Here is a 121,896-nt window from a genome sequence, read left to right as displayed (position 1 = left end):
TTAATGCCTTCTAGCTCTAGCCGGGCCCTCCATGCTTCCCTCCCTGCCCTTAACCATCTTGTCCTCCTCGACCCTGAAACCCATCTGTGACCGCCTTGTACCTCACTTTCCTTCATCCTTCTCCCTCCCAACCTATACACCTACCCACCTCTGGGTGGAGCTTGTTTCTTCTCTCTGCAACACACCATTTTCCTATTTGGTCTGGCCAACTGCGTGTTCTTCAGACTCACTACTTACAGTCCCTGTCTCTTCCTCCGGGAAGCCCTCCAGACCCCACTCCTCCTAGCCACCCCTCCTGGGGGCTGCTTCTCTGTGCTCAGAACACTTCCTCACATGTGGTGGGGGCAGTTACCCTGCTCTCTGACACTCTCCAAGCCCCTTGAACGCAGACTTTTCCCAGTTCACCCCGATCCTCTGGAGCAAGAAGACTGAAGCATTAACAGTTCCATAAATACTCTTTCTGCATAGCGCCTGTGTCCCGCCTGTGTGTCCTGGTTATGCCTCTGCCAGGCCCCCCTCCCTTTCTCTGCACCTCCAGATTCTGCCCTTCCTAAAACTCAGCTCCCTGTTGCCTCCCTTCAGAACAGGTCTCTGGACAGCCCTGCAAGGAACGCTCCCTTTTCCCCTCTGAACACTCGTGGTGCTGGATATGGGGCGTGCTTCTGTGATTTCTCGCTTTCTTTTTGTATATTCTAATTATTCATGCCAGTCTCTTGTGGATGGGATCCCTAGTTCTATCATCTCTGTGTGCCTAGCCATTAGCCTAGAACCTTCTGGGTGGGCATGTGGCAACGTGGGCAGAGACCCTTACTGGAAGTTTTCTGTGGCTGCTGGAACAAATTAGCACAAACTCGGTGATGTGAAACAGCACGACTTTATTGTCTTCTGTTTCTGGAAGCCAGACCTCTGAGGTCCATCTCGGCGGGCTCAAGTCCGGATGTCTGCAGGGCCGACTCCTTCCAGAGGCTTGAGGGGAGGATCCATCCCTGTCCCTTTTCCGGCCCTTAGGGGCGCCAGCAGCCAGCCCCTGGCTCTGGGCTCCTGTGGTCCAGCCTCCTGCTTCTGTGGTCGCATGGCCTTCTCAGATGCTCACATGGCCACTTCTCTTTTATAAGGACCTTTGTGGGACACTGGACCCACTCAGATAATCCAGGATCATCTCCCCATCTTGGGACCCTTACCTTAATCACACCCGCAGAGTCCTCCTATGAGAAAAACATGCAACAGTTTCCAGGGATGAGGTCCTGCCCATTTTTGCGGGGCGGGGGGGGAGGGCTGGGGGGCAGGGGGCGCTCCATCCGGAGCCCACGACAACAGCATCTATCGTGTCCGAAATTACCGAAGGGGAAGCCACGCTTCACGGCTCCCTGCTGTTTTTCTTCTGCCAGAAATGTTGGAGACCATCCGTCCTGTGGGGCAAGGACCCCGGACTAAGACTCCGAGGGGAACACTGCTGGTAGAGTTCCCAGACCTTGGTCCGGAAAAGCCGGCCTACGAAGACGTAAATGACGGGGTTGAGGCAGCTGTTGGTGAAGGCGAAGAAGTTGGCGTACTGCAGGCCCAGGTCGATGAAAGCCTCCCAGAAGCAGCCCCGGACGGCCCGCACCTGGTACAGGAATTCCAGGAAGGCGAAGAAGTGGTAGGGGGTCCAGCAGACCAGGAAGGCGGCCACCAGGGTGAGGATGAGGGCCGTGCTCTTGCCGCCCGCGGGGCCCCCGCAGCGCGCCCCCGGGACCTCAGCCCGCCCGCGCAGGGAGGCCAGGATGTGGCCGTTGAAGAAGACGATGGCGGCCAGCGGCAGCAGGAAGCCCAGCACGTTCAGCTCCACCATCCTCGCCCAGTGCCAGGCCCCGCCGGGGGACAGGAGCACGCAGGCGTGGGAGTTGTTCAGCTCCGGCACGGCTTGGACGGAGCGGAACAGGAAGGTGGGCACGCTCAGGAGGCCGCCCAGCGCCCAGATGAGCGAGCAGGTGACCTTGGCCAGTCGCCGCTGCCGCCGCCACCGGCTGGCCATGGGGTGCACCAGCGCGCGGTAGCGGTCCCGGCTGATGGCCACCACCAGGAAGATGCTGATGAACAGATTGGCCTTGATGACGCCGTTGACCAGGCGGCAGAGGGGGCCCCCGAAGGGCCAGCGGAACTGGTGCACGATGTTCTCCGCCCAGAAGGGCAAGCCCAGGACGAACACCAGGTCGGAGGCGGCCAGGTTGGCCAGGTAGATCTCGGCCACGCTCAGGCGCCGCCGCGGGAGGAGGAAGACGGACAGCACGAAGAGGTTCCCCAGCAGGCTGCAGACGCAGACGATGACGATGAATGGGGGGAGCGCGCCGTACAGCAGGGCCCAGGCTTCCCGCGCGCCGTCGCACGACGTGGCATTGGGCGCCGAGAGCCGGCTCCGGTTCAGCAACAGGGACTCCAGCAGGCTCCGGGACGCCATCCACGGGGACCTGCACTGAAGGGCATGCAGAGTCAGCGGGACGCCGCCCCTGGCAACCCGACCCCAGGTTTGGAAAATAAGGTGCTATTGGCGCGTGGCCACACTTGCTCGTTTGCGTGTTGTCCAAGACTGCTTTTGTGTGGCAGTGACGGGGCTGTGTGGCTGGCACAACTGGGAATACTCGCCATCTGGTCCCCTTGAGGAGACGTTTGCCGACTCCTGGCATAAAGCAAAGGACGGGGGCTTTGAAACCCGAGTCCAACTACCCGAGCGCAACTACTCGGTGTGGGCCACTGAGACCCCTGACTTTTATTTTTCCTTTCTGGAAGCCGGAGCCAATCGTATCCCTCTTGTGGGGCTGTGGCGAGGACTGGCGTTCGGATCTATGGAGCGCTTGGCGAGGTCGCCTGGTCCACAGGAAGCGCCCAGTGGAAGGTGCTGATTCGTCTTATTAATAACCATAGTAGTGGGGCACCTGGGTGTCTCAGTCGGTTAAGCGTCTGTGTTCGGCTCAGGTCATGATCTCAGGGTCCCAGGATCGAGCCCCACATCAGGCTCCCTGCTCCGCAGGGAGTCTGCTTCTCCCTCTGACCTTCGCCCCTCTCATGCTCTCTCTCACTCTCTCTCTCTCAAATAATTAAATAAAAAAATAAAATCTTAAAAAAAAAAAAAAGAAAGAAAAAGAAAGGATAGCCACTCACACCGAGGAAATGATCTCTATCTCCAGGCACCATTTGAAGACTTTCACGTTTAAATATTTTTTCATTTAATTTACCAGCAGCTCTGTGGGGGCTGGGTCCTTGTCCCTTCCACGCAATGGGGGCTGATCTCTCCTCCGCGGTCGCACAGACCTCAACAGTCTGACCCTAGAGCCTGGGCCTCTGTCTACGTGATCCTGCTGCATGTTTTGTCCCCACTTGGTAGACGAGGGAGCCAGCCTGTCCTGGGAGACCTCAGTCTGCGCTGCCCCTAGCCCACAGCTGGCCTGCCTCCCACATGCCGACGCTGTTCCAGGGGAGGAGAGATGTGGTGGGAAGGAAGCGGACTATGCCTCCCAGCCCTCTGGAACCCCATGGAAAGAAGGGACCGCGTCCTGTACTCATGGACTGAGATTCTTCCACTGAGCAATGCCTCACAGCATTTAACAGAAGATATTGTGTAAGAGAGAACCAATCTTGGAAGAGTCTTGGCTGTGTGACCTTGGACAACCACTTGGTGTCTCTGAGCCCGACTTTCCTTATCTGAGGAGGCGATGGCCGTCAAGTTTTGACACTGTTGGTAACTCACACACTGGGCCATTCACACCAAAGCACAATTCACCAGTTCCTCCATGCAATTATCTGCTGAACTAGTATTTATTGAGCACCAGCTGTATACCTGGCGCTGTTCTAGGTATTTTGGACATGACAGTGAATCAAACCGGTAAAAACTCCATGCCCTCGGGTGGCTTCTAGCCTAGTGGGAAGAGAGAACCCACAACACTGAACAGACTGAGTAAATGTGTTAGCTGGGGAGTGGTGGCAGGGGGGGATGATAAGATGGAATCCGTGTCTAGATTTATACTGGAAGTAGTACCACCGTGTACCATCAGAGGCAGGTTGTGAGAAAGGAAGGATCGGATGTCGCCAAGAAATATGAGGTTGTCATCAACTGAAATGGAGGTCACAGACTGAAGATGGGGCAGGATTTTTTGAGTGGCGGGAGATCAGGGGTTCACTCTTGGACATGTCAAGGTTGCGATGTCTACTGGCCCCCAAGTGGGGATTTCTAGGGCTCACCTAGATAGTCAAGTCCGGTTTTCAGGGACAAGGTCTGATCCTGTGATATGTAAATGGGAACTGTGATTACCTAGATGGTGTTTAAAGCCACAAGACTGGATGAAATCACCAAGGGAGAGTGTAGACCGAGAAGAGAACAAGGTACCTGGTCACCAGAGGGCAGGTGAATGAGAAACACAGGGAATCATTGGTTGGGGGGCTGTGGAGTACCGTAGTGCTCGGGAGCCCTGACCCAGAGCGTGCGGAAGAGTCAGGATACTCTCGTTTTTTCAGTTCCTGCAGGGCATAAATCCACAACTAAATACTTACTTGGTTATTCGGAAATACTTGTTTGTTTTTTTTATTCTTTTTTAAGTAGGCTCCACGCCCAGCGTGGGGCTCAAACTCACAGCCCTGAGATGGAGTTGCATGCTCTACCGACTGAGCCAGCCAGGCGGCCCCTGGAAATACTTCTAAATTTTGCAACATGCCCTTTCTGGCAGTGATGAGCTCAAAATCGCAAGCCGTGGAGACTTAAGTAGCGAGCTTCTGTTTCTCAAGGAAGCTGTGGTGACTGTGCAGGTTGTACAGAATGTTTGCTGATGTTGACATCACTGTGGGGCTGCAGCGATTTCGCTGACTCCAAGAACACCTGAGACACAAAAGCTGCCATTTTAGAAGTTCGTGTTTTTAAAAGATCTGCCCTCAGACACTGATCTCACCCGCGGAAGCGTGGCTTTTCAACTTAGACCAAGCAGCTGTTCTGCAAATTAATTCAGTTGATTTTTGGTTCTGGTTTTCTCCTAGACCAATTTCTGGAAGCTCAGTCTGGCCAAACGGAACAAAGGACTTCTGGGGAATTCTATTCTAAATTTAGTTTAAATTGTTTACGTTGGAACTAGAATTATATTTTTGTGAATGGTAATGCAAAGACAGATTATCCTGGGCATGGTGTCATGGTAACAGTTACATTCTTACTAAATAAGAGACCAAAGAAACAGAAATGTACACACTGTTTATAATTACTTGCAAGTAAGTTTCAATATTCTACCAATTGAAATGGAGATGATAGTTGACAAAATTAAGAAAACCACAACTTTTTAGTACAGTTGATGGTGAATTAAAAAAAAGAAAAGCTTCGACATGTATTTCTTTCCTTTGCTGCCCATCATCCATCGATTTTATAAGACCTTGAGCCTAAAAGCCTGAAAGTGTTACTAGTTGTTTATTAAAGGAGAGCTCTCATTTTTTTTGAATTTTATTTCGAATCAATGGGAGATCTTTAATCAAGATGTTTAAAGAACAGAGTACTGAAACATCTGCTTTTGCGTGTGTAACGATGGAAAACGAAGCTATTGTGCAGAAAATAAAGGAAATGTATTGTAAAAGGGAAGAAAGGATTAAATCAGAGAACAAGGGCTCCGTGGCACACAAGATTTAATTTTAAAATTCTGTAGTGAGCTTTGGACTTCCTCAGTTTGTGGGAAGAAACTTTTCCATTGGATAAGTTCATATTCTGTACAGAAATGAGATGAAATTGGGAAAACCTATGATTCACGACATCTAAGCTTGCCAAAGCATTCAAAAATCACAACTACAGTTTCTTTGTAGAGTTGCATCTAGTAAAAATATTTGTGGAAGAAAGCCACTTTGAATGAAGGCATACAGGCACCACCTGTGAAAATATCTGGGCTAAAATACTCACATCATTTTATATGCAGAAAGTCGGGCTTGAGAACAGCTCCCCTTTTCACAACTTGCTCAGTGTGTGTTGGCACCTGAGCACCTGCCCCAGCCCCATTTTCTTAAATAAATACGTTCTAGTCTAAGAGAAGGGTCGACTGAAGGTGCTAATTTACATTTATTAACTGGAACACTTGAAGGCGAAGAGTTCAGCAATTATATGGAACAATTAAAAATGGTAAGACCAGGCAAGAAGAAAAAGTCATTCTCCAGGAAAATGTCCCGGACACACCCAAGACAGGCACAGATCAGAGCCCGTGGATTTGTACCCAGTTTACGCTGCTTACGTCCTTTTCCGTGTTCATCTTGGTAACGTGAATACTTATTTTGCCCTCATGTACACGGGTGGGTATATATACTTACAGACGTAACTACTTTTTAAAACAATTGTATTACTAAAACTCCTTTCTAACTCCATCACAGTAATATGGCCAAGCTGTTATGGGTTTGTGTGTATATAGAGAGAGTTAAATACATCAATATTTAGAAAATAGCTTTGCACGAGAAATGCACTGCTGTGATACAGCTCTTTGGTTCTTTGAAGCCACCTGGTTTGTGGGGTTTGGTGTGCCCAGCAGACTTGATTTCTCAGATGTCTCAGATGCCCCGGGGCGGGGGGAGGGCCCAGCACCCCGTTGTACTCCATACATGTCTACAGAACTGCGTCCTGAAACTGTCACGGGGCCTCACACCATGCCTTCCTGTGCTCTTCTCTGCACATGGGGACCAAGTTCTGCCCACCAAGGAAAACCCTCTCAACAGCTTTGTCTCTGCCCCAGGCCTCCCCGACGCTGGGGCTGGAGGGAGACCTGGATGCCCATGTCTGAGCCTTCAGCATCCCCTACACCTGTCATCTGTGGAGAGTTCAAGACTCTGCTGGGCTCTCAGGAACTTGAGCTTGACAGCAGGGCTGCATGAACAGTCAGAGAGTTGTGCCCATAGTACAGATGAACAAACTGAGGCACAGATATGACACCGGGGGCTCTGGAGGTGGAGGGAGGGGCTGTGAGCCCAGAGACACAGGCAACCTCTCAAAGTTGGAAAAATCAAGGAACGGATTCTCCCCTGGAGCCTCTAGAAAGGACACAGCCCTACCAACACCTTGACTTCAGCCCAGTGTGACTGATGTAGAACACCGAACTTACAGAACTACACGACAGTAAATTTGTGTCGTTTTTAAGCCACGAGGTTTATATTAATCTATTACAGCAGCCAAGGAAATCTCATCTGGGGGCAAGGCTTCACCCTACCCGGAAAATCAGGGACTGATTCCCAATCCACATGCCGAGACCTCTGAAGTCAGCTTGAATCTGATCGGTTCAGCACACACTGTCCTCTGTCCCACAGCCTGTGTCTGCTCAAGATGGGCTTACTGACTTTTTAAGACTTTTTTTTCCCAAGATTTTATTTATTTATTTGACACACACACACATAAACACAGAGCACAAGTAGGGAGAGCGGCAGGCAGACGGAGAGGAAGAAGCAGACTCCCCGTTGAGCAGGGAGCCTGACACAGGGCTCAATCCCAGGCCCCTGGAATCATGACTGAAGCTGAAGGCAGACGCTTAACTGACTGGGCTACCCATGCACCCCAAGACTCATTTATTTATTTGAGAAAGAACATGAGTGGGAGGGGCAGAGGGAGAGGGAGAGAGAATATCAGGCAGACCCTGTGCTGAGTATAGAGCGTAACATGGGGCTCCATCCCAGGACCCTGAGATCATGATCATGACCTGAGCTAAACCCAGAGTTGGAGGCTCAACAGACTATACCATGCAGGTGCCCAAGCTAGGCTTATTTCTAAAGGGTTTGTCTTTGCTACCTGCTGTCTGTGTTTATAGCAAGTTGGACAGAAAGAAGAGACCTTCCTTCACCACTTCTTAGTTGCAGCTCTGATATTTGCCTGGCACATAGTAGGTGTCAGTAAACAGCACTATTGACATTTTGAGTAATATTCGATCTTATTTGTTAAAAACTTAGAGATGACACCAGGCAGGTCTACCAGAGAAGATGAGTCTGTAATTTCTATGTGCTACTTTCTGAGTTCTCTGTACATGTTAATATTGACATTGTTACTCGGGAGACCACTGTCTTCCACAAGGAGGGCTTCTTGGAATTCATTCCAGTTTCAACAGTGAGGTGGTAATAAAGGCATTTGAAATACAGACACAGAGATTAAAGAATCACAGCTCAGTCAAATAATAAGATGCTATTGTCAAGCCACAAATAACCTAGCCAGTTATCGGCCTTCTGAAATCTGGTAAGCCATCCTGGGGAGGTCTGTCTGATTTTTGTATCAATCAGAATTTGTAAATGGAAGCTGGTCAGAGTCCACATAGAACACTTGGGAGGCTCTATCCAGCCTCTACATATTTCCTGTGGCCTTGAAATAAAGAAAGAGCTTCTGGAAACTTCCCAGGCTAGTCCAGACACTCTCCTCCTTTTCTTCTGGAAAAGCAACTCAACGTGGAATATAGTCTCTTAAACGGATTTAGAATTAGGATTCCTTCCTTCCTTCCTTCCTTCCTTCCTTCCTTCCTTCCTTCCTTTCCCTCTTCTCTTTTTTCTTTCTTTCTTTCTTTCCCTTTCTTTCTTTCTTTCTTTCTTTCTTTCTTTCTTTCTTTCTTTCTTTCTTCTTTCTCTCTCTCTCTTTCTTTCTTTCTCTCTTTCTTTTTTGAAGATTTTATTTATTTATCTGACACAGAGAGACGAGAACTCACAAGCAAGGGGAGCAACAGAGGGAGAGGGAGAAGCAGGATCCCCGCTGAAGGGACCCCGATGTTGGGCTCAATCTCAGCACCCTGGGATCACGACCAGAGCCTTTGGCAGCACTCAACCAACTGAGCCACTCAGGTACCCTAGAATTATGTTTCAAAAAAACACACACTTAAAGAAAGCCAAAAATTCTGCTAATATTTAGTTATAAAGGGAAGCTTTTTTGTTCGTTTGTTTTTTAAAAGATTTTATTTATTTATTGGACAGACAGAGATCACAAGTAGGCAGAGCAGCAGGCAGAGAGAGAGGAGGAAGCAGGCTCCCTGCTGAGCAGAAAGCCTGATGCGGGGCTCGATTCCAGGACCCTGAGATCATGACCTGAGCCGAAGGCAGAGGCTTTAACCCACTGAGCCACCCAGGCACCCCAGTTTGTTTTTTTCTAAGAGATGTGGCTCTCCTCTTACATCTCGCTCTCACAAGAGGGAAAAAAAAAGGTGGTCATTTACTTACCCAGGAAAGGAAAGAGTTCACAGCTTCAGCTGGCTTTCCCAGTGACGAGGGCAGCCCTCAGAGGTGTGTTCTGCACTGAGAAGCTCCGTGGAAATGCTGCGGCCTTGAATTACACAACCTCCTCTCCGATTCTCCGATGAGGTCACTGGAGGGACTGCCGAAAAGAGTGAGTCTTTCAAAGGAAGAAGCAAGCTGGGATTTAAAAGGAAAACTGCTCTGCATTTGGGGGGCTGGCAAGAATTCTGCTCCCACACCCCTCCTCACGTTGGTGACATCTGGGGAAGCCCGGACAGCCCAGGATTGGTATGTTGGCCAACATGCGCTTAAAATGCATCCTGGCCTCCTTCTGAGCCCCCGTGAGCCTCAGTGGACACTGAGTGATGACAACCCCATTGACCACTTTCCTGCCTGAGGTTTTGCAACAGCTTTCCTTAAATGCCTCCTTCTGAATTTCGGCCCGAAGGATCCATGGCCAAGAATCCATTAGTGTGAAGCCCACTAAACAAACAGTGAGCTAGGAAAAATTTGACTCAGGCGGGGTCCAGAGTTGAGTAAGAGCAGATGCACTTTCCCTAATCTTCCCGGGCAGCTCTGAGGCCCATTCTTCAACACACATTGCATCTGTCAACTTGAACTACTCAAGACCTCGTGTTCAGTCCGTAAGACATGTCTGGCTTTCTTTGAGAGTCAAGTCTCAAGAGCCTTTAACTGCAGTGCTCCTTATCCACCCTCTTAGAAAATTAAGATTTCAGAGTCCTTCCCCAAATGCAGGAGAACGCATCCATGTCAGGGCTTAAATTCTGGCTTCTGGAAAGGGGATCCCTGAATCTCAGGGTCCCAGCCCTCCACACTCCTTAGTCTGCCTCTTGGGTGCTCCATGTCCCCTTGGGATGTTACCTTGAACCCAGCCTCTTTGGAGCAGAACATGTCCCCTTTGTCTTCAGATTCTGGTCTTCTCTCTTTCCTTTCTCTGTATGGACATCTCAGTGGGGACAATATGCACTTTAGAATTTTCTAGCAGTTTTCTAATATGCTAGACATATTAAAATCATGGGAGCAGAAGACAAAGAAGAAGAGGATTCCAAGATTCAGTAGACCCTGAGCATTTTCGGGAGGGAAGTGGAGTTTGTCTTTGGGAAGGGCACCTCCCATCAGAGGAGACCAGGGATTTTTTTTTTTTTTTTTTTTAGTAACGTGGATGTTAGGTGCGTGTCGGCCATCATTTGGGGGAGATTTTCATCAGAGAGAGGCTCCAAGTCCCATTTCTTCCTGATTAGTGATGAAGATTGGGGTATCCCCAGAGAAACCCTTTCTGGAAAGCAGCTGCCTTTTCTCCCTTCTATATGCGTTTAGACTGGACTGTATCTGTTCTTATGGGATGTCTTCCTGTCCAGGCCCTGAGATCAGGTCTCGGGGTCTGACCCTGGCCCTGCACACGTGGGGGCAGAGGATGGCCCACGAGGACAAGGGGACTGTGTGTGGCAGGGTACCGTGAGTCACTTGTTAGAAGATGGCTGGGCTGGGATTTGGGAGATAATTCCGTGGCAGCCTTGCCAAAGCCATGGGGCCTCACCCGGGGGTGAGATGGAATGTTCTCTAAAGAAAATGGATGTTCCCACTGTTGCTCACTCAGAATGGGAAATGGGAAGTTGGTCTTTGTCCCAGGGAGGAGAGAGTCTCCTTCTACTTCTGGGGCGGTGGGGAGAGGGGGCCTGAATTCTGGGAGGCTCAGGACAGGGGGAGTGAACCCCAAGCCTGTGGGAAGAGGGGCTCGATTTCCCAGGGCTGAAGGTAGGATGAGGGAACCTCCCATCTAGGAAGAGGTACAGACCCCTATAATGTGGAGGACGGGGGAACTCTGGAGTGGGATGAGGGTCCTCTTGGTCCTGGGGGATGTGGGGGGTATGTGTGGGGAGAACAGAGTAACAAAAAGGCACAAAGAGGTGGCTGGCAGGGTGCCCAGGACTGCTATCTGCAAACAGAGGACAGCCTGTCTGGCTTGGTGGGACAGGTCCTCCCTCTTGGGGACTGTCCCTGAGGCGAGTGCTGGGACTCTGGGCAGCTGTGTCTCCTGAGCTCCGGGTGGGCTCGGGCTTCGATGCATATTCAGGGAAGGTGGGGTGGAGTTTGAGGGACTTGGGGACTCATGGGTCACAGTCCCCACCGTGACATACACAGTTCTCCAGTCGCTAAACCCCGGAGCCACGCTGTGTCCTCTCCTAGTCACATCAAACAGCTTCTGCGAGGACATTTCATTGGGAACATCTCTGCAGGTAACTTCTAGAACCCAAGTGTCCTCAGGGCTCCTGCTCAGCCACCACAGTCACACGTGTGGTCCCTACTATTAACTCTACTTGCAGACGCAGGAAAGAAGCCAAAGCTGGGCACCTTCTGGCCTGAACCAAAGGTGCATTGAGTTCTCTGTCCCCTCTGTCCAAGCCTTCCTTCTGTCATCAGGGTTAGGCTCTCATGCAGCAGACACGTCTATGACACGGAATTCCCAACAAATCTTGCTTTCTCACTCTCGTCCTGTCAATGCCTGTGCTAGATTACTATTCCAGAGTACTGGATTTTGTCATTCCAGAGGACTACACCCCAGCCCCTGGGAATTCACAGACTCCACGGTCCTGCTTGTAACACCCAGAGCCACCTCCCGACCCTGGGGCTTCTGATGCGGCCGAGTGGTGATTGGAGGCCTCCCTGGTGCTTCCAGACTTGTCTTCCTGTGGGCATTTGCTGGCAATGGCCTCCCCTCCCCTACCTGTCTGCTTTGTGTCCCTCCATCATTCAAGGCCCCTCGTAACCCCTTGCTCCTGGATGAGCGCGGGTCTGTGTGTTCCTCCTTGCATTCTGCAAATACGGAGGGAATGCCTGCCTGCCTGGTGCCCAGGGAGGGCTGGGTGCAAGGGGACAGAGAGAAGAAGCCTCGGTGTCTCCCTGGGCCCGCTCATGTTCCGGTGGACCCGGCAGGTGGTCAAGCCCACGTTGGCGGGCAAGGGTGTAAACGCCGTTACAGAAGAGCCCCCGGCGGGCACACAGAGTGTGTGGGCATGGAGCGGCCCAGCTGGAGGCATCTGGGTGGAAGGGAGGTAAAAATACAATCCTAAAGTTTGTTGGTTTCCCAAAGCGTAAACCCCTGGAAATTGACAGGGTGCCAGTTGCAGGCTTGAGTGGGTCCCAGGCAGCTCTGAGCACAGTGCCGGCCTGAGCTGATGGCCGTTTGGAAGTGAAGGGCTCTGGGCACTCGGCAGAAAGCACTCTGCTGGGCCAGGGGTTCCAAAGACCAGGAAGGTGTAAAAGTAGTCACATTAATCCCTGTGTCAGCTTTGCTCTGGGAGAGGCTGTCTCACCTGGATGGGACGAGGTGGGTGGCTCGGCTGACCCTCCTTTGAGGGGAGTCGGGAGAAGCCCCTGAGCTAACACAGCTGGGCCCTGGAGCACACTGGGCCCGGGAGGGTGTGACCGGGGATGCTCAGCCACATTCTGCTTTGTTCTAAAGCCTTAGTCTGACCACGTTGTGTCTCTGCTGGAAATTCTCACTGCTCCTGTCTCAGGCACAGCAATGGACTAAGACTTGTCTGTGACACAGCCTGCCACCTTTTCTGGGTGTCATGGTCATGGTCCCCACCTGCTCCTCCATTGGCTCTCCTGGTCCCCTTGCTCTATTTTGAGCATGCCACATCCTCTCCCACCTCAGGGCCTTTGCACTGGTCGTTCCCTGTGCCTGGAGCACACTTCCCTTAGACGGCTCCATGCCTCAGGTCTCCTGTTCCCTATAACCCCCACCCCCTTATCAGAGAGCCCTTCTCTGAAATAACCTCTCCTCCCCTCCCTGGCTTCCCTGTTTGTTATAACCGTTAGCATCACCTGGATACGTGGTTTGGTTTTTACTTCTTGTGTCTCCTGCTAGAGCATGAGCTCCACCGGGCAAGGGTTTATCTCTTTTGGTGGAGTCATAGTCCAAACTCTTATAACAGACCTCAATAAATATTTGCTGAATGAATTCACAACCCTATTTATTTCTATACCAGAGTATCACTAGTTTGTCTCTGGCCCAACAAACAGTCCTGAAACCCTTGAGGGCACCGTGTCCCTTGTGGGCACTGCGAAAACACAGATGAACAAATTCCTTTCCATGGCCCCTTGAGGAACTCTGGGTCCATCTGAGGACAAAGACGCACAGTGACTGCACAGAGTGGAATGCAGAGTGGCAGCAAAGACCCAAGGGTCTGTCTGAGTATGAGGACCTAAAGAATTTAATTCTGCTTGAGGCTGAGTCTGGAAAGAATTATAGTGGAGGGATATTTGAGCTGGGTTTTGAGAGATGAATAGGAGTCAGAAGGCAGGCGAGCTGAAGAAAGCATTGTAGGAGGAAGGCTCAGCATGCGTACGTATAAGACATGTTTGTGGAAGGCTTCCTTGGAACTTGGAGACGGAAAGCCCAGGCTCAAGCCTCAGACCGTGTTTACTCATTCTTTCTGGGTACCACTCAGGCCCTGTGTGGGTGTGCCCCCAAACGCTCTTGTTTTGGTACAGCAAAGAGAATTAAACAGTTTCAGATCAGACTGAGGAGTTCTCTGACAACACAGATAGCCCCCTCCATCCTGCTGTTGGGGAGAGAATGCTGGGGGACCCTGGCCGTCCTGGGGAGCTCCTGACCCAGTTTGTTCATCTGGGAGTGAATGTGCCCTGCCTATTTCGTGAGCTGTTGTGAAGATCAAATAGATCCTTGGAAAAATGTCGATATTGAGTTGATATTGTGTCATATGGATGCTTACAGGGAAGATGAATGGATGTATGTATTCTCCAGTCTTAAGACCTTTCTCTGGGGTCAGAAATTGCCCATATGGAAAACCCCTTACATCATTTTTCAATCAACAGAGATGCCTAAATGGTCCATGTGTACAGCAACAAAAAATGGGGGGCATGAAATCAGATTAGTTTTCCTAGGAAACCAGTAGCGCTTGTGTATCTTTAAGAGAGACGGGATTAATGCTGTAGGCATGTGCCTTTCACATAAATCACGCTGATCCTATGATCGGAAATGCTTCCACAACCTGGGTAGAGGGGAACTGATGTGCTGAAGAGAACGTCCACCTTTTCTTGAAGACTTGGGGCCACCCATGGCTGTCCCAGTCCTCATGGTGGCTACGCACATGTGACAGAGACAGATAAGATGAAGACCCACGTGAAAGGCCTAACTGGTGTTCTCCAGTGAGCACTGGGATCAGAGAAGATGCCTCAGAAGAGAGCTAACATTTCAGAGTTACTGGCAAAGATGTGTCTTGGTCAGGGCTCTCCGGAGATACTGAACCAAGAGGATGTCTACCTATTCCTACCTATCTGTCTGTCTATCTGTCTATCATTCTATCATTCTATCTATCTACCTATCATCTATTCATCAAGATGTTTATTTCAGGGAGTTAGTTCATATGCTTGCAGGGGCTGGCTGGTCAAAACCCAGAGGGCAGACCAGAGAACCAGAAACGCAGGCAGGAGATCATGCTGCAGTCTTGAGACAGAATTTCTTCTTCTCTGGAAACATCAGTGTTTGTTCTGAAGTCCCAGGAGGGCCCACATGAGGCCCACCCCCATTATGGAGGGCCAGCTCCTTTACTGAAAGTCGGCTGATGGCAGACGTTCACCACATCTACAAATGACCTTCTCGGCAATACCTGGATTCATGTTTGATTGAATAACCGGGTGCTGGAGCCCAGTGAAGCTGACATTGAAGACTCACTGTCACAGATAGCATTTAGAGCTGTGATTCTGGCTCGGATTAATAAGGGGGTCCATGTAGATGAGAGGAGGGGTTAGGGTTGAAGCTTGAGGAACCCCAACATTTAAACATCAGATGGAAAAGGAGGTATGGGACAAGGAGAGTAGAAAGAGCAGCCAGTGGAGTACAGGTTCTGTGCCGATCAAGTCTGGGAGACCCTGGGTTAGACCAAGCCAAGACGAGCATGCCTCCTTCCTGCAGGACTTCTCAGGGCCTTTAATACACGTCTGTGCAATGGGCAGCCCCATGAGGAAGATGCAGTAGTTGCAGTTCTGAGACTTATTGGACCAATCAGGAGCTAGGTTTTTGTTTTTGTTCTATTATTTTTTGTTGGTTTGTTTTGTTTTTGAGAAACTTTGGGAAAAATCTGCGATAGTAAATAATGACACTGAAATAGCCTGAGGATTAGAAGGTGAGCTCTGCCGTTCTGGGAGAAACTGATAGGAGAACAGGATTGAAGAGCTTTCGGACAGTTGACCGAGTGGGGGTGCCGAGGGGAGAGCACCAGCTCTCACAATGACAGTCCTGTTCTTCTGTGTGGAGTGCGAGGACAGGGCTCAGGATGCCCCAAAAGGCCATGCAGCCGTCAGGATGCCAGGGTCTCAGAGCGTCATCATCCTCCACGGGGACAAGTGCTTCGGGGAAAAATCTGATTTGGAAGCAAGGCCTGGGTCTTCATTTCTGCTCTGGAATTCACGGGGGAGGGGGGCATGTCTGGGCCGTGGAGCTCGAATCTCAGCTCCCTCACTGCCGGGTCAGGGGAACTGGAATCCCTTTCTCCACCTCCCCCTGAAGCCTTGGTTCCTTGGTCTGTGAGGGGGGCGGTCCCTTGTCCAAGTTTGGGGATCAGATGAGCCATGGGGGGGATGCCGCTGGCCCCTGGTCAGCAACCAACTGTAGCTGGCCTCGTATTGCTTTGCTCTTGCGCAAGGAGGGGTTATGTAAGCCGTCCTCCGTCTTGGCCAGGACCCCGGAGAGGAAACAGGCAGACGTGGCTGGCCCACTGAGTGGGCCTTGGAAGGTGACTCAGCATGGAGGGGGCAGCCAGAGGATCCTCAGCCCTGTCTTGGGTCACCTTGCGGGGCTGTCCATAAACAACCTCCCACTGTGGGGAGCTCTGTGCCCAGGCTGCCTGGAAGCCAGCAGCCAGGCCCTGTGGCCTCTCCTTAGCCTGGCCTGAGATGCCTGGAATCAGCCTGCCTTTGGAGTTGAGGGAAAGAAGAGGGGGATCAGGGTGGTTCTGGTCCTGGGCCAGCAGGTCTGTGATGCATGTGCTCTTGGGGCTTGGGTTGGCTCCTAACATCTTGGGATCTCGGGAAAGGCCTCAGGATCCTCCTTTTGGAAAACTCTCTGAGGTTCTGTATCATGGTCTATCCCACTCTTTCTTAGGGAAACTTCTGTCGCCAGCTGGCATCGCCAGCCCTCAGGAGACCCAAAGAAAGCCCATGGCGGACTTCCATACTTCTGCACTGCTGGGGACAGGGGTCTCTGGGCTGTGGCGGGGAGCAGGCCCTCAGAACCAGTAACACAGCTCTAGCCATCTTGGATTGCCACAGCAAAGCATCACAGACGGAGTGGGTAGGGAGGGGGCTTAAAACAGTGGAAATTTGGGGTGCCTGGGTGGCTCAGTGGGTTGGAGCATCTGCCTTCGGCTCAGGTCATGATCTCAGGGTCCTGGGATCGAGCCCCGCATCGGGCTCTCTGCTCGGCGGGGAGCCTGCTTCCTCCTCTCTCTCTGCCTGCCTCTCTGCCTACTTGTGATCTCTGTCTGTCAAGTAAATAAATAAAAAAACTTAAAAAAAAAACCAAAAAAAAAAACAGTGGAAATTTACTCTCTCACAGTTCAGGAGGCCAGAAGTCCAAGATTGAGGTGTCTGTAGGGTCCATTCCTCCCGGAGGGTCTGAGTGGGAGTCTCTTCAATGCCTCTTTCCTGGCTTCTGGAAGTTCCGGGGAATCTTTTTTTTTTTTTTTTTAAATTTAATTTCTTTTCAGTGTAACAGAATTCATTGTTTATACACCACACCCAGTGCTCCATGCAATATGTGCCCTCCATAATACCCACCACCTGGTTCCCCCAACCTCCCACCCCCCGCCCCTTCAAAACCCTCAGATTGTTTTTCAGAGTCCATAGTCTCTCATGGTTCACCTCCCCTTCCAATTTCCCTCAACTCCCTTCTCCTCTCCATCTCCCCATGTCCTCCATGTTATTTGTTATGCTCCACAAATAAGTGAAACCATATGATAATTGACTCTCTCTGCTTGACTTATTTCACTCAGCATAATCTCTTCCAGTCCCGTCCATGTTGCTACAAAAGTTGGGTATTCATCCTTTCTGATGGAGGCATCATACTCCATAGTGTATATGGACCACATCTTCCTTATCCATTCGTCTGTTGAAGGACATCTTGGTTCTTTCCACAATTTGGTGACCGTGGCCATTGCTGCTATGAACATTGGGGTACAGATGGCCCTTCTTTTCACTACATCTGTATCTTTGGGGGTAAATACCCAGTAGTGCAATTGCAGGGTTACAAGGAAGCTCTATTTTTAATTTCTTGAGGAATCTCCACACTGTTCTCCAAATTGGCTGCACCAACTTGCATTCCCACCAACAGAGTAAGAGGGTTCCCCTTTCTCCACATCCTCTCCAACACACGTTGTTTCCTATCTTGCTAATTTTGGCCATTCTAACTGGTGTAAGGTGGTATTCTAACTGGTGTAAGGTGGTATCTCAATGTGGTTTTAATTTGAATCTCCCTGATGGCTACTGATGATGAACATTTTTTCATGTGTCTGATAGCCATTTGTATGTCTTCATTGGAGAAGTATCTGTTCATGTCTTCTGCCCTTTTTTTTTTTAAAAAAAAGATTTTTATTTATTTATTTATTTGACAGAGATCACAAGTAGGTGGAGAGGCAGGCAGAGAGAGAGGAGTAAGCAGGTTCCCCGCTGAGCAGAGAGCCCGATGCGGGGCTCCATCCCAGGACCCTGGGATTATGACCTGAACTGAAGGCAGAGGCTTTAACCCACTGAGCCACCCAGGTGCCCATCTTCTGCCCATTTTTTGACATGATTATCTGTTTTGTGTGTGTTGAGTTTGGGAAGTTCTTTATAGATCCTGGATATCAGCCTTTTGTCTGTACTGTCATTTGCAAATATCTTCTCCCATTCTGTGGGTTACCTCTTTGTTTTGTTGACTGTTTCCTTTGTTGTGCAGAAGATTTTGATCTTGATGAAGTCCCAAAAGTTCATTTTCACTTTTGTTTCCTTTGCCTTTGGAGACATATCTTGAAAGAAGTTGCTGTGGCTGATACCGAAGAGGTTACTACCTAAGTTCTCCTCTATGATTCTGATGGATTTCCAGGGAATCTTTGGTGTTCCTTGGCTTTTGGAAGCCGCACTCCAGCCTCTGCCTACATCTCCTGATGGCCTCTGTGTCCCTGTGTGCCTCTCCTCTTTTTATGAGGACCCGTCTCATTGGACATGGGGCCCACCTCGATCCAGTATTACCCCATCCTTATTTAATGATTTCGGTGAAGACCTTATTCCCAAGTAAGTTCATCTTCTGAGGTCCCATGTGGATGTGCACTTGAGCGGGAAGGAACCCTCTTTAGGCCACCAGAACACTTAGATCTGTCTTACTCTTTCAAAGCACCTGGATCCTCATTTTATAGACAAGAAAACAGAAACTCAGAGAACTTAACTGGTTTTGTCCAAATTCCCATGGCCGGGAGTGGCAGAGCTGGGCTGGGGACCAGGATCTTGGCTCCAAGCCCAGGGTGGTCCCTGTCATGTTGGCTCTGCCCTTTATAGTTTATGGAGCCCCCTTTTCAGAGTCACTTGCTCTGGGTGAGACAAGCATATTTATTGGGTTATCTGCCCATTTTACAGATGATGAAATGGAGGCCAAAGGCCATGGAGGGGGTGGTTTGCCAAGATCACATGGTGAGTTAGTGGCATGGTAAGGACTCCAGCCCTGGACTCCAAAGGTCTTTCCCTACAATTAAATATTACATCTGGGCATAAGCCTGATGAAAGGAGCCAGCCATAAAAGGCACATGGTGTGTGATTCTGTCCATATGAAATGTCCAGAAATCGCAAGTCTAGAGATAGAAGGGAGGTTAGTGTCTCCCAACAGTGTGGGGAGGGCGGAATGGGGGATTTCACTTTGCGGTGATGAATGTGTTCTGGAATCAGAGAACAGTGACCATTGCACAGCTGTGAGAATAAACTGAAAGCCACTGGAATGGGTCAACTGTCTGGCCTGTGAATCATAACTAGTGAAGCTGCTCCAGAGCATGTCTCCGGGTCAGGCGTAAGCTGCCAGACCCTGGGGAGGCCGTTCTACCGGAGGCCAGTACTCACAAGGCCGACAAGATGTGGTCTGTTGATGAGGGCAGACACAGCCCTAGCACTGCCTCAGGAGTTCTTCACGCACAAAGGCACCTTGAGGGCTTTCCTGGTGACAAGATTGCTAACCCCTGCCTAAGACTCAAGCCTGCCAAGACCGGGTGGGCTTCCTGACCCCCTTCCTGAGGAACTGGGTAGCCCTAGCAAGTCACTTCCTTGCTGGGTCTCAGTTCCCACATCAGGAACCTATGAGCACTTGCTTCCCTGAGTGGTCATGAAGGTCAAGTCTGGAAAGGGGTCAGCAGAGTCATGGGACCATTTGACCTCAGCCAAAAAACCAACAAAGCATGAGGCTTCAAGCCAATGCTATTGCACAACCATGACCTCCTTGCTCTCCCCAGACGCCCGTATCCTCCAGGGCTGGACGAGAGGTCAGAACTATGTGAGGCTCTATAATGGGCTCAGGGGCTGAGTGACAAGGAGACAGCAGAGCACACTGCTGGAAGCTGCCAATCGAGGCTTCAGCTTCCAAACCATGAAGACAGCGTTAGTGGCTTCATACATCGATGATAGCCCCCATCACTAGCGTTCGGTCCCACCAGGTCACAGGGGATCAGTTTGCATCACTGCACCAGATCCTCACCCACTTGGCCCAGGGGCAAACTCAGGCTGGGCAGCCACCTGGGCTTCTCCCCATCACACCAGTTTGCTAGGGCCATGGAGGGCCCAGAGGGGAGAGACCGCTCATATTGCCTGGCTGGGTGGAGGGAGGTGGCAGCGAGGCTCTCCCAGCCTGTTTCCACCTGCCCAGAGCCCTGCTCACAGTTGTAGCCTGATGGTTTCTTCCGGAGTGTAGACTTCCTCGAGGCAGGCTCCCATCTATGAACCAAGTCCTTGAAGGAGTGAGCGCCCTAAGGCAACTGTCAGCCACTTTCTCCAAGCTCAGTGCTGCTGGGGAGGGAGGTGTGCAGCCTGAGTGGGAAGGGAAGGGTAAGCACTGGAGCGGGGAATGGGAAATCTGCCAGACTCCCGTCCAGTTGTGGCTGTTAGGGCCAGAGGGTAGAGAATGAGTCAGGAGGTAGAGAGAGGGAAAGAGACAGGTCAGGGCGGGCTCATTATGGGTCTTGCAGACCACATTATGGAAGAGGAAATTTATCCCAAGAGTGGTGGGACACTATTGCAGGATTTCTCGTTAGAGACTGTGGTCATCACCCTCCCCATCTTCCTCACAGCCGTCATCACCACCATGGCGGCTCTCATGGGTCCCGTGCCAACTCTGTACCAGGCACTGTGCTAAACACTCTCTTTGTGAATCCTATTAAAAGTTCTTTGGGGTAGGGGCACCTGGGTGGCTCAGTGGATTAAAGCCTCTGACTTCGGCTCAGGTCATGATCCCCGGGTCCTGGGAACGAGCCCCGCATTGGGCTCTCTGCTCAGCAGGGAGCCTACTTTCTCCTCTCTCTCTGCCTGCCTCTCTGCCTACTTGTGATCTCTGTCTGTCAAATAAATAAACAAAATCTTAAAAAAATAGTCCTATGGGGTAGATCCCATTATTATGTCCACTTCACAGATAAGAACATGGAGACTCAGAAACAGTAAGTGAAATGTTCAAGACCACACAACTACTAAATCCTGGCCAGAAGCAGAAGTGGAGTCCAGGTCTGCCTGATTCCAAAGCCTTGGCTCCTAAACGTTGGTCTTTGGGGTTATAGCCCCTCTCCAGTGGTGTTTGCACTAGAAGATGTCTTTACTGCCGAGCGAAGAATAAGAATTAGCAGATAGTAGTGGTCGCAATCAGAGATGAGGAGAGCAGTAACAGAAGGTGGTTTGAAAAAGGAAGAAGCAGATAGGAAACTTCACCCAGGAAACCCTTAGGCGGAGTCTACAAAGAGGTGTTGACCCACTGGGAGGAAGGAATGAAGGAGAAGGTGCCTTTACTGATGAGCCCCACGTTTCTGGCATGGGTGGTTGGAGGGGTAGACTGAGGAGGGCCATTTCTGTAGACACAGAATACGTGTTTTCTTTAATGAGTCAGAGGGTGAATGAATACATGAAAAATGAAGAGGTCCCCTCAAATGAAGTAGATAACGAGTTCCCTATCACTGGGATTATGCGAACAGCGGCTAGACAACTGCTTAATCTACACATTGTAGAAGACACTCCTGATTTGAAGGGGAGGTCCAATGGAAGGTACTCAATAAATATATTGCATACATGTGTGATTGAATCACTGCCATCCCTATGAATCTAGGTCCTCATGGGGTCCCACCAGCACCTGCTGGGAGCTTGGTAATGAGTTACCACTGCAGGGATGTAGGAGGGGGAAAGTACCAAACCCTCTTAAATCTTCTTACATTTCTGATTCAGTATATTTTTAAGCCTACATTTTAATATATATTAGAAAGTTTACATATTGGGTATGTGTAGTAAAAATTCCTTTACTTAGAAAGATACACAATCAGAAGCTCGGACACCACCGTTCTGAAGGACAGAAGCCCTAAAATAGGTTGAGTGGAATTAATGACCTGTCTTTCCTCTGCCCAAGGCAGTGTTGGAATGTCCTCACAACACTCAGGGGTTCGGAGTTGTAACAAATGAAAAATCTCTGCAAAAAAATCCTTGTCCATTTATTAAGCTATATGGAAAAGACACATGTTTACACATTTCATCCATTTCTCATTGTTTGTGAAATGCTCCCTCGTTACAATGTAACAGCTCTTTGGGCCTTTCTCCGGACAGATGGTCTTTATCACAGTGTCGACACAACCCACAGAGTGGCTGCCCTCTCACAGACTGATTGCTTCACAGACCATGAGAGGACCCCTGAGTGACCATTAGGGTCCCAGGGCTGTGATGCGGCTCTGCTCAGAGAAGACCTTTAGACCATCGCATGCCAGCTGGTGGACAAGCAGTACACATTAGCAAAGCACAGCCTCTTTTTTATTTCACAATATGTGCACCTGTGTAACTTCATTTAAATACTAAACCATTGCTACTTCTTATTGAACTGTTTTCTTTCTCCAGCTACAAGTGTGTATGTGTACTGGGACAGAGAGGTGTGTGTGTGGCAGGGGAACAAAGGCTGGGAATCTTTTTAACGTTTTTGTTTTAAAATCTAGAGCTGGCTTGATGAGGATTCATGAGCTGTTTGCCATCCCAAATTTCCCAGTCCCCTTTTGGGTTTCCATCTTCCCGAGAGAAAGTCATCTAAAAGTATCCATTTATTTTGTTGAGCGAATGAGTGCCGCTCGGTGCTGCGTACCTTACTATCCTGGTAGCTCCTGAAACCCATGGCCACTGAGCTGACCCTCCCTGCCTTGGTTCTCCGCCGCTTGATGTCAGAGCCTGGGTGTTGCATTCTCCAAACTCCCCATGGAGCTTGGCACGGTGCTGGCCCCAGGAAGCAGACTGTGAAATGTGGGAAAAGAGAAATGAATCCTCCCGGGAGGTCCTGGGGCTAGGGGATAGGGCTGTCTTCTAAGGCTCGGGCCAAGGAGGCTGGTCCAGCTTCCTGGGGCCTGAGCCCCACCCCACGCATCACCCCGCCCACCGCCGCCCCGCCCAGCGAGGACTGAGCCCTGTCCCCTCTGCAGTGCTGGCTGCTGGCCTCTCCGGGAGGGCGAGGGCGTTCTCCCTTCTCTGTTCAACAGTGGACCAGCTGTTCTGTTGCTCATCACGTGGGTCCCTCCCCAGGGCTTCCTCACCGTTCACACCCACCCGGACCAAGCCAGCCTTCCTGACCTAGGGCTGCTGCTGGCACCCATGAGCCGCTCAGCCCTCTAGGGGAGCTCTGTCCCAGGACCAGTGATGTGGGGCCAGTGACCTTTATGCCAAATCATTGGTCTGCTGCCCTGGAGGGGCCCCCATGAGGCCACCTTCAAATAAACTACTGCTTGGTGACCTTGGTGGCTGAGACAGGGACAACGGTAGGCAGGCCTGGGCTCCTCCCGACAGCTGCCCACCCCCAGTGAGGGTGGGAGCATGGGGACTCCCTGAGTACACTCACCCAGACATCTCTCTGGCTCATCAGAATACAAACCCTGAACGGGGTGGCCTGCCCCCGAAATGCTTGTGCGTGTATGCTGGGGTGGGGGTGGCGGGGACGGAGTATGGGAAGGAAGGGTGGAAGGTAGTTAACATTATCAAGCACCTGCTGCGTGGATGACACTGATGGGTGCTTTACACAACCATGAGCGACAAAGCTGTGTCTTTACAATAAATTTACTTCTGTTCTGTGTGCATAAGAAAGCCACACGTTTATATAGCACCTTTCCTTCCTTCGAAGTACCTCTATGCCTGTTGACTCTTGAAATCTTCACAACACCCTGCTATTACAGAGGCAGGGACAAGGTGATGTGCCACTCGTTATGGGCTGGGGGTGGCCGGCTCCTCGCCCCTCGCCTCTGCACTACCCCACAGGGCCTTGCTTGACCATGTCCAGTCGCAGAACAGCCTTCTGGTGGTTGCTAGAGCTCAGTCATCCCCATCTGAGTTTGCAAGTTCCTTCAAGGCAGAGATTATTCTCCTTTTCTTCCCTTTTACCATTGGGGCTCAATGCTGCACAGCCAGCAAGTGACTACTAAGTGTTTACTGAGTTCTTTGTTGGCACAGACCACTTTGTCCATGGACAGGGGTAGTGATGGAATCCTAGTCTCTGGGTTCTCACCAGGGATCCCCCACAGTTCAACCTTCATTAACCTGAGCATCAGCCTCCAGAGTCCCAACTCGACAGATTTGAGAGACCTAAGGCAAAACCCCAGCCAGGTCTGGCCTGTGCACTCAGCCATGGCACCAGAGCTGGGGGGCCGCTCTCCTGAAGGTCTGGGCTGCCGTGCTGCGGCAGGGCGGGACACACATGGGAGGGAAGCTCAGTCACTCCTATCCCTGTCCCCAGGCCTCCCCCACTCCCGGAGGGTGCAGACTGGCCCAGGGGTGGCAGCAGATGAGAACAATAATACTGTCGTGTGTATGGAGCCCTTGGCCATATGTGAGGTCCCCCCATCCTCCCGGCCTGGCTTGCCGCAGCTTGGGCAGGGCAGCCATGAAGCTTCTGGCTTTTCCTAGAGACACCAACTTCCTGCCCAAGGTTACACCCGTGGCACGTCTTCCATTCCTTCCTGGACATATCTTGAAGCACCCCTCTCCCACCGTCCCAGCACCTAGGAGCAGGGGTCCAGGCGGCGTCCCCTCACTGGCTGTTCCCCGCCCAGTCTGGCAGTTTGTGAATCTGGCGCTCCACAGAGATGGAGGTCCGGAGCGTGCCCATGGAGTTCTCCATCTTGTTGGGCTCCGGCATGCAGCCCCCTTTCTGGCACAGTCCCCAGAACACCTCCCGGGACTTCTTGCGGAAGCGCTTGCCCACGATCACGTACACCAGCGGGTTGAGGCAGCTGTTGCTGTAGGCCACGTAGGAGGCGATCTGCGTGAAGACGTCGACCACGTGCTCATCCCAGCAGCCAGACAGGATGTCCAGGCGCAACAGCGTGTCCAGCACGGTGCTGATCTGGAAGGGCAGCCAGCAGACGACGAACAGCAGCAGCACGGCCAGGACCAGCACCGTGGCCTTCCTCTCCGTCTGGATCTCCTTGAACTTCTGCATCTCGTTGTTCCGGAGCACCTGCATGATCTGCACCGTGCAGAAGGTGATGACGGCCAAGGGCAACAGGAAGCCCACGAAGTTCAGGAGGATGTTGGTGAACACCTCCCAGGTGCGGGACGGGTAGATGATGACGCAGGCTGTGACGTTGTGGCCCTCGTCCCGATACTCCTTCATGGTCCGGAAGGCCAGCATGGGCGAGCTCAGGAGGAGCGTGCATCCCCAGATCACCAGGCTGTAGAGCTTGGCCCAGCGCACCCCGCGCATCCGGCCCATGGACATGGTCTTCACCAGGGCCAGGTAGCGGTCGATGCTGACCAGCATGAGGAAGGAGATGCTGCTGTAGAGGTTCATGTAGAGCATGGTGTTCACCACGCGGCAGAGGACCTCCCCAAAGAGCCAGTCGAAGTTGTTGGCGATGGTGATGGCCCAGAAGGGCAGCCCACAGGCCAGGATCAGGTCCGCTACAGCCAGGTTGCCCAGGTAGATCTCGGCCACCGTGCAGCTGGTCTTGTGCAGGCAGAAGATGCTGAGGACAAAGATATTCTCGAGGGCGGCCAGCACGAACAGCACCCAGAGGAAGGGGGCCTGGATGGTGTTAAGCCAGTTCCACCAGTCGGAGAAGACACAGGTGCTGGGCACCGTCCCGTTGAGAGCCGGCAGGAGGACTTGCGAGGTGATGTTGAGCATTTCCGTGCTGAAAGAAAGTGGAAAAGAGGCTGTTACACCTCGAGTCACAAGAGGCAGGAGAAACAGCTGACGCAGAAGGAGAAGGGGTTCAGCAAGCAGCTTCCAGAAGCCAGGTCAGGAGCGGCACTTGGGGCCTTTCTGCCGCACGCTCAGAGACTCAGGTCCGGACATCCCTGACGCCCCGGGGTCTTTGAAAGTTACCCCGTGTCCTTGGGCGAGGCTGAGAGGTCGTGGTCTTCACCTTGGTGCTGCACTGGGACGTTTCCTCGGCCAGCGTCCATCACCAGCACTGACCATCGCAGTCTTGGACCCTGGAGTTCCTCGACGCCTCCATGATGGGAGGATTCGCGCACATTCCTTCCTTATCACACGGGGCCCTCCCGAGGGAGCTGGTCATTTTCAGATTCTCATGGCCTGGTCACGGTGAGTAATTGATTAGAGGAGATAAGTGGTATCATGCCAGACTGGGAGGTTCCAGCCCGGCTCCGAGACCGCAGCCCATGTGCCCACACCCTGTCTCCTTCTGGCAGAGGGCAGCTTTGTGCTTCTGGAACCCCCACCAGCAAGGAGTTGATAATAATAAGAGGTTGCATGATGGAAAGGGAGGGCAGGGGCTTTGGAACCAAGCAGTCCTCCTGGTTCAAATCCCGGCTCATTCATTAGCTGTGTGACCTTGGGTAGGTCGAAACCTCTCTGAACCTCAATGACCTACCCCGTAAAATGGGAATAACATAATCTACTTGTCAGGGTTGTGGTGGGAATCCAAGACAATTGGTAAAAAGCCCCAACCTCGATACTTGGTTCGATAAGTGTGAATAACTATTTTTATGAACGACTAGCAACACTTGGCTTGCTCCTGTGTTAGTGATTTTATCGTTAACCCACTGGTTCCTCTTTCACTCTTGGGTGAGACTCAGACCGTGGAGCTGTTCATTTTCTAGAAATGTCACTGTTAACGCTAATTCATCTCTACCTTCAGCAAAGAGGCATGGGGCTTGGACACATATGGGTTCCAATCCTAGCTGTGTGGCCTTGGGCAAATCACTTGACCTCTCTGAGCTTCCATTTCATCTCCTTTGGAGTAGAGTATTACTCTCTTCTTGACTTGCTTTGCATGGCTGTGGCAAAGTTCGAATCGAAGAGTGGATATGAAGACACGTTGCAGGCAGAAAGCCCAACCCAGACAGCAGGACTGAGTGGACATTTTCCCAGTGCCCTATGTGGTGGGGGAGGGAAGGTGGGCCTAGGCGGGCTCTTCCTAGAAGGGCGATTCTTTTCCTGGGCAGGCTTATGGGGCAGGGGTTGAGCCACAACTTATGGGAAAGAATCTGCTGTTCACCTTGGGATTTCCTAGGAAAAACCCTCCCTCTTACTTCCAGGAGTAGCTGGCTGGTTTTCAGTGGCCAGACTGGGCATCTCTGACTGACTGACTTACTCATTGATGCGTTTGTCTTTTCCTTTTTATTAAAAAAAATATATATATATATATATTTATTTATTTAACAGAGAGAGAGAGAGAGAAATCACAAGTAGTCAGAGAGGCAGGCAGAGAGAGAGGGGGAAGCAGGCTCCCCACTGAGCAGAAAGCCCCATGCGGGGCTCCATCCCAGGACCCTGAGATCATGACCTGAGGTGAAGGCAGAGGCTTAACCCAATGAGCCACCCAGGCGCCCATGTTTATCTTTTAAATGTGCCTCAAGCTTCTTCTCTGTGGGAGCCAGGAGCCAGTACCACGTGTCCCCTGCCCTGTCCATGCTCCCAAGTGTGACAAATGCCATGAGGTGGAAGGAAGGGCACAGGGCACAGAATTGGTGGGAGGTGGAGAAGGTTAGAGGTGATTCTGGAGCTAGGTGTCCCAGGATGAGGGACATGTCAATGGACAGCTAGAAGGAACAGCGATATACGGTGACAGATGGCGGCTGCGCTTGGGGTGAGCAGAGCGTAATGTATCGAGAATTTGGATCACTGTGTTGTACACCCAAAACCAAGGTAGCATTGTGTGTCAACTGAACTCCGATGAGAAAGTTAAAAAACAAAAACAACAACAAAGGGGAGGGGACGGACCAGGCAGAGGGAGCAGCTTGAGCGGAGGTGCAGAGCGGAGAAGCCTCTGGCACGTTCTGGAAGGCAGACTAGATGTTGGACAGGGAGGCGGGAAGTGGCAGGAGATGGGATGAATAAGGAAAAAAGGACAGTCATCACTGGCTGCTAAGAAACCGAGGCTTTGTCCCCGAGGGCTTTAAGGAGGGAGTGACGGAATAGAAAAAACACTCTAGAACCTTCTGGTAAAGTGGTGGCTTTAGGATATCCCAAAATTCTGTGCCACCCTTCCCTTCAAAGGGTAGAGTCTAGTTCCTCTTCCGGGGAACGTGGCCAGACTTGGTGACTTGCTTCCCACCCACGGTGGCAGCGACAGTGCGTGACTCCCACAGCCAGTCCCGGAACATGCGCGATGCAGGGCACAGCGGGTTCAGCGTCTGACTGAGTTTCGGCTCAGGTCGTGATCTCAGGGTCATGAGATCGAGCCCCCTGTCAGGCTCCATGCTTGGCACGGAGTCTGCTTGAGATTCTCTCTCCCTCTGTCTTTACTCCTCTCCGCCACATGCCCCCCTAACCCCTGGACTCTGTCTCTCTTTCTTTCAGATAAATAAATCTTTTTAAAAAACCCATAGTGCTGCTTCCTTCTCTGCCTCTTGGGTCTCTCGCTGAGGGGAGACTGGCTGCCGCGTTGGGAGGGGACACAAGCAGCCACATGGAGAGGAACCCCCTTGCCTCTTGGAAGCAGATCCTCTGGTCCCAGGTAAGCCTTTGGTTGATGCCGGCCCCCAGCCTTTGAGTGGTCTAGTGGAGACCCAGCAGAGGCCCCAGACATCAGGGAACTGAGATGAGCTGTCCCCGCTGGGTCTTAAGTTCCTGACCCCTGCAAACTGGGTGGCTCTGGAAGTAAGGTCTACCCTGGGCAGCCTCCCTGGTCCAGCCTTTGGCCCTGTTTCTGCAGCTACAGAAAACCCACTTCCTTGGTGCCCCAGGCTGGGAGAGTTGACTCTCAGGGTCTGGCTCTCTGAGACTGAGGTCACCAGCTGCTGCTTGTTCATTTCCCAGCAATACAGTCCCTGGCCACCGGGATGGCCCCGGCCCCTAGTTGGCTCTGAGAAGCCACAGATTCATCCGAGGTGGCCTGGGGAGTGCGTGACTGGGAGTTACGAGCCCCGAGGCTATTTGGTTATCTGCAGAGTAGGCCACGCTCCCGCATGGGGCTGGGGGGCCGGACTGGGCCCTTCTCCCCTTTCTTGGGCCAACACTGCCAGCTGAGAACCAACCCTCCTTTTCCTCTGCTTCCAGTCAGGATTGGCTTTCCCTACATCCTCTCTTTAGGGTGGCTTGGCCTTCTACCAGATGTCAGACATGTGTTGGAAACTTCCCGTCTCCATGATGACCGGGAACGTCATGTCTCTGTCTGATTCCTTGGGTATTGACATCAGAGTGTCTCCCCATTTCCAAGTTCATTTGGGATAGCTCACACGTGACCACTGGTACTGTGTCCTTGTCCTGCATCTCTGTGCTCTGACAAACCCCACAGAACACCCGCTCTGACTGCTCCCACCAGGCCCATGGGGATTTGAACACTGGCCATGCCAGCTCCCTAGAGTTTTCATCTGTGGATTCAACATCCCTTGTCACTTCAATTGTTGTCCAGGAGATGGGGGTCAGGTTCTCCAGGCCTTCTTCAGGCTGCCTGGCCCTCCCTTATATGGAGTATGTCAAGGAAGTCTTTCGACTTACCTAAAAGAGGCCGTGGTGGGCACAGGGTCCTCATGAAAAGACAGGAACATTGATCTTTTCCAGGTGGAGAACATCTTGACTCAGTGTGGGACGAGAGGGAGGCTCCTGGGCTGACCAGAGGAGAAAGGACAGTTAGATGGTGGCTGGGGACCATAAAACACACATACTCTCCACCAGGGAAGGGAAACGGAGTCCTTCATTTAACAAATGTTTATTAAGCAGCTACTGCATATGGGTGCTAGGGACCTAATGGTACAATGTCCTGTCCTCCAGGATCGTGCAGTCCAATGGAGAAGCTAGGTGTTCCTGAATTAGTCACTAATTAACTGAAAACTGACATAAATACTATGAAATAAAGGTTCCATGACAGAATGTAACATGGAGTCCTAAACCAGCCTGCTCTGGGGGATGAATGGGTATTTATTTTGAGACCTGAAGTTATGCAGGAGGAAACCGGGTAACAGGATAGTGGTAGAGAGGAGGATGTCTGGGTGGAAGGAACAGCAGATGCAAAGGTCCTGAGGCAGGAAAAAACTTGCTGTGGACATGTGTTAGGCCCTGGTGGATGTTGGGGGAAGGAAGGGAGGAGATTGTGGCAGGGGCAGTGTGGAGGCAGGGAGACATTTGTCTAGGAGCCGGATGATGGAGACTGGAGAGGAGGAATCCCAGGGATGTTTAGAAAGGTTGTAAGGCAGGCCAGGGAGAGGCTGGGGATGAGGGCGAGCAGCATGTCAAGGATGCCCCTCCCTACCCACCACAGAGGCTGCCATCTCCTATGGGGGGAAGAGGCAGAGGGGGCTTCCCCATCTCTCGCGACCTCTTGCTCCTCTCCCGGAAGCGTGGGACTAGCCGGGAGCCCAGGTGCACGTGCGTGTGAGTGCATGCGGCCACGGGTCTGCCCAGCCCCAGGTTCCAGCCACTTCTTAGCAAGAGCAGCCCGTGCAAAGGGCAGGCATACAGGCTTCCAGAAGCCAGCTGTCTGAATTCAGCTGGGGGGTGGGTGGAACTAGGGCAGCAGACAGTTCAGGAAATACAGGCACGTTAGAAAAAGAAGGGAGTGAGTTGGTACGTGGGAAACAGGCAGAAGACATTTAGTTCACATCTGAAAAAGGTTGAGCAGAACCCCTAAGCTGAGCTGAGGCCAGGATTTAGAACTTTCCAGAGGAGGAACGGGCTGCAAAGTGGTACTGATCCTGCAGGGAGGGGGATCTAGGGAAGGCAAGACAGACCTTGTAGATTGCCTTTTTGGGGAGGCCCCTCCTGGCCCCTAAGAAGAAAATTCTACTGGAGGTGAGAGGTCATGTGCTTGAATCATTCATTCCTCCATGCTGCCTAGTGAGAAAGAGCCCGGAGACCTTCCTCTGCCCGTGGGGTTCCCTGTCCTGCTGAGGGACTCAGCCCGCCTGCAGGCCTCCCTTTCCCACGGGACGGTGACAGGTGACTCAGGGCTTCTAGCCTGTCACCCTGGGGAGTGCCCAACATTTCCTCACTGCCCTCCCTTGTGTCCACCCGCTGGGCCATTGGGAATCTGGCCGGCTGACCCTAACTGCTCCCATTTTCAAAACAAAGCCTGAGGCTTCTCTGTCTCCAGCAGGCCCAAGAAAGGGATTTCAAGTCCAGGGAAGTTGGTGGCTTTGGCGGGGGGGGGGGGGGGGGGGGGGGGGTACGTGTTGTTTCTGTCCCTCTGCTTTGGAGGTGCCCAGCCCAGGGGAGGACTGTGTGGGGCTGCAGGCTACTCCCTACCCCTCTCCCTGCAGCCCACCCCCAGCCCCAGGGGACCCTTTCCGTGGACTTGGCCAGCGGGAGCACCGGCAGGACATGGAGGGAGGGAGAGCATGAAGATGGGGCATCGCCCCCATTTCCCTGCCTCGGGGCCTCCAGGGGCTGAGGTCACAGCTCCTCTGAGGGGCCCCTTCCACCTCCCTGGCCAGGATTCCGGAGATGACAACCTCCACCATCTCATCTTGGTGAGATCTCATCTTGGTTCTCGGCAAGGGGCGGGGACCACTGCCGGGGCCCTGGCTCTGCTAGCCCTGAGGTTCCACAGAGCGTCCACACTCTAAGCAGACCCCCTGTCCAAAATCTCTCCATATTGGGGGCACCTGGGTGGTTCAGTCATTAGGCATCTGCCTTCAGCTCAGGTCACGATGCCAGAGTCCTGAGATGGAGTCCCACATCTGGCTCCCTGCTCAGTGGGAAGCCTGCTTCTCCCTCTCTGGTCTCCCTGCTTGTGTTACTTCTCTCCCTGCCTCTCTCTTTGTTAAATATATATATATATATATATATATATATATATATATATATATATATTTTTTTTTTTTTTTTTTTTTTTTTTTTTTTTAAAGAAAGAAACCTCTCCATATGGCCTGGTGTGAATGTGCCGTCTTTGTCCTCCTGGGACCCTGTGGGGATTATAAAATCTGATGTCAGATGTCAGAGAGGGATTGGAAGGAATGTGGGAGGGAGTGTGGCTCCAGGGCACATTGGCTCCGGGGAGGGGGGTGGTCAGGAGTGCGGCCCTCATTCTCTGTCACCTGGAAGGAGCTCCCTTGTCCCTCCAGTCCCCGCCAGGCCTCAGGACTGTCCTGGTCAGTCTCCACCACCTCCGCCCTACAGGCCAGAGCAGCGAGGTGGGAGGGGATGACTCTGAAGATGGGCTTCCCCCTTGTGTCTCACACTGATGCTTCATAAGGAACATCCAACGTCCTGATTCATTCGTTCTCCATCTGCCTCAGAATCCAGGCCAAGAAGACTCGCTTCAAAAATATTTCCTTTTGTTGAATCACAGGAATCCTGTCTGTCCCCGCTGCCAGGGGTAAATGCCATGTGAGTCTCAGAGGGAGACCCTTGTGGCTTCCCAGGAACCCACATCTCAGGGGCTCTGAGTCTGGGGTCACCCTGAAATGCACAACGTCCCTTTTTCAGGGGCCAACCTTCCCCTGGGCTGGAGCCCCCAACCTCACAGACCCCTCCAGGCAGCATCCTGTGGCCTTTCGAGACCCGGAGGAGCTGCCCGCGGCGAGGGGTGTGGGCCGGACGGTGGGGAACCCTGGAGCATGTGGTCACCCCTCCTGACGGGCCGGTCCCCACGGGGCCCATGTGGCTTCAACCTCTGTCTGGGATTTGCACCCGTTTTCTGCAAAAAGGGCGTGCCCAGTGCCCGAGTCTAGCCAGATTTGGAGAGCTTAGAGCCCACAGTGTTTATTTTTGGTAGGTTGTTTTGATGACAGATGGTACTCAGTTTCCTTTTAATAAAGTTGGTGATAGGAAGTCACAGGTCAAAAGTAAGTCTTTTAGAGAAGTGGCTGTGTGGGTGGTTAGGTCTGGCAGAGACCGCATGTGGAATGACCGAATTTGGGGAAACAATCCCAAAACGCCTAGCTGGAAATGGCGCCCAGGCTCTTGGGATCAGAAGTCAGACCTGGAACTGGGTCCTCCTCCACTGGGCTTCTTATCTGCAGGTTTGTATAAAAACAGCTCCCACCTCCCAGGGCCGTCAGCACGTGGAAGTGAATGCACATGGCACGTGGGCAGTGTGTTCTCGAAGCCAAGCTGACCTTCCTGCCCCAGGAAAAGGGCTGGTCTGCTTCTGCCATCGCATGAGCGGTGGGATGCGGGAGACCCTTCCACGCGGCCTGTCTGCTCTCCTGCTCACAGCTCATGGACCCACACTCGGTTCCCAGATGCTGATTCCTCAGCTGGATGGAGAGAGGTGAGTGTGTCGCTGGGACGTGTTGTGTATGTGTGTGGGGTGTGTATGTTGTGTATGTGTGTGGGGTGTGTGTGAGATGTGCGCGTGTGGTGTGTGATTATGTGTGTGTGCATCGTGTGGATTGTGTGGTGTGTGCGGTGTATACGTGTGTGGTGTGTGCATGTGTGGTGTGTATATGTGTATGGTGTGTGTTGTGTGGTGTGTGTGGTATGTGTGGTGTGTATGTGTATGATGTGTGGTGTGAGTTGTGTGCGATGTGTATGTGTGTGGTGTGTGCAGTGGGTGTATGATGTGTGTGTGTTGTGTGTGAGGTGTGTTGTGTGTGTGATGTGTGTATGTAGTGTATGTGTGTGGTCTGTGTGTGGTATGTGGGAGATGTGTGTATATGGTGTGTGTTGTATGGTCTATGCAGTGTGTGTGGTGTGTTTGTGTGTGTTGTGTGTGTGTCGTGTGTGGTATGTGTATGATGTGTGTGTGGTGTGTATGTATATGGTGTGTGTGGTGTGGTGTGTGTGGTGTGTATGTGTGTGTGCATGGTGTGTGTGTATGGTATGTGTGTGGGGTGTGTGTGAGGTATGTGTTGTGTGTGTGATGGGTGCATGTTGTGTATGTGTGTAGGGGTGTGGGGTGGTATGTGTGTGGTATGTGGGAGATGTGTGTATATGGTGTGTGTTGTATGTGTTGTGTGGTCTACGCAGTGTGTGGTGTGTATTGTGTGTTGTGTGTGGTATGTTTATGGTGAGTGTTGCGTGGTGTGTTGTGTGGCTGCCTATCCCATGTTGTGTTGTGTGTGCGGTGTGTACGTGTGTTGTGTGTGTGTTTGGTATGCGTATGATGTATGTGTGGTGTGTATGTGTATGGTGTGTGGTGTGTGTGGTATGTGTTGTGTGTATGTATGTGGTGTGTGCATGGTATGCGTGTGGGGGTGGCGTGTGTGATGTGTGTGTGGTGTGTTGTGTGGCCGTCTATCCCACTATATTCCGCATCCTGAGAGGGAAGGGCGTCTTCCTCATCTTGCCACTCCGCTGGGCCTGCACGGATTTGCACGTCCCAGTCTCTTGAAAGACACTCGCCTGTAAGTGGAATCTCTCCGGCCCCCCAGCAATTCAGAATCGAGGCCAGGGTCAGAAAGAGCCGACGTCTCGAGTCACATGGGAGAGCCCTCCCCGGACACCTCCCCAGCACAGACGCTTTCCTCTGAACTCTGATCTCCACGAGTCCCGGTAAGGGGCTGTTTATAGCCAGTCACCAGGGAAGAGATTGGGCCACAGTAAACACTGGTGGGGCGGGGGGCGGGGAGGAGGGGGAGGTGGCCTCCTGCGCCTTGTTGGCCTCTGCAGCAGGGCAGAAGCGTGGCCTGGGCACAGTTTCCAGGGGACCCTTTTCTCTTTTGTCCTGAAAAAAGGTCAAAGCCGTCTCTGGGGAAGGGTGGGGTTCTGGGAAGTCAACCCCCATTCTAGGAACTCCTCGAGAGCAGAATCAGAAGACCCAGTCCTGCCACGTGGGCTCTTCTGGCATTTGCACACTTTGCAGGCCTGGAATGTTTTGGAAACATTTACAGAGAAGGCAAGAGAAGCCGAGGCCCGAGGCCACTCTGTGTTCTGCCACAGAGGGGAGGGCGCACTTGCCCGACTCTGCTCGCCCTCCGATGACCCGGAGCCCGGTTCAGCCTTTATCTTTTGCTTATTATGGAAGGTTATTCTGTTCAGCATGTTTTGCTTCTTTTCCCCACATTGGGTTTTGGAGTTTTCATGATTGGGCAACATCATCTGACATCCTAACACCTTCCCTTTTTGTTTTAGAAGATAATGTGACCATACACACCCACCCCCATACACACAATGGGATACTATGCAACCATCAAAAAACCCCAAGATCTTGCCATTTGCAAAGATGTGGATGGAACTAGAGGGTATTATGCTGAGCGAAATAAGTCAATCAGAGAGAGACAATTATCATATGATCTCACTGATCTGAGGAATTTGAGAAACAAGACATAAGATCATAGGGGAAGGGAGGGAACAATGAAACAAGATGAAATGAGAGAGGGAGACAAACCGTAAGAGACTCTTAATCTCAGGAAACAAACTGAGGGTTGCTGGAGGGGAGGGAGGTGGGAAGGATGGGATGGCTGGGTGATGGACATTGGGGAGGGTATGTGGTATAGTGAGAAAAAAAAATTAAAAAAAAGAAAAGTAGAACATAAAAAAAAGATAATGTAATCACACAGTAAATAGCATTTAAACATGTTCAGATCTCCTAGAGTTCCATCCCTACACATAGCCATTAGCATTACATTTGTTTATTGTTATCAATGAATCATTTCTTTATTCCAAGCTCTTTCCATGTAATATATTTTCTTAGTGCCTATGCAACGGAATAAAGAGAAACCTCATTTAAAATGGGGTCAGTTGGGCGCCTGGGTGGCTCAGTGGGTTAAGTCGCTGCCTTCAGCTCAGGTCGTGATCTCAGGGTCCTGGGATCGAATCCTGCATCGGGCTCTCTGCTCAGCCGGGAGCCTGCTTCCTCCTCTCTCTCTGCCTGCCTCCCTGCCTACTTGTGGTCTCTCTCTGTCAAATAAATAGATAAAATCTTAAAAATACTAAAAAATAAATAAATAAAATGGGGTCAGTTTGTGGCACCTGGGTGGCTCAGTGGGTTAAGCCTCTGCCTTTGGCTCAGGTCATGATCTCAGGGTCCTGGGATCGAGCCCCGTGTTGGGCTCTCTGCTCAGCCGGGAGCCTGTCCCCCCCACCCCCCGTCGCCTGCCTCTCTGCCTACTTGTGATCTCTGTCAAGTGGAAAAATAAAATCTTTAAAATAAATAAAATAAAATAAAATAAAATAAAATAAAATAAAATAAAATAAAATGGGGTCAGTTTGGAGCGTGTGGGTGGCTCAGTCAAGCATCTGACTCTGGATTTTGGCTCAAGTCATGATCTCAGGGTTGTGAGACTGAGGCCTTCATCTGGCTCCATGTCGGAGCCTGCTTAAGATTCTCTCTCTCCCTCTCCTTCTGCCTCTCTCCCCATGTCCTTCTCTAAAAAATTAAAAAAAAAATAAATAAAACAGGGTCAGCTTAGCCAAAAGATACAAAAATATAGATTTGAAGGGGCACATACACCCCAGTGTTTATAGAAGCATTAGTAACAATAGCCCTATTATGTTAAGAGCCCAATGTCCATCGACTAACGAATGGATAAAGAAGATGTGAGATGGGTGTGTGTGTGTGTGTGTGTGTGTGTGTGTGTGTACTGAGCCATCAAAAAGAATAAAAGTTTGCCATTTGCAACAACGTGGATGGAACGAGAGGGTATTATGCTAATTCCCTCATATGTGGAATTTAGGAAATAAAACAGATGAACATATGGGAAGGGAGAAAGAGAAAGAGAGAGAGGGAAGCAAACCATAAGAGACTCTCAATGATAGAGAACAAACTGGGGGTTGCTGGAGGGGAGGTGGGTGGGGAGGGGATGGGCTACAGGGGTGATAGGTATCAGGAGGGCACTTGTGATGAGCCCTGGGTGTTGTATATAAGTGATGAATCACTAAATTCTACACCTGGAACCAATTTTACCATATATATTAACTAATAAGAATTTAAATAAAAATATGAAAAGTAAAGGGGACGCCTGTGTGGCTCAGTTGGTTAAGTGGCTGCCTTCGGCTCAGGTCATGATCCCAGCGTCCCGGAATCGAGTCCCACATCGGGCTCCTTGCTCAGCGGGGAGCCTGCTTCTCCCTCTGCTTCTGCCTGCCACTCTGTCTGCCTGTGCTCATGCTCTCTCTCTCTCTAACAAATAAATAAATAAAATCTTTTAAAAAAATATGAAAAGAAAAGAAATACATAGGAAAGTAAATACGCCCCCCCAAAACTAAAGAAATAAAATGGAGTTAGGCGGCCAGCAGGGGGAGCTTTCACATCACACCACTCTTTATAGCCCTTTTTAGCACCGAGGAAAGCATGCACCCCTCCCCCAGAAAGAAAGAAGGAAGATTGTCTTCTGACCCAGCAACAGCCCAGCCAATGAGAGACAGTCACAACTCAGCCAATGAGAAATCACTATGCTTGGAACTTCCGGTTCTCTCTCACAGGCTTTTTGTTTGTAACCGCCCCCCCCCCCCCCAGCCAGGTTTGCCCTTCTCTCCATAGAAGAGCCTTTTTCTTCTTTATTCTCTTCGCTTGGCTAAGGTTTTGTTGTAGCGTGTGTGTCCCAAATTGCAGTTCTCTGCTGTCCTCAAACCATTTTGCTGGTAAAGCCACTGATAGTCTTATTTTTAAGGTCAACATGCCCCAGCCACGTTGCTCCTCTCCTGTCCCCCCAGGACATTTCCTGTGCTCCCACCTCTTTGCCTTTGCTCCCAGGTCGGGGGTGTGGGTGGCTGCAGCCTGAAGGGATGGCAGGGGCAGTCCAGCGGGCTGCTTGGGGACCGCTGGGGAATGGCGCAGGACTGGGAAATCGGCAGTCCCTGGGCCTTTGGTTTGGGGCTTGAGCAGGGAGCTTGGTGGGTGGGCTACAGAGGGATAGCCACAGGTGTGTGTACGTGTGAGAATGTGGAAGAGCGTAGGCTCGGTACCTGGAGATGTCCCCAAGTGATGGGAATGGCATGGGACTGGGGTTTCATAACTGAGATCCAACCAGGTCGGAATCCCAGCTTCAACAGGTACTATCTGTGTATAACCCCGGACAAGCAGCTGAACCCCTCCAGACCTCAGTTTTTTAATACATCCAATGGGCATGCCTACTAATAGCTCCTACTTCATTGCTGACAATATAAGGAAGTTAATGATTGCAAAGTACTTAGAGCAACGCTTGATACATATTCAATGCTCCCTAGATGTTAGCTTTCCCTTCCTCTCTGCTCTGTATCAGGTTACCGTGACACAATTTTATTGGAGGAAAGAATTTTCCTTAAAAAGCAAAAGTTCAACCTACCCCCACCCTCTTTCACAGAAGGGAAAACTGAGGCCCAGAGAGGTGATGAGATGTCTAAAGTCACACAGCAAGTAAGTGCCAGCCAGAGACCCCAGCCAAGGCCTTGCCGATCTCCTGCTGGAGTGGTCTTTTAGGAGTTTGGAGCCAGCCAGAGGCGATCAGGGGTCTAGAGGCACTCATAAGACAGGGGCCATTGGGGTCAGAGCCCGAGAACTGTCTTAATTGAAGCATGGGATTCTTGTACCAAACCTCTTCCACTTTCCTTCTTCCTTCCACCCCGCAAACTCTTCCTAGGTTAACCTGACAGGATCCTGGAATATTAGGGTAAGAAGGGCATCATTTCGAACATTTCATCAAACACACATTACGGAAGTGGACACAGAGGCCCAGAGATGGTGGGCATTTTCCCAGGACACACAGCCAGCTAGTGGCAGTGCTCAACCTTGAAGCCAGGTCCCAGAATCCTGATACCCAGACCCCATGTTCTTTTTTTTTCTTTTCTTTTTTTTTTTTTTTAAATCACGCCACAACTGTCCCCATCCCATGTGGAAGAAAGTGCTGGGTGCTAATATTGTCTGATTGTGAACATGTTTAAAAACCCACCTCACACCCATAGTCCATGCAAAGGTGTGGGGGCATACACGAGACCTAAGAGCCGCTGCCTAAGTGTGATTCGAATGGTGTCCTTTCCCCTCTCCTGTATGTTCCGGGGTTGACATCATGAGCATGTAAATAATTTATAAAGGGAGGAAACAAATCTTTGCAAGAGAGCCTTGCGAGAAAGGAAGGCTGTGGGTCCAGAGGGAATGTGTTTTCCAGAAAAGCAATTCCTCAGGAAAAGCTCAGGTTCAGATGTACTGAAGAATGCTCATTTCTTCTGCAGACTCTCTAGCTCCTGGAGGGTCCTGGTGGCCTAGCGGTGGCCGTGGACCTGCTGGGGTGGGAGGAGAGGGCAGCTGGCCGGGGGCCTTGGCCACATGCAAACGTTTACTGTGTCTTCCCACACAGCTGGTTTACAAAACAAGGAGGGAGACATAATAAACAGAGACTGGGAGCCAACTGTAGAGAAAAAAAACAACCCCTCATGGCACAAAGTGGTTTGGGTCCTACCACACCTACCAAGTGGTGTGAGAGGGACAGCGGAGAACGCCCAGTTGGGGGCAGGTGGAGTTTTGTGCCTTCCTGCACAATGTGATGTCTGAGATCTCGGCTCTAAAGGGACCCTTTCTATTGTGCCTTCACTTCCGACGCTTTGTTCCTTCAATACACTTCCATTCGCCGTGTGCTTGTCATGAGATACAGTGGGGAAGAGCACGGACGCACTGGGCAGGACAAAACGAGCTTGGGTGGCAAGCTACACCCTAATGCCATCCTTCAAGGACCATCTCCATTCTCTAGCTGAGCCCCAGTGTGACCTGGAGTCAGTGCCTTGTTACCTCTGGGACCGCAGTTCCGCGATTCCAATAAGCAGATGTGATAGATGGTTCCGGAGACCGCTGCACATCCCTGTCCCTAAAGAGGAAATGGGCAGCCACGGAGAAACAGGCAAGCAGGGGTGGGGTGGGGGGATCGGCACAGTGCTGCTCCAGGGGCATCCTCTCACTTGCTGGCATCCAAAGGCATTTACGGTGACTGAGGGAATGAGTCAGTCTTAGTAAGCTTCCCTTCACCCGGAAGCATGTCTCCCTGCCTGCCTGCCTCTGAGGATCCTGGGGCCTGGCCCCGCCTGCCAGGCCGGCCCAAGACAAAGCCACAGTCAGGTCTGAGCCTGGCCCCCATGCAGGGACGATGGCCCTCTGCCCAGTTCTGCTTCGGGAGGTGGAGCCCATTGGAACCCAGAGAGGCAACCTTCAGACCTAATCCCAGAGCTCCAGGTTCAGCCTGTGTTAGACGTTTTCTAGAAAGGCGTGGCAGGGGAGCATGTCCCTTAGCGCTGATCTGCAAAGGGATGGGCCTTGAGTCTCCCAGGATCAGTGAAGCAGAGAGTGTGGGAAAATTGTCTCTCAGGCCCCAGCACAGGTACTGATATCACGGACACCGGCAAGCGAGGGATGTGTCTTGCTTTTGTTGGGCCGATGACCTGCGGCAGGAGACCGAGCCCCGTGGGTAAATGAGGATGACCTCCCATAGAAGGGTACTGCGAAGACTGGTGACGATGCCTAAAGCACCTCCAAAATAAAGGTATTTTTCTCTGTACATTTCAACGCCCCATCCTAGATAGCATACGGACTGTTGTTACTCGCCCATTTCATAGATGAGCAAACTGAGGCCCAGCTAGCGAGGTGAAGCCACCAGGATTGGCACCGAGGCAGAGCCCCAGGTTTGTCTCTTTGTTTTTGTTTTTTTAGCTTATTGTTACAGAAAGCGTTGAAAATATACACAAGCTGACACGCTGCCTTCATGAAACTCTCCGTACCCATCACCCAGCCTCCGTAAGAGCCAACTCATGGTCAGTCTTGTTTCTTTCACACCAAAACCCACCCCCCCTCTCCTGTAAGACTAGAGCAAATCTCACACACCTACCCTTTATTCTGTAAATACCTCACGGTGTGTCTCTACCAGATAAGGACTCTTTTCGAGAAGTGTCCGTGCCTATCCATTAACACATCCACAAGAAATCAGCAATAATTTACTAGCATCAACTCTCCAGGCAGTGTTCCAATTCCTGATGGTCTCATGATCTCCTATTCATGATGTCCTACTTTTTTTTCAAGTCTTTTTTCTTTTCTTCTTTTTTTTTTTTTTTTTAAAGTAGGCTCAGCACCCAACGCGGGGCTCAAACTCACCACCCTGAGATCAAGAGTTGTGTTCTCTACCCTCTGAGCCAGTCAGGCGCCCCACAGTTATTTTCTCGAATCAGAACCCAAATTACTTTACATATTGCGTTGGTTGGTATGTCTCTTGCGTTTCTTTCAATTTATTATTTATTATTTATGACGTTTCTCACTCTGCTTTCTCTTCCTATCAGTTCACTTGTTCATGAAACCTGAGTCTTGGTTCTTTGGTTTCCCTCAGCGTGGAGCAGTGCTGTCCAGTGGAGATCTAATTTTAATGAAGTAATCTCAAATTTTCTAGTATCCACATTTGAAAAATAACACCACCCAAAAATGGAAAAGGAAGCAGGCTCAAGTCATTTTAATACTATATTTTTAAGTCAGTATATCTAAAATATCATTTCAATATATAATCAATAAGCTCTTTGTTTCTATATCACTCACTCTGTCCATTTATGAGGGCCTACTGTGTGCTGCCTACCAGGTCATGTGCTAGCCTGTTTGTAGTGCTTACTGTGATTGCCAAGCAGTGTTCTAAGTGCTCTCCATGAATTAATTGAGGAACTCCACAACCACATTAGATGGAAGGACTACTACTGTTCCCATTTCACAGATGAGAAAAGAGAGGCCAGAGTTACACAGTGAGTGCCTCGTGGAGCTGGGATTCGAACCCCGGCACCTCTCGGGACGGTGTCTCTTTAGAGTGTCACTGTAATGGTAAACTAGAGCCAACCCGTGCCCTCAGGAATCTCCCAGGTGGCTGGAGTATGCCTAAAGGGCAGAGCACGGGAGGCTTCCTGGAGGACACGATCACACCAGGTGACCCCAACCATATAGCTTTCACCTGGAGGTCTCATCTTCATGCTTTTGCATTCACACACTTGAATAGAAGAAGCATGGTATTGTCGGGGTGTGATAGACACTGTCATTCTGGAGAGCTTGGGGGCTTCCCATAATTGGGAGGCTGAGAGTCGGGGGGCTAAGGCAGCCGTGGCATTGGAGGGAGGGGGAGAGGCAGAAGGAGGGGATGCACGGACGGGAGATGCCCGGCAGGATGGACTCTGGAGGGGGTTGAGGTGTGGATGACCAGGGTGGGTCAGTGACCTTGAAGGGGCTTGTAGAGGGAGGCAGGGAGCCGGGGAGTGGGGTCCCCTGGGCTGTCTCCACGTGCTGGATCTAGGTGATCCCTTCTCTCCCTAGAAGGCAGGCGTGAACAAAACCTTAATGGGTTCTTTTGTTCCTGCCTCTGTTTTTCCTGCTACAGTTTTGCCTGCGTCCTGACCTGTCTGTCTTCTGCAGCTATCTAGAGCCCCAGAAAAGCCAGGTCTGTCTGTCCTTGTCAGGAAAGCTTGTGCCTGAGAACTGTCCCCCCATCCCCCACCCCACTCATCCTGAGCTGCCCCAGGGACCGAGTCACAGGACCCCTGGCCAGCCTGTGGTGTGGCGGGGACTCCCAGTGAACACTCGTTCAGGAAATACTCCTGCCATGCCTTGGACTTGCCCAGGACAGCTTGCAGGAGGAAGAGGGGCTCCTGCTGTCCTGGCCTTAGTCCTTGGGACACCTGTCTTGATGAGGGCGGTGGGCTGGTTCAGCCAACCGAGAGGAGCTGGAGGCAGGCAAGTGGGGTTCCTGTGGATGTTAACAGCTGACTCTTGGTGGTTGGTAGGGGGCAGATTTTCATGGTGGAAATATTCCTATCAGGGCTGATTCCAAGCCTGTGTGATGTGTCCATGAGCTCACAGGGTTCCTGACAGTGTATCATTGGCTCCGGGCCTGCTGGGCCCCAGCGTGTCTTGGTTGGAGGTCTACCTCTTTGCCTCCCTGCCCACTTTCCCCTCTACGAGGGTCCCTTCCAACTCCTGGTCATCCTGCGGATTCATCTCCATGCCACCTCCTCGAGGAGGCCTCCAGAGACCTGCTGAGCCCTCCCTGCAGAGAGGCCCCAGCCCCTGTGAGCCCGTTATGTCTGAGCACGTTCTGTGTACACAGCTCCCTTAGCTGTCTCTCTCCCTGCCAGGTCGGTGTGTGTGTGTGGGGGGGGGTTAGAATTGCAGGAGATGCCTCTACCTTTCCCTCCACTGGACCCCCACCTCCGGGAACCGGCCCGGGCCCATGGCAGGTGCTTGGGGAATATTTGTTGGAGGGACGGATGAGGATGAGGAAGGTGACATCGATAGAAAATGCGTGTTCTGTCTGCTCTGAGCACATAACACAGAGTAATTCATGAAACCCTCACCACAATGCTAGGTCAGCGCCGATAGCTCCATTTTACAGATAAAGAAACTGAGCCTCAGCAGTCTGGGGGCAGAGCAGGCCTGGGCCTCTGTGTAAAAGTGCTCCCGTGTCCTTGGGTTCCCCTCAGTCCTGTAAGAAGAGGGGCAGTGAGGGGGAGGCTCATAGTATTGTCCTCATTTTAATAAACAACTAAACAGGCTTGGATCACACACACACGCGTGCACACACATGAGTTTTCCTTTTTCTTTACACCCATCCCAACTGCCATATGGTCAGTCCCTTGAGCACAGGACAGGGTCCTTGCTTCTCTAAATGCTCAGTCCAGACAGTGTAGCTGCTGATGAGTTTTGCCAAATTGCATTGCTTTTTGCAGTAGTGAGTTCCCTGTCACTGGAGTTGTTCAAGTAAAGTCTGAGAAGTATTTTTGGTGTATCTGGACAGAGATTCCTTAAATTCTACAGATTAAAGCCCTACAACTACTTGGAGCTGCCTCATTCCATGCCATGACCATGTCGCTCCTTGGCCTTTCTGGGTTGAGACTATATGTGAAACTCATATGATGTGAAGGTCCTAGGACTGTCAACTCTACATTAGGCGATTCACAGACCTGATCTCCCTTAATTCTCCAAGCAACACTGTGAGAGACTTACACTGGGTGTGACACCACCTGATTTCTGGGTGAAGAATGAACTTCAGAGATGTCGCTAACTCCCAGAAGACCAGCGAGCTATGAAGTGCAGAGTACAGCATTAGACCGATGTCTGCATTTATCCCACCCTCGCCAGCTGCCTTCTTGCGGCGGGGGTGGGGGTGGTGGTGTTGGGGTAGGGTGGGGAAAGGGGGTTGAACATCAGAGCACTGTTATGTCTTCATGTAACCCAGCTCAGGAACCATGATCCGCAGCCCAGCTGCCACGAGGGGTCTTGCAAACTTGCCCAGGGCTCTGAGACCTTTGCAGAGCCTGCTGGGTTAGGGTACGGGGTGCAGGTCCCCAGGATCCATCATTTCTGGGGCTACAGCAGGTAGAACATTCCCACTTCCTGAGCTGGGATCGAGGAGAATTTCTGACATGCACAAGCTTGTCTCTTCCCTTATGATTTTCCAGTTTGGGGACTAGAACCAAGAGCCTCTGAAATGCCGTGCCTGGCCCACTGTGAATCTGTGCCAGGCAGAGGCCTGTTTCCAGACTGCTCACCCTCCTACACACTCTGCTCTGAAGCCTGCTGCAGGAAAAATGCAGGCCACGGTCCTGTGTCCCTGCTTAGTACCAGGTCTCTTAGCCTCTCTGGGCCTCAGTTTCCTTATTGAGGAAATAGGATTGGTTTTTAATAGGTTCTCAGTGAGGATTGCTGTTAGCAAGAGTTTGCATCTGATGAGATGCCAGATCCCCCTCCCTCCAGTCTCTGGCTGCCTGGCTCTGATTCCTGGAGACACCCTTCGCGGCCAATACAACATAAAAACAATCCGATTCGCAAGCAATTTAGTGGGGGCCGGTCTCCGACTGAGGAAAGCAGGGAGATACGGCTTGGATATCTTTTCTGCATATAGTCAGGCAGGAGAGGGTGGAGTGGTTCCCAGTCCTGTCTCCAGAAAATTCAACTTGGATAATTCGATGAAGCAAATCAAGCATCTAAAACATTCCCTTTCCTTGTCGCTTGGTATTTCTGAAAAGAGTCAAAAGGACAGGAAAGGCTTCATGCATTTAGATGAGGAAAATAAGAACCAAAATATTTAGGACCAGGAAATTGGTTAAATATATACACATATATTAAATACACATATATTAAATATATATATAAATATATACAAAATGATGCTCCAGGGACTCTGGGGGGCTCAGTCAGTTAAGCATCAGACTCCCGGTTCTGGGTCAGGTCATGATCTCAGGGTCATGAGATCGAGCCCTGTGTTGGTCTTTCCACGCTGCATGGAGTCTGCTTGAGGTTCTTTCTCTCCCTTTCCCTCTGCTCCTCTCGCTTGTGCTCTCTCTTTCTGTCTCTCTCCAATAAATAAATAAATCTTTAGGAAAAAATGATGTTCCAAACAGTTTACAAAAAAAAAAAAAAAAAGGCTATTTCTGTTATCGTGTCAAGCAGAAAAAACAAAGCAGGGCACTAAATTTTATACACAACATGGTAGGCAAACGCCAAATTATTAACTGGTGGTGTTTGCCTTTGAGTGGGGATCCTTGGTTGCCTTTGCATTTTCTTTATTCTTTGTAGTCAAGCCTCTAATGTTTTTTAAACGAAGGACATATATTACCTTTGTAATGAAGATACTTAAATAAGCTAAGTAAAATCTGGGTTGAGACCATATATGACCATAGTCTTCTCCGATTTTTAAAAACATAGGAAATGAATTATGGGTTAGCTCATGTAAGGAAGATGGCCAGCCAACTTGTGTTCAAAGGGAGAAGACTTGCTTACATAAAAACCAATAAATACGCAATCATGTTTTCATTTAAAATGAAATGTCTAAAGTATTTATGAACTGTTTCTTCAGTGGTTTCCTGTTTACTCAGGAGCTCTGAGCAGGTGGATTCAGCAGGCTCCTCAAACCCGGGGAAAGTACCCAGATGAGCTGCTGCTGAGGAAACTTCTGGGAAGATGCGGTGTACTACCAGGCATAAGCCCTCAGGGTCAGAGGGCTCAGACTGATTTTCCGAATTTGGAGGCCCAGAGAAACAAAGGAAAAGATCAGGAGCAAATCCTTCCCAACCCTTGTTCTAGATCTTGAATCATGCCTCTGTCGCCTGGGCTCTGTCTCCGCGTGATTTTTTTCCCTGACAGCCGTAGGGACGGCACGTTTTATGAGCCTCTTAGATTTGAGCACGTGTTTCTGCTGCCTTTGCTCCTGGAGGACCTTTCAGTATCATAGCCCGTCTCCCTCCTGTATCTGTAGGTGTTCCTCTGCTGGGGTCTGGTGGATTTGGTGCTGCAGAAAACCTGAAGCCAGCTTTGTTTTCCTTAGTTTGTCTGTTGCCTGGCATTTCCCCCTGTTCCCCTGAATCTTTTTTTTTTTTTTTAAGATTTTATTTATTTATTTGACAGAGAGAGATCACAAGCAGGCAGAGAGGCAGGTAGAGAGAGAGGGGGAAGCAGGCTCCCTGCTGAGCAGAGAGCTCGATGCGGGGCTCGATCCCAGGACCCTGAGATCATGACCTGAGCCGAAGGCAGCGGCTTAACCCACTGAGCCACCCAGGCGCCCCCTTTTTTTTTTTTTAAGATTTTATTTATTTAATTGTCAGAGAGAGAGAGCACGCAAGCAAGGGGAGCAGCAGACAGAGGGCGAAGCAGGCTCCCTGTTGAGCAAGGAGCCTGATGTGGGACTCGATCGCAGGACCCTGGGATTGTGACCTGAGCTAAAGGCAGACGCTTAACCGACTGAATCACCCAGGTGCCCCCTTACCTCTGGTTTATTCCACTGCCTCCCCTGGTCACCCTCGGTCCAGCCTGCTGGGACATGGGAGGCAAATTTGCTGTGTAATGGAAGACCTTGGTTGATAGACTCACTGGCGGCCTTCAGATCCCAGCTCTGACATTTGCTTTGGGATGTGATATCAAGGGAGGGGCCCCCTCTCTGAGACTGGGTCCCCCACTCGTCGGACAAGGAGCTTCATCTCCGGCGTGCAGGATGTGGTGAGGACACAGCGGGTCTCCCCTGGCACCCAGGACCCCATGAAGCCCCAGCTCCCTTTCCTGACTCAAGAACGATGGTCATTTCCAGCGTCCCTCAGATGTAAGGGGTTTTCTGTGCAGTGGCTGCCCCAAGGGGCCCCCCTTCGCCCCCTGAGCTGCAGCTACCACAGTCCAAACAGACCCTTGAAAAAAGTTTCCCAGGCCGTTCGCAAGGAAAATCCCGTGGCTGATACTTATTCTTATAGTAAACATGGGTCTGCGGCCAGGGGCGTGCAAGGGGTCCCCGTCAGGGCTGTTGGCACCTAGCTGGGGCTTCTGGGCTACGTCCCACTGTGGGAAGCACCCAGGCCGAGGGGTCCTTCTCTTGATACCGTTGCCTCTCCAGGGAGGCGTGACGTCCTCATGGGAAGAACCCGACCAACTCCCAACCTAGCTGGGCCTCTGACTAGCTCTGTTTCAGCTCTGGAGACATTTCCTTGACTCTCAAGTGGGGAGAGCATCTCTTCTTGTGGGTTCATTGGAAGAAACACTTGTGATAGTGTTGGGTGGCAAGGGAGCCCAGAGGTGGGGCTGAGACACACGTCAGGTGGCACTAGGCTGTCTCCTGTGCCTTGTCTCTCCCACTGCTCCCTCTCCCCCATGGAGGCACACCCTCCGCTCTCCCCGGCTCTAGGCCTTCATGGGAAAACTGCCCCCAAAGACGATTCAGACATAATAGACACATCACAAGCTGTGTGTGGGGATGTGTAGGCAGCAGAGAGGCAGAATGTGTGTGTGTGTGTGTGTGTGTATCTGTGGGTGTGTGTGTCTGGTCTCTGTGTGTGATATGTATGTTTGTGAGGTGTGTGTCTGTGTGCGTGTGTGTATACGTTTTTACATGTGTAAAACGTGTGTATTGTACGTGTGTATACGTGGTTTGTGTGGTGTGTGTGTGGTTTGTGTGTGTATGTGGTTTGTGGTGTATGTGTGTGTCGTGTTGTGTGTGTATGTGGTGTGTGCGGTATTGTTCGTGTACGTGGGGTGTATGTACACGTGTGTGGGGGGGTGTAGAGTGTGTGTGTGTGTGTGTGTGTGTGTGTGTGTGTATCTGTTGGTGGTGACAGAGCCCCGGGGAGGGCACAGTGGACACCCTGCCACGAGTTCTGGGTTCAGGATGCTTGGGAACAAGACATGCAAGTGACTGTCCCGGGTCCCCTGGGGAAGACAGCAGGGGCTGCTGGGGCACAGTGCTGTGTGGGAGTTTCTTGGGCCCCCGCTGCCTCTCGCACCAGACTCTGCGAACTTCGTGGGCAGCCCTCTTAGCCCAGAGCATCGTTGGGCAGTGGCTCAGGAAGGCAGGGATAGGCGGAGGGTGGCCTTGTGTGGGCACCTGCATGCATATCCTGTTCCAGCAGCCACACGATGGCCGTGGACGGTGGGCTTTATGTCCTGATGTGGGCGAGAAAGGGGAGGCTCAGAGAAGTCAGAGACTTGTCCCCTGTCTCCCATCCTCGCCCTGGCCCAGGACCGCGGCTGGAGGGAGGCCGCCTTGGGGGAAGCCTGCTCTCAGCGACCAGACGGGCCCTCACAGTGGACGTTGCAGAGTGATGTCTGTCTATGAATGGCGGCCGTGGGAGTCCCTGGGAAGGGGCCCTCTCAGGGGCCTGAGGCTCAGGGCTGGTGGGCTGAAAGGTGCCCTTTCATGGGTGCCCCAGAGCCTTTGGGGGGGTGCGGCCGGCTCACACGGTGAGGCTCCCAAGAGATGAAGCCTGAAACTCACCACCTCAATATTAGTCCGCAGAGACAAAGAGGCCTCTCGGGACACCCCTTCTCTCTAGACAACCAGAGCCACACTCAGAAGTTCCAGTGCTTAATGGCTGTGGCTTCTGACAGCCAGATGTCCCTTACTGTCACTGTAGAGACTGATGTCCCCGAGGCCTGGCTGAGCCTCCCCAGGGAGGAGCATGTGCTTTGGGGTCTGGCTCGGGGTCACTGTGCGCCCGCGGCCCTGCTCTGTGCTAGTCTAAGAAAGTTCTGTCTCCCAGATGTGACGAGCTTAGTTCAGCCAGATTACGACCACTTTTTTTTTTTTTTTAATTTTAAGTATCCTTTTAAAACCGTTATTAAGCTTCAAGGTTACATTACGACCAAATTTGTTAGCCGCACCTCAGATTTTAGCTGGTTTCCTTACTCACACTAATTCACTGATCACACTGATTTTTTTCTATAACATCTTCTCCTTTCTTGGATCATTTGATGGGTTTAATTTCTCATTTGGCTGGAAATGCACATACAAGTAACAGGAAAAAACTCTCCTCCCCAGAGTCTGAGCCTGACAAGCAGTTTCTGGGTCCCCAGCAACACCCTGGTGCCCAACACAGAGCCCCCAGACAGTAGGTTCTCAGCAAATGAACTTCCTCAAAAACTCGCAAATGAGTCAGAGGGCCGGCCTGCCCCCCATCCTGGGGTCCCTCCTGTTCTCTTGCTGCCCTGTCCCTGCACTGGTTCCTGGGTGTCTGTGCCAGTATGGGAATTGTCCTCTCCCTTCATCTGCAGGACAGACGCAGGCTGTGGAGAGTGAGAATCTTGGAGGATTTTGTCTCCTTATTTCCATTTTGATTTATATGTATATATATAAATTGATTTGTATGTATATATATAAATTGTATGTATATATATATAAACTTGATTTATATGTATTTATATATAATACATATAAATTGAAATATACATAATATATAATGTATTTATGATTTATATATATTGTATATGTATATATATAAGTTCTGCAAAGGGATATGCATGCTTATAATAAGAATTTCAAAGAGTAGGAAAGTGTATACAGTGACCAGGAAGCCTGGCTCCTGGCTCTGCCCCCCCTCAGCCCTCTCCCAGGGGTAGGGGCTCCCTCTGGTCTCCCCCCCCCAGCTGCTTTCAGACATCGTCTGAGCCTGAAGAGCACTGCGTGTGCCCCTGTTGTTGGAGGAGAGTGGACACATCCCAATACACTGTCGCCCTATTGCATTTAACAAACCAACCACCCCCTTCGAAGGCACCAGACACAGCAGGCAGCTCCCAGATAGGCTTAGGAGGTTTCTAGTTCTATGGGTATTTGCAGCTGAATGAACCAAGACTAGGAGAGGCTAATGGGTTGTCCTAGGCCATGAGGCTGGGGAGGCATGGGGGTGGGATTCCGTCCCTGAGGATGGCTTCAGAGCTGGGAGGAGGAGGAGCAGGAAGGGGGCAGGGAGGGGACAGGGAGGGGGTGAGGCATCGCTGCCATGGGGGGTCTTTTGCCCATCGTGCCCCAGTTCCTTTGAGTCCCTTGCTTCCCATTGTTTTGGCTACCACAGACCATCTGCGCGGACCTCCTTGTCCGCAGGCCTTTGCCCACCTGAGCCCACTGTGCCCGGTGGACGCACCCCATTCCTGCCTGGTCTGGTTTTTCATCTCCCCGCCATGTTCTTACATTCTAGCCATTCATTTCTGGACATTTCTGGTCAGAAGAGAGCCCAGAGGCCCTTTCTCCCACCCATCCTCCCACTTTACTAGCTGACATTTAACAACATCCCCTGGGAAGGGTAGCTTTGGTCCCGGGAGGGACAGGGCCCAATTTCTCCTCAAGGTTGCTCCCCTCAGAAAGCCCTTTGCTAAGGTAGTTTGTCTCTTGGATGTGGACAGAGACCCACCTGCCTCAAAGTCCTGGGGGGCTGCCAGGAGGCAGAGTCCCAGGAGAGGGCCCTGGGGTCTGGAGTTGGCGGGAGGAGGGAGTCAGCCCCCATATGACCGGATGCTCAGCCACGTTTGGAAACGGCCAGTCTTTCCCCATCAGGCAATGCCCACGCTGGAGCATGGTCGCTCAGGGAATCCTCAGGAAAGAGGAGACACTGAGTCATGGGTACAGATCAGCCAATGGCAACCATTGAAGTGATAGGCACTCTACAGTTTACAACATCCTGTGGGATGTCCGGTCCAGATAAAGCTGATTGTCAAATGCCACCCTGCGAGGCCCAGAGAAGCAAAGTGATTGCTCTGAGGTCTCTCTGCTGCCTGCTGAGTGGGGACTGGTGTCTGGAAGCCAGAGACTGGTGTCTCTGAGCCCTACCTGACCGCGCTCTGCAGGCTCCAGAGATCAGGAGGCCCACAGACATTGGGGGCGGGGGGTGGGAAACCTAAAGTTTGAGCCCCGAAGGGAAGTATGACGGGGCTCTTGCTGTCACCACCCAAGGATGTGTCGCCTGGGAACAGGAGCTAATGCGTGCGGGGGTGCTGCTTTTCCTGGGACTCCCCAAGACGCAGTGGCCCTGTTGCAGGGCAAAGACAACACTTCTGAGGGTCCCAGAACCTCTTCTTGCCCCCATAGGCCGTCCATCCACTAGGTGAGCACCGGCAGTGAGCCTGATACCTGCTCACACCGCACCAACACCGACGGAGTTATGGCTCCCCGTGGTCCCCCAAAACAGGAAGGAGGATCCCCATTGCACAATGGAGAAAGCAGGCTCAGAGAGCATCCCTAACCAGTAAACGGTCAGGACTCGAACCCAGAACTCACGTGTGTTCCACCCTGCTTCGTGCTGTGATAATTGGTGGTCGTGGGGGGGACTCATATTTTTCCAACCTCCAGTAGCCTCCACATCCCACTTTGAGGACACAGTCAAAGAGGTAGCTGACTCTTGGGGTTTGCAGGAGAAAGTGTGTCTTGGTGGAGGAGCTGTGGAGGTTTAACTCAGAGAGGGCCTACAAGGACTAAAATTTGTGCCCTCCAGCTCGAAGAACTAGACAGTGGATCATTGTTCAGCAGGAGAGGAGTTTAGCTCCAGTCCAAAGAAGGACTTCTTAAGCACAGAAGTCTTCTGAGATGGAGTGGGCTGGCCAGCGAAGTAGTGAGCTCCCCGTCCGTGGAAGCAAGTACACTAAGAAAGATACTCACAGGTCAGGGGATTCCTAGACTGGGTAGGTGTTGGAAGTGATGCACTCGGGTGTCAAATCTTAGTACGTTCTGATCATTTGATTCACGGTCTTGAGCTACTCTAAGTGACTTCTGAAGCTTCAAAACAACACAGAGATCTGCTTTGTGCCTTTTTTTTTTTTTTTTTTTTAAATAGGCTCGATTTTTTTTTAGGGCAGTTTTAGGTCCCAGAAAAATTGAGCAGAAAGTACAGAAGCTCCCTGTAAGCCCCCTGCCCCCACACACCAACAGCCTCCTCCATGATCAATACCCCCTAGCTGAGGGTGCATCTCCTACAGTGAATACCTATATTGGCGTGTCATTATCACCCAAAGTCCATGGGATCCCTTGTACATTCTATGGGTGTAATAATGTGTATCCACCACTACAGACCCTTAAATGCAGTTTTGCTGCCCTAAACATCCTCTGTGCTCTCCCTATTCACCCCTCTCTCCCCCTTACCCCTGGCAGTTACGGATCTTTTTTACAATCCCCATAGTTTTGCCTTTTCCCGAAAGTCATATAACTGAAATAATACAGTATGCAGCCTTTTCGGATGGGTGTCTGTCATTTAGGATGACTCTACCCATCCATCCATCCATCCATCCATCCATCCGTGCATCTGGCGTTCTGCAGGTAGTGACCAGGGCTGCATGGTGCTGAGCATGGTTCTCCGTGCAGGGGAGGCAGCCGTGATCCGAGAGAGAAGAACCCTGTTTTCATTGGGAAAACCAGACCCTCTGTCTCACTCTGAACTTGCAGGGCACACACTGTCACCGTGTTAGCCGAGACCATGTGGCACAGCCATTTCCCCTGTGTGGTCCCCACTTGGCTGGCATCTCTCAAATTTGGTCTAACCCCAAGTCCTCAGTCAGTCATCTGAACCTTTCTCTGTGTGTCAGTGACAGAGCCAGAGTCCCAGAGAGGCTGAGGCATCCCCCGCCCCTCCCTGGTCCCAGCAATCTTCACTTCTAGCCTGAGGGGTTCGGAGCAGGGATCACTGGGATTTTGTGAGTATAGGCCAGGGCTGGATGGGGCCTTAGGGCTTCGCGGGAGGGGATGGCATGGGAGCCTTCTTGTTCTCAATGTTTTCCCAAACCTCTTCTCCTGGCTGTACCCCAGACCTGCCTGTCTTCCACCCCACAGAGGAAGAGGCCCTCTTTCCTCAAGCTCGTGGGACTCCCCTGGGGCTCTCCTCTACCCCTCGGCTGCCGGGCCCTGGAAGGACACAGAAGGGCTTTCCTCCCGAGGAGAAGAGGGAGCGGGCAGCGTCTCTGGGGTCGCTCACCCTGGCCCCATCCTGAGCCCTTCTCTCTCTGAGGGCTGGCCCAGCGCCCCCCATAGCCCCACACCTGGGCCAGTGTTCCCACTTCCTGTGCGCTGGAGCCAGAGACAGTCTGTGACTCAGGGAGGTGAGTTCTAACCTGCCCACCAGAGCGATGCCCATGGGCCGCCCCGACCCAGGCTCATGCAGCCACCTGCCCTCAGCAGCCCGGAGCCTGGGCTGTAGCTGTGGGCCTCACAGGCAGGGGGGAGCCCATGTCCGTCTGCCTTTCCACCGCCCTGCCAAGTCACCTCCATGCTCAGGAAATGGGGAAAAAAGAATTTGCTCAAAAATGTTATGCAGGGAATGAGAGCAGAGCTGGGACTCCAACCTGTGCTGAGCCCAGGCTCTGAACCGGTGTCCACATTTATCCCTCTCCCTTGGACAGGCAGGACCAGGACTGGGACTCAGACCAGACGGAGGGGCTTTGAGCCTGCCTGAGTTACCACCCACCGACTCTGGTCTGCCCCTCCTCCCCTGCATTTCCAGACCCTCTCCCCTCTGCCCTCTGATTTAACTCTTGCCACCCTGGGAGCCAGTAAGCACAGTACTTGCAGACAGAGAGACGGAGGCTCAGAGAGGTTAAGCGACTTGTTCAGGGTCACACGGGGTCCCTGAGCAGCACACCCATGAGTTAAAAGCCGTGTTCCAGAATCTAAACCCCACACGCATCCCTGCTCCCTCCTTGTTGCTGAAGTCCTAGGCAGCTACCCAGAGTCCATAAAAATAAAATCACTAAATTGTTCACACAAATACACACATGCCTGTGTCGATTCAGGGAGAAGAAAAACCTGGAACAAACAAGATAATTCCTCCCGCTGGGAGCCCTTGTAGTTACTTGTCAGGACTGTGAAAGGAAGGGAACTTTCCCCCCAGCCCGGGGAAATCAGCCCGTGGGACACTCACCTGCTGGGTCTCTCTTTGTGCTGGGACCTCCTGTCCTCCTGGAGATGGGGAAGCGACTGGACCAGCCCCTGCCTGAGGTCCCCCTTGTCCAGAGCGAGCCACACGGGCACCTTGGGCACTCCCTCAGTCCGGCAGGGCTGCCTGACGTCCTCACCCCTCCTAGGAGCTGAGCTGAAGTGGTGGAGGGAACAGCTCATCTTTCAAGGGCTGGGTGGTGATGTCACCGCCCTCCTGGGCACTTCCTCCCTCCTCCTCCAGCCCAGCCCAGCGCTCCTGCCCAGCGACCAGGCCAGTCGCCAGTCCGGCCACCATTTCCAGAACCCACGCCTGCAGAGCCCAGGCTGGGATGGCTATGGCAATCCAGGGCTTGGTCTGCCCTGTGAGCCTTAAGAGCTCAAGTGAGCCACACAGAAGATTTCCAGGTTAGCCCACGGAACGTGCTATTGTGTGGGCTGGCTGCCCTTTAGAGCTGCGGGTGACACGGGTGACGGAGGTGTCCAGTGCTCACAAGCGGCAGGTCCTGGATCCCCATCCCTGCACTGCCTAACTAAGGCCCTTGAGGAGGTGGCTTAACCTCTCTGAGCTGGGAGGTGGACCAGAGATCAGAGATAGGGACAAGTGTCCGAGGGGGTGTGGTGAGGACTAATTACAGCCCAGACCCATCCGTAACTAGTTTTCTGTGTCAGGCATTTTTTGTAAATGGACAAACTCAGGGAATCTTCACAGGAACCCGGGCAGACTGGGTTCTATCCCCTTTCTCACTTAAATGTAATCGTGGATGTGAAAAGTGGATTGCCCAGCAGGTCCCCCCCCCAAAACTAGCATTCTTCCTTCTGGCATCGCGGTTGGCGGCTGGCACACTCTGTGAGTAAGTTTGTCTAATACAACATTTATCTCTTTTCATTATTTCCCCCACGTGATTCTTTCAGGGTCAACAGTCAGCTTGCCTCCCAAGTGGCAGAAACGAGGAAACAAACTTTGGAGAAGGAGCACGTTTCCCCGCCTTGTTTTCTGGCAACACGGCAGTTTGTGCATCGCCCCGCCCCCCGCCCCCCACCCCCCCTCATCTGGGGAAGTTTGGCAATGGTTTCCTCCCACTTCCACACTGATTGGTTTTCTTGGCTTCACTCGGGAGACTTGGAGACTTGCCGATCTTAGCACTTTCCGTTTCCAGCAGCTTCAAAGCTGGAAGTATGGGGCCTTTCAAATGTTTATATTTTTAAGGTCTTAAAACCTTTCCTTCAAAAGAGACAAGAAAAAGTGGATTTGGGGAACAGATAGGAGGGTCAGATCTCCACCTGCTGGTGTCCCCTTTCCCTGTTTTCATCTCTGAAGCAAGTCTCCGAAGAGTGATCATGTTCCACCGCACCCTCGTGGAGAGAGGGAAACTGAGTCCCAGAAAGATGTATTGGGATCTGGGCCTGACGTGGCTGTGGAGTGGTTGCAGAGACTTGAAGTCAAGTCCCTCCCCAGCCTGGGGGCCTCAGATGAGTCTCCAGAAGACCGGCCTGCCCTACCACATTAGGACTCCTTGCCCGGAGGGTTCTCACATCCCAGGTGGGGACAGCGCTCTCGGGAGAGGCTACACGAGGCCCACTGAATGGCTACGCAGAATTGTATCGTGTACATGGCTTTTCTGGGCGAGAGGATCTACCGCCTTCCTCGGTTCAGGAAGACCTCACCATGTTGAGACCCAACAGAACAGAGACTTCTCGAAGTCCCCAGCTGGCATGATGGTGTGGGGCTCAGTCCCAGGACCCCAGGATCATGACCCGAGCTGAAGGCAGGCACTTAACTGACTGAACCACCCAGGCGCACCGTAATGTAGTTTTTGAACAATACCATCTTGATCCACTTTTGAAGATCTGGTTGGAGCCTGGTCAGTTTTTGTTAGCAGTTAAGTTCACATTCTGACACTTCCCTTACTGGGCTCTCACACTCTGGGCCACTGTGTATCTAATCACCCCGGGGCCAGGTACCCAATAACTGTGGACAGGCCTCCATACCCTGGGGCTGGGAAACTTATTCAGATTAGCCAGTTTGCAGGGAGCCTGGGAATCCCAGCTAAACCCTCCCTGCTTGCCACAGGGAAGTTGCTCCCTGCAAGTCCAGCTGCTGCAAGCCTGTCCCTGAGTACAAGCCCTCGTGTGGGCCTGCCTGGAAGGCTTTGCACATTGTAACGAAAGTAACAAAAAGTTCCATCTTTCAACCATACAATTGTCATTGTGCTGTGTCTTGCCATCAAAACAAACTTTAAATCTTATAAAACAATTATCTACTTTTTCATTCACCTATAGGTGTATCTACCCATTCATCCAAACATCCTTCCTTCCGTCCAGTTATCCAGCCCCCCACGCACTGATAAATCAGACACCACCTAACTAGGCTGTCCATTCTTCGACAGGAGTAAATGCATCCAACACACCCTTGCCTGGGAGGAGTCTGCCCCTGAGGCCAGTCCCCAGCTTACGGGCAGAACCTGGGTGGGAAACCATTTCAAAAGGAGCTCCGTGTGGACACAGGAACAACCTTCTAATTTGTATCTGTGTTAGCATGTTTTTTGTCTTTCATTTTTGCCATGAGGAAATTTGGCTGAACCCTTCCTGCAAAATGACCACGGCCGCAGACTCATTATACTCCTCCCCGGTGGGTCTACGTGGCTGGGGCCCACTCCCAGCTCCAGCTGGCGCCCCTGAGTTCAGAGAGCACAGCACAAAGGCAAGCTATAGGCATCTATGTACCTATGCTTGTTTATAAAGGTCGGCCTTTCCACCCCAGTGTTCTGGAATGTTCTCTCCAACTTCTGTGTGTGAGGCCAGGGTTGTCACTCCCACCCCTTACCTCCCTACCTAGGAAGGCCCTTGTCCCTGGCCCCCAGGAATGGTCTGTCCTTTTGCACAGAATTCCACCGTACCGACCAGAAAGCCGACCCCTGTTCTCTGTGACCGGCAGCCACTGAGGGAAGAGCCGATCTGTCACACACACCCCGGACAGACCCGTCCTGGAAAACTGGAAGGCAGAATTGAAAGGTAAGCTCTGACTTTGATGCATAGCAAAACACATGCAAAGCCTGTGAACCCTACAGAGCACAGCCCGGCCCCCGTGCCCCTCCCGCCCGCCTCTGGTCCCCGCTCCCAGAGACCCTTACACCGACAACACTGTTGGCTATTTAATGTCGTTCTAAGGAAAAAAAGATTAAAAACGGAAAGGGTCAGCATATTTTACAGTGTATCTTCCCATCCCTCCATACCAGTTTTAAATTAGAATATCTGTGCGTTTAAGTCACACGTGGAATCACGGATTGGAATCACGGATTACAATGACGTAATCCATGTTTGTGACACGGAGAGACACTGCTTTTTGTGTAACTCTGGCATATGGGAGTTCCCCACAGTTTCGGTACGGCTGGGCTCTCCCACGGCACCTACCCCTCCCAGACTCAGGGAGTGCCTGAGACCCCGGCTGTTCCTGGTATGCGGACCTCAAGAGCTGGGCTGGGAGAGGGGCTCTAGGGGGTGGCAGAGACAGCTGTGAGGAGGCCTGTCCCTCCTCAGTCCCTCTGTCCCTCTCCTTCCTGCTCTGGGAGGCGGGCAGCGGGTCCTGGTCCCCTTGGGCCTGCCAGACTGTTGGAGCACCCCAGGCTTGGTGGACAGGAGCCCCCGGTCCGCCCGTCAGCCTGGCCACACTTCCTAACTCTGTCCTTGGCCCTGGGCTGTCGCCAGCAGGTCTTGAGCCGTAGTTACTCACTTCCTGTGGCTGGGGCTGGGAAATCAGGGTGCGGAGGGGAGGCTGGTTCCTGGTATCCCTCAGACCCGCTTCTCCTAGGACTGGCCACTGAGCCAGGGTCCCCAGGGAGCAGGAGGGGGCACCTGGCTGTCTGGTTAGCCCCTTGGGGTCCCCCAGGCTGGCACAGCACCGAGTCCTCTCTACGCCCACTTCCACCCTCTCCTCCTCTTCTTCATCTTCATCAGGAAACTGAGGCTTGGAGGGGGAGTGGAAGTGGGCTTTGGTGGCATGGCTGTAGCTTCTTCTCCAAGGACTTGAGGGGGTGGAGGTGGGGGAAGGAAGCCTGGGGTGATTGGCTAAAAGTCTGGGGATATGCAAGGAGGAGGAGCTGGTGGGACATTGAATGACTCTCCCCAAACCCATTTGCCCTCCCTAATCTCAAATTCGGGTTCCATCCTCTTGGCCACCAGAGATGGCGCTGTGGGCCCCCAGGCTCAGGGGAGACTAGGTAGGGAGAGCAACCAGTCCTGGAAGGGAACTCCTATCCCATGTGTCTACCAGTGGCCCCTTCACAGCCTTGGTCTGCAGCACCCCGTGAACCCCAGCCGGGGCTCACTCTGCGCTCTCCTAGCTGCCCCTCCCTCACCTGGGCTCCCTTCCCCTCTCTCTCTAGCTTGGTGCGATGCACCTGCTTCAGAAGCCCTCTGCCCCCGCTCTGTACCCCTTTCTGCCCCCCACCCCTGAGCTTGGGGCTCAGCAGCCCCTCATTTCCCATCTGTGATCTCCAAGTATCCCGGACCCGTCTTCCCTCTGCGGCTCCCAAACCCTGTCGCTTGGGCTCATGCACATGATTTTAGATGGTGCTCTGTGTGTCCGCCTCCCCTTGTACCGCAGAGGTGATGCTCCTGCCTGGTGGGGAGTGAGGCTCAGTGAAGCTCAGGTGTGTGGTGTCCGCCAAGCGGCAGACAGAGGCAGGGGTCCCTAATGGGTGCAGACCTGACCTCCAGCCCCGCACCAACGTAGGGGCTCCAGCTTGGGCAGGGTCCCAGGCTCCTCATGGTAAACCAGGATGCCACATCTGTCCCGGGGCCGCTGGCAGCTGAGTGGGGATTTGGGGAGCCCTGCCCCTCACTGGTTGGGTCCTCTCTTCCTGGCAGTATGGATTGTTTGCCCTCTCCCTTCCCAGCGCTTACGAAAAGCCGAACATAACCATTTAGAAGTTCATTGTCACTGAGCAGACTTGCCACGTTGTACCATCTCCTCTGTCTAGTTCCAGAACGTTTCCGTTCCCCCCGGAGGAAACCCCGCACCCTGTGGCCGTCACTCCCCATTCCCCCTCTCCCCAGCCCCCAGCAGCCATCCACCTGCTTCCTGTGCTGGAATTTACTTATTCTGGAAAGTTCCTACCCGTCAAACCACACAATCTACGACCTTCTGGGGCCGACTCCTTTCACTCTGCCTAATGTTTTTGAGGTTCCCGCGTAGCAGGGGCCTGTGCTCCTTCCTGGTCACAACCGGGCAACAGTCCACCTTTGTTCATCCTTCACCACTGACGGACGTTTGGGCTGTTTCTACCTTGCCTGTAGTGAGCCACGAAGCTGTGAGCCACCCGAGCTTCTGTGTTCCGTCCTTTGGGGCACATCCCGAGAGTGGAGCGGCTGGGCCAGGTGGTACCCCCATGTTTACCTTCTGAGGACCGGCAGGACTGTTATCCACAGCAGCCGCGCCCCCTGTGCCGCCCCCACCACCGTGTTCCCCACTTGGGTCCACACGCTCTGCTCCTGATGCTGCTGGGGGTCAAGGGGCGCTTTGACCTGTGGCCTTTGACAAGTTTCTGCTGACGCAGTGGCCAGCCCTTCCGCACCAGCATCCGTTCCCTCTTCACCCCCAGCGTTGGTTAGAATATCTCAGTTCACTGAGGTCCATTGCCATGTGCTCCTCATTGGAGTCTTTTTCTTTCTTCTTTTTTAAAAGATTTTATTTAAAAGAGAGAGAGAGAGAGAGAGAGATTGAGAACGAGCAGGGGGAGGAGTAGGCAGAGAAGCAGGCTCCCCACTGAACAGGGAGCCCGACATGGAGCTCGATCCCAGGACCCTGGGATCATGACCTGAGCCACAGGGAGATACTTCACCGACTGAGCCACGCGGGTGCCCCTCTCTGGAGTCTTGTAATGAGGCAGAGAGGTTGAGTGTTTGGCCTGAGGTAGCCCAGCTCAAGAGAGGCCGAGTTGGAGCAGGAATCCAGGCCTCCCCACCCTGGTGCTGTGGCCTGTGCGATGAGGGCCCCCACAAGCCAGGCTGTCCCTGGGACCTACCCGCCCCCCACCCCAGCACCAGTGCTCTGGCCTCCCTGGGGGAGAAGCATGCTAAGTCCCTAACACTCTGGGCCACATTCCTCTGCCCAGGATGGCTGCATCTGCAGGCCTGGGCCTGTGTCCCGGTGCCCTTCACCCTTGAGTAATTCCTCTTGGGTTTACTTTCAGGTCTGTTTTCTGAACGCGGCCCCTGGCCCCTCCCGGCCCCCTGCGGCTACCCAGCTGAGAGCTCCCCTGGGGCACCCCGAGGTCAGCCGCAGCCACCCTCTGGCAGGGCACAATCAGCCAGGCTCCTGGGGGCTGAACACCTTGCTCAAGCCAGACCCCACCTGGCAGGTTACAGGTGTCGCCCTCCCCACCCACAGGCTCAGCCTCCTGGTGGAAATCATTGCCCCATGTCCTCGACCAGGGACCCGGGGCCTCCCCAAGGTCAGCAACCTGAGCTCAGGTATGTGACCCAGCCATTCTCACCAAGGTCATGGCAGGCCCCCAGCCGGTCTCCCTTGTCCCCGCCCGCCCCTCCGGCCCTTCCTTCTCACAGTGGCTGGAGGGATCATTTTGTAATTAAAAACTTTAAAAAACTAAAAAACAAAAAATAAATGTGCATGCAGTGAAGTTCACTCTTGGCAGTATCCCAGTCTGTGGGTTTTGACAAATGCAGACTCATGTACCCAGCACCCAAGAGTCCCCCAGAACAGTGCCGTGCTCCAGGCATGGGCCCCATTGCAATGACAACTAGGGATCTGGATTCTGTCCAGCGTGATTTGTAAGAAGGTAGATCACCCTTGCATCTAAAAGAAAACCCAGCCCCAAGCCCCATGGCCCAACCAGCACTTTCCTGCCCGGACACGGGCACCGTAGGTCCCTCCCCTGGGAATGTTCTTCCCTCTGGCGCCCTGGCCAAGCCCTCTTCTCCTGAGTCCCCAGCCACAGCCTCGGGGTGGGGGCTCTTCCTGGGGGGCCTGCTCTGTCATCCGGGCAAAGAAGGAGCCCTCGCCCCTGCCTGCTATCCTGTGTCTTCTGGGGGCTCTTCTGGGGGACACCCGCCCTGTGCAGTGCTGTGAGCTTGCTCCTCTGTGTGTCCCCTGCATCGGCCGTGAACTCAGCTCTGTGAGGTCAAGGGCCATATTGACACAGCCCAGCAGCCACAGGCAGGCACACACTCAGTGCTCAATAATTGCTCAAGGAAGGCCGCAGAGGGCTGTGAACTCAGTTGCTTTCTGATTCGCAGCTGCACCTTTTCCAGGATGCCTTGTGGCCACCCCAGAATTCTCACAAATCCACCCAGCCGTCCGCCCATCCATCTGTCCACCCAACACCCCCTGGGGCTAGATTTGTTCTCATGTGCCTGTCCAGGACTCACAGAACCGGGGAAGGCTAGTCCCTGCTTTCTCGTGGTCGGGAGATAAACATCCCCTCCCGGTACACTTCCGAAACCGGAGAGGACCCTCCTTTGCATTTCTTCACCTGCTCGCCTGGTCACAGTTCTGGGAGGAGAGTGACCCTGGGATCATCCACAGAAGGGAGAGTGACCTGCCCAGGGAGAGCTATAGCTGAAGAACGTGTTAGGCAGCCCAGCCCCCGCAGAGCCACACCGCACTCTGAGAAAGCCTGCTTGGGGCGGCAGGAGATGGGGCAAGGGGACAGCCTTTACATGGGGCCCTGGGGGGGCCCCAGCGGGAGCCTGGAGCCTGCGAGCGGCACCTCAGAGCCAGAGGCCCCCACCTACCCTGTGCCTGGTGTGGAAACCGGGGTACTTTTCCTGGGCTTTTCCCTCCCTACCCCCACCAGGGAGCCATGGGTCCCTGTGTTTCTTGGTGGGTCACAGAAGTATCCTGGAGATGGGGAACAGGGGTGCTCTGGGGCGGAGGGAGGAACCAGCCTTGGCATCACGGTGACAGCAAGCATGTCCTGTTTCTGCCCCATGAATAAGCACCACCTTCCTAAATGCCCCCCGCCCCCACCGTCACGAACCCTGAGGTGTCAAGCTGCAAGCAGGGTCCAGAGCTCCCTGTCGCCAGAAATAGGCGAGGGGCCCCCCCAAGGAGGCAGGGACTGCGTGGGTGGTGGCGGGCCGCCCTTCCGGGCACTGAGCTGTGTTCCCTTCCCAGACCGGAGTGATTCAGAAAGTAAGGAGGTGACCTTTTTCCTTCCCTGAGGGTCACTTTCTTGACTCCAGGTTTTTTTTGAGGCGACAGGACATTTTAGCCATCAGGGTGGAAGCCGGGGGCGGGGGTCATGTCAAATCCCCACGGCGCCTGGCACGGGAGGACCGAGCGGTCAGCACTTGCCGACAGACTGGACAGATGGTCCTTCCCCGCCCCCTGCGCACACACAGTGCTTACAGAGCGACAGGCGGCAGAACCCGGGGAAGTCTATGCACCCGAGGCCCTGATGAAACGCTCAGGTCTCCCGGGATGGGGTGGGGGTGCTCGGCCAGCCACGTGCCCTGAAGGCCCCCAGAGCAGCTTCTGAGCAGACCCTGCTGCCTCCCCACTGGGCGCGGGTTTCACTGATGCTGCTGGGCCCAGGCTGGGGGGTGGGTGCCACACTGTCCCCAGTGCGCCAGAGAGCGGGATGCAGCTGCCACCACCACCAGGATGGCTTCCGGGGTGCTCACCAGCTTCTGAGTCGAAGGCCCTTGTGGGAATGTCTGATGGGAAATCCTGGTGGCGTACCTACGTCCCACCTTGCAAGAGAATCTGGGAAAGCTTTTGCCGTCCTTCAGGACTCTGGGGGGTGGGGAGTCCCCAAACTTGGCAGGGGGATTCAGAGATGCAGGGAGACCAACAAGAATACACATGCTCGCAATCCTCCCCTGTAGACATCCCACACTCGGGCCGATCTTTGTCTCCTCGGATGCTGCTCTCTGCGTGTCCCTGCGTCTTGGTACGTCACCACGTACATGGATGCCATTCTTGCGTCCCCTCCCACCTCCCCTCAGTGTGATCATATCAACAGTTTGGGTGCATTCGTTTTCAGGTTGTTGTGCCCATGAGGTAGGGAACGTGTGGACACGTTGTGACAGGGGAGCCCCGTGTGGTGCTGTGAGAGGGCTATGGTGTTCCTAGGGCAGCTGTGACAAATGACTATGACATGCTTACAACAGCAGAAGGGTGTTGTCTCATAGTTCTGTGGGTCAAGGTCCGAGAAGAGGGTGTCAGCTGGGCTGTGGGCCTCCCGCCAGCCTCTGGTGGCCAGTGTTCCTTGGTTTATGGCCACTTCCTCCCACTGTCACCTGTCACCTGTCTTCTCCTCTGTGATCATCTGCTCTCCCCCCGCCTCCCTCTCATTGGACACTTGGGACCGTATCAAGGACCCACATGACAAGCCAGAATCTTGTCTTCTTCCTCATATCCACAGAGACCCTTATCTCCAGATAAGGACACTTTTATCATTTCTTCGCAAGTTCCTCCCTCTGGTTTCCTTCCGCCTTCTTCTTCTGCATCCTCTGTGTCTTAGCTCTGGAACCACTTGTACGGAATCTCTAACTTTCAGGACATTTTTTACTCCTATTATTATTATTGTTTCTCTCCACTGAGGAGCTTCCTTTGATGTTATTTTTGAACGCTTCTTTTGAAGATGAGTTACCGCGTTTGAACCAGCTTTATTGAGGTGTAATGGACACACAGCAAACAGTGCCTAGTTAGAGTGTGCGGTTCACTAAGTTTTTACATAAGTATAGGCTTCGAGGACATCACCACCATCAAAATAACAAACACATATGTCCGGCTACGGAGCCCCTCAGGGATCCCTTCCTTACAGTCCTGCCATCTCTACCTTCTGTCATATGGATGAGTTTGGATTCGAGATTTATAAAGATGGAAGCATGTAGGTGCCCCCTTCTGTTGTCTGGTTTCCTTTACTCAACGTGATTATTTCAAAATTCACCCATGTCGTTGCGCCTACTAATGGCTCATCACTTTTTCCTGTAGTGTAGATGGATGTACCCCAATTTGCTTTTCCATTCATCTCTTGATGGACATCTGGGCTGTTTCTGGTTTGGGGGCTATTGTGGGAGAATGCTCCTATGAGCATTCACGTGCAAGGCTTTTTAGGACATAGATTTCCTTTTCTTTTGGGTTGGGCGTGGAATGGCTGGGTCCTCTGGCAAGTGTTCGTTCAATTTTGGCAAACTGCCAGACTGTTTTCCAAACTACAAAAATCATCTTACTCTTTGACCCGCAGCATATGAGTCCCCTTTAGCTCACAGTTACACTGGCACTTGGTAAGGTCCGTCTTCTTAATTTTAGCCAATCTTTTGTTTACTTATCTAGAGATAGAGGGAGAGAGCATGTGCACAGGGTAGGGGTGGGGTGGGGTGAAGGTAGAGGGAGAGGGAGAAGGAGAGAGAGACAATCTCAAGCAGACTCCATGCCCAATACAGAGCCTGACTCGGGGCTCTATCTCATGACCCTGAGATCACCACCTGAGCTGAAATCAAGAGTCAGACAGACACCCAAGTGACTGAGCCACCCTGGCACCACATAATTTTAGCCAATCTGATAGATGTGTTGTTTTATGTCATTGTAGGTTAATTTGCATTTCACCAGTGAAGAATGATGCATCTTTCCATCTCCTTATTTGACATCATATGATCTTTTTTGGTGAAACTTCTGTTCAAATCTTTGTTGGTTTTTTAATCAGATTGTAGGATTCTTCATTGTTGGATTTTTTTTTAAAGATTTTGTTTATTTATTTGACAGAGAGAGATCACAGGTAGGCAGAGAGGCAGGGAAAGAGAGAGGGGGAAGCAGGATCCCCGCTGAGCAGAGAGCCTGATGTGGGGCTTGATCCCAGGACCCTGGGATCATGACCTGAGCCAAAGGCAGAGGCTTTAACCCACTGAGCCACCCAGGCACCCCTTCATTGTTGGATTTTGATAGCTATTTATATATTGTGGATGCAAGTCTTTTATCAGATAGATACATACTTTGCAGAGATTTTTCTTTCAATCTTAGTCATGAGATTTTTAACGTGTAGGAGTGCTGTGTGTTCTTTTTCACTTTTATAGCACCTTATTCTTTAGCGGATGCAATATTTTATTTTGGGGAGGGTATTAATTATAATTTAAAAAATTTCTGCACTGTCTCTTCTTTTCTTTTTTTTAAAGATTTTATTTATTTATTTGACAGAGAGAGAGAGATCACAAGTAGGCAGAGAAGCAGGCAGAGAGAGAGAGGGAAGCAGGCTCCCCGCTGAGCAGAGAGCCCGATGTGGGGCTTGATCCCAGGACTCTGGGATCATGACCTGAGCCAAAGGCAGAGGCTTAACCCACTGAGCCACCCAGGCGCCCCTGTCTCTTCTTTTTTTGCTCTGCTTTCCCTTGGCCTCTTTTCCTCTTTGCTTTTGGGTTAGCAGGTTTCCTCCAAGACCCAGTTCCCCTGGCTATCTTTTTATACCCAAGAGTGAGCTGTCCTAGGCTCGACACACCTGGACTGGGCTCAGTGCCAAGTGTGTCTCATGGAGAAATAACCCAGCCGCAAGCCAGGAATGCTGCTGGGGAACCTTCCAATGTCAGTGCTACAGAGTTTCCTTAGACCCACTTAGTTTCCCGGAGCACAACCCTTGGTCCTCTGCCTGAGGAGGCCAGAGCCCGGCCACTGGTTCTCCTGGGACAGGACAGGGAGGGACCTCTAGATGCCAGAGCTTAGTGGGCAGAGTTTCACCGAATCCTATGCTGTTTGGCTTCATGCCTCCTCTCTCCCCTTTCTTACTTGATTTTTCCATAAACCTCATGTCTTGGGGCTGGAGGTAGCATGGAAGGAAGGAGAAGGTGATGCTGGCGTCAGACAGGAGACTGGTGTCCCAGCTTTTTATGGAGACACTTTCTCCCAGTCCCCACCCTGCCCTCCTTGCAGTCCTGCATCCAGCACCTTCCTTCCACGGTATCTGGTGCCTCAAGGACCAAGCCCCTGTGGGTTCTATGATCGAGGGGGTGTTTTTCTTGGGTTCCCCTCTTCCTGCCATTAGATGGGAACCCCCTCCATTCTGTCAGATCTTTCTTCTGCTTTCTGCCAACTAAGAATCTGCTAACTCAGCTGCTGTGGTAGACTCTGCGGTTTTATGATCTTGTAGGGTAATATCTTTTTTGGTAACACCTCCACTAACATTTTAAAGGGGTTTGGCGGAGGGAGGAGACCCATGGATGGCCACTTTGACCAAAACTAGTATTTCTCTTTTTGCTTATAGCCCCCCCTTCTATTCATATGACTTATTTGGTTATTCCCGCTGCCTGCTCACGCTCCCTGAGTCATTACCTGCTCTCCCTCCCCATACCCCTTGTCCCTCACTGTATTCTGTCCCCTCTCTACCAGGCCAGTGGTTTCCCTGCAGCCCAGATTTCTGAAGCCACTGTCAACTTAGAATTTTCGGTCCTGGCAGGTCCCCAGATGTTGCCAGAGCCTCCCCAAGACCCTTCTTTTCTCACGGTCTGGGTGCTGGAGTCTGAGACTGGGCATTGGGGAAAGATGGGTCCGGCCCTCTCTCTCAGCCTCTTGGCTGTGACATTTTCACTCTAATCTTCTTGTGGCATTCTCCTGGCATGTCTGGGTCCAGCTCTCTCTCCCTTTTACAAGGACACAGACATATTGGATCAGGCCCACCCGAATGACCTCATCTTAATTCGATCACCTGCAAAGACCCGATTTCCCAAAAAGGTCACATTCCCAAGTATGGAGCTTGGACTTCAAACCTTTCTCGGGAGACACCATTCAATCCACGGCCCCCGTGTCTCCCTGCCGTAGACCGCGTCTGCCGAGAGAGGTCATTACCCTCCCCTTGGCATCTGGAGGCAAGCACATGCTCCCCGAGTCTGTGTACATCTTCGTCCCCTTGCCATGGAGATATCTTCCAAATTAGCAGCTCCGACGTTGTGGGCAGATGGACGAACAAATGCTTCCAAGAGCGAATCTTTACCCAGCAACCAGGATCGGGCCGTGTTAACAACTTTATGGTACCTCCTGGGACTCAGCGGCTGGCCGGCCCCCTGCGTGGTGGAGGCTATGGGCTGCCCAGTCCGCATTCTGGCTCCGCTGCAAATCTCAGGGTGGGCCCTAGCAGTGCTTTGTCACCTGTCAACTGCAGCTGGCAACAGTCCCGAGCGGATCTTGTGTAAGGACCTCATGGGTGCTGCACGCACAGGGCCTGGCATGCTCTTGTCGTTTACTGTTACCCGGAGTCCGGGATTAAACGTGCCGTGGCCACAGCAGCAGCGGGCAGCTCTCGGAACCAGACCGGCCTTCCTGCATCTGTGGGTGGGGGTGGGGAGATGCAGCTCGCTGGCTCAGGGAATGGAGACAGCTCCATGCCCTGTGCAGGGGCTGGGTCCAGTCACTGCGCTCTCTTCCCTGCCCCCTTTTCCGGGGTCACTCTGGGGCTCCCACTCTTCCTTAATTTCTGCTCATTTAATTACATGCTCATTCATTCCAGAGGAACAGGTCAGGACAGCTCGAGGCCCGTCACCCTCTGCCTGATGGGGTTGTGGAGCTCAGGCACAGCTCTGGGACTTTGGCCACCTGCTCTGGAAGTTTCCACCTGGACCAGGACCCCCTTGAAGGTGCAGGCCGGGGACACACCCTGAAAAAATCCTCAAGGCAGTTCACTTTCCCACCCCCACCAATAATAAGAAATGATCATAAGCTAGCGTCAGCCCCTCCCAGTGGACAGAACGAACTTCAGGATTTTTGTAATTATTACTTTATTTAATGTTCAAAACACACCTGTGAAGTAGGCGTCTCATTCTACCCGAGGGGTACTGAGGCTCACCGAGACGCAGTAACTTGCTTCAGCTTGTGGAACTAAGAGACGGGGGTGTGCTTGGCGCTCGGACCCCAGGTCCAGTGTCTAAGCACCCGCGTGAGCTCCCGATGCCCTGCCAGCCCGCAGCCTGGGATGCCTGGTGTCTGACAGCAGCTTGGGGCAGAAACCCCTTCCAGAATGGAGACAGAATCAAAGGCCTCTGCGGAGGGTGTTTACTTGGGAGGTAATGGCATGCGGCAAGCCATGGCAGGAGGAGCTGGGCTCACTTCCATCCCACAAAAGGAGAAGGCAGAGGGCGTCTTAATATCCTCTTCCCCCCAGGTTTCCAGCCCCCTGGATCACCATATTAATTCCCTTGCCTTTCCCAGATTCTAGATGCTGCCCGCATCCCCGGGCTTGTAACCCTTCCAGCTTCAAGGCCAGCAACGGCCTCCCTGTCTCTCCGATAGGGGTCAGGGTCAAACCTGCAGACACGCGCCTAAGCTAGAGAGGAAGTGCAAGGAAAAAGGAGTCAAAACCGAAAGGACACAAGAGAAGGAAGTAGCTTTGGAGCAAGACCCCCAGGGAGCAGTCTTGCAGCTTTTGGCCAGCATGTAGGCCCGAGGCTTCCAAGAGGAGCCCCCCCAGCTCCCCACTGAGAGCAGTTTCGTGGGGACTCTGTGTATCAAGCGGTGGGCGTGTGGCTCGGTTGGGAGGACCAGAAGCTCTCCTCCAAGAACTTGACCTTTGAAACGGTGTATGTGAGGATGGAGTGTGGTCGGGGCGCTCTGGCACCGGTGAGGACTTCTGACCTGCTGGCCATGTTCTGTCTCCTAACTTGGCTGGTGGGTGCTCAGGAGGCTGGTTGATACCACATACTCGACACCGTACGGGTAATATCATGAATGTGATCCCCCCCCAGCATTATTGAGAAATAATTGTTACACATCGCTATATAGCTATGCCTCAAGCGTAGAGCGGGACGGTCTGATTTACACACATTGTGAACGAACGTCATCTCTCCTACGCAGGGTGTAATTAGGTCGTGAAGATCGGGCAGTGGTGGTGGGCTGCTTTGCCCTGCTTGTGAAACTCTAGGGGACCCTTGCTCGTCCCTGGTGCTGGGTGTTTCCCCCGGCAGCGCCCCGTCCTTCCCAAGACCGGCTTCTGTCATTCTGGAACTTTCCCAATCTTTTCTTCATCCCCATCCTTGCCCTCAGCCTCCCTCTCCTCCTTACATAAGCCAGAATTGGTTTCTGTGGCTTATGACCAAAAAGCCCCACCGGAAACAGAGGAAACGTGTGGGCATGTGCGAGTGTGAGCGTGCCCGTGTATACATGTCACAGCATGAGTGTGTATGTGTGAGCAGGGGGGGTAGGTAGGCATGTGAGTGTGTAAGTGTTGTGTGTGCGAGAGTGTAGGACCCACTGAGGAAAGCCGGCTCAGCTTTCTGCCCTCACAGGCAGGGAAAGATGGAGGAAACCCCTATTTTCTGTTTGTGGCCCCCAGTTCACCCCCAGGCTGGCGTGGCAGAGGTGGCACCGTCTGGCGGCTTACGAGTTACTTAGGGAGAAGAGGTGAGGAGTGGGTTCTGCTCCCAGGCACAGGAAGTCTTGGCAGTGAGAGGGGGCATTCGGGCCAAGATGCAGAAGGAAGGAGAGGGCCACGGATCGCAGTCTGGGCTGACCCTTCTGACCCAGCTTCTCGAGATATAGACCCAAGTTAAGTCACCTGCCCCGGGTGACACAGAGACTACGCAGCTGAGCTGGGTCTTGGATCAGAACCTGCCATCGGGGAGACCTGGGGCTTCGGCACCGGGGTCTGGAACGTGGGGTTGGACGATCAGGGAGTGGAAGGGGGATGCTGGGAGAGGGGTGGCGCAGAGTCACGTGGAGGTGAGCAGTCTGAGGACGGGCTTGGTCACACTGCTGGTGTGTGATCGTGGGTTGTGCAACGATGTGGGTCTTCCTGAGTGTGAGTCTTTGTTACCCGGGCAAACGACATGTGGTCAGGGATGAGAGAGAATGATCACTGCACCCAACTGGGAACACGTATGTGGATCATAGCAGACATTCATCTATCTTTTTCAATGCTATGCAGGCCTACTGTGCGCCACTCACCGGCTGGGGACTCCAGGAGGTCCAAGCAGCCTTCTTGCTGGAGAAACCAGGACATCTGGGGAAGACAGAGAGTCAACGTGCAATTGGACACATAGTTATTGTTTAGCCACTCTGTACCATGTGTCAGGGACTGGTCCCCATGGAGGGTGACGTTATGAGCTACTGCTGGAGGAAGGAAGGTTTGGCAGGGAGCGTGGGCAGCATAGACCTCAGGCGGTGGGAACAGCATGGGCAAAGATCCGGGGGCTGGGGTCGAAGGACGGGAGGATGAAGGCTTTTTGTGATGAGTGAAGTGAGCTTGATTGGGCCTCGTGGGGGCATTGGGGAATGGAGCGAGCGCCTCAGGGCTGGGTCTGGGGGTCGAAGAGAGGGAGAGGTAGAGAACAACCTTGTTGGCTGCAGAAAGGGTTTAGACTTTGTCCATGGGTCCAGGGAAACCACTAGGGATTCAAGTTTGCAAGTGTGCATGTGTGGGTAAGTGTGTGTGTGTGTGTCAGTCACTTTCTCTCTCGAAATCTTACTGATTCTGTTTCTTCGAAGAACCCCGGCTAATCCAGATCTCTCTTCCTGCCCCTCCAGGAACCCTCTCCCCTCCCATATGGCAACTCCACGTTTGCATGGCCCCTTGCCGCTTACAGCCCAGGCCGCACCCATCCCGGGTTTGCTCCCTGCGGTCCCGTGAGGCTGGCTCCCAGGAGACCCTTGTCAAACCGCAAGCCATGTAGTGGTCAAGTACATGGACGGCTGGGTCCGAACCACAGTTCTGCCCCACGTGGGTGCATTGTTAAACTGCTTGTGCCTCAGTTTACTCATCTGTAAGGAAGGGGTTATCTTGTTACCACCCACCTCTTGACTGGGGTGAGGGTTCAATACCTCAGCTCTCGGTTTTACTGGGGGAAATCTGCAAGTCAGACAGGTGAAGAGGGTGCGTGCTTTCTCTGCAAGTCGGTAGCTGGTGAGGCCTTCCTGACCTCTTAGGGTCTCAGTCTGCCTGCCTGAGAGGTGGTAGCACCAGGGCCACTCACTGGGAGGCTGTAAGCAGGGCCATTGGCCCCACATTGTTTGTGCCCCCAGTCAAGGCAGAGCTCGCTGGCTGTCTTTGCAGAAAATGCTAGGGGAGGGGCGCCTGGGTGGCTCAGTGGGTTAAGCCGCTGCCTTTGGCTCAGGTCATGATCCCGGGTCCTGGGTTCAAGCCCCACATTGGGCTTTTTGCTCAGCAGGGAGCCTGCTTCCTCCTCTCTCTCTGCCTGCCTCTCTGCCTACTTGTGATTTCTCTCTGTCAAATAAATAAATAAAATCTTAAAAAAAAAAAAAAAAGAAAAAAGGAAATGCTAGGGGACCAGTGTCCCTGAGGTCCGGCCAGGCTGGGCAAGCACCGGGTATAAATAATCTTGAGCTGCCACTCTGGGGTCCTCAGGTGAGCTCTCTGACCTTCCAGAGTGCAGGGCGAGTTACTGACTCTTTCCTGAAAGACGGAAAAATACTTCTCACTTATTGCCGATGCGTGTGCCAAACCCAACCGCCGAGCAGCCAGGGGCCCACGGAGCCAAGGGCCGCAAACCTCTCTGCTCGGGGAAGGTTCCTGAGATGTGTGAGACTTTCTCGAACTGGCCAAATAGATCAAGCCAACCTTAAACCAGAGACCAGGTTCCCCTTTTTTGGGTAAACTGATGAAAAAAAAATCTGCTCTGTAATTTCCAGTGACGGAATCACGAAGTGTGACCGGCCAGGTGTCAGCCCGAGGGTCATGGGACTGAGATTCGATCAGACATGCTTTCACTGCCCATTCGTTTAAGCAATATTTAATTTTATTTATTTTATTTTTTAAAGATTTAATTTATTTATTTGACAGACAGAGATCACAAGTAGGCAGAGAGGCAGGCAGAGAGAGAGGAGGAAAGCAGCCTCCCCGCTGAGCAGAGAGCCCGATTCGGGACTTGATCCCAGGACCCTGGGATCATGACCCAAGCTGAAGGCAGAGGCTTTAACCACTGAGCCACCCAGGCGCCCCGTTTAACCGATAATTTTAAAAAAGCACTTCCTACGCTCTAAGTGCTGCAATATTGGAGTAAACAAAGCAGACCCAGCCCTTGACCTCGCAAAGTCTGTGTTCTGCAGGGAGGAGGCTGAAAATAAACAAGACGAATCAAAGCTACGAGAGAACTGGCAGAGTGACCACAGGGGCTGACCAGCCAGGGAAGGGATGGGACCTGTGGGAATGAACCATCCTCAGAGCCCAGGCCTGATGCAGTGGGGGTCTGCTTCTAGCCCACTTAATAGAGCATGTGGGTGTAGGGGAGGCTCTATTCCCCCAGTCTTGGAGGAACTGGGCCCCTGCTGTCTCATGACCTGCCCGCCCCACTGCCTAGTGTCTGGGAGCCCTCCATGGATCCGTGCACTGGGCCAGTAGCCAAGGGAAAGGAGACATCATGGGAGACTGTGAGGTAGTTCTAGGGATGGGCTTGGAAGGGGTGCACTTCACTCTTGCCCACCTTCCATGGGTCAGAACTCAGTTCCTTTATGTCTCCTAGACTATCTGAGGAGGAGAGGCTGGGAAGGGCTGGCCTGCCACGGACGGGAGGTACTGGAGAAAACGAACCCGGTTCTTCTCCAGTCGCGGAAAGGGCAGTGGAAAAGACCAGATCAGGTAGGGCTCCTAGGTCACAGTCAGGAACCTACGATTTTGTCCTAGGTGCTGGGAGCCTGGTGGGAGGCTGTAAAGGAAAGTGACATCACCTGGTTTATATCCGTGATCTGCCTCGGACATGAACCTGCTGTGCTCTGTGTCTAAGCACAAAAACTCAAGGGCTTCCAATTTCTTCATCTAGAACGTGAGAAGAAAGTGTACCCAGATATCTTTTTAAAGATGTATTTATTTATTTATTTTACAGAGATAGAGAGAGAGTATATCTAAGCAGGGGAGGGGCCGAGGGAGAGAATCTTCAAGGAGAGTCCCTATTGAGTGTGGAGCCCGACGTGGGGCTGGATCCCATGACCCTGAGATCATGACCCACACTGAAACCAAGAGCTGGGCGCTCAACCAACTGAGCCACCCGGGCGCCCAGCCAGATTTTTCTTAATACGCCTCACCTCCACATCCCTACCTCTTCTATGGCTTCCTGGAGACCTCAGCAAACAAGGCCTGAACAATCCTGAGGGTCCAGAGCAGAGGGGGACAGGGGTGGGAAAGGAGCCCCTCCACCGAAGGCCTTTCCAGGATGCTGGTCTTTCTCACTTTCCCAGGAATGACACAGAACATCCCTCCCTGCTCTTCCTGCCTCTTGGATGGTCGACAGAAACCCACTGATGTCATGAACCATCTTCTGCCCAGAAGAGCCTCCCGATTCCTCTCGAGGACCTGATTCATGCACATCCTAGCAGGTTCCACTCAACACCTCCTTTTCCTACTTACTCCTGTCCACAGTGATTTCTCTCTTCCCTGTAGTTCCATAAGCCTCAGAGTGTCTATTACCCCGCTGAATAAATGGCTTGCTCATTGATTTATGATTCATTATTTTTAAAGGCTCATTTGTTGAGCGCGTTTTATGAGTGGTGGAATTCAAGACCTTAAAGTCACAGCATGGCTTAGGAGGTGGACAGCTGGGAGATTAGGCTACACGGCAGAAGTAGATCAATCCTGATGTCTCCGTGGCTTAAGCAACGAAGGTTTCTTTCTTATCCTCATCACAAGCCGGTTAGACTGTCCTCTAAGCTTGGACTAGACGTGCTGTGTTATTTCCATATATTTTCAACCCGTGAGAAAACAAGGGCCAGGATTTGTTTAAATTAGTTGATTGATTTCTCTTAGCCAATTTATTTTCGTAAAGACAGATCACAAGAACAAAAAAGTTGGGGGCGCCTGAGTGGCTTCAGTGGGTTAAAGCCTCTGCCTTTGGCTCAGGTCATGATCCCAGGGTCCTGGGATCGAGCCGTGCATCGGGTTCTCTGCTCAGCAAGGGAGCCTCCTTCCCTTCCTCTTTCTCTGTCTGCCTCTCTGATCTCTGTCTGTCAACAACAACAACAACAACAACAACAACAAGTTGCTCACGAGTGGGGTATCGACAACAGCTTTCTTATTAGTAGAAGTCATTTCTGACACTTACAACCCCAGCTTGTTGCTGTTTTCTCAATTTCTGCATACTTTATTTCCCATTTCCCTCATCCCTCAGGAAGCTCTGGTCCCACCCACTGTCCACCGGGTCTTGGCAGGACTCTGGGTGGCGGAAAGAGGCCATACCGCCGGGAGTCGCTGGGTTGATAGGGCATTCGTGTGTCGACGAATTCAGGAATCAAGGCATGAATGAATTTAGTGAGCTCCTGCCCGGTGGGCCCCAGACCACAAAGAGCCTCACGTGCCACACGCTGGGGTTTGGTGGGTCTCCTGTTGGCTCCAGGGGCAGCGAAGCAGGGACCCAGGGCTGTTGGCCTTGGTTTCGAAGCTCACTGCTGTGAATGCTGGCCGGAGCTGGGAGAACACAGAAGTGGGGGTTCTGGGAGATGCTGGGGGTCGGGGCAGTGGCTGCAGAAGCCCAGGGTGTTCCTGGAGCTAGAGACACGGCGCCAACCCAGCACTCTCTCTTGAACCTCATCTCGTAGCCCCTGGATGGCTGGGCTGTTAGGACAATCCTGCTGTGTTCATCCTCAAGCCCTCAGAAGGGCTCTCTCTGCACAGCTGTCCCGCTCAGATGCGACCGAGAGCCCAGAAGCTCTACAGGCAAACATGTTGTTTCCATTTCTCATTTGTGTATCTCAGAATCCCAGGAACATAAACAAAGCCATGTTTGTCAGCTGTGGTGGCCTCGCAGGGCTGAGTCAAGATGTCCCGTGCCTGTCCTGTGCCTCCGGGACTTTCTTTGAGTTGGCGGGGTGCACATGCACATGCACACACACATGCACACATACTTGTGCATGTACACACGCATTAACACACATGTACACATGCGTGCACACTCACACACATGCAGACACACACAGACATATGCACACACACGTGTAGACACACACACACACACGCACACTGGACTCAGAGATCTGCTCTGCCTCCCGGCTCTGCCCTGAACTTTCCCCTCTGTGAAGGCCCTGGGTTTCCAAGTTGATTTCTAGTGCTGTGATCCCATAGGGGGAATCCCATTGTAGATAAAATATCATGCCTGAAAACAATTAAACGCTGTTTGGGGATAATTTAGAAACCTCCCTGAAGAGGTACGGGGGATGTTCTTACTCACTGCCTCCTAATTCCTGCCTTTAAATCAAATTTTAGCCAGTTATGTGCTTTTTATCTTCAAAGCTCTTTTGGAAACTTGGGTCGGCTCCTGGTGAGAGGGAATTTTGATTTTGCATGCAACTGTGTGAACTCTTTCCAGTTCACTGTGGCCACTTTCTAAGAGTCAGCTGTCTTAGAGCCAGAAGGGATCTTACAGATGGGGAGACTGAGGCCCCAAGGGCAGGAGGGTCTGGTCAGTGGCAGAGCCAGTGGCGGGACCCAGGACTCCTGACTTTGTGTCAGTGTATGTTGTGTAAACGCGAGGTCTTCAAAGTAAAAAAGACCCTTCAGGGAATCCAGTTCAGCCAGCAAAGAGAGCCGGACGGCAGGCACCTTATCTAAAACTGGTAAGTGTTCCTTTTGTCCTCTGACAAGGGGGCTAGTTTCTAGGTTGTAAGGCTAATGCTGGGATTAAAGAAGTTGATGATGATAATGTACTTAGCCCAGTGCCAAAAAGAAGGAAAGTGCTAGAAAAATGTTAGCTCTACAACGATTGCCCCAATGTCCAAATAAGGAAACTGAGGCTCAGAAAGCTCAGGCCTCTTGCTGGGCCAGAGTCTGTGTCCTTACCTACCACGTGCACTGTTTGTGCACAGGGGGAAGTGGGGTGCACCTTCAACTCCTCTGGCAGGAGTGTGACATGTCTCAGAGAGGGATCCCTGGGCAAGCCCACGGGGAACAGAAGCTGGGCCCCCGGGGCCTCCGTGGGGGCAGAAACATCCCACTCGTGACCAGCAGACGATGCTGGCTAGTTTGCTGTGTTGAGAGGAGGGAGAGGATAGAGAGAGGAAGGGAAGAGCCTGAACCCGGGCAGGGGGTGATGGTCCCGTAAGGCAACCCTGACCCCGACCACCTGGGCCTTCCGTTGCTGACATCACAAGGTATAACAACGAAGCGGTCTTGGGCTTCATGAGCAGGACGCCAAGGCCGGCACTGAGCCAGCGCTCGGGGATACAGGAGCTCAGAGCTGGGGGGAAAGCTCCAGGAAGCAGGCTGTGCAGAAGCCACGAAAACCATTTTGGGGGTGGAAGGTTGGGGTGTCGGGGGAGAAGGGCCTTCTGGAGGCTCTGCGCTTGTGAATGAACTGAGAGTTTGGGTAAGATTGCTCCAAATCCCTGGAAGACAGGGAGACCCTTCCGTGGGGACCTTGATGCCTAGGTTTGTGTGCCTTGACCGCTAGGTTTTCTGTGACTAAATCAGTTTAGTTGTTTTTTTCATGAACCTGGAGGAACAGCCCCGAGAAATTTGCTGTCACCCACACTGACACAGCTCTCTGGGCTGTGCTGGGCACCCTGGGCTGCGTCACTTGGCGTTCTGCATTTCCAGACCAATCTTGCCAAGCATTTGATGTCCCATCCCCTCAGCCTCGGGCAGAACCTGAGCCTCCTGGATCCCCCAGGACTGCCCACCTCCACAGACACTCTGTGCATCTCCTCCTCGGATCCCATCAGCCACCTGCCTTTCCCTTCCTCCGAGCGCTCCGGAACTCACGGTTAGTCCGAGTTCTGGTCTTTCCACCTTGTACAGACCCCGAGCCTGGTGTCTGTGGAGAACTCTGCTCCCCTCCCAGTCTTCTCAAGAGGTTGAATTTTCCTTTTTTTAAAAGATTTTATTGATTTATTTGAGAGAGAGAAAGAGAAAGCACAAGCAGGGAGAAGGGCAGAGGGAGAAGTAGGGAGCCCGACACGGGGTTTGATCCCAGAACCCTGGGATCATGACCTGAGCCAAAGGCAGATGCCTAACCGACTGAGCCTCCCAGGCACCCCAAGGTGTTGATTTTCCCTACCACGTGGCACAATCTCAGGATCTGGGAGCAGCGGAATCGACATCTGTCGCTCTTCCCTCGACGTCCATGTTATCTCCTTCCTGCACAAAGTCCCCAGTTCCTTCCAAGTGCACTGCCTGTCTTCGCAATGCTTGTTCTTTCCCGGGGCTGGGATGTCCTGATCGCCCCCTTAGTTGCCAATAATGTCAGTACTCGGTTTGCCAACTCCCCACCACTGTGCCCTTCAATGGTCTTGGCATGTGACTATCTGTTCTAGAAGCGGAGCCTGAACTGGATTCTTGCTCAGAGTCCTCCCAGAGAAAAGGGAGCGAGGTCAGCAGGATGGGCAGGTGGATGAAAAGCTGAGTGGTAAGATGATCTCTGCTGGAAACCAGCCTCAGCTTGACCCCAGGGTAGCTCTGGAGTGTTGGCTGCACCTGGCTCCTTCCATTCTGCAGGGGGACGGCCTCCATGCTCACTGTCCGTCTGCCATCAGCTGAGGTCCTCAGAGCTCGGGAGTGCAGCCTCCTGGAGTCTGGGCAGAAGCCCCCCACCCCGCACCCCCAGAACCTCCCAGGTCCCTGATCTGAATGCATAGCCCATGGCCTTTCCCCCCACCCATCTCAGCCCCCGTCTCCTATTCCTCCTCCTTCTGAAACTTCTGCCTCAACCGTCTGTTCCCCTTCTGCCTGCACCTGTAAGCTGATGAGAGCTGGGAAAAATCAGACAATGGGGTGGCTGTCCTCCTTTTGTATTTAGGAGCACAGATCTCTAGAGGGCATCGAATCCATGTGCCCTTTCCTAGAAACTTCCCTTTGTACGTCCCTAGTCTTCCATGTGGCTTCCTTCCCTCCCTCTTGGCTGACGATCTGATCTCAGATTTTAGAGAGACCGTCACCATATCTAGATGAGAGTCCCCTCTTGCTGAGTCCCAGCCCGCTTGTCGGTCCCCACGTGTCCCACAACAGAAGACGTGTCCTGCTTTCTTTTCCCGTAGCTCAGGATTTCATCTCTCCACCAGCTCAGGGATGTTGCTTCAGGAACTGTCACCTGTCCTTCTCCCATCACCCGTTACACCCTTTCTGCCGGCTGCCCCAGGATGCTCCCCTGACCCCATGCCCTCCTCCACCCACGAACCACGGTCCTGCTCCCTGCCCAGCACCACAGAGCTGTCCTGACCTGTTAGCTCCATTTTCTCCCCTTCTCCTCTAAGCTTCTCCATCTGGGTCTTGTCCCCTCATCCCCCGCAAGTTGGTCCTGGGTGACCCATGCCTTCCATGGCACCGACATGAATGCTCACCTCCCTTGGCCTCCCCGTGTCATTTGATGTGACTGGTCACAGTGTCCTTCTGAAACTCTCCCTCCCTGGGCTTCCCCCCACCCACCTCCAGAGCCTGTGGCTGCTTCACTGGGTCTTCCTCCTGCCACGGATCCCGCAGAACTGGGGTGCCCAGAGCCCACGCTCAGCCCTGCTCCCGCCCCCGCCCCCCGTCTACACCCTGGAGGTGAGCTCACGTGGGCAGGGGGCAGACTCTGAAGCCCATTCTCCAGCTCAGACATCTCTGAGCTCCAGATTCTTCCTCTCCCCCTGCGGCCCAGCCTACCAGCCACACAGACCTTCTTTCTGCCCCTCATCCTGTGACCCTCTCAGGGCCTCTCGGGGCCTTTCCACCCCTCATCCTTCAGTCTGGAATGTTCTTCCTGAGAGCTTGGGGTTGCTGCCTTCTCATCAAAAGCCACCCCCTCAGAGAGCCTCCTGACTCCCCAGGCTACCAGGCACTTTCTCCACGAACCTGCCTTTGGTTTCCTGGGCAGAGTTCCCCGGTTCCCGCACCCCATGAGAACCTGAGCTCCTTGGGGGCAGAGCTCTGTGACTCAAAGAATTCAACCCCTCTTGACGCCCCCAGTGTGTCCGCAGCTAACTGCAGAACAACATGGATGCCGTTCCTTTACGAACAGGCTCCGAATCCAGCAGAATGTTCTCTCAGCTGTGGTCCGCTGATCCCTGGAATCCTTCCTTCTCGCATATGAGGTGGGATGAGGCCAGAGACAGAGATCGCCTTTTGGCCAGAGGTTCTGTGGCATTTTTCTGGAGGACAAAAGCCACATCCTCTGTGTTCTGCATCCCTGGAAATCATGTGCATGGTGGTCGGCCTGGAGATCCAGTGATGAACCAAGTGCTTGCCCGGGGGTGGGGGAGGGGACCACGGCAGCACTAAGTCAACGAACAGGTGGATTTGCGCTCCGCCAGGAGCCTGGTGCCGGCTTGGAAATCAGAGAGGGTAGGGAGGATGGGGAGTCCTGGGGTGGGAGGGACACGTGCGGAAGGCCCCAAACGATGAGGGGGAACAAACAGCCCTCTGGAAGTACAGCTTTGGAGAAGGAAGAGCAAGGATGAAGGCATTAGCATGGGAGGGCCTGGAACGTTCAGCAAACGCCAGCAACGGGGTTGGATCTGAGTAGTCGGGGAAGGGATTTTTTTTATCTTTTATTCTGGGTGGGACGGAAGCATCCCACCTCTGGAGGGTTCTGTGCTGAGGAGCTTCAGATCTGATTATCCTTTCAAAGGGTCACCCTGGATGCTATGCTAATAAGAGGTGGCCGGGAGGCAAGTGGGAATGGCGGAGAACAGTTCTGAACATTTTGCCCCAATTCAGGGGAGCGATGATGGTGGCTTGAGGTGGACGGTCCCCAGCCCTCTGTGGATTGCTTGCGGGAATCAGAGGCGAACTCCGTCGTAGCACGTCGTAGATAAGGATGCCAGCATTGTAGCGTAGCTCGGACAGTGACCATCTACAGGACCGGTGTATAGCCTGTGCTCTGCCTACAGCTTGTCCCCAGAATCTGGCGATAAAAACAGCTAACATTCAGTAAATGTCTACTGTGTGCCAGGCGCTGCCAGCTGGAGTAGAACATGGCTCAGAACCAGAGGTACTGGCAGAGAAACTTCATTCCACGGATAGACTGACCGAGACTTTCCTAAGCAGATGCCAGGGGTCGGGGACAGGCTGAGGACCCACGTGGCTAACGCGGTTCAGCAGATCCAGGCAGAGGTCCGAGGGATCCAGGATGAAGCAGGCACCCCATACATCCCCAGTGTCCTCACTCCCCACCGGCTTCTCACAGAGCACAGGAATGGTGCTCTGTGCGGGGCAAGGGGCACACAGCAGAAGAAGCTACAGACCTTACCCATTAAAGTGTTTCAACCCAGCCAGAAAGAGATGCACAATGCTCTCTGGGAATCCTCTTTGGAGCATAAGTAACGGGAACTCCAGCCGAAACAGATTCAAGTCAGAAGGAATGTTAGAGTCTGATGTCACCAGAGTCCGGGGGTAAGTCTGGCTTTAAGAGACGCTCACAGGATGGCACCAGAATCCCAGGACCCTGAGGACCAGTATGGGGAGGGGCGGACCCCCAAGAAGCTGTTACTGGAAATAGAGAAATGGGTGCTGGGTGTCCACAAGCCATAAAAGAAATCGCAACAATCAGCTGGAGTCCAAGCCTAATTGCAAAATATTATTCAAGAGTATGCTGGGGAGGAGAGATTGATTCTGACTGTGTGCTCAGCAAAGGGTCGAGGGAAGGTACCTTCTGAGCTGTGGCATAATGATGCGTTTCCGGCCAGCAGAATAGGCAGGAAGAAAGACGTGCAGGCTGGGGGATGGCATGCGCCAAGGTGCAGGGGTGTGGGAGTGACCTGCTGCGTGGGGATTGGGAGCCAGTGTGTGGCTAGGGGCTCAGGCGACTTACGAGCTAAGGGAGGAAATGACCTGGGACTGGATTGCAAAGAGCCTCTCGTGTCCCCTCGGACTTCCTTTTTTTAAGTAATGGAGAACAACTGGAGATTTGAGGACAGGAAGACGATGTGTTCTGTCTTTGGAAAGATGGCCGGTGGCAGAATGGAGAGTGGACAGGTGCGGAGGGCAGTCTGGCAGAGGTTAGACTCTATAGACTTAACAAGAAGTTAGACTCTACAGGACTTAAGGGCTGGTTAAATGTGGGAGCTGTGTGGCGGGCCGGGGCTTCCTTATCAAATGTCCGTTGTCCCATTTCTCGCCCAAAGAAATTTAGTTTTGTTCAGAGCAGCAAAATGCCTGAGGACTACTTGCCTTTTCAAATGCCTTGCGGTGAAATGTGTCCGTGTAACCCATTTGTGCCAGTGTCGCATAAACAGAAGTCTACCAGGTGAAGCTGTTGTTCCCCGTTTGAAAAGGACACACTCAGGTGACAGGAGCCTTTGACCTACATCTTTCCTGTTCTTCCTGCTTGGAATATAATCGCAATGCTTGGAGGTAGAGCAGCCCTCTTGTGATAGGAGGATGAGAGCTTTGAGGTCAGGATGGTAGAGCAGGAGGCTATAAGGAATTTGGGTTCCTGATGGCTTCCTGAAGCAAGAGCACCAGCCCCACACTGCCTACCTCCAGATTTCATGTCATGTGGAGCAAAGAGATGCTTCTTTGGTAATGTCGCTGTAATTAGATCATGACACATCATGGCTCAAGCCAATCTTAATGTTAGAAATGACTTTGGAAGCATGAAGAACAAGGTGGAGTTTGATGCCATTATCTTCATTTGGGAAGTGGTTTGGAAGAAACTGTATCAGGAAAAGAGCCCACCACCCAGAGCCAGCCTGGCCTGTGGCTGATTGGGGTCCTGGAAAAAATCTCTTACCCGGCTTAGCTCCTGGAACCCCGGCAGCAACATGGGATTTTAAAGCTAATTTATTAAGAAGACCAGAAATAACAGATCCATCATATAAGGTATCCAATACATGCTATGGGTTCCCAATAACTTGCGGATGTGTTTTGGGGGTGTCAGAAAAGAGGCTGCCAGCTTTGCTAGGGATTTAAAGTAGAGATTCGAGAAGCCAACATAAGAAGGGCATTGTGAGCTCTGGCCTGTGTGTCCCAGCCTAGAAGGCTGCCTCTCAGCCTCTCATGGGATAAGAATGACGCCAAGCCAGGTGTGGGGCCAGGATGGTTCCTGAGGAGTGAGCTGGCCGTGGGCTGGGGGCCACTGCCCCCCACACCCCCTCCTCTTGTCCAACACAAGTATGTTGAGGGCAGAATGACGTACAGACCAGACACAAAGATGAGTAAGTATGGGTGGTCAGATGTTTGCGGGCTCATCTTTAATATCACATTCATGCAACAACATAAACTCTGAGGAGCAAACACAAGCCTCTGGCCAGTAATGTGTTTATAATAGTTGTTGCGGACGGAGATGACTTTAATTCAGGCATTCCATGGAGTGACTCAGCTCTCATTTACCCCCTCCACTCACGGACTGCTTGCTGGACACAGGAAGGCCACGGGACCACGATCTTCCTTGCAGAACCTTAGAGGACCATGATCTCAAGGAGTCAGGTGATCCAAGGGCCAGAAGGGGCACTGGAAGCCATCGAGGCCACTGGTTGCTGGAGCTGAGTGTTGGCCCATTCTTTGCTGCTGAACTTCATTGTTCAACCTCTACCCCAATACCCCCGGAGATGGGGACCCCTGTCCCTAAGGATGCAATCCACTAGGACCCTGGGAACAGGTTGCAGGACTTATCGGAATCTTATGCTTCGAGTCTGGCACGGTGTCAGACTCCAGCCATGTCCACCCCGTTCTCTTCCGCCCTACATCAGCCTTACTGAGGCTTGAGCTAAGCCTGGGGGTCTGAGAGGATGACATCCCAGCCCTGGCCTGAGGGCCCGGAGTCCAGAGAGGGAGGAAGGAAGCAGGCAGGTGGTGACAATACAGTGGGTTGGGTGCCCCAAGGGGTCATGCAGGATGATAGTTATGCAGACGCTCATGCAGAGGGGCCCTCACCTGGCATCGTGAGTTGGGAGCAGCATGTGGGAGTGCCCGGAGGCTGAGGTCAGCAGAGATTTCTCTGACTCCTGTCATCTAGACCAGATTGGCTGCAGCCCCGCCTTGTCACCCTGGGGAAATGCAAAGCTTTTTCCAATATTTTTTGGGGATTCAATTTCCCATGGATGCTTCTGGCCCCAAGCCCTTGAACTCGACTCATGGCTTTTCCCCTGCCCCACATCCCACCTGTGTGTTGAACCTGACCTGGACCCTAGCTCCCTTGGTTTCTGTGAACGAATCTTCTACGCATGTGCACGGGCATGCGTAGAAGACCCCCCAGGCTCTGTGAGAAGGGGTGGGCGTGCATTGCAACAATGCCCACAACCACCTGCTGAGAGCTCTCTCTGGGCCCTCTGGCCCCTTACCTGGGCTCCCCCGGCTGCCCCGCCCTGAGCCCCAGCTTCTTACCATCCTGTGTGTGTACAAGGCTCTGTGTAGGTCCCTCCCACTTCTCCATGCCCCACCTCCCCACTGGTCCCCAGAGGGAGGGGATCTGTTCCATGGAGCAGCCCCTCTCCACAGGCTCCCTGCACATGTCCAAGACCACTCATGCTCAGCAGGACCATGGGACCTTTCACAGAGCACGTTCTCTTCCCTTTAGGAGCAAGAAATTTCCAAGTAAGAGCTCTGCCCCTCTGGGATTTACTGTGTCTCTGGAATGAGCTCAAACCAAGAGGTCTTGGTTTGTCCCTTGGGCTGCAGAGAACCAGCGGGTCTCCTCCTTCCTTGGGCAGAGGGCTGGGCCACCATCATGTCTTTGCTCTGTGCCAGCCTCAAAGGGAAGGGACAGGCCAGCCTTTCTCTGTGCTCCTCACTCCCTGTCACTGACTACAAGGGCACTTGTTTCAAGTTCATGTTTACGGATTCCTCCCAGCCTGGCGGGCAGGCCAAGGCGCAAAGAGACTTATCTGTGCCACCTCTGTGGTCAGGGGTTTTGAGCAAGTCTGTTGTGGCAAAGATTTGATGGGAAAGGAGCACGATTTTGTGCGGTGAGAGGGCATTTCTCGAGAGGGCCCGTGGTTGGGCTTGCATTTCCTTCTACCTTCCTGGGACGGGCAATCGCATACAAGTTGGGTCAGGGAGGGGGCTTGGAAGCCCTGGAGGCTTCTCTCTTCCTGGGAGTCTGTCTTTGGGTTCCTGAAGGCAGAGAAATGAATCAGTGTGTCCACAGCCCTTGTTACCCCTGCCGACCCCTTCAACTGTCCTGGCAGCTGGGTGGTGTTGGGGGTTCAGACGGAAGGCGCTGGCAGGGAGAGGGGTGGGAGCAGATGGCTGACAGTCTGTCCTGCTGTCCCTCTCAGCCTTGAGGATCCAGGAAATGTCCCTTCTGCTTTTCCGCAAGGACAAGATGGGGATTGGAAGAGCCGGAATCAGTAATACGGCAGCTGGTCTTCCTTCCTTGCTTCTCAAGGGACAAAAGGGCCCACCATTGTCCCACCCCCCAAACTGAGGGAGCAGACCCCAGGGGTCAGGAGAGGTGGGCTTGAGCCACCTCCCCTTTATAGTCTCAAAACAAGGATACTTGGCTCAGAGACTGCGCTCCTTGATTGAGTTCAGTGACTCCCTTCAGCTAATTCAAGATACTCTGCCAAGGGAGACCAGTGGACTTTGCTGGTGGACTGGACGCGGTTTACGGCAAAGAGAGGAGACCAGACAGAAATCCTGTGGGAGGGAGGTTGGGTGGGGTAAATGGGGCACTCTTTCTAGTTGGAGATGCCTGAAGAAAATACAAGTGGAGGTGGATGCGTGCAGGTTGGGGGCACAGAGGCAGCTCAGAGAGACCCTGATTCCCTGGGAACAGCCTTTCTGAGCATCCTGGGAAGAGTTAACAATGAGCCTTCATTCCAGAGAGGGCCAGGGACTTTGCATGTTTAAGCAAGTACCACAGATGACTGCTTCCCCCTCCAGCTGGAAAGCTTCAGTCCAATTCAGGTCTTGTCCTTAAGGCCCAGAGAGGCCATGATTTGCCCACATGATTTGCCATGGGCCCTTTAAAGGACCCCTGCCCCATAGCCCCGTGGTTTACCCATCCTTTCTGGCTGCCTCCGACAGGGGCATGTTCCCCCATCCTTTGTCCTTGAGAAGAGCCACATGTTGCTTTACTGACATATGAAGTTCACCTCTAAACTGTAGGAAAGAACAGAGGGAATTCCTAGAGATGGAGATTTCTGGAGTTTTGTGCCATGCCCGAGAGAGGATGTCCCAGGGGTCACAGGTCTGGCATCGGCCATGCAGGGAAATTCTCATGATGTTGACATATCCTTTCCCTCCTCAGGAGATAGGGCCTGGGAGGAGCAGGTAAACATGGAAATGGTTTGGAAGTCCAGACAGAGAGCTGGTGTTCACAGAGTTTTGGGGCCAGAATGCCTGGCCAAGGAGTCCGGGTGAGCACTCAGTCATGGGGCAGTTCCGGCGTGGAAAGAGAGCTCAATGTTAGGAGCTCTGACAGCTTCAGGGGCTTAGAAACATGGTCCCTTTCCTCCAGGCGGTGTGGAGTGGAGAGGTAGGCAGCCTGTTTCCGCCACTTACAAGCTGTGTGACTTCAGGCAAGCTCCCTCTCTGAGCCTTGGTTTTCCAACCGTGAAGCAAAGACAATCATACCTGCCTCAGTAAATTATTAGGGTTAAGCCAGCTAGTATGTCTGAAAGAGTTAGCAAAGTGCCAGGCCGTGACAGGTGCTCAGAAACATCCATTTTTTCCTTCCCTCCTTCCTACTTGGCTGTACATGACTGAGACAATGACACTTGTGGCCTGATGGCTTCCCCGGAACCAGGCTCCCCCAAAACAGCCCCCGTGGTACCCATCTCAGTGGACACTCAGGACACTGGGAACAAATGTTTCTAACTTCATGCTCAGGTCTGCCCCGCGGATGTAAGGATGCTGTTGTACCAGCCCCAGAGCCTTTGTTCTTGAACCGGGGTATCCCAGAGATGACTCAGGTGTCACGTGGACCACTGATCCCATCCTAGCAAGAGAGACTCCTACAACCAGACCCACTCTCGTCAGCAGCCAGGACAGACACACAAGGCTTGGCTTTCGCCTTCCCCCAAATGGCCAGGCTTCCCCAAATCTGCTGTGCTATTTCCTGTCTCAGTTGCTTTGCACTGGTCAGACCCTCCCCTAGAGCCCTCTCCCCCTGTTTGCTCAGCCAGAGAGCTCTGACAAGCTCTTACGGGTCTGCTAGGACATCATCTTCTCCGCAGACGTCTCTCTCATCTGAAGCGTGGTTCTGTGCCAGAGATCTTCCTACTGCACCATTTTAAAGTTGTCTGGTTCATACCAGTTAGTCTGCGGGCTCCTCTGAGCAGGCACAGGCTCGAACTCAGCTCCATCCTGCATGCCTGGCCCACAGTGTGACAGGAAATAGCGGCCCTGGGGATGTTTGCAGGCAGGGACCCAGCTGAAGCCGACATCCAGGCACCGACACGCTTGGTGCAGTCGTTGCCCTAATGAGTTAGAAACCTGATGATGATGTTTATTTCTCATGCTTATGAAATTCTGAGACAAATGCAAAGTTCGGAAAAGTGTAAGGAGAGGAAGAATAAGTAATAGTTTCTCTCCACCCAGGGAGAATTCCTGTTCGTGTATGATTGTTTGCTTCCCGGCTTCATTTCTAATGCGTGGTTCCGTCCTGTATCGTTTGCCAGAGTTGGAATCCCTTATGTCTATAACTCGGCAGGATCCTTTCCCCCTGCTTATCATTACAATATCATAAACATTTCTCTCGAGTTACTTGTAAATAACTTTTTTCAACAGTTGCGTAACCTCGCACCCAGGTAGCTTGGCCAGTGTTTACGGAACTCGTTCCTGTGATTAGGAATGAAGGTTGTGTCCCCAGGGGCAGTGCTACAGAGGACACTGTGATGACTCAGCTTTGTACACACTTGGTCGTCTATTTGGAGGTACAGGGCCCACTGCGCACAGCCCGGGTTCTGCCAGCCTGCATCCTGGCCAGGAACCTGCTCAAACGGTCACAGATACATGACGCTGATCTAGACAGCATTGATCTGCTTTTGTTTTTTTTTTTTTTTTAAGTGGAGAATTCACATACAAATTCTGTTCTACAGCTTCCTTCAAGGAGTCAGAAGATTGGGGCCGGGGGCTGGGCCCCCATTCCCGCAGGCGAGCACCTGCTGAAGCCCGTCCGCTGAGTCACCCCGGTCTCCTGCTCACTCGGGTCCCTTCCTCTCTGTAGTCTCCTCCCCATGGATCCATTTACCATGGCATCTGTGCTGGTTTTTTCCTCAGTGAGAAGAGTGAGAGCTTTCTCAGACCGATGCTTGCTTGGAAATGCAGGCTGCACCGGGAGGGCTTTGCATCTCTTGCAACACAGGAGCGTCCTCTCTTTGCTGCTGATGAAGAATGCGCCTCCTGACTGCTGTACAAACCAAGTATGTCTTTGTAGAGGGAATGCCACCGAAACATTTTGTGAAAGCTCCAGACAAGCCACGGAGGTTCGAAGGTGGCCCCGGCCTGCTTCCCGCATCAGGGTTCCCTGTGAGACACCTGCTTACACTTCCGTGGGCAGCAGCTCCAGGGTTGGGGGGAAGCAGGGAGCTCTATGGCTCAGGAGGCTCCGAGCAGCCAATGAAGACATCTGACGCAAGAGGCTTTAGACAGGGAGGACGTGAACATCTCACGTGACTCACGGTCCAGAGGTGTGGGCTTCGGTCACCGATCAGCCCATGTCATGGTGCTCAGCCATGACCTAGGTCCCTCCCAGTCTCTCTGCTCAGCACTGATGTCACCTGAAGCTGATCCATGTCCTGACTGCCAGATGGTGGCCAGTGACCGCTGGGCCAAGGTGCCTCCTTATTCACACTCACCAGGACAAGACAGAGAAACCTCTTTCCTAACTGTAGGGATGGTTGCCTCCAGCCTGATCAGACCAGCTTGAGACATGCCCAGCCTCGGCCAGATGTGGCCAGGGGAGGGCTGTGCGCTCATTGGTGGGGTGAGTTGTGGAAGTGAAATGGATCTTCGGGCTCAGCGTCACTCTACCACAGACACCTCCCCGGAGACCCCTGACTCTGCCCAACTCACTTCTGGCTTTGCATTTGCAAGGACTGGAGCTCAGCTCTTCTTGAGCGAAGTCCCAAACGGAAGCCCTGCGGGAGCCAGTTCTCCCTGAACCAGGCACTCAACGGGCACCTCTGTCCCCTGCAGCCTCTTCTCAAAGAGCAACCAGGCTTCTCTGGCACCACCATCATCTTTCTCTTCGGTTGGGGACTCCAGATTATTTCTGGATAACCCCATATTCCAACATGTCATTTTGTTTTAAGCCTCCGTATGGCCCCTGGAGACTGAGTGATTAAGGCAGCACCCAAGTGCCTTGCAGAGCCGCAAATATTTCAATGAGCAGGAGCAGCGGTGTCCTCTCCCATCAGACTTCCCGTTCCATACTGTGCCTGCTCTCCGTGCTAACGCAACCGTACTTGGGCTGTGGCTGTGAGAGAATCCCGTTATGGAGCACTGCAGGGGGCCAGCTGCCCTAATTTCCAGGTTCCATGCCTTGCACAACTGCTTGGTCTGGGTGGGAAGGTTTTCCAGCTAACCAGCCTGTGGCGGAGCCTCTCTGCCATCTGACTCCTGCATCCTGGGCCTGTGCCAGCTACGATCCGGGAAGCACCAGCCGTGGGACTGATGAGGCATGCCACCATCCAGGTCCCGCCGTTAAAATGTAATTACACGTCTGCCCCCATTTCCCAGGACAGGGATGGGTCTCCGGAGAGCTCTCTAAATGCACATTAGGCCTGCAGCCAGGGCTGCGTTCCCTCACAAAGATGCTCTTTCACACTTAGCAGTGGGAGAAATCACTGAATGTTGGAACGGGAGAGGATAACTTGGGGATCTGTGAGGCTGAGTCTTGCAGTATCTACGCAGGGTTCCCTGAGACGCTGGTGACAAAGAACAATCCGTGGATGTCAGTGTCCACCCCCAGATGAACATGAAATGTGCCCTTGAAATAGGGACAGATGGTGCAGTTGCTGTGCCTAGTGGGGACAGTGTTGGTCACGGCTTACTGAACATTGTATAGCTTTGTTTTATCAGTTGTTGAGACAGAGCTATTAAGCCTTCTTTAGATGACAGCCAGGCTTCCCTTCCTGAAACGTACTTCAAATCATGGTCCCCTTCTCTTCGAAAACTGGTGAGGGGGGCCCAGAACATGCAGGGCAGGACCAAACCCCAGAGCACGGCTCTCCAGGCCTCTGGGACCCAGCTCTGCCGGCTTCTCCAGCCTCACCTCTCCCCGTGTGATGGGATGCAGGTGTCCTCCAAGGGTCTCACTGCCCATGCACGGACACTCGGAGCGTGGGAGGTGTCAGAGAGCCGCACTTACTCCCTCCACCCTCCCTGGAGTGACAAGCCATGCCCCCGTGACTCCAAGCACAGCAGCTGTGTTGGTTCTTGGAAAGGAGCCCCAGCTGGAACAGTCACTTATCACCCAGCAATTTTGAGCAGGCGACCACGTGCTTCTGCTGTGTTAACCTTTGGTCTGGGGCTGTTTGTCAAATTGCAGTAGGCAGCGAAAGGGAAGCAATGTCACACTGTGCTATCACATAGAACACAGGCTCCTCTCCAACTTCTCAAGAGGAATCTGAGATTATGTTTGGGTAAGTAATAGGAGTTGCAGAACGAGTGAGCAGGTCCGGGGGAGACCTCTTTGAAGACCAATAATTAAGTGGCCAACAGCAGCTAAAGTTGACTTATTCCAATACTGCTAAATGTTTGGGTTACCCTGGTAGGACCTCCGGGCTCTTGCCCTCAGGCACCTGCTGAGGTGGCGTAGGAGGGCATTTCCCTTCTTCCTCACCTTTTGGGATTGAGTTCAGCTTCAAAATCTGATTTCAATGCCTCCTCCTCCGTGGAGTCTTCCTTGATTTCCTTCTCAGCCTTGCTTCACGCTTCCCTCGCCCTCAATGGCCCCGTCACTGCCCCACGTGGGTTAGCTCATATCTTCCTTTCTTGTAAAATGATGGAAATTAATAGGGGCTCTGGAGACGGACTCAAGATTGTACCCTTGGTTTGCCACAGTTGGCTTTAACACACTGAGCTAATTGCTCACGCTTTCTAAGTCTCGATTTCCCCACCTGTAAAGTGGAGCTGATAATAGGAGCTTCCTCGTAAGGTCTTGGGGGAATTAAAGTGGTGGTACATGCAAGGTACTGGGGCTCCAGCCCAGAAGAGGCGTTCCACTGATGCGCTAGGCTGTGGCGTGGATGGCAGTGACAATGATCATGATCCCTTGATTTGTTCTGTCTTGAATTTAAGTGGTTCTCTTTACCTGTCTCCTCTTCCACCTGGAACCTCTGAGAAGAAATAAATTGCGTCTGGTTGCTGGGTCCCAAGCAGCTACTGTGTACCTGGAACAGAGAAAGTGCTTGGCCCATGTCTGTGAAAATGCAAAATGAGATGAACCAGACCCTAAAACCGGCAGGCCAGCCCATTTCTTTCTCAACACTGAAAAGAGCCCACAATTTCTGGAGTCCACCAGAAGGCTAAGCATTCTGTCAGAAGACATATTTTCAGACTTATCTAATGTGTTTGCTCGAGCCACTGCATGCCAGGGGGAATATGAGGTCAGACTCGGTCCGCACTGCCATCTTTGAGTTCTTGCTGGTGTTTCTCCCTTTGTTGGGTTCCTGCAGTTGTACACTCCAGGATGCTGGGTGGGGTGACCTGTTCTGGAAGCTGGCTCTATGCCACATCCCCGGCCAACACACATTCTGGGGGACCGAGCAGGGAAGGGTCGAGAGACGGGCCAAGGCCAATCTCCCACACCAGCCCATCTAGTATATTGGTCCAGAGGGAACTGGCTGGCCTGTTTTCCCATTCTTGGCACATGCCCGCAGAAATGTTTGTTTTGCAATGTCCAGGGGAGCCATGATCTAGAACAATGGTGAATGATTTATTTGGTAAAGTGTGTTTGAGTTCCAAAGTGTTGCTAAGCACATTACATCGTTATTCTCCCTTTTGGGCCCCAGCCAGTGGTTTCCAGATCCATCCGGGAAGAATTTCACTTTGTTCCCCTGAGTTTTCAAGGGGCTGTTTTATCTTTCCCCTCAATCTCCTTAACCCTTGGATAATTATCACTGGGCCTCTCAACCTTCTAGCCGTGGGTAAGTCATGTTATGTAAATGGTAAAAATCAAATTTGAAAATTTCGTAGATTAAAAATGATAAAGATTAATCACAAATGAGTCCTAGTCCCTTCTGTGTCAGAATCCTAAGGCTATTAATCAAAAACTAAACAAATTCTTCCCTTGGAGGATGGATTTTTCAGTAAAAATCCAAACACAGAGTTACAAAGCACTTGCTTCCCCGGAGTGAATCAGACTCAGGCCAGGAGTTGATTCATATGCTGCGAAGTTAAGGAACATATTTTATACCTGTTTTTTAAATAAAATTGTTCATAATTTTTATGCTATCTTGCAGCTATCGCCTTGCAATTACAATATATCATGAACACTTTCTTATGGCATTAAATCATTTCCCCTACAATCATTTTTAATGGCTGCAGAGTATTTTGTTAAATGACTGTTCCATAATTTATTCATCCAAAATGTTATTGTTGGATGTCTGAAATGCTATTCTCTTGACGCGATTCATTGATTTATTTGCCTAATGTCCAGGACGCATCAACCACTTGCCAGGCCTTCAGTGGATAAATTAAGGCACAGTCCTGGCCCCTTGGAAGCTCCCAGTCTAGGGAGAATGACCTTATGGTCGATGGCACCGGAGCAAGAGTTCTACCCGCAGACATGATGGGCGCAGCGCAGAGACAGGCCAGTTTCTCTAATCGGGCGGTGGGGGGGGACCCTGAGCTGCACCTGTTGGAAGCAGAAGGCTTGTGCTGGGAGAGGGGCTAGCATCTCTTCTCCTTTTCAGCTCCTTCTAGGGCAGTGATCCTTAGCCCCTCTGCATGTTTGTCTCAGCTGGTAGACTCTACAAATACCAACACCAGGGGCGTCCGGGTGGCTCAGTCAGTTTAGTGTCTGACTCGATTTTGGCTCAGGTCATGGTCTCAGGGTCGTGAGATGGAACCCTGTGTTGGGCTCTGCTCAGTGGAGAGTCTGCTTCTAGCCCTCTCCCTCTCCCTCTCCCCCCCCTGCCCCCCTCCTGTCTCTCCCTCTCTCAAATAAATAAAGAAATCTTTAAAAAAATTTTTAAAAATGCCAATGTTCTGTCTGATCAAGGATAAGCGAGGAATAGGGCTTGAGCAGTGGTATGCTGATAAACACTGACCGGTCTTAAAAAATTATGCTTATTTACATATGTATATCAGTTTATTATAAATTTTACTCGTATAAAGGATGAGTAGGATGCAGCTTACAAAATAACTTAAAATATGCAGTATTGGGGCCCCTGGGTGGCTCAGTGGGTTAAACGTCTGCCTTCGGCTCGCGTCATGATCCCAGGGTCCTGGGATGGAGCCCTGCATGGGGCTTTCTGCTCAATCAACAGGGAGCCTGTTTCCCCCCCTCTCTCTGCCTGCCTCTCTGCCTACTTGTGCTCTCTCTCTTTCTCTGTGTCAAATAAATAAATAAAATCTTAAAAAATATATACAATATCTTTTCTTATACATTCTACAACCAGTGATTCCTCCAGAAAGTGTTTGCCAAACCATAGCCTGTGCTTGCAAAGGACAAAGGAGGGTAAGTAGGCCACCCACCAGGGTTGATGTTTCCATTTGTTAATGACTACAAAAGCGAAACAACGCAAGGCATGGGAGCTTCACTGATTTGTCAGCTACAGGAGTGACTTCTTTGCTGGATTGGGTACTGCTGTTTGAATACTGAAGAATAGTCTCTCTCTTGGTTTATACTATTCATTATGTGGCAGCTACAGTTACGGTATTCTTTGAAGTGTCATCTGCATTATTAACATTGTCTCCACAGTGTCTTAAGTACAGATAGTCAACAAAATAACAAACCAAGGTCTGATTTGTAGCCTTTGCTGATGTCTGCGGCATAAATTCTCCCCTGGATGATTTCAAGCTATTGGTGTGACATCAGACCCGGAGGAGTCTGATGGAGGAGGTAATGCCTCATTATGTATAGTTTGAACCATCCTGACTCATTGGACCTAATGACCTAAATGAAATTGGTTTGACAATGAGGACTTATCTGACATCTTTAAGAGGAGCGATGCAGGGGCGCCTGGGTGGTTCAGTCAGTTAAGCATTGGCCTTTGGCTCAGGTCATGATTTTGGGGTCCTGGGATCAAACCCCATGTCGGGGAGCCTGCTTCTCCCTCTCCTGCTCCCTCTGCTCTCTCTGTCAAATTAATAAATAAAATCTTAAAAAAAAAAGGAGGAACGATGCATTTGTAGAGAGATGACAGGACAAAGTTTCAGGCTCCAATGGCAGCACACTGCGGAAATATAAACACATGTGGGAAATGAAAGGAGTCAAGTTTCTGTGCAGTTCCCCTGGTGCCACCGCTGGGCTGATGAGTCTAGACCTGTCTCTAGCAAAGGAAAATTTACACCCTGCCTTGAGGCAGAAAGGGGCAGAATAGAGAGAGCTTTTCCTGCATTTGGTTCTTCTTAATTGCCTTCAGCTCAAAATATTTTTTAGGTAAAAGAGGCATATTTTGGCATGACGTATTCTGGCTTCCTTCTATACCCATTATCAAACATTTATACAATACGTAAATAATTCATTGTCAAAGTTGTATATTTTATAGTGTTCTTTTTTTTCTCTTTGAATTCGTACGTCCCCTCCATTTCCCTCCCCCCAGATTTGATTTCGATGTAATAAATATAGTCCTTGCCTGCTTTGAAGCTATGGATGTGGATAAAAATGTAGACGATTGTAATTCCCTCTGAACATAGGAACATAGTGTAAGAGGTTCCTGAATGGACTTGTCATGATGATGACTACCAGTACACGATTTGGCTAAGCAAGAGAATATGTTGCAGATTATGTTAATGGCCAAACAAAAAAAAAGTAAAATGTTACTGGAAGTAAAATGGTGTGATGGAGTTTGTGCATCTGTGGATGTGTATTATTGCAAAAATGCATGCAGGGCCAGCCTCAGTTCTATGCTAATTTTTGTATTTATAGATGTAAGTTCTGACCAGCCTTACTCCCATGAACAAGTAGACAGTGAGGAAGTTTTGCCATGATGTCATTCTATTCTTCAACCGTCTTCTAAGTCACAGTTGTCTCTTGTCAACAATGCATATTAGTGCTCTCTTGGCACAATTAGACCCTTCTTCAAGTTAGTTGCAGGAATTAGAAACCATCTCACTAAATCAAGGGCAAGTAGATGTGGATATTTCTAGTTCTTTTGTTTGGCACCTGAGGAATTTACACCCCAAGGCAAGACCCCCTAGTAGAGAGGCTATGGGTTTGCCCTTCCTTTGTGAGGTGGGAGAAGGCTGGAGGAGGAAGGACAGGAGCTGCCTTCCTCTTGGACTGCAGGCTGGGTTCTTGGGTCGATCAGCTTTAGAAGTCAACCGGAAGTTGAGAATCTGGAAATTGATTGCCTTCAACACGGTACACCTGAGTAACCTGTGGGTGAGACTTCCTGTGCCCCAAGGGGCATTGTCTCCCACTTTGTAGGCTCTCCAAGAGGAATAAAGGAGAAACCAAGAGTTTCCTCAATCCCAGCCACAACAGTGCCCTGTTGGGACCTGGATCCAGCAGAGCCTACAGCTGGCATGGGGATGGGGGGTGCTTGCTACAGCATCTGGTGGGTGTTACAGCAATGGCTCTGCCCTGGGGATCATGTCTTCCTGGGCCATTTTTCATGGAAGACCAGAAAACTCTGCCTTGGTTTCCCCCATTTGAAAGTGGGATTTGCAACACCAGCTTCACAGGGCTATTGTGGGACAAAAGGAGGAAAACAACACTCTCGTGTTCTGGAAGCATCAGGAGCAGCAGAAGCACAGGGTCAGTGAGCGAAGGAGACTCCACGGTTGCTGGAAACGGCTCTGCATTCTCCAGAAACGTCGCTCCACACTTGAAAGCGGAGCAAGTTGCAGGGGCTCAGGCTGTCTTTTCCAGATCCTCCCGGGCCTTGTTTCCTAGGCTCCCCCACGGAGAGCGAGCCTGTGTCTGCTTTTCCCAAGGCACACCGTGTGCTGACTTCCACGCCGGCCTGGAGGGGTCTGTCTGGCAGAAATGCCAATTTTTTTGGTTCAGTGGAAAAGATAACCCCCAAAACTATACCTGCCTTGACAGGGACCAATTTTGTGGCAGTCCAGCATCTCATTTTAACCTTAAAAAATATATGTTTAGAAAGTGCAGTTGCTACCAGCTCCTTGAACTCGATCTATTACCTTACTTGTTCCCTTGTAAATAAACTGAATAAACCTTCCACTTGCGTTCATTCTGTACATATTTTTCATTATGTATGTGGAACATATATAAATATATAAAATATATATTTACATAAATATATAAAATATGTAAAAATACATATGTGTGTATTTTTAAATGATTTTATTTATTCATTTGAGAGCGAGAGAGAGAGCACAAGTGGGGGTAGGGGCAGAGGGAGAGGGAGAAACAGACCCTTTGCGAGCGGGAAGTCTGATGCGGGGCTTGATCACAAGACCCTGAGATCATGACCTGAGCAGAAGGCAGACACGTAACTAACTGAGCCACCCAGGCGCCCCTTCACTGTACATTTTAATGAGAATCAGGTTTTAAGCTTTTTGAAAATTACAGCTGGACAATGTAATCTATATAATATAGATAGAGAGATAGATAGACAGATATAAAATTGTTTTTGATCTTATTTAATTCTCCTGATAAGCTTGGAAATAGACACTATCTCTACCATTCTATAGATGAAGACACAAAGGCTCACAGAGGCAAAGGATCTTTCCCAAGCGGCCCCAGAGAGTGAGCAGTAATAAGGGGATAGTGGGTTGTGAAAACGAAGTCTTTAAGGTCTTGTGGTGCCTTATTTACATTTGGCTGAAACAGGTGCTTTAAAAAAAGATTTTGTTTATTTATTAGAAAGAGAGAGAGAGCAAGAGAGAGCACAGTCAGGGTGAAGGGCAGAGGGAGAAGCAGACTCCCTGCTGAGCAGGGAGCCTGATGTGGGACCTGATCCCAGGACCCAGGGATCATGACCTGAGTCGAAGGCAGATGCTTAACTGACTGAACCACCCAGGTGCCCACAGGTGACTTTTTAATGCCAAACTCATGGCCCCTCCATCTGTCTCCGAGGCTGTCTGGGGGGCCCTAAGCGGGGTGAACCTCCCCTACTCTGTTGCGGGATTATTTCATCTATGTTCCTGCCTTCTACGCTTCAGATCACTGGTGCAGCAGCCCCTGGGGGCCACCAAGGGCTATGTCACCACTGTTCACAGGCTCCAGAGCCCGTCAGAGCCCTGTGTCCAGGTGCTGAGGCTTCAGATGCCTCAAATTAGCCAGGGAAGTGGGACAAACTACACTTGGCTCCCCTCTGTGAGGACCACCTCTGATCCAGGCCCCTCTTCTTCCCCAACCCCATGCTGGCCTGGCCTGGAGGGACTCCAGAGCCCCGAGCAGCAAGGGCTCCCAGTCTGCCCCCAACCATCTCAAGTGGGACCCACCAGCCCAGGAGGCTAGTGTCCCCAGAGCCGATGATGGTACCATATGGTAAAAATCTCCCTTTTCACCAGGGACCAGATATGGGTATGTGTGTTTATATGTATAAATTCAAATGAGATTTTATGAAAGTTTAGATCTTGTGCCCTGCCTTTTGCCCTCAATTACAAAACATAAATATTATTTTGCATGATCATGTTTCCTCACCTATTTGTACTGTATCATGTTCCCTTGTGTGGAAGTTTCTATACATTAACAAAACCTACCAAAGGGCATCAGTGTTGCTGATGGAACTTCATTACACACAGCCTTGTGATTTTTAACAAGCTGAAATGGAACAGAATGAAATACAAAGCTAGTGTACGAGCCACCCCCCCACCTCCCTCCATCCTCCCGCCCCTCCCACACCCTTACCCCACTCACTCTTCACCTCCTGCTAATCATAATTGGCATTGTCCTTTCTCTAGTGCCTCTTGTGTGTTGGATCTGTGCTGGGGTTATGCCCCCCCCCCCATGCAGTCTACAAAGCTGACCTTCGGGGTCTTCTAGCAACTTCCTGTGGTCAACTAGTATGAGAAGACCCAGAGCTTGAATTCCACGGTCCATCTGATTTTAGAACCTCAGACAGAGGAATCTGCCAGGTTGAGTGTCTTAATCACGTTTTTGTTTTCTATATTTTATGATGCTTTGACAACTTGGGGCCCTGTGGACCTGGGAGGGATGGTCCAACCCAGTCCTGGCTAATTCCTAAAGATAGCGAATGACTTGCCCATGAGTTAAAAGCCCATACTCCTGCCCACCTGCTTTATCAAACTCATACACTAAGTCAATCTACCCTCTGCCCTAAATCACCCAGGGCCGGTTCTGAACCACTAGGGACCACCCTTGTGGCCCAGAGCCTGCTAGAATTATCCAAACTATCCAATCCTAAACTAACTCAAGGTACCCACCCTGCCTCACCCATTCTGTCCCACAAGAACCACAGTGAAGTCTCAGGTCCATGCTCGCCCTTCACTCCTCACTCAGGTCCTCGCTCGCCCTCCCGACTGACCCTGCTGCTTCCCCACATGGTCCTGGGTGACATGACTGGTGTGCCCCTCTCTCTTGGGGATTGTAAGTCACGACCAATTCTTCTGAGGCACTTGTCTCTGCGTTGGTCACCTTGCCATATCTGATTAAAACAAAATCCTGGACACATTTTTAAAATAATGAGGACACCGATTGGTCTTGGCTGGAGATGTGGATCACCCACCCTAGTTTTTTCTCCTTGGCCCTCTGCCTGTTTCATCCATCCCAGGACATCCACCTTCCTCTGCTAGTCTGTCCAGTCTCCTCCGCTGGGGCCTGGTCCATTCCCCAGATCTGCCCAAGTCTAGGCTCCAATTGCTTTTGTCTAAATTGATTCAGTTTCCAAAATGCGACTTCTGGGGGCACTTCGTTGAGTCTCAGAAAGAGACGAATGTTCTTGGGAGCTGCTGGCAAAGCAGAAGGATCTGTCCACAATGTGAGCAGCACAGCGATTGGGCACCAGGAACAGGAACCCACTGCGCCGTCTCCTCAAGACCTGCTCTGTGCCCAGGCTGGGACACTAAGTCATGGGACCCAAGGAAAGACTCTTCCAGTGAGCTCATGGCACTCGCAGGAGATCCATGCTGGGTCTGGGTTTCTTTCAGAGTTCCACAGGCAGAACTTGGAGGTTTGTCTCCCTTGAAACTGGAACCAAATGGCACTAAGACTGACCAGAGATTCAAAGAGGCAGGACCCTGGGGAGGGGAGTGAGGGGATCAAGAGAAGAGAAAAGGGGTTCAGTTCTTTAGTGTCTGTAATGGGGTTGCCTGGTGGAGTTGCCCAGTAGCAACACAGGGAGACCCGTGTGTATTAAGGAGACAGAGTGAGGTGAGTTGAATAGGAAGAGAAAGTACTCCTTACACCCCATGCTCATGGTCCTGTGGGTTTGATGGGTAGAAGGTAAGACTCACTGCCAGCATGAAGCTCAGTGAGCTTTGTACTCTGTGTGGCTGTGCACTCTCGTCTGCTCTGATATTAGGATGTCTAATAATGAATGCCCCCTAGCCTCCCACAAAAGAAGTTTGAGTACTCCCACTGAGCCTGAGGCAGCTGGCAATATAAAAGGAGTGGGGATAGGGATAGCTAGGACATTGGTGGTCTTCTCTAGAACCTCCTATGGGAAGGGTCAATGGATAGGTCTGTACCTCCAAGTCATACATACACAAGCCCTGGGTCAGAGCTGCTGGTACGGATGAGGCTCAGGGGAGGCAAATTCAGAACCAGCTTGACTGTAGGCTCCAGACTCCATGTACACATCCATAGACCAGGTGGCTCGTACAGGAAGAGGCAGAGCAGGAATAACTAGAAAGGCAGTAACCTTTTAACAGGTCCAGATAGGGTTGAGAGCCATTCTCTGTTCTTTCTGGAAATTTCATATACTTGAGGACCAGGTGGTGGGCTGGAACTGGCCCTTACAGGTTCACAGCAGTGTACGGTGCTTCTCTTCCCAGCTCTGTGCTCCGTGACATCAGGCGAAGGTGGCCTTGGTGGGAATATTTACACCATGGCCACTAGCAATGGCTACAGATCAGCATGTCTTTTTTTCCCACAGAGCTGGTCATGAAGCATTTATCAGCTCATCTCTGGCAGTAGGTAAGGGTGGTGGGAAGGCACATGAGAAAGAGGGGGATCTAACAGACAGCTCCCACACGTGCAGTGGGGTTTGAAAGTTCTGCCCCTAAGTCACCTGAAAATTAATCATAACCTAGGCCTGAAAGAGAGATTGTTTTGTGTGTGTGTGTGTGTGTGTGTGTGTGTGTGTGTGTGTGTGTATGAATTCAGCGACATATAGTGAAGAATAAAAATAGCATGGGCTTCAGAGTCAGATACGTCTACCTGGGTTTGGACCCAAGCTCTGCTACCTTGTCAGCTTGTGACCCTTCATAGAGTGAGCTGCAATTTCATTTGTATGAAGAAGGACAGGGGTGTCTGCCTCTCCATGGGGTGCATTTGATAAGCCAGGAATTTTGTATATTGTCTCTACTCCTCACAAGCCTTTAATAAATGCAGAAAATCATGTCTTCCCTTAGTCAATAAGGATTTCTTGACCACCTGCTAGGTAGAGCATGGTGGCCAATGTGATGCCCGATATGTGGGCAGTATGTGGGAGTGTGCGGGCAGGGTGAGATCTTGTCTTATGATACCGTACCCAGCCCTCAGTGATCCCAGTGAGTCTTACCTCCTGGTGTTCACACCGTTGAGTAGTTCCCTCCCAGAGTCTCAGCGCTGCTCTGTGTGACCAATAGCATGTGGCAGAGTGATGGCATGTCCCTTCCCAGATCGGATTATGAGCCCTCAGCTTGCATCTGGGGCTCTCTCTCTGGAGTCATTCCCTCTGAGGGCAGCTAGCCACCATGCCGTGAGCAATCCCACAGAGAGACCCCTGTGGCCAGGCACTGACAACGTGTAAGAGGATTCTCCAGCCCCAGTCAAGCCTTCTGTTGACTGCAGCCCTGACTGAGAGTTTGACTGCCCCTTCCAGAGAGATGCTGAGCCCAACCACCCAGCCGAGCCCCTTCCAGATTCTGACCCTCAGAAACTGCATGAGACAATAAGTCCTCGTTGTCTGAAGCTGCTGAGTTTTGGGGTAATTTATTATGCATCCACAGTGAGCACAGGTGGATCTCATAATTTGAAACTAGAGAAGTACTATCTAATTATATAGATGAGGAAACACAAGTTGAGATAAATCTATAGGCAACTTGCTCAAGCAGGGGCCAAAGAGCCCTAGAGAGGAAGGAAGTCTCAGAAATCATCGATTCAACCACATCGTTAGAAAAGATAATTAAAGGGGCGCCTGGTTGGTTCAGTCAGTTGAGCATCTGACTCTTTGATTTCGGCTCAGGCCACGATCTCAGGGTTGTTGGGTCGAGCCCCACGTTGGGCTCCACACTCAGCAGGGAATCTGCTTGGGATTCTCTCTCTCTCCCTCTCCCTCCACCTCTTTCCCCACTCACTCTTGTGCTCTCTCTCTCAAATACATAAATAAATAAATCTTTTAAAAAAAGGAAGAAGATAATTAAAAAGAATATTTGATATTAAATCGCTGTATGGCATCAAAAAGATTGCACCCTAATGTCATTGCATTTCTCCTTGGGCCCTTCCACTGTTTGGCTATAAGCTGAATAGTTGTTAGTCTAACATGTGTGTAATTTTGAGGCCAATTTCTTAAATTTTTCATCACTTTATTTACATGTTGTCATCTCTCTACAAGATACAGCATTGATCATTTAACAAGATATGCCATGGTATCAGTGAGTCATTTTCCTAGCCTTCTAGTAGAATATGTTTCTGTTGTATATCATAACTTTCTGAAAAAACATCTATATAAGTGATCTTTTCATTTTCCACCAGTTTTTTCCTTTTAATACATTCTTAGGAGTGGAATTAATAATGATATATGTTTTGGCTTTTAGTACAGAGAGAAGGGGTGCCAGAAGGGATGTCTTAATATCTCTTTATCCTGCACTTCTGACATGTCTGGAGGTCCAGATGAGGATCTGTCTCCAGGCACTGGGCACATAATGGTCTGATTGGTCTCTAGGAAAAAAACTCAACCTTAGTAGAAGGTGGGAGGCTTGCCAGAGAAATAACAACCATTATTTATTGATAGCCTACTGTGTTCTGGACATATGACATTCATGCTTTCTCATATCCACAACTCTAACAGGTATCTGTGTATGTGTTCCATTTTACAGAGGGAGAAATTCAGGCCACACAACTGGTACAAACCCACATCTGATGGACTCCAGTGTTTGTCTCACTACACAACATTGTCTTTTTTTTTCTTCTCACTACAGAACATTCTTTTTTTCCCCTTCTCACTACATAAGGTTATCTTTTTATTCATTTATTTGAAAGAGAGAGAGAGAGAGAGCAGGAGAGGGAGAGGGAGATGGAGAGGTAGACTCCCTGCTCAGTGGGGATCCAGATGCAGGGCTCAATCCCAGGACCCTGGGATCATGACCTGAGCCAAAGGCAGATGCTTAACTGACTGAGCCACCCAGGCACCCCTATGTAACATTGTCTTGAAATCAACTTTTATTGCTTATTGGTGTTACATTTTGTGACCACATTGACCCCAACAGCCTTCAGTTACCATAACCTGGAGACCAGGTCACAGAGTTATTGCTCTTCCCGGAAGTCATGTAAGTTTCAGCATCCACAGTGACACAGGTCTGCATATGTTGAACTGCAAACTTATCTGCAACGGAACTTAATTGATTTCTTTCATTTCCCCTGGTGTAAGGCAAACCCCTCCATTTAAATTAACAGTGAAATCATTTGCCCAAAGTCACTGGTGACTTACTGGGCAATTCCAGCTCAGCCCCATCCCCAATACCATCCTAATTTATGGCTTTTTGTCCCTTCACCCCCTCCTCCATCCAGCCTAACATTTGCATTCCCAAAAGAGGTTGAAAATAACCGATTCCCCACAGTTCTTTAGGAGAACAGGTTGAGAATCGATTTGTCCAAGAGTCCCCTCCTTTGTAAAGTGAGCCAGGGTATGACTAATCCCACACACCCAGGTCCATCCGGGCGAGACAAAGCCAGGGACCGTGCGCCTCTTCCCAGGCCACCGGAAACCTGGACAGCAGCCTCTGCCAACCTTTGAAGTGTCTGTTTCCTCAGCACTTCAGGCTCCGGGGAGAGGCTGGTAAGTCGGAGGCTTTCACAGCAGAATGTCTCCCTATATGGTGGCTGTTTTTCCATGCTCCAGGCTGGTTCCCAAAATAGGTGCTGGGGAAGTGGCTCTCTTTTACTCACCAAGGGAAGGGCGTTTTCCAGAAAAGATGAAGATATCTGGGGATGGAACTGGGGAAGGGGGAAGGCAGACCTTTGGGATTGGTCATTAAGGAAGAGACATTGTGTCTTGTGTTGTGGACTCCAAGCCCATTAATCAGATGTGAGGGAGATGGGCAGCCTAGAGGGGCTGTGACTCGTTTCAGAAGAGTGACTTCAAGTACTCATAGGGGTTTTCTTCTCACATGAAGAGATCCTAGGATCACCTCTTCCCCTTTCTTTTAATTCGGGTAAAGTGCACAGTAATACAAAATTAGCCATTTTGAAGTGTACAATTCAGTGACATTTAGTACATTCACATTGCTATGCAACCGTCTTCTCTACCTAGTGATGAGAACTTTTAAGATCTACTCTCTTAACAAGTTTCAAATATGATCTACAGTGTTATTAACTATATTCACCACGCTGTATGTTATACCCCTAGGACTTCTTTACTTTATACCTGGAGATTTGTAGCTTTTGATTCCCTTCACCCATTTTGCCTACCCCTTCCATTCCTGCCACCACCTCTGGCCACCACCAATCTAGCCTCTGTACTTGTGAGTTTGGTTTGCTTTTGTTCAAGCTTCTACATAGAAACTAGATCATGTGGTGTTGGTCTTTCTCTGGCTGACTTGTTTCACTAAGCTTAACGTCCTAGCACTTCATTCTTTTTATGGATGAATGATGTTCTGTGTTGTTTATCCATTCACTTATTAATGGATATTTGAGTTGTTCCCCTGCCTTGGCTGTGAATAGTGCTGCTATACCTATTTATGTTTAAGTACTTATGTGAGCGCCTGTTTTCAATTCTTTTAGGTATGCACCCAGAAGAATGGCAGGCTTATATGAGAATTCTATGTGCAACTTCTTGAGGGACCATTGGCTTGGTTCCCGCAGTAGCTGTATCATTTTACTTCTGCCTCAGCAGTACCCAAAGATTCCAAATTCTTCACATCCTTGCCAACTTTGTTATTTTCAGTTTTTTTTTTTTAAAGATTTTATTTATTTATTTGACAGAGAGAAATCACAAGTAGGCAGAGAGGCAGGCAGAGAGAGAGGAGGAAGCAGGCTCCCTGCTGAGCAGAAAGCCCGATGTGGGGCTCGAACCCAGGACCTGGGATCATGACCTGAGCCGAAGGCAGCGGCTTAACCCACTGAGCCACCCAGGCGCCCCAGTTTTTTTTTTTTTTTTAAATAGCCGTTCTACTGGGTGTGAAGCATCTCACCTCAGTTTTGATTTGCATTTCCATAATGATTAATGAGGTTGAGCATCTTTTCTTATGCTTGTCACCATTTGGAGAAATGTCTCTTCATGGCCTTTGCCCATTTTTTGGTTGGGTTAGAATAGTTTTAACCTGAGAGCTGAACGGGGCCTTGGGGATCGTCTGTTGCCTATCCACGCACCTTCTATTTTAGACATGAGGAAACAGAAACGCAGACAGGTGTAAGGCTGCCCTCAAGATGACACAGATGCTGACTGAGCTGGGACAGGGCTTGGACTCCTGACAAGGTTCCATGCCCCCCTATAACTTCTTTGCAGATTTGACTGAAGGGCAGGTCACAAATCTGGACAGGCTGGGCTTTGGCTTGAAGGAAAGCTCCAGAGTAGTCAGTCCAGGGTCCCACTGATCTGGCTTGCTGGTCCCCAACCTTGGAGGTAGGACCTTAAGAGTAAGACAAGGGCTATGGAGATTGAAGCTGGCTCAATTCACATTCCACTCGCCATCCTAGATTCTGTCTGTCCCTCCTGCCGTTTTGCTTCACTGTATTTTTATTCCCATGTAAACTACATACACAGGCACACGTGCATACACACACACATACACACACACGGAGCATTTCCTGTCTCACCACTCTCTTTTCTCCTCATTTTCCCATGTGATCTCTGGAATTCCCATTCCATGGCTTGTTGAGTGGTTTTGTAGTTGCCTGTGAGGTGTGGATCCTGTCCTTCAGACTGGACTTTACAGACCCCCGTGAAAGAGCAGTTCCATGGGGGGAGCATGGAATTCTTGGTTGTTATCTCAGATGTCCAGATTCTCACCAGCCTCAGCCTTGTCTGTGCCTCCTGCCTCCCCTGGGTCTTCAGTGGCCCATACGCATCTCCCTACCAGTTTCTTCCCAGCAGCACCAAACAGTGCTTGGCTCTCTCTTATTTTTTTTGCAAACCTCTCTCCTGAACTCATGCCTCCCCCACCACAGCTTTTTCTTTCCTGCTCATTACCTATCCCCCCAAGACTCCTCTTCCTCATCCTCACTCATTGATCAGCCAATGCTCTGGCTCTTGCCTTTCCCTCCCATTCCACTGAAATGGCTCTTACCAAGGTGACCTTCATATTTCTAAATACAACCAGTGCTTTTGAGACTTTGTCTTGCACAACCTCTTGAAAATCTGCAAAATGCCCCTGGTGTTGGGACCAGCACAGTAAGCCATTTTTCATCATTAAAAACTGCATAGGTGAACTCCTTCTAGCTTAGAACACTTAGGTGGCTTAGATGTTGTCTCTCTTGGGGGTCCTAAACTTGGCTGGTCCAAACATAGAACAGGCAGGAAGACCTAATCTGCAGACCTCACCTGCAGAAGGCCTAGCCTCATGGTTTTGTGAACTGTGCAGGCCTCACAAGGCCCTGTGGTCGGAAGGGCCTGGCCGAATGCTCTGCTGGGGCTGTCTTGAACTTAAACTTTTATCTTTAAACTTGTATTTGGTCATTGAAATCTAATGGGGCCCTGGAGCTTGTATATGAATAAAGGAAATACACACAATAGGCATGTCCCCATTCCTTGCTCCCTACTCACACGTTAGTGTTCAAGATGCCCTATAGACTCATGGTGTGCAAGAGTCCAGGGAGGCTCAAAGTGAGTACAAGGTAAGTGTGTTACAGGCGCAACCCAATAAGAGGGGGAGCTATGACACTTTCCACCCAGAACTTCCTTGGAAATCAGAACATAGACAATGGGGTTCCAGTAGAAGGGAAAGGAGACAAGCACCCATGGTCCCCTTTCCTTCCCCATCAGTGAATCTGGAAGGGGCTCAGTTGGGTCATTTGGCTCAGTGTCTCTCTGGAAGCGGTAGTCAAGCTGTCAGTCAGGGCTGCAGTCAACAGAAGGCTTGACCGGGGCTGGAGAATCCACTCACAAGCTCACTCACCCGTTGTCAGTGTCTTATCACAGGACCCTTTCTATCGGGCTGCTCACAGCACGGTGGCTGGCTCCCTTCAGAGTGAGGGAGGAGAGAGAGCCCCAGACCAAAGGGGCAGGCTCCTGTAACCCAATCTGGAAAATGACACAATTTGCATTTCATAGCCAGTCTGTACATGTATATTTTGTTCTTACCAGAACATTTGAGACACTGCACAAAATCAACTCAACTGCTCTCATCTTCTCTCTTGTTAGGCACACATTCTGCCATGCTAGATGTGGAGCCTACTTAAAAAAACAAAAGCAAGACAAAAAAGAAAAAGCCATCATGACAAATTGAAAGAGAGTGACTGTGGAAGAAAAGAAAAAGCTTTATATTTTTAGTGCCTTCAGTGGCATTTTGTCCTTTTTTTTTTTTTTTGAGCCAGCACCCCATATTTTCATTTTGTCCTTGGTCCCAGAATTATGTGGCTGGCCCTCAGAACTGGACCTGGCTGAATAGGGCTTGCTAGATTCTCTGGGCTACAGGTAGCAGGGCAGGGACAACTGGCAGGAGGGGAGAAGAGGTAGGGGTGGAAAAAGGAAATGGATTTGGTGCAGACTCCAGAAGTCCTCTGAAGAGAGGAAGTGATCCATGATGGAATGACTTTCTAGGACTTAAATAGTGAGGTCCCTGGTTCTGGAAGACTCTGTGCAACTGAATAAAGGAAACTTCATTTAAAATAGAGTTGGGGGGCCAAAAGAGGGAGCTCTCATGCCCCACCAACTCACCATCAGTTGCAGACCCAACAGGAAGTAGGAAGATTTTCTGCTTTCCAGCAATAGCCCAGTCAGTGAGAATCTGCCACAGCCACAGCCCAGCCAATGAGAAGCCATCACCACCCTGAACTCTCACTTTCCTCCAATGGACTTTTCTTCCAAGCAACCCCTCCCAGCTTCCTTTTTTCTAGAAGATAATGTTCCTCTCTTTTTTCCTCTGGACTTGCCTACATGTTGTCATAGGTGTCTCTGACTGCAGTTTCTCTGCTATTCCGGAATAAACCAATTTTGTGGCTAAACACCATGTTATTTTATTTTCAAGGTCCATAATTGCAAGCAGAAGTTAGGCGTTCTTTACAAGGGATATGATTGAAGAGATCCCTGACACCAGTGCAAAGCATCTTAGAAACCTCCTCAAAGGCTAACAATTCTGTGACTTTTAGTTGGGGAAGGGGAGGGAGGAAGACAGATTATAGTCCCTTCTCAGAAATCCCTATGTGACATAATGGGAAATATATATTTGGTCTTTGTCTCTGGTTCCTGACACAGAGCTTCTAATACTCTTGGCATTTCCTCAGTGATAAGAGTGTCTTTTGTTATAAATAACAAGCCCCTTTCAACCTTACCTGAGTTTATGCTAAAGTAGTGACTCTTGGTAGCCTCAGGATGGATGCTGGTTGCCTGAGGAACCAGACCTGTGATTAGAGGATTGGATCTTTCAGCCCTACTCTCAGACCTCCTCATCTCCAGTAGGTGAGAGAGGCTGGAGATTGAGTCCAATCACCAACAGCCAATGATGGTATCAATTATGCCTATGTAATGGAACCTCCACAGAACCCCCTAAATGATGGAGTTTGGGGATTTACCAAGTTGGGGAGCATAGGTACATGCTGGGAGGGTGCTGAACTCTGAACTCCACGGAGACAGAAACTCCTGTGCTCAGAACCCTTCTGGATCTTACCTTATGTACCTTTTCATGTGGTTGTTCATTTATAGTCTTTATAATAAACTGGTAAAAAAAAAACCAGTAATGTGTTTTGTGGAGTTCTGTGAGCTGTTCTAGAAAACTACCAAACCTGAAAGGGAGGGGAGGTTGTGGGAACCTCTCAGTTTTGTAGCCAAGATGGATAGAAGTGTAGGTTACTTGGGGACCCAATACTTGGGACTGATGTCTGAAGTGGGGGTAGTCTTGTGGAACTGGCCCTTAAACTTGTGGATCTGAAGCTGATTTGGGGTAGCTGGAGTCACAATTAAGTTGTAGGACACCTACTTAGTATCTGGAGAGTTGGCGAATTGGTTGGTGTGAGGAAAAACACCCACATTTTTTATGTCAGAAGTTTTATGAGTAAAAACACCTCCCCTTGGGATCAATTATTCCAGAATTCTTTACTTTCCAGATTTTAGAAAGAAAACACTGTGCACATATCATACATTATGTCAGACCCCTAGGGGAGTTTGAGGAACACCTCAAAATGGAACACTAGTATTTCTGGAGTAAACCATTTGAGCAAAGCCTATGTCAGGGTTTTCTTGGAAAGGGGTTCAGGTCAGGTCAGATTGTTCCACCAAATATGGGAAGCCTCTGGAATTCACAGTTTTTTTGGACTTTGGCGTTGCAGATAAGATATTGTGGATCTGCATGTGAACTTTTAGAACATTTCACTTACTTTGTAGGGCAGGAAAAATCATTTTTCCTCTACCCTTCCAGGTTCTTGGCTGAGGTCCCCTGAAATTAAAAAATGGATTAACGGGATTAGCAGGGGGGGAACAGAAATTATTTGACATGTATCCCTCCTGTATGCATGGGAAATACCCAAGAAAACTGAGTAACTCCCCAAAATGGCCCAAGCCACCGCCTTTTTTTTTTTTTTTTTTTGAGAGAGAGAGAGAGAGATAGAGTGTGTGATCAGGAGGTGAAGGGCAGAGGGAGAAGGAGAGAGGGAATCTTTAGCAGATTTCACACCTCGTGCAGAGCCCAACGTGGGGCTCGATCCCATGGCCCTGAGATCATGACCCGAGATGAAATCAAGAGTCAAATGCTTAACTGATTGATCCACGCAGGTTCTCCTAAGCTACCACTTTAAATACCATCTCTAGCTACAGCCCAAAGAAGATGTGGGGGGGCAGTGATGGGAGGTGACCAGGAAAATTAAAATACACAAGGGTAAGGTTGCTGTGCAGATTTAAGTGGTCATCTTCCACACTGATAAAAAGTTTCTAGAGATTTAGTCATCCTCATCTTCCTCGTACAGAGAAGAAGACTCCCTTACAAACGGAGACTTCCCTTACAAATGCTCATTTCTCTCACAAAAGGGTAACTTCTACTCAGTTTTCTGAGTGTCTCCTGTATCCGCTGTTTCTTGAAAATAACCAGCTGAAAACAATCCTTACACCAAAGAGGCGTAGACTGTGGTTGTAAAGTCTGCTCCCCTTCAACTTGAAAACACAAACAGAAGGAAAATCCCAAACAACATTTAAACGGAGGTGCCTGTAGCATCTTTAGATTTCGTGATTGAAAAGAGGAGCCAGGGACTGTGCCGTGAGTTAGGTCTGAACGAAAGTACCAGGGGCTACTCTGTGTATTTGATGCTCATGACAGTCTTACAAGTGAGGACTCATGGTCACCCTCTTCTGCAGATGAGGAAACGGTGGTTTACACGGGGCCAGCGCTCATAGTTAGTCAATGTTGGTGCCTGTGTGGGAATCCAAATACCAAACCCTTTCCAGAACACTGAAATCTCCCAAACGGCACCCAGCAAATGCATGTCAGGCAGTGCTATTATTAATGTTGAACTTCTTCCTTATAAGGTAACAAATAGCAAAGGCCCTAAGCCTTCCAAAGCCTCCTGCCTTAGCCTGCTGCCTTAGATCCTTCCCTGAAATCTTCCATATTCTCACACAGCATAAAAGGCAGACCCAGGCAAAGCAGGGAGCCTCCCGCATCAGACGCTGTCTCCATTATAACTCTGTATTTTGACTATTACACCCGTTGAGGAGCACTAAGATACTGATTATCCCAACCCTCAGGGGGCCAGAGCACCTGAGGCTGTTGCCTTCCATCAAGAAGAGTGCCCTCCCATACGCACCCCAAGTATTTGTAATGTGCGTCCCCCTGAGATAAAGGTTAGAAAGCCCTGCACAAGTGCACGTTCATATTCCACACTTGTCTCAGCCTCATGACCATCTGGAGCTTTTGTTAAAAACACAGATTCCTGGTGTCTCCCCCCCACCCCCCTTAACGGACAGTAATCAGAATTTCCAGGCAGGAGCCCAGGAAGGTGTACTGTGCATAAGCTCTCCAGGGGAGTCCCCTGATTGGACAAGTTTGAAGATCACTGTATCATTCCATTTATTTTGGTCAGAAGGATAGACTCATTTTAATTTGGGGGTGTGACAGTAAATGACTATCCCAAGCTCTCATACCTAAGCAACTTGATAGCCGAAACCTCCCAGCTCTAACTATTTCCGCTTCTCTACAGCCACTTCCTCCCTTTGTCAATGTATATGTGTACATTTCCAGTTCCCATTTCCCACAGTCCAGCTCCACTTCCTGCACTGGCCTGGCTACCCCATCCCCAGCCAATGGCTGTAGAATATTCCATGAGCGTGTTCTCCCATTGTTCTCCCTTTGCTCCGACCCATTGTTGGGGTCTCAGAATTAGTGAGCTCCCTCCCCTGCTGACATTTGACCTCAAATGTCCACTCGTCTACCCAGTTCCAGACCGGCTTGCTTGGGCAATAATCTGATAATGTTTCTAATCATGGGGAATTTTCCTTGTGTTCTCTTGCCCAAATATTGAGATTCCTGCACAGGAACTGGTAGCTTAGTTACAGAAAGAAGGCTTTTCTCCCTCCCCTTTTCCCAAGACTGACTGTGGCCCCTCACAAACATTGTGGTTATATCTACAGATGTGTGCTTTTATACCCCAAAGAGCTTTTGGTAAATAGACAGGTGTTTTTGTGATCCTCTTTTTCTGAGGGATAAGGAAACACGGGGCTGTTGGGGAGAAAACCATTTTATTTCTATCCTTCTAGATTCTTTGGCTGGTCTAATAACCAAATTAACATAAAACAGATTAACAGGAGAAAACCAAGTTTAATTACATAACCATGGGGCCTGATAAGATTATGAGACCCAAGGACAAGCAGACAATTGAGGCTTATGTGCCGTCTTGAGTTAAGGATGGGATGGGGCGGGAGGCTTCTAAGAGGGTGATTCAAAAGATGGTAAGTAGAGCAGATGCTGGGTAATTAGATGTTTGTCCTGCCGAACAGAAAGGTCATTCAGATAAAAGAGGTACTCTTGGTAATAGCTCACTTGCTGGACCAGGCCCCTTCTCTGAATTCTTTTAGGAGGTTTATGGGAGAGGTAAAAGTTTTCTTGAGTCTGCCGGGTCTTAATGACTTCAGCTAATAACAGTCCTCAGGCCAAAGTGGCACATGGTGGGGACACTTGTTCTGAACCCCTTTAGGGCCAAATGGAATATTTTGGGGGGACATTATTACTGATGTTACTGAAAAAAACTGAAATTCTTTTCTGTTTAGGTCTCAGGAAACAAACTCTTAAATTTAAAATCATTACTTCTCATAAACCTCTTGTTCCTTCATTTTCCAGTCTGTTGATTCTGTGGGAATAATGGTTTCAATAGCATGACATATTATACGTTAAGATGCTGATTCACATTTTGTTGTGGAACTGGTCTGGAATTGGAGCCTGGCAGCCTGTCGTTTACTGCATGACCATAGAAAAGTCACTTAACTTCTCTAACCCTCCTCCCCCTTTTTTACATGAAAAGGTGGTGGCAATTGCATTACGTGCAAAAATGGTTACAATCCTCCACCCTTCCTAAATCCTCACCCTTAGCAATGTGTTGCATCCATCAAGAAGTGGTAGATTTTCTATTTCTCATCCCTCTGAATCTGGGTAGACATTTTAATTTGCTTTGGCTAAAAGAATGATGGGCACCTGTTCCAAGTCTAAGCTCAAGAAGCCTTGCACACTTCTGCTCTCTCTCAGAGCCCTGCCCAGCTGCAATGTGAGAAAACATGGAATGGCTTACTGGAGGATGAGAGGCATGTGGAGCAGAAAGGAGCCTCTCTGGGAGCGACCGTTCAGATCAGCCGGCCTCCGTCTGCTTGGCAGCTAAGCATGGAGATGTGAGTGAACACAGCCAAAGCTAGAAGACTTCTAGCTGAGCCCAGCCCAATCTGTCTACATGCAGAACAGTGAGTTAAATAAGTGGTTACTTCTTTTCAAGCCACTATTTTTGGAGTGGTTTGCTAGGTAGTAAGAGCTGATATAATATGCTTATGTTTTAGTACTTTCATATAAATAAAATTAGGCACTGTACATTAAACACCTGAATCAATACATACTGATAAACAGACTTGCTTAGATGACCTGCTAATCCAGCTAAGGTATAAATTTTTTACCTCTCCAGTAGAACATGTCAGCTTCAGGGTCCATGGCCTATATTTAAAAATAAATACATTTCCTTGAAAAAATATGGCAGTAACATAAATGGAACATTTCAAAAAGAACTCATAAAACTTAGCTATCATCCCACTGCCTCTAACACAGGATGTAGTCCATATACCTTAGCAGGACTCACAAAACCCTTCAAGGTTATAGTCAAGGTCCTGCCTCCCTCCACCGCCCCCCCTTCCTGTTCCTTCTTATTATCTTCAGACGTTCGTATAAGTAACATCTGAGACATCCATGAGGTAAAATGCCTCTATTTGGTTTCTTAAGGAAACAAAAACTCACAGGTAAAATCCATTTTTTAATCAACCTTATTGGGGTATGATCTACATGTAATATATACACAGCTTGATGAATTTGACAAATGCATACACCAGGTAACCACCACTTCAATGGAGAGAAAAGCATTTCCAGCACCCCAAAATTTTCCCCTGTATGTATGTATGAATTCCATTCACATCCATCATTCAGGTCACCACTCATCTGATTTTCATCTCTATAGAGTCAGCACACCTGTTCTGAGAACTTGTGAATGCCATGGCCATTCAGCAGGTACCCTTTCTTGACTGACTTCTTTCTCCCAAGATAATGTTTTTGAGGTTCATCTATGCTGAGGTGCGTATCAGTAGTTCATTCCTTTGTATTGTAGGGGCCTACTTAGCTAGAGCGACTCCATTTCGTTTAAACAGCCATTTTGTTGTTTATGCAGTAAAACTTAAACTGACCCTGCCCGCACCCCACCCCCCCCCACCCCGGGGAACTTACTTAAAAGCAAGTCTGGGAAACCAGTAAAATATGGTCGACCAGTCCCTGATAACAGAGCCCAAATACAAGGACAGGTCAGGTCAGGTGGAGATAACAGAGCCCAGAATGCAAGGATGAGTCAGGCCAGGTGGAGACATCCAGTCAGTAAAGGACACATACTATCTCCCTAACCACCAAAGAACGTAAACCCTGCCTTTTGGGCGCCAAATTAGGGCGCCAGTTCCGACCAGAGTGATAGGCTCGTTCAAACAGCTACTATAGGGTAATTTGTAATTCAATTGGCCACCTGTGTGTGACCTAGCATGACTATGCAACTTTCTCTGTGTGTTACAGTCTCATTGGCCGGGCTCAACCACATGGCCTTTGCTCTATAAAAGCTAGTCTGTGAGGCTGCGGGTCCTCGCTCTCTCTGTAAGAGACGGCCCCGGCTGGACAGTTTGATTCTTGGTGCTGGCGTGAAATAAAGCTTTGCTTGACCTTTGCTTTGTATCAGTCTCGCTCCTTTGATCACAGACCCCATCAGTATTGCTGAGTAATTGTCCATTATATGGCTATACTACCTTGTGTTTATCCAGCTGATGGACATTTGAGTTGTTTCCAGTTTTGGGCTTTTCTGAAGAAAGCTGGTAGGAACATTTATGTGTAGGTTTTTGTTGCTGTTGTTTGTTTTGGGTGTGTGTGTACATATATTTTCATCTTTGGTAAAACCTAGAAGTATAATTGTTTTCCAAACATTTGTACCATTTTATGCTCTGCCGGTTGTGCATGACAATTCTAGTTGCTTCTTGTCCTTGCCACACTTGATCTTATCAATTATTGGCCATTTGCAGATTTTATCTTGTGAAGTCTCTATTCATGTCTTCCACTATCCCTTTTTAAGTTGGGTTGCTTTAAAATTTTTTATTAGTGAGCTTCAGGTGTCCTTTGTGTAACCCGAATACAGATCCTTTGCCGGATGTTATCTACTGTAACTGTAAGTGTTTTCTCCTGGTCTGTAGCTTGTTTTCTTACCTTTTTAATGATATCCTTTGAAGAGTCAAAGGTTTGAATTTTATTTTTCTTTTTAAGTAGGCTCCCAACCTGGGGCTTGAACTCATGCCCTGAGATCATGACCTGAACTGAGATCAAGAGTTGGACACTCAGTTGACTGAGTCACCCAGATGCCCTGGACTTTTGAATTCTTAAGATGTCCAATTTATCAATTGTTTTATGGCTCGTGCTTTTTGTGCTTTAAATCTTGGCTTACTGCAATGTCATAAGTACTTTTGCTTCTGTTTTATGGTTTCAACTTTTAAGTCTAAGCTCCATTTCAAATAAATTTTATGTATGCTGTGAGGTAGTTTGAGGTTTATATTTTTCAGTTAGAGATCTACAGTTGAGTCTTGAACAACAGGGTTGTGAACTGTGTAAGTCCACTTATATGTGGGTTTTTTTTCACTAAACGGAGTAGAGTGTAAACAGAGTACAGTACTATAAGTGCACCCTCTCTCTCTTCCTTATGCTTTTCTTAATAAAGAAAAGAAATCTCTCACAAAACAAACTGAGGGTTGATGGGGGGCGGGGGGTTGGGAGAAGGGAGTGGGGTTATGGATATTGGGGAGGGTATGTGCTATGGTGAGTGCTGCGAAGTGTGTAAACCTAGCGATTCACAGACCTGTACCCCTGGGGATAAAAATATACTATATGTTTATAAAAAAGAAAAGAAAAGAAATCTCTTTTCTCTCTTACTTTTTAAAAAAAAAAGATTTTATTTATTTATTTGACAGAGAGAGGTCACAAGTAGGCAGAGAAGCAAGCAGAGAGAGAGAGAGAGGAGGAAGCAGGCTCCCCGCTGAGCAGAGAGCCTGATGCGGGGCTTGATCCCAGGACCCTGGGATCATGACTTGAGCCAAAGGCAGAGGCTTTAACCCACTGAGCCACCCAGACACCCCTCTTGTCCCTCTTACTTTACTGTAAGAATATAGTATATTATACATATAACATACAAAATGTGTGTTCATTGACCTCTATGTTATTGGTAAGTCTTCTGGTCCACCGTAGACAACTATGAGTTAAGATGACCATTAAATATGATGCTATCTGTGACCTGTCATTGTTGCCCTCTATTAGGATTGAGGAAGTTTGCTTTTTCTACTCTTAGATTTCTGAGAGTTGGTTCTTCCCACTTCTTAAATTTTTTATTTTAGACTATAAATGGATGTTGAAACTTGTCAAATGTTTTTTCTGTATTTATTAAGATAACCACATGGTTTTTCTCCATTCTATTAATATAGTCAATACATTCATTTTTAAAAATAAGTTCTAAGTGGGACGCCTGGGTGGCTCAGTGGGTTAAGCCTCTGCCTTCGGCTCAGGTCATGATCTCAGGGTCCTGGGATCAAGCCCTGCATTGGGCTCTCTGCTCAGCAGGGAGCCTGCTTTCCTCTCTCTCTCTCTCTCTGTCTGCCTCTCTGCCTACCTGCGATCTCTCTCTGTCAAATAAATAAATAAAATTTTTTAAAAAAGAAGATACCATTAAAAAAAATAAGTTCCAAGTAACTTCAAAGTTACATAACATTCACTCCTTTCAAGGATGTGACTCAACGATGTTTAGTAGCATTATTGAGTGCTGCAATCATGATGATGAATTAGTGTTAGGTCTCCTTCATTCCCCTGGTTAAGATCCTTCAAGCCCATTTCAGTTAATCCCTGTCCGCCCCCCTCCATTCCCAGGCAACCACTCATCTACATGATACATTCACTTTTTCTGGACCTTTCCATTACACGTGGAATCATACCGTACGTGGTCTTTCGTGTCTGGTCTCTTCCACTTAGCATACTAGTTTAAGGTTCTTTCCATGATGTAACACATGTGAGTAGTTTGTCCCTCCTATTGCCTATCCATTGTGCGGATATACCCATTTCATCCACTCACCAGTTGATGGACATTTAGGCTGTTCTTGGCTTTTGTGAATAATGCTGCTATGAACATTGATGTGTCCTTTTTTGGGTGAACATGTGCATTTCCCTTAAGCAGACACCCAGGAATGGTGTTGCTGTGTTGTCTGGTAGTTCCATGCTCAACCTTTAAGAAACTGCCCAGCTGGTTTTCACAGTGGCTACACTGTTGGATCTTTTTGAGTGTTAAATCAAACTTGATTTCCTAGGATGAACGCCCCCCGCCCCTTGATCATGATATAAGAGATTTTTTTCCCCTTGTACATGTTGCTGATTGGATCTGTTAATTTTTTCGAGTATTTTTGCATCTATAATTACAAGGGATCTTTATCTGTACTTTTCTTTTCTGGAAATGTCTTTGTTTGTTTTGGAATCAGGGTCAAGCGAGCCTCATAACACAAATGGGGAAACGTTTCCTCTTCCTCTCCTTTCTGAAGGAGTTTGTGCAATGTTGATATTAGTTCTTTCTAAACTATTTCACGGTATTCACGAAGGAAGCCACCTGGACCGGGGGTTTTCTTTGTGAGAAGGTTTTTTCCTACAAATTCAACTTCTTTCATAGCTACGGGTCTCTTGATAGATTATTTCTTCATGAATTAGTTTGGCAAAGCCGAGTATTCCAAGCTGTTGCATTGAATGACATTACAGTTTTTACAATATGCTTTACCTGTTCTTTAACTGTTTGTGGGGTCTGGCTGGCGCAGAACCCCAACATTCCCCAAGCATGACTCAATCATGTGACCTTTATTCTGCTCTCAGCCCCTCATAGTCACTACCTGAGATGTCGGGTGTTCTCACCCCGCAAGCCTGCAGCCCAGTATTCACCGAAGGACTTGTAAGGATCCGGAACATGGATTTATGCTCGCCCTAGCTCCCTCCTGTCTGAGTGTCTGCCCCACAGATTTCAACCACTTCAGCTTCTCCGCCTCCTGCCTCCCGGGATCAGAGGAACTCTGCGGTCTGTTTAGACTCCAGCTTGCCGCATCACAGTTGGGAAACCGTCCTCATGGAGGGGCTGGGGATATAAATGGGGCTCTTCCTGTAAGTTCCCCTTCTCCCGGGGCTGGCATGCTCGCGCTACGTAATGTCCAATGCCAAACAAACAGTTGCTTATCTATTTGTCTCGTGTTTTGGTTGTTTACGGTGGGATGATTAGTTGGGTAGTTACTCCATCAGAGCTGGAAAGCAAAATCTACTTTTTAGAAGATTTTATTTATTTATTTGAGAGAGAAAGAGAGAGAGCGAAGAGGGAGAGGGACAAACAGACTCCCTGCTGCGTGCAGAGCCTGATGGGGGCCTCCATCCCAGGACCCTGAGATCATGACCTGAGCTGATGGCAGACACTTAACTGACTGAGCCACCCAGCACCCTACAAAATCTATTTTTAGGCTTTAACCTCTTTATCATAAATCCTTTCAAGTGTTTTCATGCAATCATCATAATTGTTTTAATGAATCCGTATTCTTCCCTTCATTTGATACCATGCTTTATTAATCTATGATTCTTACAAAGCACACTCAGACCATTTTCAGGAAGCAGCCATCTTAGGTAATGACCAATCTGTACCTGTAGCCTTTTGCTTTTGTGTCTATGGAGCAAACGCCTCAATGTGAAATTATTTTGAGTCAAAAGATGCGAACATTTTCATGGCTTTGTAGATGTAGGAGCATGTAGCTTTCTGGCACATTTGTATCAATAGCAATACCGAGCTGTTCTAATTTTTTTCAAGTTTAGTCTATTTTGTACTGATTTCTAGTGAAAATAAACATTTTGCCCCTCTTTGCTAGGCTTCTTGAGAATATAAGTTGGGCTGTGTGTGGCAGACACTACGATTTCATTTTTTCTTTCTCACATCTGTCTTGTTTAATTTCTGCCTGTTTTGTTATATCCTGTTATATCCTCTGTAGCAGAGGCAATGCTTCTCTTCAACTCATGTGTAGTGTTTCAGAAAGCTTTTGCATCTGGAATGAAAGTTCCTTCGTCCAGTAGGTCAATTCTCCTGCATGGCATTCATGTATTTCTTATATTTTGTTCATGGACCCAAAGTAAATGTGAGGTTTGGGGGGTTTTGCATCTGTTTGCATTTCTCACTCTTCCTATCTCTGTGCATTTTTTCTGGTGCTTCCACACAGGCCCCAGGGACCTAGAACAGAAATTTGACCTGCACTTGGGTTTTGGAGCTCTTGTTTCCTGTTGACACCAAGGAAACCACAATCTGACTACAGAGAGAGTGGGGAGGAAGGGCCTTGGGCCAGTGGCAGAGCCTTTGTCCTCCCTACCACACCACCTCCCTTTCCCAAAGGCTTCGATAAAGTTGTAGTCACAAGCAATGGGCCATTTTTTCCGCAACTCCTTCCACAAATTGAGCCCACCCCCAGACCTCCCCAGCCCCCCAACTGGATCTGGTTCCCTGTCTTTAATCTGTGAGCTTGGTCAACTCCCTCCTTTGTTACATCGAATTTCACTAAAGCTTTGCATTCCTGTTCTCTTTCTAGTTCTCAAGGATGTATACCTTGCTTCCTAGTCCCATTTCATCTCCTCTGAGTGTCTCTTCCTTCTCTTTTCTTCTTTCATTGCTACCCATTTGGGAGTGGTGTTCAAGCATGAAGTCCCCCTTCTCCATCAGTGACCCAATGCCTAACCTGACACAGACAAAACCCTTGTTTCCCCCGTGTTTGTATGCTACATCCCACCCCTATGGGCCCAAACTTAGTCCCTTTTTACCTGGGGGTGGTTAGCACACAAAATGGTGTTTGTTTGCTCAACCTGCAAAATGCTAATTCAGGCCAGTGCTGCTGCCCTTTTGTTCCCAAGGGTTGACTCTGAGTCAATTGAAATTAACAAATGTTTATTGCGGTCAGCTATGTTTGGTTGGTGGGTTTGAGGATTAAAATACACCAAAGCAAAACCAACCATGTTAACAGCTCCTCCTAATAAGGAAAGGTAACACTTCCATGATTAATCTTTCCCAAATGTCACTTGGTCTGAAAATCTTTGGTGGCCTCCGAAAACCCTACTGCTTCTGAGCACTTGGCAATTTTCACTGCCATCTACCTGTCCAAACTTCTTTGCCTGTCCTCTCTACTTTAGCTAAGCCTATACCCTCCCACCTCAGTCAGTTCCCATCTCTGCACCTTTGCTCAAACCTGCAGGATATTTGCTTGTAGCTGTAGCAAGGGCTGTTGGATATTCTAGTCTGGGGCTTCAGACAGTACTGTGTCCTGGGGACATGGCCTTAAGATCTAAAAGCACAGGGATGTATATTAGTCTGCTAGATCTGCCGGAACTGGCTGGGTTAAACAGCAGAAATTCATCTGCTCATAGTTCTGGGAGTTGGAAGTCTAACATCAGGGAGCAGACTGCGTTGCTTTCTTCTGTCCTTGGCTTGCCCTTGACTGCTCTGCTGCTCTCTGTGTATAAATATCCCTGCTGTCTCTCTGTCTTGATTTCTTCATCTTATAAGGACACCAGTCAGATTGGATTAGGGTCCACTCTAAGGATCTCATTTTAACCTAATCACCTCTTTAAAGATCCCATGTCTGAACACAGTCACATGGGAGGTTAGGGGGTTAAGGGCTTATTAAAAAAAAAAAAAAAAGAGGGAGAGGAGAGAGAGAGAGAGAGAAAGAAAGAAAGAATAAAGAAATAATAGGTCACAAATGGAGTCACTTTTGCTAAGCCCTACCAAGATTTAATACCTAACCTAATTGCAGGTTCCGCCTCCCCCAGCAATGGAATTTTAAACCACTCAGTCTGGATTTTCCTAATCAGCCCTAGTGAGGAAGTCTATGTACGACCCTCTGCCTTTTCCTAAGGGAAGGTAACCTCGCCTGAAATCATCCCTGCTTTTAGAAGCTTCTTTGTCCCACCCTCTGCTTCTAAAAACCTTTCATTTTGCAAAGCTCTTGGAGCTCCTTTCTACTTGTAGAATGAGGTGAGGCTGCTGATTCATGAATTGTGGAATAAAGCCAATTAGATCTTCAAATTTACTCAGTTGAGTTTTGTTCTTTGACGGGTGTCCGTCTGAGTTCTGGGGGGCATAAGGTTGAGTCCCTAGCAAGATGGGTTCTGAGATCGTGGGGATGGGTGTTCTGATGGTGAGAATGGAGGGCGGGGGTGAGGTCAACACCCCAGAGATCAATGAACAAATGCACTGGTAGTAACCCACTAGCATTTTGAGCTGTATTCTTTTAACACAGATATACTTTATTTGGCCATTCTTCTTATTTTTTTTTTAAGTTATTTTCACAAATAAAGGTTCTCTTTATTACTTTTCTTGAAACCAGCTTCGCTTTTGGTGTACTTTTGATGGAGGCCTTAGCCCAGAGAATGATCTTTCTGTCATACAGAAGACAACGTAGCAATGGCCTGGTAGATGCAACAGGTGCTCAACATCATTCTGGAGACACAGGAGGGCCTGGCAGGGCTCTAGAGAACGAGGAGCACACTGTGTCTAGAGTGTCAGCCCCTCCTCAGATCCCATAGACTGCCATCCTGTGGTCAGGCATCCCCAATGTGGCTTGACTTTTCAAAGGAAGCAGAAAAATCGCATTTTTAAAATGTACAATACCCCCACTTTAAAATACCAGCTCTACTGCTTAAAAAAACCACTGTGAAGCTCAAACAAAACAAATTGTTACGTTGTATTTCTAATCTTAGGCATAAAGTGAGAAAAAAGAAGCCCTAGGACAGAGCTCAGAGAGGTTCTCCTTTTTAATGGCTAGAATTTTGCAATCTCTCCTGGCCCAGTTAAGAATAACGATTGGATGCTGAAGTCATTAGGCAAAAGGTTAATATGGGACTTTATATGCGGGGACCTTACCCTACTCATGGTGGGGCAACAGACATGATGCTTTTCCTGGTGTGTGATGTAATAGGAAATGCCCAAGACCACCTAAGAACGCCACCAAAATCCCTCAACTGGAATCTAGTCAAGCTTCTAGATCCGATTCCCAGCTTACAGGAAATTCCAAGGTCAGAGGAACCCATTAAAGGTCATTACAAGTATGTAGGAAATTCTACTGGACAAATGGTCTGAGTTGTTTTTTTAAGGGGGCAAAAAAGAGAAGAACCATTACAGATTAAAAAAGATTTAAGAGACAAATCAGATGCGCGCAATGTGTAAACTATATTTGGATCCCGATTAGAATGACTGCTTAAACAAGTAGTACTGAGACAGTAGGAGAAATTGGACCTTGCCTAGGTATGCACGGACATGGATGGAATTACTTTTTAATTTTATTACACGTGACTATGATTTTGCAGTTGTACATTTTAAGATTTTTTTTTTTTTTTTGACAGACAGAGATCACAAGTAGGCAGAGAGGCAGGCAGAGACAGAGAGAGGGGGAAGCAGGCTCCCTGCTGAGCAGAGAGCCCGATGTGGGGCTCAATTCCAGGACCCTGAGATCATGACCTGAGCCGAAGGCAGAGGCTTTAACCCACTGAGCCACCCAGGCGCCCCTGCAGTTATACGTTTTAAAGGCTTTATCTGTTGGAGGCAAAAACTGAAGTATTTACGGGTGGAATAATATGATATCTGGGATTTGCTTTAAAGTACTCTGAGATGAGAATGGAGGGTACAGGAAATAAGATGAACAAAAATAATTATTGAAACTGGTGGTGGTGAATATGTGGTGGGGGTTGTTGTATGATTCACTCTACTTTTATGAATATTTTAAAAATTCTATAATGAAAAAGAAATGAGAAGCCCAGCATGAATTCTGGATAAGCAGGGGGCCCTTGGGCAGTGTGTTGCCCTCGCTGATCCCATTTCTGACACTATGCCTTGATATGCAACCATGAGCTGTCTTCATCTAGATCTTGTCTTTCTTTCAGCAAACACTAAGTAAATACCTATTATTGGTAGGCTGGACAGGAGCGAGTCCAAAAAGAGATGTTATTTTGGCCTTCTGCACCCAATTCCAACATGTGGGGCTCTTTTCTGGACCACCAACCCATTCTCTAACACCAGCTGGGTGTCGTACAATTTGATTCCATTGGGACACTGTTTACCTGGAGGTAGCACCAGATCCCACAGGTTAAGGGCTCAGTCCTACAGAATTGTCCCTTCTTCCCCACCTCAGACACTGACCAGAAGTCCAGGTGGTCACCTGTGCTTGTGGCCCACCAGTTATAGATCAGAGGTGCCAACGACCCCCTCCTTGGGTTGGATTCATCTTCTGGAGAAGCTTACAGAACTCAGAGAAACATTTTACTAACTAGATTACCAGTTTGCTAGAATAGGATATAATTCAGGAACAGCCACATGGAAGAGATGCAAAGGGTCAGGCATGGGGGAAAGGCATGGAGTTTCATGCCCCATCTAGGTACACTACTCTCCCATACCTCTACTTGCCCACCAACCTAGAAGTTCTCCCTACCTGTCCTTTTTGGGTTTTATGGAGGCTTCATTACATAGTTGTGATTAATGAGTCATTGGCCATTGGTGACTGACCCCCCCTCCAACCCTTCTGCCCTCCCCAGAGGCCATGGGGGCGGGACTGAAACTTCCAGCTCCCATCCCTAAAGTCACCTCATTCACACCATGAAAGACACCTTTAGCTTCTCTTCACTTAGGACATTCCAGGGGTTTTAGGAGCTCTGTGGCAGAAATGGGGATGAAGACTAAATATATATTTCTTATTATAGATCACAATATCAGCTATTTTTACAAAGAGATGTTTTCTTTCCTAATTCTTTGAAATAAGCTTCCCTTATTTCTCCGAACTTCTGGCGCTCCTGGCCTACGCACTGGACCCTCCCATTTAGAGACTGAACCATCGGGAGCCGACTCCTCTTGTTCTTGTCATTG

General features: G+C 50.5%; 2 protein-coding genes across 3 annotated transcripts; both read right to left on the bottom strand.

The window, feature by feature from the left end:
- Window positions 1-867: 867 nt before the first annotated feature.
- On the bottom strand, window positions 868-53,839 carry BDKRB1 (bradykinin receptor B1). 2 transcript variants are annotated; one of them, XM_047739231.1, is made up of 4 exons: window positions 53,816-53,839; window positions 29,363-29,472; window positions 9,163-9,316; window positions 868-2,452 (listed from the first exon to the last, which is right to left on the bottom strand). In XM_047739231.1, the coding sequence occupies exon 4, from the start codon at window positions 2,435-2,437 to the stop codon at window positions 1,358-1,360; it is 1,080 nt and encodes a 359-aa protein (XP_047595187.1). In that variant the 5' UTR covers window positions 2,438-2,452; window positions 9,163-9,316; window positions 29,363-29,472; window positions 53,816-53,839; the 3' UTR covers window positions 868-1,357. The 2 variants fall into 2 exon arrangements, with proteins under 2 accessions (XP_047595187.1, XP_047595188.1); XM_047739232.1 differs by having other exon boundaries at window positions 868-2,447.
- Window positions 21,286-29,475, bottom strand: BDKRB2 (bradykinin receptor B2). The gene is made up of 2 exons (XM_047739230.1): window positions 29,363-29,475; window positions 21,286-25,586 (listed from the first exon to the last, which is right to left on the bottom strand). The coding sequence occupies exons 1-2, from the start codon at window positions 29,434-29,436 to the stop codon at window positions 24,482-24,484; spliced, it is 1,179 nt and encodes a 392-aa protein (XP_047595186.1). The 5' UTR covers window positions 29,437-29,475; the 3' UTR covers window positions 21,286-24,481.
- Window positions 53,840-121,896: the final 68,057 nt, after the last annotated feature.

Source organism: Lutra lutra, chromosome 7, assembly GCF_902655055.1.
Source record: "Lutra lutra chromosome 7, mLutLut1.2, whole genome shotgun sequence".
Taxonomy (NCBI): Eukaryota; Metazoa; Chordata; class Mammalia; order Carnivora; family Mustelidae; genus Lutra; species Lutra lutra.
Note: the sequence above shows the minus strand (reverse complement) of the source record. Positions and strands in the feature narration are given on the sequence as shown.

Coding starts and splice junctions, on each gene's coding strand:
- BDKRB1 (XM_047739231.1), bottom strand. CDS start 2,437: ATGGCGTCCCGGAGCCTGCTGGAGTCCCTGTTGCTGAACCGGAGCCGG.
- BDKRB2 (XM_047739230.1), bottom strand. CDS start 29,436: ATGTTCTCCACCTGGAAAAGATCAATGTTCCTGTCTTTTCATGAGGAC. Junction 25,587..29,362: donor CCCACCACGGCCTCTTTTAG/GTAAGTCGAAAG, acceptor ACTTTCTTTCAG/CACGGAAATGCTCAACATCA.